General features: G+C 38.5%; 2 protein-coding genes across 6 annotated transcripts in view; both read left to right on the top strand.

Moving 5' to 3' along the window:
• The window catches only part of LOC121354297 (C2 calcium-dependent domain-containing protein 4C-like), a 25,746-nt gene extending 23,750 nt beyond the window's left edge, over positions 1-1,996 (top strand). For 3 of the 4 annotated variants that reach the window (XM_041468786.1, XM_041468785.1, XM_041468784.1), the window contains one exon: positions 574-1,996. In XM_041468786.1, the coding sequence (XP_041324720.1) occupies positions 629-1,927 (1,299 nt within the window). In that variant the 5' untranslated portion in view covers positions 574-628 and the 3' untranslated portion in view covers positions 1,928-1,996. Of the gene's footprint in view, positions 299-573 lie in introns of all 4 variants that reach the window. The other variant, XM_041468783.1, reaches the window with a different exon arrangement.
• A 27,161-nt stretch (positions 1,997-29,157) lies between these two features.
• On the top strand, positions 29,158-105,530 carry VPS13C (vacuolar protein sorting 13 homolog C). 2 transcript variants are annotated; one of them, XM_041468891.1, is made up of 83 exons: positions 29,159-29,478; positions 30,776-30,819; positions 31,753-31,795; positions 32,557-32,652; positions 33,376-33,477; positions 39,620-39,729; positions 40,550-40,609; positions 41,168-41,227; positions 41,970-42,050; positions 42,711-42,768; positions 43,069-43,196; positions 44,068-44,174; positions 44,823-44,994; positions 45,451-45,513; positions 46,196-46,331; positions 46,868-46,962; positions 47,559-47,701; positions 48,828-49,020; positions 49,174-49,288; positions 49,647-49,783; positions 50,588-50,714; positions 51,308-51,425; positions 51,850-51,979; positions 52,270-52,348; positions 53,064-53,203; positions 53,759-53,912; positions 54,317-54,393; positions 54,569-54,628; positions 55,926-56,079; positions 56,235-56,351; positions 57,313-57,416; positions 57,716-57,883; positions 58,628-58,932; positions 59,177-59,324; positions 60,019-60,127; positions 60,604-60,737; positions 61,025-61,181; positions 61,839-61,918; positions 62,726-62,785; positions 63,883-64,048; positions 65,054-65,170; positions 65,700-65,803; positions 66,226-66,393; positions 66,823-67,127; positions 67,505-67,649; positions 68,787-68,943; positions 69,786-69,916; positions 70,920-71,089; positions 71,640-71,878; positions 72,098-72,327; positions 73,508-73,600; positions 74,116-74,481; positions 75,625-75,714; positions 76,158-76,313; positions 77,245-77,509; positions 78,737-78,894; positions 79,330-79,451; positions 79,686-79,980; positions 81,327-81,716; positions 82,399-82,503; positions 83,043-83,207; positions 83,546-83,674; positions 84,255-84,388; positions 84,644-84,770; positions 85,692-85,927; positions 86,249-86,399; positions 87,456-87,596; positions 88,624-88,705; positions 88,795-88,864; positions 89,296-89,407; positions 89,723-89,836; positions 90,296-90,432; positions 90,705-90,786; positions 90,996-91,109; positions 91,361-91,436; positions 91,998-92,161; positions 93,345-93,390; positions 94,384-94,507; positions 95,152-95,266; positions 100,975-101,066; positions 102,037-102,160; positions 102,421-102,507; positions 103,866-105,530. In XM_041468891.1, exons 1-83 carry the CDS (start codon positions 29,379-29,381, stop codon positions 103,953-103,955), a joined length of 11,148 nt encoding a protein of 3,715 aa, XP_041324825.1. In that variant the 5' UTR covers positions 29,159-29,378; the 3' UTR covers positions 103,956-105,530. The 2 variants fall into 2 exon arrangements, 1 of the variants encoding a protein (XP_041324825.1); XR_005955267.1 differs by lacking the exons at positions 102,421-102,507; positions 103,866-105,530 and adding an exon at positions 100,595-100,810 and having other exon boundaries at positions 29,158-29,478; positions 102,037-102,083.
• The last annotated feature ends 38,649 nt before the right edge of the window (positions 105,531-144,179 follow it).

Here is a 144,179-nt window from a genome sequence, read left to right as displayed (position 1 = left end):
AAAAGCTCTTTCCCGTGAGAGGCCCCTTTTGCAAGTCCCTCCCCGTTGCTCCGGGCACGGCCCCGGTGCCCAGCAGAGTGCCTGCAGGGCAGCTGCGGCGCCGCTCTCAGCCTCTACCCTCCGCATGAGAATAGGAGGTGCGGGTGGCAGCCCCCGCCCCTTCCCGCGGCCGGCGGCGCGACTGGGAGGCGCCCGGCGCGGCTACTAAAGGGCCGGCTCGGCGCGGGCTGCGCCGTGCTGCTCAGAGCTGCTGACACCGAGCCCGGGCTGGCAAACAACAAGGCTTGCGCTTGTCAAGGTACGTCCTCTGCTAAGGGAAAAGCACGGTAGGGATTATGCGACAGGGACGTATAATCTCTGGTAGTGACTTGATGCTGTTTTCTCTCTTTAGTGGTTTAGTTCTGTTCTTGCCCCATTTGATTTCGCTAAAGGTAGAAATCATATGGTAAGCAGGGGCTCTTTTGAACGTGGGCTTGTGTTAGTCCTGCCTTGAATGGCACCCTTGTGCCTTGCTTGGCTGCAGTGTATCCAAAAAGGATGTTCATGTACGTTTTCCTCTCTGTGTGTCTGCAGGTGGATTTCTCCTTCAAACTTTTCCCCTTTGAAGACCTCCTGCCCAGCTACAGTGATGTGGTTGTTGGAAAAGATCAGACCATCACATGAAAATGGAAACCTCCCCAGCTCTTCCTTCCTGGGACTGCCACAAGGCCAAAATCTGCCAGAAAAGGCCCAGCTGAGGGCCACTGCTTTTCCACATGTGATCACTCCTGACAGAATCCCTGAATTCTGCATTCCCCCCAGGCTGACCAGCTCTGGCTCCATTAAGGGCAGTGGCTTCCACCAGGATCACGATTCAGTGGATGCAGCTCTTACTTCTGATTATAGCCCCAGCTCTTGCCGACATCTCATTCAGGTGGAAAGTGTTGAAGAGGAGATCTCAGCCCTGGAGGAAGAAAGCACCAATGCAGACCCACAGTCCCAAGCAGCGCTCTCCCTGCCCCACTTTCCTAGAGCCTCCACTTCCTATGGCTTCTGCACTTTGCTGGAGAGTCCCCACACCAGGAGGAAGGAGTCCATCTTCCATGGTGATTCACGTGGGGCTCTGCCCAGCCTGAAGCTGTCTCGATCCAGAGCTAACACATTCAGTGGCAAAGGGAGCATGTCTAATCCCATTGCTATCAGCTTTGCTTCTGTGAGACTGCCGCCTAAGCATCTCTCTCTGCATAGGCAAGGCGCCTGTGACAGCGACACTGCCTCTTCCAGTGATTCCTCTCCTTTCAGTTCTCCACTTCTCAGCAGGTCACCTCCCAGACCCTGCTCCCTGATCAAAGCACAAAGTCAGGAGGGATTGCTCTGCAGAGCACTGAAAGACAAAAGCAAACACAGTATGCCCAGGAACAATTCTCTCTCTACAGAGGAGAGCAGCTCCACTGATAACAGCCCCAGTGCCATCAGGAGGGCCTCTGAGGGGCTGCTTGGCATACGGGGCTTTAGCACCTCCTGTTCTCCCATGTTTCCAGTGGACCTGAGCTGCAGTCGGGAGAGACTGGTGGGAGAGAGTACTGTGGTAATGGACAAGGGAGGCATGTTGAGGCTGTCAGCTGAATACTGCTCAGAGAATGAGAGGCTGCGGATCCGCCTGATCAGTGCAGAGGGTTTATATGATGATTCTGTGGAGCCCAAAACCATAAACTGCTGTATCTCCTTCTCCCTGGTGCCAGGGAAAACACAGAAGCAGAGAAGCACAGTTATAAAGAGAAGCAGAAATCCCATCTTCAATGAGGACTTCTTTTTTGATGGCATTGCAGAAGAAGAGCTGTACAGGCTCTCTGTCAGGATGAAAGCAACAAATAAAGGGTGCAGTATGAAACGGGATTATACCTTAGGAGAACGGGAATTGTCTTTAATGAGTATGTTGGCAGTGTAGTGCTTCAAATATTCAAACAAATTGTCTTCTGAAAGTTTTCTACTAAATAAACTTTTAGGTTGACTTTTATGTTGTTGAGGTTGTTGGTTTTTTTTAATAATACTTAAAAGCACTACTTTGCTTGGTGTTACTGTCATGCTCTTGTGCCTTGTTTTGCTGTTTAACACTTCAAACTGAGATATTGACAGGAGGGGGGAGAAGGGCTAGTTTGCCTTTATGATAAAGGATTAGGCTGTTACCAAGTCAAGGCTGTTCTTGTTTATGGCTTTCAGGCCATAAACTTTAGGTAGAAGTGTTTTTCCCTCTGCCTGGTCCCTAAGTGGGTAACAGTCTGTGCACACAGTACACCCTGGACTCTATTGCAGCTCCTTGGTACAACATCAGTTCAATGGACCGTTTTGACAACACTCATATTTGCACAAACGAATGTTTTAATGAGCCCTGTGTTCAGAGGGAGAATGAGGTCTTTTACAACAGGTGGATTTGGATTCCCAAAGCCAGTGTAAGTTTGTGTTGAGGATAACAAGATCAGCTTCTGAGCAGCAGCTAAAAGCCACCGGAGGCAGGGCTGTCTTTACACACACCTGCAGTATCAACACTTGAACAGCCTGGGTGAGGTTGCAGCACGGTCAGCATCTTCTTTTACCTTCCCTTTCCATGGTCGGTTTCACAGCCCACAGAATCAAGTTGCCAGGTAATTGCGTTTTGATCAGGAATGTTCCTGAGAGCTACAGCCCTCAGCAACTCAGCTATTGAATCCTTTCTGAAGCAGATAAGATATCAGTGCAGCAAGGACAAAGGACAGTTTGGGACCCCGGCACTGAATTCCTGCTTCAGCTAATGACTTCACGCATACCTTGCTCAAGTCATTGTCATACAATTAGTGTAATCAATCTGTCCTGTCACCAAGTGGTGAGTGGTGGAAGCACTTGCTTCAGTGCAAGGGGAAACGGGAAACGCAAAAGTGCAGAACTCCAGCATACTTGAGACCATCTTCCCTTCTTTTTTTATTTTTTTTTTTTAAATGAGGCTTACTTGGGGCTGGGAAAAATGAATAAATTAGTGGAAGGAGGCAAAAGTGTCTTGAAAGTCCAGGTGTATTGCTGCCTCCCTTGAATAAGTTGCAGGCTTCATTACATAAAGGTAGATAAGCCTTGATGGAGGATCAATCCATGCAAGCAAGGGGAAGAGAAAACAAAGGTTTTCTTTTGTGTTCCCTTTGAGGCTGTAGAAATAGGGCCTTCCTAGTGTCCAAATACACATCTTAAATGCTATTTCACAGAGATTTTAGCAGGATCTCCCTCTGGCCTATTCTGGCAAGAGTCTAGTCTGCAAATCATGGGACTGCTCACAGGGAGACTGTGGTATTCCTTGGCCAATGAATAACTTGATTCTGTTTCAGACAGAAATACTTCAGGAAGGATAGCAGAAAATTCCTTCTGATAGCAGAAAAAGCCCAAAGGATCTTAACTGTGACCACAAGTGCTCAGAAATGCTACTGCTAATCCTTGATCCAGCTCACGTGAGATGCTTCTAAAAACAGAATCCTTGTGCAAAGGGCAACTCCCACAGGTGAATGGTTGGGTGTATTCCCAGAAGCAAACTGAAATAAAATGGAATAATAATCCCTTTGTGCTAAGGGAAGGAATTAAATGTACTGACACACTGCTCAGATGGAGGTGATGCACTTTCACTTTTATCCTTGAATCTGGGCAAATTTACCATAAGGGAAAACTTGAAGTGGCGAGAAGTGGAATTTAAAAATGTGACTTCTAGGAGGCATGAATAATGTTGAAAAAAAAAAAAAAGCCAATTTAATTAGTTATTGCATGTGGTCTCCTGAAGGAGGGCAGAAGCTCCCTCTCAGGCTTGTCACTCATCCACCATCATATTTAGTTCCTGGGGTTTAGGGTCTCTTCACAGGTATATTCACATGGAGAGATTGTCTGAGATAATACAGAACAGTTCCAGGCCTCAGAGGAGCATGTACAGTCACACTGTGCTGGGGATCTCTCTGCCCTGTGACCTGTGCCATGCCAGTGCTGCCCTGCAGGGACACAATGATGGGGAGGTTTGAGGTGGGGCAGGGGCCTTTGGGGATTGTATCACCTGATTCCTGCTGGAAGCACAGTCAGCTCCAGCAGGTTGCTCAGGACCATGTCCTATATTGGGCTTAAAGTGTCTCCAAGGATAGAGACTCCAAAATGTGCTTGGGAAATATACTTCAGTGTTTTACCATCTTACCAGCAGAAAAGGGGTTCTTTTTTCTGCATAAGTAAAATTCCCTGTATTTCAATCTGTCCTTGTGGCTTCTTGTCCTGTCACTGGATACTGCTGAGTAAAGCCTGGCTCCATCCTCTCCACTCCCTCCCAGCAGACATTGATACATATCACTGAGATCTTCCCTGAGCCTTCTCTTCTGCAGCCCAGTGGGCATACTGCAGTTACTGACATAATAGAAATGTGCTTCTGAAGTCTCATCTTTTATCAGGCAGGAAAGGAGTTAAGTCCTTAAAAAAGTTCTCCCTTCCTGTCACAGGAAGATCGGTTTCCAGCTGGGCTCATCTGTTCAAGTATTTAAACAGGTGAAGGCCACCTCTTTGGTTGGTTGAAAAGAAACTCAGCTGTTTTTTAACACTCTTTAAAAAATGATATATTTCTGAGAAAGCCTCCTCATGGAAGTTTGATGATAGGCCTGCAAGTTAGAGGGAGACAAAGCAAAGCAGTAGAAGACTTGCAGACCCAATTCAAAGGCAGAGTTATGCCTGGGAAGGATAGAGGGACTTTGCCTACATTTCTCTGGTAAATAATTTAGATTCAGGTTTTTCTTGATAATTTTCTTCTTTAATATAAGAACTTTGAATTAAGTACCTATTCAGGTACATTAGACTAGACCAGACATCAGTGTGACACTAGATGGAAAACAGTTTTGGTGGGCTCCCCCCATTTTAGTGTGTCTCTACATTTTAAAGTATTTGATTCATTTTGAGTTTTGGGGTGTTGCTTATCAGGTGTTATTAACAATGCAAAGCCATAATCTAACTTGAACACTTCAATTAGCCTGCCTAGAAAACACAGGACTTGTTTTCCTGTGCTCTTAGAGGCCAGCTAAGCTGTAAGTGGTGAACACCTACAACGCTGCCTGTGCTGCAGCTGCTTTCCGTGAGCGTCAGCCTTATTGGGGCAATTACGTAAAACACCTGCATAAGCAAACAAAAAGGCAACTGGATACTTCAGCCTGGAAAAACTCATGATGCCTCAATGCTTCTGTTAGAGTCAGCAGCAAGAAGAAAATCAACCTCCTGGCATTAGCAAACAGCTACTCAGTTAAGAAATATTATCTTCAGGTGTTTTCAGAACTTCTGAAATAACATGAAAATATGGGAGCATAAATGACTCTTTCAAACAAAAATCCTGCTTTGGGTAGTCTGATCAGCTGCGTTCAGTGGTGCTCACTGGTTGGAAGATCACATCTCAATTTAAATTAAAAAAAACCCAACAACCCAGACAATTATTTGAGGAAAAGAAGGTCATTGTGCCAAGATCCTGGACTCATGTTCTACTAAGCAAATATTATTTGTTTCAGCTGCACTGAAGTAATACTTTTGCTGGCCTTTTCAAATGCAGTTATTTCAAGCATGCCTCTTGAGTTCTGGAGAAATGTTACTGCAAAGCAAGCCTTATGTTTTTCTTTCCAGAAATCCACTCAGGTTATCTCAAACACAATTTGAGTTGAAATACACTGACATATGGTACGGTAAAATGCAATTCCTGTAACTGAGCTCCTTTTCAGGTAAAATTCAGAAATAATACCAAGGGACGCAAATACATGTGACCTAAAAAACCTAACAGGACAGATCTGTAGGCCAGGGATTAGGCAACATAGTGTTTGCAGTATCAAATTCTGCTTATTGCATCACTTTTTCTAAGCTGCTCCCATTTCTCAGGCTGCCTTTGGAGAGGCACTGCTGAACACAGCACCTATGCTGCTTCTAGGTGCTTCATCTTTTGCTGCTGGAGCTTGGTTTTCAGTCAGCCACAGTGACTGTGGTGAAAGACTGAGCATATGATGGGGTCTAATGGGCAAAAATTCTTCTATTTTTTAGTCTAGGTAGTAATTGTTGAGGGTAAACTCTTAGTTTTCTTAGAGAACCGATGAAAGAACAATTAGATAAATGTATAAATCTGTGAAAAGCCTATCCGTGGGTTGCCAAGCTGGGGAAGTTGTCCTGGAGAAATCAGTGTCAATGGGATTGCTCAGTGTGAGGACCTCTCTTGCAGGATTGCTAGGGAGGTCATGCCACAAGCTGTGTGCTCACAGGGCCATCCCATGCTCACCATGCCTTCCCCAGCTGCTGGCTGCTGGTTGTTGTCCTGTGACTAGGCTGGAGCTCCAGCTTGCACGGGTGCCTGAATTGTGGGCCATGATATTTGGCCAGGGTAGGAAAGGGATCGAGCCATATCTACTGCTAGCTTTTTGCAGCAGGATTAAAACAAACAGTAGCCTTATGCTCACAGAATGAATAGCATAGTTAGAGGCTGTTTGTTTTCGAGTTCTGTGTGCCCTGAATAAAAAATGTGTGTAAGATTTATCTGCATATTTAAATGAATGGCATTTCAGTACAGACTTAATGCTGGTGACTGTCACTGAGATGTACTCTAATATTATTAATAGTGCCTTGGAAGCAAAGGCAGATGCTGAACAATCTGTCCTTGTAGCAGAGGTAAAATGAAGTTTAATGTAGTGGAGGGTCTGTGAACTAACCTACTTTGCATTGAGGTGATTGATGTAAAACATATGAGTGATGCCCCAAAGCCCATCTCAGCCTGGACTGTGCACAGTGCTGCCTGCAGAGTGGGGAAAGGCTCTACACTCTTTGACTACTTTGTGCCTCTACTAGGATTGATATGCAAGTCACGTTTTGTGCTGCTGCATCTTTGCATTTAGGGTATCCTTTTGACAGGAAAAGAGCTTCCAGTTGTTCTTTGTTCCTGTCAGGAACAGAAATAGCTACAGTCCAGGTTCCTGGTAATAGGTGGCAATTGAGGAGAGCTACTGGGAACTGAGCACAGTCAGTTGGATGAGAGGAAGGTCCAACAAACAGGAGTGAATAGCCCTTTTTGCTTAGATAACCACCATAGGTGACCAGACATGTCTGGTCTTCTGGTTTTGTTATTCCTACTCTTGCTACTTTTCTCTTTCTGACTATAAATATTCTAATGCTGCAAAATTAGCTATCCTGTGTGGTACAGTGAGAACCTGACCTTGTCAAGCATTGCATGTTCTGGACAGGAAAGAACTGAATGAGATTTTCCACTTTGCCTCTGTTCTGTTAAATCTAAATGATTTTTTTACTTACCTTTCTCAGCCTCTTCAGTGCAGTCAGGAAACATCTGAAGGAGCACAAGGTGAAAGAAGATAATCTGAAAAACCTTAGAGTTGCTTCTTTTTAGTGGAAGGACCAGAGTTTTGAGTCTTCATTAAATTGCTGTGATGGAGAAGCACTTATAGGGAAGCAAGTCACAGCCTGCCTGTTTAAACTGTTGCTTAGAGGAGGTCACACAAGTTGTTTCCCAATGCTTGCATCCTCGTGTGCTGTGGATTTCCTATGGCTGTCTCGCCAAGTTCCTCGGCTGCCTGTAAGGAAGAACTCTCCCCTCTTCCCTCTCTTAAGAGGTGAGAAAGACATTGAGAAATGTCACTCAGGTAAGAGGCTTATACTAAAGGTGCTCATTTGCTCATGCGCAGAGGTGAAGGATGAGATAAAGTAGCTTAGAATGGCATTGTATGAATATTCAGGATCATTTCTATAAGCTCCTTATGAAAGTGCACAGTTCTAGAAGATGAAACCCTTTAACTCAAATATTTGTTGTGGCTTTGGGGGGGTGATTTTTTTTTTTTTTTGGTCAAATCTTCCTATGCTAACAACTGACTGTTTCCCATGAGCAATAAACCTAATAAACCTGAATTTATCATACCAGTAAATATAAAAGCAGGAACAGATATTGTCTTGAAATCCCAGAGCCAACTTCAGCTTGCTTCTGAGGTTTCTGTGATTTCACTAGATTATTTTATTTATGCAATTTTTTTCTAGAAGATACCCTAGCTGTAAGCATGTGTTGCTTGATCCTTTCTGACAGCCCTGTGCCCACAGCAGAGAATTGCTTTCTGTTGAAATCCCAGCTCTTACATTTTGCAGAAGGCATTGAGCATTGGGCACAGCTGGCTTTTGCAGTGCTCCATGCCAGAACCTCAGCTGAGCTGGGGGCCCCAGCTCTGCCCCTGCATGCACTTGAACAGCCTGACAAAGCTTTGGTGTTAGACAGGCTCAGCATGACCTGCTGCCCAGCCTGCAGAGACTGCTGTGCTGAAGCTGACAATAAAGATGGAGCTGAAGTGGAGGAGAAGAAGGATCACCCAGTAAAGCTTGTTAAAGGCAAATAGCTCATGCTGAGTGTTGGCAAAAGCAATGTCACAAATGGTGAAAAAGTGACTGTAGTGGTAAATGCTGACTTTCACACTCCTAATTAGCTGCTGTCAAAGCTGATTCAAGACAGTAATTCAGCTGTGCAGTGTTGAATCGGCTGGTCTGTGAGGATAGAAGGAGAGTCAAACCTCCACAGATGATTTCTAATGGATAGGACAAGTTGTGTAGAGCCCTAAGTGTTTGTCTGCCACGTGTGCTCCACCAGTGATGGAGGATGGCTGGGCTGGGAGTGAAGGCATTGTCAAGTGGGATTCTGTAAAGGAAAATATCCACCCTTCTCCTCAGATGCACCAGAGAAATAATTTTGCATTTTTAAGATAAAACTTCTGATTTCTGGAAAGTTCAGAAAAGTTACAAAACCTATCCCACAGCTTTGTTGCTTATTAACCCAGCTGGTTTTTTTAGCAGAATATTTTGCTGGGCTATTTCCTCTGGTATAATCCAGAGGAATCTGAAACAAGACCATTAGTATGAAAATGCTGGTGAAACTGAGAACTATTCTTAACCCACTGGGAAGACTGAACATTTTATAAGTCTGCATAAATCCTAAGCACAGATCTAATTCAATAGTGTGCTTCCTAAGACTTGTCGTATCTAGATCTATTGGAAACACATCTAGTAAATGTAGACAAAGAGGTATGGGAGCCAGCTGGAATATTTCTGTATAGTTCTAAAAAAGCATGTGACTTTTTTTTACCATCTGTTTTGAAGATATCTTGCTAGGAATTAATGAGTTAAGGTTGCTTCAGGAATTGGACTGGGTGGAAGTTATGGGACAACAGACATGTCCAGCTGACAACCCTTGGAAGTTACTACATGGGCACAGGACATGAGCAGAACACTTGAGAATTGCACAAATATGAACAAAAACAAAGGGAGATTTAATCCAGGGGACTTTTTAAAAGGTCAAAATGCAGCATGATCTCAGGGAAGTTACTGGAAAAAAAACCTGATAAAGTCAAAAGCCAAAATGCAGGGCAGGTCTGCCAGTATGGAACTAATCTGCTCCATTTATTTATATTTCCACTCAGAAAGAAATATTATTTGAGGACTGAGTACCACTCACATTTCACTTTTGTTTGATAAGAACTTTTTTTTCAAAAGAAAAATAGTCCTTGTTATGGCTTTGGCCCGTGACTTTTTGTTGGCTTCAGAATCCTGGCATAGTTGATGCCAGCAGGGAGCCAGAGATCCCTGGGTCCAGCCCCCTGCCTGCTGACATGAGGGCAGCTACAACAGTCTGCCCATACCACTTGGATTCACTTGGATTTTAAATATCTTCAGAGGATGGAGACTCCACCTCTCTGGGAAACCTGTCCTAGTGCTTCCCCACCCTCAGAGTAAAAAAGTGGCATTTTTCTCCTCTTTCTTCTCCTGTGTCATCTTTTGTGTAAATGGAATTTCCCGTTTCATCTGCACCCATTTCCTCTTGTTCATTCTGGTGTCACTGAGAAGAATCTGGCTCCATCTTTGCTTCCTCAAATCACACTACCATTGTTCCTTTTACTCAGTTTCACTTTCCAAACCCAGGAGATTACTTTCCTGTGCATTGTTTATATGTTTTGCTAATACCAGAAGTGTAATACTATGTCTCACCCATCTTGGCTTTATTTTAAAATACTACAAATATCTGTGGTCTGACCCTGCTCATATTACATGCAAAGGGAATCTCAGAATGTCATAAGTGCCAAGCTAAAAACTTTTAATACCTGTGTGAGATGCACTGTCATCAGTACAAAATGCAAGTGTTACAAAATTAAGCAAGACTTAAAACCTGAAAAATATATTGACAAAAATAATTTGGCAAGGCTGAAGTCTTGCTTCTTCAACAGATTACCAGTGCACAACACTGGGATTCAGTCATGATCCATTTCTCTGCTCATTGCACTTAAATTAACAAGATTTTTGACTGCACAGGCTGCAGGACCAAAGTGTGTCAAGTGAAAGGGTGAAAACATTTGCAGTATGTAATTCCAAACGCATCAACCAGACTAACAGCAGTTTAAAAGTGAAGACAGGAGTTGCTGAATGTTTTTCTGAAGAGTGATCCTGAACCCTCATTGCAAAATAATATGGTGAATAAACATGTATTATCATACATGAGACACAGCAATGTCTGAAGAGAAGTTTTTGCCAGAATACATCAGAAGAGTAAATTCTTTTTACCATAGTCTTGAATATACTAGGCCTATAGCTACCACCTATGCAACTTTAAAAAACAAGGAAAAAAAGAAGGCAGGACTGAGTTAATGGTAGCAGCAGTGGCAGTAAGAACTATATTTCTGTGTATGATGGGAGGGGAACTTTACCTCTTTCTGCTTTCCATTAGTCCCTCTGACATTGTGCAGCCTTCTCCATCTGCCTCACTGTGCCCTCCTGTTTATCCTTATTTTGTTGGGTGATGATTATGTGAGTGGGTGGACACCTCAGATGTGTCCATCTGGAGAAAACCAGAGTAGTCTCAAACTGACATCTGTGCATCTTGACATCAGAGGATAAATCCAGCTAAGTAACCTGAAAATTATGCTGTTTTCACCTATTATGTTGTACAGATTATGAGCAATAAGAAAAAGTGAAAGTAGCACTTATGTGCCATAGGTCTTGTAGGTATAATAACAGCAACAACAGAAACGTGGGTGTATTGAAGGGAGGCCTGGACCCTGAAACAAAGCATGAAATATCCCATGCAAAACACTGCTGACAATTTTATAAATCAGCTAGTCAGAAAAAGAGCACTTTCTAGTGGATACATCCTAAAAAAAACTGGGGATCACCCCCACTTTAATTCATATTCAATGACATGAGTATTTTGGGTACTGCAAAGCTACTGAATTGTCACCTACATGTCTCACACTGCCCTGGTGACTGATTTTGAAAATGTGGGTAACAGTTCTCTGATTTGGAAAGAGCTGGCAGCACACTGAAGCTTGGCTTGCTCGTGGTGCTCTTACACATTGAGTAGTGGTAGGTGAGAGGAGACCTGTTAGCCATACACACATGTTAAACTAACACAGGCTGTGCTGCCAGATTTCCTGGAAACTACAAAAGGAGACATAATTGGATGTAAGGGGAAAGGAGCAATCCAGTACACCACACAGAACTCTAGTTCTACAGGTTTCTTCACAGAACTCTAGTTCTACAGGTTTCTTCTACACCATGTCCACTTAAATGTCACTGAAATATAAACATTAACAAAATTCATTGGCAGAGCAGGACTTGCTCAGGTATATGAAGCAGAAAACATTTAATGAGGAAACTGGTGATATTAAAGTACATCATAAAACACAATTATTGACCCCCTAATTTAATGAAGCATTGCAACTCATTGGAATAAGCAATTGGTGCAATAGAATAGTTTAGGAAATAAGAGACCTATTTATATCTCCCAGTAGTTTAAAATGGTTCTAGAGGTGAAAACAAAACAAAAAAGCAAGGCCATGGTGATGTTAAGCTAACTGTCCAGGTGAGGAAAGATTTTTGATTTGCTAATTTATGATGTGCCTTGACCATATGGGGTTTTTCCTCCCTCCTACTCCCCCACCCCTTCCAGCTTCTGAGTTTCTGTACACAGGCACCAATATATGTGTCAATAATGTAACAGGATTCTACTCTGAGCACGTGAGAGGGAAGCACGCAGCCAGACTCTATGTTCCTGCTCAGTGTGTATGAAAGCAGATTCATAATTTATGCTGCTGCTGAATAAGTCCAGGTACCAGTGCATTGCAATGATTAATTTAACAAAGCTTACTTAGAAATGACACCACAAGTAATACCTAATGGCAGGTTGTTTCACTCTTGTAAGTGCACATTAGCTGTTACTTTTAAGAAAGAACAAAGGGCTGAAAGTCTGATCTTCCTAGTCAGTCTGACAGATAAAATGGGAGGTTGTATATTTCTGATTGCTCAGGTGATCCCACATAATTGCTCAGGTGTGTCAGCTGCTTGAAGCAGCTTTGGCCTGCAAAGGAGAGGATAAGTTTCCCCCCATGCACGATCAGGGCTCAGTATAATGTATAATCAAGGTGAATGCTTATCCCTTTCATGAGCCCATGGTGGGTGCAGATAACACTCAGCCAGTCTGCCAGTGCCACCAGGCTTACTTGGTTTGTTTTGGAATTAACAGTTGCTTCAGACCTGGGACACAGTACCCAGCCTCCAAGTGCACCTGGACAAATGTTTTGAAGAACACTTTGCAACTGTAACTATGTGCCTATCAGCCATGTGCTGCTGATATATGCCATGAGCTGCTGATGTTTCTTGGTGCAGCTTTGACTTACCAAACAGGTTCTTGAGGCAAGGCTGGCCAAACAGTTTGGTTCATCAGCTGTGCAGTGAACATACCTCCCAGACTGCCTCAGAACAGTCAGATCAGTGGACCTGCCATGAAAACAAATTAACTTGATATAAAAATACTTTTAACTTGTAATTGAATGTTTTTGTCAGGGAAATTGCCGAATCCTCATTTCACACGAACAGATATGTGAGTCATAACAGTTGAGCATGTTTATTGTACATGGCAGTTCTTTTCAAAGCACACGTTAAAACAGATGGCTTATGTTGACTATTAATGCAGTTCCTGCAATTAAGTTCAATCTGAACGAAGTCGACAGGGACTGACATTCTATTGACATCAAAGCTGCTGTACTGCATCTTCTCCCTACGAATGTTCAAATTTGGATCTGCTACTCCAGCCTTATGAAATGTCAACTGTGATAAGTCACGATGCAGCTGAAGAGGAGAGATAAGGTACCTGGCGTCTTCCTAAATTACTTTTTGATGGCGATTTATTATTTACATATTCATGCTGTCACATTTCAATGGTGAAAGTCCATGTTTGAGCAAATTGCTAGAAATAAACACAGCAGTAGGGAGAAACTTCTCTCTCTCTCTACAGATGTGGTGAGCTCAAACCACAGGCAAGTGAACTCCCCATGCAAGGAACTCAAGTCTACGGTGGTGTCGTGCTCTGCCCACCGCACTGCCCACAAATGCTGCTGTCAGGCTTATGCTCCTGCAGGCAAATGACAGAAGACAGGAATGGCCACATACCTGGTGGAACTCAAAGCTCTTGAAGTGCAGTGTTGTGTTGAGGCAGGATACTGCAATAGTGACTGGCAGAGGAGTGTGAGAGCAGCTCTGGTGACACAGCTCAGACTACAAATCTGGGGTTGCTTTGGGGCTTTCTGATATGCAGACCATTTTGATGTGTTTAAAAATGCCAGACAGGTTTCTCCTCTAAAATTTTTTTGCAGTGTCTTTGAATTTATGTAAACATTCATGCCTGCAGCAATGTGTTTCATACTTTAGCTGTGTACTATGTGAAAAAATGTCTCCCCGTCTTTTGAGTTAGCTACTATCTTCATTTGACAATCTGCAGGTCTTTCATTGGAAGAAACACTGAACAATTTTTCCCTACTCACTGTCTTTTGTCATTAATGCTTTAACAAGTCTATTCTATCATCTGGTGTGTTTTGCAGCCTGAGGGATTCTATGCTATTTTTATCCCTTTTTCCTGTATTAACTCATCAGTAATTTACTTACCTACCTCGGTCATTTCCAAACACCTGTCTGCAGCAGGTAATGTGCTGGCCCTGAAGCTGGGTTTGTATGGCTGCAATTCAGCAAAGAGGGTATCCAGCCCCTAGTGATCCATTTAGGAGCTGTTGACTGTGACTTCTGAAGCGACACAGAAGAATAGGTTTAGTGAATTAGAGTAACAGGAATGTCTATTAGATACTGCTGACCTTTCCCTCCTTCCTTGGTACTCTCCTAAAGCAAATCCATCTTTACTACTTCTACTATATTGTTCACTTCCATTTAGTAGTAGGAAAACATACATTTCATACATGTCTTTAGAAAGAGGTGTTTTCAAATGTCCTTTCATTATCCAGTAGCAACTTTGTAAACATGCATGGGAGCAGCTTTCGTACAGCACAAAGCTGTACAGTAGTTATGCTATTTTTCCTATCAGCTCTAGCAGGGCCTGTGACACACATTCTTGAAAGACCTCCAAGTGTCACTGCATGATGCTGGGCAAGGCTGAGGTTGAAGCAGAACAAGGTCCCTTCTATTTCCAAGTCTGGCACATGTTCAGTGTAGCAGGGCTGGCACTGTCCAGCAGTGAAACAGCCTCCATGCTGGAACTCCACCATCTGTTGGAGCAGAGAGCTCGTTTGCAGTCACACTCATGGAAATACCCAGGCAGCCATAGTCAACAATCTAATTAAGTCTGAACATCAATACATGCAACCTAAACTACAAATAATTACCATTCTTTGAGTGGAATTCACTGCTGGAATTAAAAATCCCACTGTATTTCTGGGAAAGACTCCCTGAGGAACAACATGAAAGCTCTCTGAAAAACAACATGCAGTGCTTAAATCTCTTCTGATTTGTTTTTTTATTAGCTTCAACAAAATCTACACGTCATGAAGAAGAGCAACAGCTATATATCTCATTGCATAAGTTCTGACCTTTCATTTCAGTAAATATATTATAATAGTAATGAACTGTAGAGAGCTATTATTTCAGCACTCTCGGATAATTAAAAAATCTAACTTCACCAAAAACCACTTCATCTTAAACTCCTGAAAACCTATATACACTCTCTCACAAAGGTGAAATATCCTGGCAAGAGTAATTTTCTCTCTAGAAAGTTATAGTTAGCATTTCAGCTGCCCACAGTTTTAGGAAGGAAGCCTTGACCCCAAAGGGAGAACAGCTTGGATGCTTCTCCAGTAAGATGTAACTACAGCAACCACGAGGCACAGCTATTTGCCTTTATAGAAAGAAGCAAAGTTGTGCTGGAGCTTGATTAAATATTTGTGAAGCTGACTTAACATCCTTTCGCCAGGTGAACCCATCATGCTCTAAATAGCTGTGTAAAAATAACCTATGAAAACACATTATTTTTACAACTTTTCTTGAAAAATGGCTGCAGAGAAGTACAGGTAATGAACAGGTACTAGAAACATTGGGAAGCTGATTACAATTGTAGCTCAAAAAGCTGGTTATTTTGGTTGTTTGATATTTCTTGTTATTGGAGCTGGATGACAGTCATTGCTAACTTTGTCAAATCGCAAGTTTTTGGTCTCATATTTTCTAGCCTAGATGTTAACCTCAGACTGTATTTTACTGAGGAAATGATTAATTTTTCTTGTTTCTGATCGAGCTGTGTGTACATGAACCCTAAAGAGTAATTAAGCTTGTTTTGCCCATGCATGCAAACAGAGTCAGACTTTGCCCATCAAAGCTGCTCTAGGCCCAGCACAGAGCTTGTAGTTTTTTGTGCTTAGATTGATCCTGTGCTAGAACCTAATGGATTTATGATAAGAAGGAGAAGTGAAGACCAAGAGGAGGGAGGGGTCACCTCAGCGAGCTGGCAGGACATGGCAGCCCTCTGCAGGAGTGGGTAATGACTCTGGGAACACAGTGGTGGCTGGGGGGGACCAGCCCAGCTGGCCAAGGACTCAGCAGGAAAACAGCTCAAAGAACTGGGGCTCTGAGAAGACAAAAGAGGGAAGAGAGTCAGCCTAGCAGAAGAGGTAAAGCAATGGAGATTTTGCAGGGACTGCAGCTGCACTGGTCAAGGTAAGAAAATCAATAATAGCAGCAGTTTCTCAAGCAGCAGAACCAGTTTTTTGGGTTTGAGGATAAAATATCCCAGGTTAATAGAATTATTTTTTTAATGTGTGTTTTCTGAAAAGTGTTTTAAAACAACCTATTTCAAAAGTATAACATTAACACGATTGCTACCATCACAGGAAGCAGCCAGACCTTTGCTGGAGCAGAAGCTTCCCAAGTTATTTCTGAAGGATATTGGGAATGGGAAATTGTTGGTCAAAGGGCAGGGGATGATGGGGAAGGCAGCGTGGGTAGTCACTTTGAGTCAGAGGAAATCTGATGAATGCTGTTGGTTACCAATGAATGCCTGCAGGTTACATGCATTCACTGAAGAATTTCTCAAATCCAAATTATGGAACAAATTGAAGGAAAAATGGCCACCTTATGGCCACCACATTTCTTGAATTTTCCTCCCTACTGTGTTAAACAAATATCATTTTGCTGGTGCATTATTTTCAGCTTCCTGTTTTTAAGCTTGTTGGCATTTCCTCCAGTCTCAGAAAAACTAATTTACTGAGAGATTATAGAGCAGTTAGTTCATGTTGGTTTAGGCAGACACTCGGATTCTGTCTGACATTGCAGACTAATCTCTACTTCCCTTCGGCTTGTGGATAAATGCAACAAACTTTCCACAGTCACATGGGTAAATAAGGATCTTTACAGGATCCTTTACTAAAGCAGGAAAATTAGTGTGGTCCTCTTTGAAAAGTTGTATCATACTTGAAAACAGCAGCTGTCATTGTAACCTTGTGTCTGCTGAGCACCAGTAGGGATCCTGGTTCGGGCTTCTTTGCTCTGTGCTGCCAGCTATGAGGAATGGAGGTCTTTTTGGCAGTGGCCCTGGTAAATTGGTAGGCCATAAAGCTTGTTTCTCAGATAGAAGTGTGAATGATGTATGTGAATGATGATCAGATGTTTATTTTGTGGTTTGGTTCCAATCCTCTCCCCCCCCCCCCCCGGCCCCGAATTTGCTGCAAGTGAACAGATTTTGCTTTTCCATCTAGCGGCAGTCAAAGCACCAACAGGTTTTTTCCTTGTTTGTATGCAGAGTATGAACCATCATTCAGGGAGACATCTTGTGAGGCATCCTGGCCATGCTGACAGCTGTGGCATAGTGGAGGTGTCTTCATTCTTCTCTGTCATTTGCCTTTGCCAACTGAGTGTGTAGAAAGAGATAGTGCAAGCAGGATACACACACTTTAAGCTACAAAGCAATTATTTGTTGCCTTATGCACATAGTTGAGACTGACAAGTTCCCAGGCTAAGGAGAGCTGGCAGGGACCTGACAGCAACAGGGGAAAACAGTGTTCTCTTGTTCCCTGGTACCAGCTCACCCTCAGAGTAGCTGAGTTGCCATCCTTAAATCCCTATTTTTGATTTAGGTCTTTATGCCTTTCCAGGAAGTGACATTCTCCATCTCAACAATCTTGCCTCTGTCTGTAAAGTTCTCTTGCTCATTTTGTCCAGCCCCAGCTGACACACAGCTCTTGCTCGCAATTTGGTGGTTTTCTCGCAAGTCTGAGTGGGGATTATGCTGCTGTACTTCAAAACAGAGCCTCAGGTTACAGAGGGCTGAGACGAAAGGAGGAGGGTAAGAGAGGAGGTGCTGCCATGAACTCTGCTATCTGAGCAGGCTGGTTGGTCTGGGAAATCTGGCACACACCCTCCCCCCCATTCTGCTGGCACGGAGCTAGGAGCCCATAGCTTGGATTAGGTAAAACTGTATGGAAACCATTTTGGAGCATCATTAGCGAAGAAAATAATTAGTTCTCTCAATTGTCTAATACTGACATAACCCTGTTTATCAGGATCTAAAAGAACCAGCCTGGCACCAGACAGTTCCTGCTTGCTTTAGAAAAAGAGTTACTCATAAGTATCTTCCAGGAAAGTGCTCATCCAGCATTCCTGATGGAGGAGAGAAGAGCAAATTTTCATGGCTAAGCACTGCAGTTTAGGGACAAATTTGAGCTCACAGCAAAGAAAAGGCAACCAGAGGATGTTACAAGCCTGTTAAGGATGGATGAGCATGTAAGAAGCCAAATATTTCAAACTCTATTCTTATGTTAAAAAAATTAATAACTCTTGTGGTTAGGTTTTTTTTTTTTTTTGTTTTTTGTTTTTTTGGTGTAATTTATTTTTTAAATTTTATTTTCTTTGCTCAGTATATGACAGCACTGAAATCTTATGAATTGAAATGCTACGCTTGAAGTGAGAACACTTGAAGTAAAATTATCTGTCATAAAACCCAAATGGTGACCATGAAATTATAACAGATGTGAGACTGAGAAACTCAAGCTGCCTGGACACATTGAGTAAATGCTGTGCTGGGACAGAAGGCAGGGTAATTGCTTGGTTCATCAAGTAGCCAGAGACCCACAGCATGAGAAATAAGTCCTGACATACTCCTAAACCAGGATGCAAGATACATAATAGTGAATAAATAGTTGTGATTTGCAGTAGAGACCACCATGTACTCAAATACCAACCCTGGAGGAAGAAAATAATGATTTACTACAGTAATACATAAAAGAAGACAAATGAAGAGGCTTCTGAAAGGAGATTTAATATAAGCTGTGCAGAGAGGATTTAAAGAACTCTTATCAAAGACTTGGATGTATGTACCCCTATCCAGTGAGTTTTCAAAAAGACTAAGCCAAAAAGAAAGCGGTGTGGCTGAAGAGGAATGGGAGCCTTGTTAAAGTAAAGAAACATACAAAAAAACCCAAAAAAAAAAACCAAACAGATCCAAATCATAAAAACTGAGAGGAGCATAAGCTCTGGTTATAGAATTAACTTCCCCCAAAAAAGGAAGCCATAAGAACTGAGCTGTATCCCTATCATTCTTCAGTTTGCTAGTCAAGCTCTTCTGTTATTCTCCTGTATGATATGTTCACCTGTCCTCTGACCATGCTAGTGGATACATTTGAATTCATCTTTCTTCACAAGGGGTAGCCAACTCTAATGAAAGCCTTTGTTTTTAGAAATCTGAACTTGTGCTTCATGAAAAATTTGCAAAAGGCTGTTAAATATGAAGACACAATCTAGTTCTGTGTGCTTTTTCATATTTTATTATTTTAAATGATAAGGGTATATATTAATATCACAGAAGCACATCACATAGGCTCAACTACTATAAACTGAAATGAGCAATATTATAATCCAACCAAAATGACAGTTCAGATTAGATCGTGTGTTCACAATCTTATGAAGTCATAAATCTAGTACAGTATGTAATCAAAGCATGTGCCTACCAAAGAGCAGAATGGCTATTTGTTAATTTTGCATCAGGTGTTTGAAACAGGAGTTGTTTCCCTTTGGTAAAGGCCTGTCTGTAACAGAGGACTTTGGCTACCTGGGATTGCAGGGCCAGGGTTTGCTGCATGAAGGATATTGATTGCAAGGGAGGATAAAGCCTCTTTAGCCAGGGTTAAGGAACTACAGAGATCTAAACAGGTCCCTTGCCATTTTCTGCTCCAACACCTTCTCCTGAATATCTCATTGCAGTTGCAGAGCTATTGTTCATCCTTTCATTATTTGTTGCCTTTACCTACAGGAGCACAAAACTTGCCAATGGTTTTGCATAAAGGCTCATCTCTGGACCAGCCTCAGGACTGACAATGGTACATCAATATGGCCAACTTTCAGATCACTGTTTTGAGCTCAATTTAATCAACAGGATTATGAACCGAGGTTTGCTTTTCAGCTAATTATGGACTGTCTCTACAAACCAGTACTGTCTGGTTTTCTGCACTGGCTGACAGTCAAGTTAACTGTGCACTTTGGACACAATCTATAGAACCCAGTCATCTCCAAGTGGGAAATCTTTAAATTTATGTCCTCTTCAGAGCTGTGCTCATTGCTCTATGCTACAAAAGAAAATCTCAGAAAGAATCCAACTATCTATTCTAGGTTAGGTAACTGGAAAACTTCTTTTTTTTTTAATTTTTACTTCATTTGAGAACATGTAATAATTTATGTGCCAATTGTGTTTTTCAAGATTATTCTTCTGTGTCTACTGAAGTTTTGGAGTTTCTGTGTGATCTGAACACATTTTATTTAATTAAAAAAAAAAAAAGTACAAATCTAAACTGCTGTAAATGTACCTAAGTTGCCATGTCTTGTCTTTACAGTATATAAATAGGTTGTATTGTGGAGCTTGAGCTATTCAAATTCCAGTTTAAATTCTATGGTTACACATTCTTAGTGCTTCTTACATATTCAGTAAAAGCTAGTGTTACACAAAGTATTTTTTAAAGTGAAAAAAAATTTATTTCTATACAGCTTATTAGCATTAACTGTGGAAAAATTGGAAAAAAACCTTTTTTTCCAATCACAGCCTGAAAAACTGTATGATTGAACTGACTGATGCCTTAATTAATTATGAGATGCTTTTATCCTTTCCTGTCTACACTGATTCCCAGAAACAGTGGTGCTTCTGCACACGGTTTAACTCCCTTGTAAACACACCCATCTGCTCAGTGTTTTCCTTCCTGCATAACTTTTACCTCAGTGGCAAAAGCAGCTGACTGAGGGCATTAGGCAAGAAATACATCTGTTCCTGCAGATCACCTTGTTAAAATGAAATGGGAAATCAGGCAATGGTGATTCTCTCAGATGATCCCTATGTTGACAAATGCCAGCTAGAGTTCAAAGGTATCGGTGACAGGACACTTCAGTGACTTTACCTTAAATGCTTATGTGTCAAAGAACATTTTTATTTACTTCTTGGAGACTCTTATAATTTAAAGTTGCTTTTCTCAAAATTGTGTACTCTCAAAGTCAATAAAATTTGATGTGATGATTGGCCAAACTGTTGTGTCACGGAAATCATTATTATTCCACTGACTCCAAATATTTTTCTTGGTCTCAAGAGAAGTAGTGTCATCTTCAGATTTGACCATTTTAATGACAGAAGTACACACTGATGTTCCTGTGGAGTTTAGAGCAGTGGAAGGATCATTTCAAACTCTGATAGAGACTGGGGGTGGGCCCCTTTCATGCTGGTGACAAGTTTCAGAAGTAGGATGCCAGCAAAATTCAGCTCACCAAAGACACTTATACTGACTAGCTCTGTACTTTGTACACAAAAATCTCATGCTCCCAGTTTTATTCCATGGAATTTTCCAAGTTTCACAGGTCCCAGAGCCTCTACAGGGAATAAATGTCACTGCAGATCAGACAATTTCAACAACACAGTCACAGTTCCCATGTTATACTTGTGCTGCTATACTAAAATGCTGAATACAAAATCTGGTCTGCTGGTTGCTGTAATGGCAAGTGTTTGTTGTGCTCCCTGTTCTCATGAAGTGAACACAGACAAACTACATGGATTGTGTGTTTTGTGGCAATTGTACCCTTAGGTGTGTTCAGCTGCATTGATCCTCATAGGAGAACACTGTCTCACCAGGGAGTTTGCCAGCTTTCAAGCTGAATTTTGCTTGGAGGCTGTGCATCTCCATGCTGACTTCAACTTCTTCAAGAGGATCAGGAGATATCTTCCATGTTTGGCAGCTCTTGGTTTTTAAGGGAGGACTGACTGGTCTATTCTTACTAATTTTAACTCTGTGTAGATCTTATCCTGTGCATTTTAGAGGAGAGAAAATAAAAATTGAAATGACATAGACTGTCTGCAGGAGAAATGCTTAATCTTGGGACAAAATACCGGGGTATCTACCCAGGACAGAATCTGGTATTACATAGGTGAATAAATTGAATAAGTGCAGCATGGACAGGCAGGCTACAAGGTGTGCTGGAGACTACTATGTAGAGGTGTCAGTTGGATCAAAAGTATTTAATAAATTCAAGTCCTTGTCCATGATTCATTATAATTTAAAGGATTTTTAAACTGAGATTGAAATGAAGAAAGGTTTGAACATGAGTGGTTTCAGATCTAGCAGTGGAATTCAGATAGAATTCAGATGTGTCCATGCAGTTAACCCCTTTATGTGACTAGGATTTGGTACAACGTTTAAGGTAACAGGCAACTCGATTTGTGTCTGTAGTTCAGGATAACTGCTTTGCATTCTTTAATGCATAGACCAAGAAATTTGTCATTCCAATAATCTGATTTGCATAGACTACTGCAGCACAGCACGTGAGTGCCTAATTCAGGTACATGTTTATTTAACAGAGTACTTCTTTGTTATAGTAACACCAGGAAAAAAGTACATATGGTTCCTGCTGTCAAAAATAAAGATGCAGAAACATAGTAAGCAGAGGCTCCTAATTTCTTTCTTTCTTTCTCATCTGCCAAGTACAACCTTTCACCTAAAAAACCCAATCACCTGTAAAGGTAGATGTTAAGCTATTATTTTATTGGGTGTTATTAAATAGCTTCCTCCTGATAAGTGACAGCTTACAATATGTACAATAACTTAAAATACCATTCGTATCCATAGGCTTCAGCCTTTTCAAGTCATGTAAGTTAAATGTGCAGAGGGTTAATGTTTCATGAGAAAGGCAAGATTTAGAAATCAGGTTAATTTGTAAATAGCTTCATTATTGAATGTTGGCATTTAGGGCTGTACAATATTTTGAAAATGAAGGGTTTGTGTTTTCCAGTATTTTCTACAAATAGAAACATATAACATATGTTACATATGTTAACTTATAGTCTAGGCCAGGTTGCCTTTATTGCTTCCTAAGCAGCATACAAGAGGCTGTGGGGACAATCCACTTTGTACCTAAAAGGTCACAAAGACTGCGATACGGTTAGAACTCTCAAAAAAATCATCCTGAGTAGGATGTTGCCAAAGAACTCGATTCTTCGGCATTCCTTCCTCTCTGTTTTTATGGAAAGCCTTTTATTCATAAAATAACAAGCAAAGGACAAGGAAAAGGAAGTGGCACTAATTTGTAGGAGAGCTGTACCAAACAAGGAGCCTTTCTGCTGAGGTGACCAGCGCCACTTTCTGATTTGGCACAGTTGTATTACAGCCTTGAAAAACATGGGTTCAACACAATCTGAGTGTCAAACTTGACATCTACAACCATCTTATGAACTATCACTACTAAAGTTTCTAATGGAAATGAAGTAAGGATTTCGCTAGAGCAGTATGAATACTTATACATATCTCCTGTTTGGGTGGTGGCAGTGTTGCACTGTCACATTGCCTGTGGGGAAAAAAGTTGCAACTCTTGGCTACAGCTTTAAGTATCTAAAAGTCTGAAAAAGCCAAAAAATACTGAAGTTCCAGAGAAGACTGGAAGGCCAAATATAAGAGTGACATTGGAGGCAGACTTTTGGTCTTAAAACCAGGCTTGAGCTGCTTAGTAGCTCTTATTTGATGAGAAGAACTAAATAATTTAAGGACAGATACTATGTATTTGAGTTAAAGTACAGGATTCAAATATGTTGCATGTTGTGACCTTCAAGTGCCTCACTTCTGGAATAACTGATAACTTGCTACTTACATTTAGCTACATACCTACTTCTTATGTGAGAATCCTGGTCTAATAAATACCCACATTATGCATATAAAACAATGAAGTTGGAATGGTAAATGTACTTATCCTCAATTGAAATACAATAAACCCTGAATTTAGATAAGCTTTAAAAATGCCATTTTAAGGTTAGCTCCTCACATGAAAGTTAGTTTCAACAATTAAGTGGCAATATAAAGACCGTGTTTTTCTGTAATGAGAAATGACAGTAACCCTCAGTCTTTGCAATCCTGCTGAGGTGTGTGGAAAGATGTATCCCCAAACCCAGCAACTTACTCTCTTGAGTGTGGCCTTGCAGGGTCTGGAGAGCATGTGTCCCACTGGGGAGTAGCCTTCACAAATTCAGCTTTGAATAGCAGACTTTGCACCCCTTGAGGCACCCAGCCACTGTCCAAGAGGGTAAAGAAGAAAAAGAACATATTTGCATTAAAAAGCTGCTCAGAAGACTATAATTCTCTCATTATGACTTAATGGGTTTTGCTGGAGGACTCTGCCAGTGTCCAAGTGAATGTGCAAAAACCTTAAATTTCTAGGAAGGGCAATGGCTTGGCTTTGGATTAATAGATGTTTATGTGTGCTTCCATAATGAATAAATCTAAGTCCTTTTCCATGAATGAATTTAGACTTATAATTTAAAATAAATATGTTTCATCCAGACCAGACTACTATTGTTTTGTTCCCCACTTAAAGGCAGCATATTCATTAAAATAAGCACATTTTTATTTCAATCAATTTTCTACCTAACTAGTGGCATTTTCATCTTCACAGCATATCTAAACAAAAAGCTATGACTCTCAAAAATTCTGTCAGACAAACCCTCATGAAAAATTAAGTTAGATTCTTATGACAGAACTTAGCTGTTTTTTGAAGATTCCCTGGCTCAGGATAAAATACAGTAATGTAATTTAGATTCCAAACTTCAGCTGATATGACATGCATGTGATCAATACTGATAAGATAAATCAAGCCTCTGGCCTAGAAATTTCATGCAGAAATGCAGATTCTATAATAAACCTTTCAGATGCTGATAAGGTGCAGTAGATAAAGGAAATGATTCTTCAAACTCTATTGAAAACCACCTGTCACAGTCAGATTGGCCATGGAGCTGTCATCATCTATGGATACAGCATTATTTCATACCATGTGGTGTTTACACTTTGCTGTCCTTGTTTTCTCTAATCACATGAAAGCCGTAAAGATCTTTGGGTCTATTCTTTTAACTAACGTCAGTGGGAATTCCAGTTTTTAAAATCTAGATTTCTCTGAAAACGTATTTATAGAAGCCAGTGAGGATAATTTTATGCAGGGTTTGTCTTGGAGGATAATGGGTGCACATTTATTTATTTATTTAGAAACAGATGTGGCATTTTTATAGGAGGAAAAATATAATCATTGTGTTAGGATTTAGACAACATGTCTGGTTTAAAATTATTCTGAGAAACAGAACTGGGGTTTCTGCAGATGAGTGAAGTTATTTTTATGAATAAGACCAGCTCCTATTTGCATATCATTTAGTTCTTACATATTTGTGCAAAGCAAGTATTTTGTATTTTATTTTTGGATCACAGAGAGAAAGGACACACAGTGAAACAGTATCACAGCTTTTTTGCAGATGTTACTTCTTCTCCACTGAGAACTGAAACTCTCCAGCTGTTACAAGGGAAAAGGGAAAGCAGATTGCTATGTGTTGGCATCTTCTTAGTGAATCAGACATCTTAATATATCTTAATCTCTTGGGTTTACTTACTGCTAATAAGATTAAGTGTAGCAAAAATTCCTAAGAAATGTCTTAATTGTTAGCAGTGTTCTAAGTAGTATCAGTTGTTTTAACTATTTTGCTACTCTAGTCTTTGTAATTTGGGTGTTTATTCTAGTATTTGACATAACTGTTTAAGCACCTTTTGTTTTCATTTACTATCTACAAGTGCATTCAGTGCTAATGAAATCTCCTGTGTATTACTTAGAAAAAAGATTAAAAACAGTGCAAAATGAAGTTATTATAAAAATTTAAAATCAAAAGATAAATAAGACTAACCCCAGTATTAAATACCACTACTTTAAATCTGTAGAAAATACAAATTGGCAAGAACACGAATATTGATCTCTTTCTTTTGTTAGGTCCAAAATGATGTGCTTTAAGTATATAGTTACTTCTGAGGCTGTAACAATCCAAAATTGTAACAAGAGAAATCCTCAGTAGCTGGAAGGAATGAAATATCCCTCATAATCAGAGTCCACAAGGGACTGGGTGCCCAGACTGGCAGTGGCATAATTGGTTTTTGGAGATTTTCTAAAGTTGTCCAAACACTTTTGGCTTTTGGCAACCTGATCTAACTCACCACAAAGTCCTCTTATCTCTGTAGGCTTTGTGATGAGAGTTGATGCAACATTACCTGGCTGATTTCCCAACTGCTAATAGGGATACATTCTGTTTAGTGAGGTACAGTGGATAAAATTTGCCATCTGTTCACTTGCCAACAGTCAGAGGGTAGGAGCTGAGACTTTGTAATATTAATGCAGTAAAACAGGAGAAGAAAGCTTGGCTATTGAGCTTTCAAGCCATGTACTCACCTCAGATTAGAACTGGTATGGCTATTACTTATTTATGTATGCAAGATTGTGTAACAGGCAACTCTCAACAAATACTTGTTGTTGCAGTTATTCATAAAACTGAAGCTCTAAATGATGCTTTCAATGCAGATTTCTTGTCTTTTTTTAGGCTTCATATTTTTGGTAAAGGTTTCCCTAAGCAGTTTGATCAAATCTATGCACATAAAATAGCATACCTACCAAGTTAAGTGTCACAATCTTGTATTTACGTATTTTTTTAGTAAATTAGTGTAGTGATGGAATAATCAGATCCTTTTATTTAACAGAGTGCTGCACTAATATAAAAGGATCCTTTATACAGCAACTAAAACATGTTTTTGATAACTTTTACCTGAGTAAAACTAATTACTCAATTCTATTTATCAAACCAATCATTATTGGAAAAGGCAAGTAGAGTGCCTGGGGTTTTCCCCAGGGAGAATTAACATTATCTGTGTATTTAATGAATGGTGGGCAAATACCAACACTTCTGTTTGTCCTGGATCTGTTCTCCTAGATACAGAATCCTGACGTCATGTAACTGTGGATGAGGGGGTTTTGGGGTTGTTTCCCTCCCCCCTTTTGAACTGTTCACCCTTCTCATTGAGAACACCAAGGAATGGCACCTACCTCCAGACAGAGCAGCACTAATGTCATTTTTGAGTGGTGTCCGATCTGCAAGAGAGGCTCAGGCAGATTAACAAAGGATCATTGGTAATAGAGGTGCAATAATGTATGTCTTTATTTCCAAGTAATATTGCAGTATTTAAACCACACATATGGTTGATAAAATATCTAATAAAACTGCTCACAGGTTTTCCATTCTCAATTCCAATTAACTCTCCTTTTATTTTTGAAATCTGTGTAGTATTTACTGAAATGGGATATCTGACACAAATGTGACTGGCTGGTGATCTTTTCCAGGTTAAATCACATTCCTTCAGGAGCAATTTTTGATCATTACATTTTATGCCTCTGTTTTCTAGGTAAGCACAGAATAATTTAGGTTGGAAAGGTAAGATCGAGTCAAACCTCTTGCCCTGCACTGGCCAGGCCACATCCTTAAGAGTCACATCCACAGGTGTTTTGAATACCCCCAGGGATGGATACTCTACCCCTTCCCTGAACAGCCTATTCCAATGCTTGGTAACCTGAAGAAATTTTTTCTAGTATCCAACTTAAGCCTCTCCTGGAGCTACTTGAGGCCATTTCCTCAAACAAGATAGTTTTATAAATCCATGGAGTTCTTTAAGTTCTTTAGAAAAACACTTTATCAATCAGGATATTATTTAACCACATAAAAACCACTTCTTGTGGTTTTCAACACTCTTTATAGTTGTGATTCAGTTTTCTTTGTTTATTTTTTTTTTTTTTCTTCTGTGCAGAAATGATGACTGCTATGAAAAATGAAGTAGAAAATGGATATATCGTCCTGGCTGTATTGTATAATTGTTACAGAAAAAACTTACTACCATTGATTTGCACAATTGTTCTTAAGTTGATGTACAAACTGCCCCCAATTAGTACTTTTGCTTAAGCTTTAGTTATTCAGCTGTGGTTTGTATACACAGAAATTAAAAACTTCATTTTTAAAAATCACACATGAAAATTCATTACCTAATAGAATGGCAGCAGGAGGTTTATTCACAATTTCCTGACATGTTTTCTTCCACTGTCTCTTCCCTAGGACGAGAAAAACCAAGACTGTACAATACAATTAAACATAAAGGTAGGCATATATAAGTATAAATATTAAAAAATTATATAAAAATATATAGTAATGAGGTATGCCCTTTGCCTCTTAACACTGTGTGAAAAGGTGATAAAACCTTTTGTGCTGCTTGCATGCACACTGCACTCTGTGGTTTACAACATATGGTTTGATAAACTGAAAATGCATTTGATACATACATTTTGATGAGGGTGAGTGGCCACAATTCAAATAAAGTCAAAAGTGTTCCTAGCAAAGCTCTCTGGATTTACCTCAACTGCAGCAAGAGGGAGCTTGCAAGCCTGAAACACAGGCTGTAACAGAACCAGAGTGGTAACAATTGCTGATGGACCTTTCCTTTGTAAAACTTGTATATTTTCCTTCAGCTTTGTGGTTTTGTAAATTCTGCTTGCACGAAGCTCCACAATATATTTGAATGCTGTTTAAAGCAATATTTGTCTCACTGTGATCATATTTATGTGGTGTTTATGTATTTTCACATACTTTTGAGGGTGAATCCTATTGCTAATATTCTTTTCTGCTCTCTGGAATACAATTTTAGACAGAATGTGCCATTTTGAGACACCAAGTGCTGTGCTTCTATGAATAATTAAGCTCCTATGAGTTCAGAATGACTTTACAGAACCAGTTGGAGATTAGCAACCCAGAGATTTAAAAATTTGTTCCAGGGTTGACATTGCTACTTTACCACATGGAGTAGCATGTTCCTACATACATTCTCTGCAGTGTTGTTACCTCTAAAGCATCTGGGCTTTGGGATTTTTTCCTCATTTGCATTTACTTCCTCTCTGAGCTTCCTGAACTGCTAGATTAACCGTTTAAACAGTTTAATTAGCAGTTTTTAAATCAGAAATCGTTTTCTACGGCACTGTAAGCACACCCAGGTTCCGTCAATCCCAGGTGAACTGACGTGAACAATTCGCCCTGGGATGGCAGCAGCACGGGCAGGGCCCCGAACGCGGCGCCGCGGCCCCACACAGGCGAACGGGCGGTGCCCGAGCGCCTTTCGGCGGGACCCGCCTGAGGGGGACCTGAGGGCCGCTGGGCCGGCCGCCTTCCCCGCACCCCCGCCAGCCTCCAGTCTAACCCGCACGGCTCTCCGGGGCTGCTGAGGAGCCGAGGCGCGATGCTGGTGACAGGACGGTGCCTAAGGGTGAGAAGCCGGGGCACGGGTGCCGGTGACAGGACGGCGCCCGCAGCCGCTCCTCCCTCACGCGGTCTCTTCGCCCCGCGGAGAGACAGAGCGGCGGCTGCAGCCATGGAGCCGCGCCGCACGGGGCGCCATGTGCAGCCGGGCGACCCCGCCCCGCTCCGCGCGCTCGTTCGGCCCCGCGGCTCCGAGCGCCGCCGGCGGGCTGGGGATCCGCCACTGCCACCCGGGCTCTGTCCGTGCCCGGCACTGCCGCCGCTCCGAGGCCCCCCACCTCCGCACCCCGGCAGGCGCTGGGCTGCGCCCCGCCCCGTCAGCTGACTGCCGGGGGCGCGCCCGCGCTGGGTCACGCCGCGCTCGCCGCCCCCTCCCCTGCGCTCCGCTCCCCTCCCAGCCGGCGGCCGCGGCTGAGGGGCCGCCTACGCCATGGTGCTGGAATCAGTGGTGGCGGATCTGCTAAACCGCTTCCTGGGCGACTATGTGGAGAACCTGAACAAGTCTCAGCTCAAGCTGGGCATATGGGGGGGTAAGGAGCCCCTTCCCTCTACCGCTCCCTGTCCGCCGGGCCGCCGGAGTCGCCGGGGATAGGGTCTCGCTGGCCGCGGTTACCCTGTGAGGGGTTCGCGGGCCTTGGGAGAACCGACCCCTCTGAGGGGCGGGCGGTGGGTTTGCGGCCCCCTGTCAGCAGAAGGCGAGTTCCGGGGCCGCGGCCCTCCGAGACGGACGGTCGGTGTGTGGCCGCACGCGTCCCCGCTCCCTTGGGGGACCGTCGCTCCTTGTGTGCCCGTCGTCCCTGGCGCCCCCTCCCTCGCGTCGGTCTGTGGGGCGGGGGCATGGGCGCACGGCGCTGGCCTCGGAGCGCTTCGAGGGAGGAAACCGCCGACACCGATAAACCCCCTGTTTTTTCTCCTGTTCCTTCTCTCGGCTGCTGTGTGGAAGCTCGATGGTGCTGTTGGTTCTGTGGGCGGGCTCATGGCGCAGTGCCGCTGGGTGCCGGTGCAGCTGATGGGGTGCTTGGAGAGCCGTGCATTTCAGTTATCGGTGTAAATAATGTGTGTCAAACAGCCGGGATAGTGCAGGTGCGTGGGGTAGCTGTTCTCGGTGAATGTATCAAAACATTTCCGTTCGCTACGCTCTAGTCATGCAGAAAACCAGCTGAAGTACTGCCTAGGGAAGCTGGCTGGTTTAGGTGCCTTCCGTAGGTAGGTCATCACCTTATTTTTGCTCGTCATGGTTGTACGTATTTTAGCGTTTATGCAATATTAATACCTATACTTCAAATGGAATATAGATCTAAGGAATCTGACGTTAAAGGACTAAGAGGTATATTATATGGGCTTTCCTCGGGTATAATTCTGTGCCAGTGTTTCATTTAGAAATCCTATTACGTTGTCTGAGTAATGTGTTTGTGAATACAGGCGTGTGTTTTTGTGGCTCTGTGATTCATGATTTTTCTTTGATGTGAAATAATGAAAAACAAAATATCATTTTCCAAGTCTACCCAGTGTTGATAGAACTGCAGTTGTCATTCACACTGAGTAATCAGAAAGACTTCCTATTCTTGTGGGTGTATTTAATAGAGTAGAAACATGTTGACATCTAAGTTGGTGATGTTTTTATAATCTCTTCCAACTGAAATTTTTTCTATAATGCATGATTAGTGGATCTTACAAATTAGATGTTTATTGTGCTATTCTGTAACTGGAATAAAGTTTTCAGGTTTTATTCGTAAGTACTTGGTAGGATTGTGGTTGTGTTCCTTTTTCTAACATAAGTAATACTTGAAGTAATTTTTTCTGTACTTCTCCCTTTGTTCTAAACAGGTAATGTGGCACTTGACAATTTACAGATAAAGGAGAATGCATTGGTAAGTAGCCTAATAACTTCAAATTGGTTTTATGGGTCTAAAGACTGAGACTTAGGATAAAATGTTGCTCACTGTAGTCTCACAAAAGGATACACTGAGTTCTTTTTTACTGGTTCTTGGAAGTAAGTTCTTGGTTAACTGCTTCTAATTTTGCCCATTTTGCTGGAACAGAGAAGGAAAAGCTGTGGTTGAAAAACAAGAAGTAACTTGCATTAAGTTCCTGTACTCTTGTCTGGAAAAACGAATGACCTGGCTAATTTTCATGTTCTTTAATTTGGCTAATGAACATCTGTACTACTGAGAGAATCTTGCTCCAAAATTTAATGTGTTTCAACTTCACTAAAGAGAACTGTTACTCTTCTGTGCATTGAAAACACATTGGATCTTTGTATGACCTGATCACTGGCTTCTTTTTGTTATTCTAAAGTTTCATATTTTGCTTGTCCATTTCATCCATTCCTGGTGGCTTTGTTGTACTTCAAATCTATTGCTACAAATATCTTCGTGTCTAGTAAATAAGAAAGGAAAGAAGTGTTGCTTTGTGCATGCATTTCCTTCTTATGGGGATTGATTCAGATTCCAGCAGTTCTGATGTAGAAAAATGCAACGTCATGACTGACAGAGCCGAGAGTGAGCTGAGACCAAATCAAGAACATAAAGTAAGGGATCAATATTGAACACCACTTTTAGAGAAGTAGCCTACACTTTCTTGGAAAAGAAGAGATCTAAAGAATATGATATGATCCAGTTCTTCTTTTTTCCTCTAGTTTGCCTGTCTGCTGCTGTCTTGTTTTCCTTCTAAGATTTTCCAGTAGAAAAGAAGTAGCTTTTAATTTCTGTATGTAAATACAATACTTTGAAAATGTAATTTAAATTTTTTAATTTGATTTTTACTACTTCTTCTGTTTAATACTTTATTTTTGTCATTTACAGAGTGAACTGGATGTACCTTTTAGAATAAAAGTTGGTCAGATAGGTAAGTTTTAGTTCCAACACAACTATTGCAATGGAGATGTTAATATAGGCTGTAAGGTCAGTCTTGTCCCTGAATTTCTTTTATCAACCTTTCTGAAGTGCAATTATACTCACTGTTGAAAATGGCATAGAAATTCAAACTGACTGCCATTGATGTTATCTGGCAAACCCTGTTTGTGTAACTTTATAGATTGATGTGAAAAACACATCTGAGAGGTTCTTCGTGGAGACATGAATGATCAAGGGAGCTGTTTACTGTAGACAAAGTATGTGTTGTTCTTTAAAGGGCTGGTTAGGACTAGGAAGAATTTAAGTTAAATTCCTGAAACTGACAAATATGCCAAAGGCTTAGAAACTCTTAGTTTGTTGTGGTTTTTTTGTAAATTTCTTTCCCTGGTAGTCAGCATTGCTTTTCCATGTGAAACATTTGTAGGAGATTTATGTAAGAGTAGTATTTTTTTCTTCTACTTCCTGGGAAAATCATATTCATCCCACTGAACTGAACTTCAGTCATGATCTCAGGTTTTGACTTGAAGTATTCTGACTCAAACTGTGACTTTTTGCTGGCTTAAGTTTCCTCTGCATGTATTTTATCACTTCAAGGGCTTTATAAAATGTTCATGCCCGTCTGGTTTCTCCTAACCTTCTAAGGTGTTTAGGACATCAAGATATAGGACTAGTGCTCTTCAATGCTGGAAGTATTCTTTGAACCAAGCACAGTGGAGATGTTTGTTTTGATGTACCTCTGTCTGCTCTGTTTAGATAAACTTACTCTGAAGATTCCTTGGAAGAACCTCTATGGGGAGGCAGTTGTTGCAACTCTAGAAGGCTTGTATCTTCTGATAGTTCCTGGAGCAAGTATGTCAACTTCTCAGCAACAGTTAAATAATGGAAGAGAAAAATATCCAAGGGTACCATGTAAATGAGTCTTTAATAGCAAGTAGGTCATGTGAGCCACCATTTTTACATTCTGCTCCCTCAAGGAAGTTTCTACACATATGCTGGCAAGTTAGTAGAAGGGTGGGAGAAAACAGCACCTGTTGCTTTTATGGAGATCCTTGGTTGTATCCATTCCAAGTTGAATTCAACAGCCAAGTTTCCTCTAAAACGTGCTTATTCTGAATCTAGGTTTGTGACTTAGTTTAGATCTTTGGATGTTTTTCTGCTTCTAAATGAAAACAGTCGAAGTAATAATTCCATTCGTGCTGTTTGGAGGGAGAGGGAAGAGGGTCAAAGAACTTTGTTAGTTTTCTCTGAAATCAGAAGCTCTGGTATGATGAGAAAACTTGCAAGTTCCTGGAGCATGAAATGTATGTATAGAATAACTTAAAAATCTGTCTTATATTGCACAGACCACTCTTAGGAGTCTGAATTTCCACAGAAAAATTCTCCTGTGAAATAATGCATAATTGTGTAAAAAGAACAGTTTTGGAGGCTACAGTGTTGAGCAATGGAAAAAGAATAGCCTTTGCCTCAAACAAGGTGTTTTGCAGCATGATGTTGTATATGGTGTGCATTGCTTGATAATGCATTTTTATAACTTGAGATTTAGGATTAATGCTCTCCCGACTTGGCTTACAGGTGTTAAATATGATGCAGAGAAGGAAGAAAAATACTTGCAGGATAATAAACAAAAGGAACTGGCAAGAATTGAGGAAGCCTTGCAGAAAGCAGCAGAAAAAGGTATTGAGTTAATAACGCAAATCTCCATTGGAATTTGGGAACTTAGGCTGTGCTGTGAAAGAAAGGTCCTGATTTCTAATTGACTTAACAAATTTTGTTTTTTCAAGCATCTAGCTAATCTTACTACAGTGCTTTGAAAAGTCTTTTTACTCTAAAGCTTGAAAGGAATGTTGTTTGTTTGTTTACCATTCATTTATCCAGTCAACTTCCTTGGGAAATGGGAATTTATTCATCTGGTATGTCTTTTATTTGTTTTTCCCTTGGTGCTTTAGGGGAACAGGACCATACAGAACAATAGAAAGTACATTGTGTGAGGATGATGTTATCTTGCTTTAGCACCATAATAATAGATGTTTAACTGTGTGTTTTGGAGGTGCATGTGGTAGGTTGTTCTTTGATGAAAGGAACCTTTAAGGGGAAAGGTAAGGCTTGTAAACTTGCAGTGATAATGCTTGTGTTTCAGTTTCTGCTGTGTTTTTATGATATACTGAGTTTGGACTGGTTTGGGAAATGAGGCTCTTGTGAGCAGGAAATAATTCATGACGCAACAGAACAGCTAAGCACGAGCATAGGAACCTTAAACTTTTGCTCTAGGTCATAAAAAGTGTTAAGCACTCAATTAAGTCCTGTTAACTTGTTTTGTGGTGGTGATTTTTTTTTTTTTTTTTTCTGTTTGCTTATATTGTCCTAACCCATACCTTTAACAGAATTATGGTATTGGTTGGGCTTGTTTGGACAGAAACCAAGCTCAGAACCAGTGACAGGTAACTACATGTGTTGGAGGAAAAAGTTATCACTGAAGTTTTTGTCTGAATTGAGACCTGTTTGTTGGCTTGTGTAGTGGTTCTTAAGATGCATTTCTCTGATACTTGTAATGCTGCAACTCATGGAAAAGTTACTGGGAAAGAGATGATGCTTTCAGCACTTGGAAAAAAGATAGTTTGGTTGTAATCCCTTTGCTCATTTAATTCTCCAGTTACAGGAGAGTCTGTGGCCTTTCTCCTGCTCTGCTAGTTTGAGAGGTACATGTGCAATTTCCTTCAAATGGCAATCTGACAATCTGGCTGCAATGAAAAAAGGAGCTTTGCTTTATTTCTTGTCTTTAATATGCCAGAAAGTGTATGAGGTCTAAAACAACTTCAGTGAATGAATTTTGCAGCCAATCAATTCACTTGATACTGGGGTGAAGGAACGTTGATAGAAGTTTAACTCAGCTATGTAGCATGTGGATCCTGCACAGCAGCAGTGTTTCAGCCAGTGCTTTTTGCACCAGTGGCAAAAGGATGAAAGGGTAGTGTAATAAGATGAACTTAACCTAATGGGCACTGCTTGAGGAATTCCAGTTCTGGAGCTTCATGTATTTAAGAATGAGTCTGTGCACCTCTGGCAGTTTTCTTTTTCAGGAAAAACTTAATACATCCAGTCTTTGTAATGCTTTTGAAAAATATCATCATAGAAAAAGGATACTTTAGTAGCTCGGCTGGTAATATAAATAATGGGAATTAGATTTAGTAATGCTTTGCAGTTTTAAACTTTAAGCCTTGAGAAGCAAAAACAAGAGGAACATTTAAATTGGACTATTTTTTAATACTCTAGAAGTTCTGTAGCCATTTGTGTTTGTGTGCTGTACTAGAATATTGTACCCAAGAGGACTTGTGTAAGTCCTGCATGAGCAGATCCTTTGCTTTTGCTAGATATAGAAATCTTGGAGCCCATGTTGACTTGAGATGTTCTGTTATCCTGTGATCATATTTCAGTGGTAGCGATTTGTGTTTGTGGTGCTGCACTAGAATATTGTACCCAAGAGGACGTGTAAGTCCAGCATGAGCAGATCCTTTGCTTTTGCTAGATATAGAAATCTTGGAGCCCATGTTGCCCTACTGAACCATAAAATTCTAAAAAATTCAGCTCTCTCTCTAGGCTTTTAAGAGCACACAATAGCTGCTGGAAAGCTAGGAAATGTCTTGAACAGAAAGTTGTCAGGGTTTATTAATTTTTTCTGATTAATACTTGATTTATATTAACATGTTTAGAATCTTGATTGAGTCCTTGGATTTAAGAGTATAAATAAACCTAGAGATAATTTCTTTCAATGTGCTATTCATATACTGAGCAAAATGGCCATGGCACTGTGTCGATAAGGTAGTGTGAGGAGGAAGTGGAAACTGCTGACACAAGCAGATGAAACTATTTTCTTTCTTCTAAGCTATTACAATCTGTCTCTATCAGACCTCGTACATTGAGACCAGAGGCTGCAGGTCTTTTGCTGGTTACAAGAAACAATGTAAATTGCATGATTTCCCTATGTAGATAATCAATGAAACTAGGTATTCTGAAGTGAATTGGGCTGTGAGATACTGTAATGGAAATACTGCTGTGTCATACAGATTTGGTGAACTTCATATTAAGTCATGAGTTGATTTCCTTCTTTTAAACCAAATGCATTTTTTTGGTTATTTGCTGCCGTGTGGACCAAGGCAAGCATTCACAAGATTCCTTGTATGGGTTGGAGAGTCTGGTTTACAAGGACACCAAGCCTGGTGGGTATGCATGGTTAGTTACATTTTATACATGCATGATGAGCAGGCAGTTCAGATTTTTGAAAGTCCACCTCTCCAAAGCAGCCAAATGTAGAAGTGAGAAAAAAATACTTGTTTGGTAAACATCCACATATTGGTGGTTCTAGAAAGAAGATTTTAATGAGTGTGGATTCAAGTGGAATCTTGAAATGACTTAGTCCCCTTTTACTTGAGTGGCTGTTTCAGAAGATTAGGAGACCACTTAGATTTCCATTAGTCATGTTGAGCTCAAGAATGTTATAAAATGCTGACAATATTCTACTATAATTTTGCAACACCATCTTTAGCTGTTTGGAGAGTAATTACCCTTATTTAATGTGTCTGGGCTTAAGATAATGGAAGTCCAGGCTGTCTTAAAGCCATGGACAGACAAAATGAACTATTGCAGATTGAAGGCATTAACATGCTTTCCCCTGCTTCTCTTTATTTGCATTGCTCTCAAGTTAGGCAAGGAAACAGCTTCCCTTGAAATTCAGGGGAACTATTGGTTTTGTATGTGCTTTATTTTTAACTTCTGAAACCTGATTTTCAGAAATTTACACTTGGCCAAAGTTTCTTCCTTGAGCTGTTATCTGAGTACAGGTTTAAAGTGAGCTTAAAAACATGCATTTAGTTTCTCCATAGTAGTGGATGTGGGTGAAGAAGAGGAATATCCTGTTTCCTTAGTTTTGTCATACATGGGAGTGAAAACCTGAGACCTACAAATTCAATAGTAAATGAAGGAACCTGTCCTTTTAAAGTAGCCTTGACAAAGGATTACTTGTAGTGTTAAAAGGAACTGTGCAAAATAAAATGTTTCTATTTGTCTAGTTTTTCCTTTTTATTATTTATATAGTGACCACCCTATCACCTTACCTGCAAGACAGGTTGAAATCTTGGCAGGCAATTTCCCTCCCTTGTTTGAACAGGCCTGCAAATGACATGAAGGTGTTCCCCGCGGTTAGGTTAGGTACACTATTATACTTGCTTCCTTCTTGCTTTGTGGGATACACCCTTCTCATGATCCAACCCCATAAAGATAAGCACAAGCAGCACTTTTGCTGAATTATTTTTGCTGGGATGGCTAGAGGAGGAAAAGAAACAGTGCAACTCACCAAACTGGTTTTCTTCAGAATTGTGGAAAAGTACGAGCATTGTTTAAATAATTAAATGGTTATAATTGTGTGGGTTGTAAAGTGTGTGTAAATAATGGAATTTGATTTCATGTACAGCTTTTAGAATCATCCTTCTTGTATGTCTTTTTTGTGGTTACTGGGTTTGTTCTTTCAGAGTGCTTTCATACTTTTCAGAGTGCATGTCGATGATCATGAGAATCCTATTGAAAAGCGGTCTTTAAGTTTCTGCATACACTCATACCATACTGTCGATGATCATGAGAATCCTATTGAAAAGCGGTCTTTAAGTTTCTGCATACATCTATATCTTAACTTGAAAACTATGTCCTTGTATGGTAGAAGCCTCTTCTAGATGTATATTTTATGCTATGAGAAGTAGCTTATTGTTTGCTTACCACATCTGCAATTCTTGAAAAGCTTTTAAGCTTTTTAACCTTCTAAGCCATTATGTTTTAAGACAGGCTAAACCTTCTTCCATATTTTCTTATGCTTTCTTACATTTCTGCTTTACTAACTTGAATTTTATCCTTTTCCCTAAATATTGCTTGCATTACAAAAGGACGTAAGCGTAAAAAGTACAAAAAGCATTTTAAGAGACCCTTTAGAGGTCGTGATCACTCAAAAGGTGGGTAACAGTTATGGCTTTTAACTTTATGGCTTTTTTTTGCTTTCTGTTTGGATTAGTTTTTGGTAGCCTTGGCTGTCCATACAATGAGACCTTTTTCCTCCTGTTTGAAAAAGAGGCTATAAATTGGAGAGAGCTCTTTTGGTGTTCATCTGTTCTCCAGATCCAGTGAAACTGAAGAGTCCTTGTTTTTCTTTACTTAGATAGTTGTGCTTGTTCCTTTAATTTGAGCTATCTGTAGTATTTACAGCAGAACTGTAAACTAATGGCACTTCACAGTGACTGTTGGAAAAACTGCATGTGCAAGTTTCATCTGTTTGTCTGATTTTTGTAATATTCCAGTAATAGGTAAAGAAAGCCTGAAACCAGTGCTATAGGAGTAAACAGTCTTTTTTATCACCTTTTAGCTCTGTTCTAATTAACTGATTTAGTGCTATGACATATTTAAACAGGAATGAAATTGATGTTGTTCCCCAAGAGGATAATCATTGTCTATAAACACCAAACTATGCAGGATTCAGCATTAGCATGTGTCTAAGAATTGCCATGTCCCATGTGCTTGTATTGTTATGTATTTGGTCTTGGAGGAAGCTGTAGCTGTAACCAGACTTGCAGTTGGAGAGAAAACCTTGTGGGGACCCAAGATAAGCTTTGCAAGGTGTCACACAAATTGCTGCTGGTAGCTGCATATGGCTGCAAAAATGTTAATGGGTTCCTTGCGCTTAGAGATCGTGAAGCTTTGATAAGGACTTCTGCCTTTTTTTTTTTTTTTTTTTTATTAAAATATTATGCTTTATATGTTTAGAGATCATGAAGCTTTGATAAGGATTTCTGCCTTTTTTTTTTAGTCAGTTAATTGGAGGAAATGTGTGTTGCATGTAAAAGTGATAAAATGTTTCTCTTTTTTTCTGAGTTCCTAATTTTTTTCAATTGAAATCAAATGCTCTCTTGACTGAAACTGTTATGTCCTGTTCAATAGTGAAGTCTTAATTTTTAAGCAGATTTCCTGAGCCTCTGAAAGCTTTTGAAGAAAATTTCTCATTCTTTTAGCAGAATGTACAAAGTTAGATACCTGCTTTGTTCACCATGCATTGCATATGTAAAAAGTTAGAAACAGTTCAAGTAAACTGAGTCAAAACCTGTAGTCCTTATTTTTCTCTATAGCCATGACTATTTCTTCAACTTGAGCCACCTGTAGCATTTCCAACAAAAATATATGAGCTTGGTAGGCTGATCAATGGTATTTGCTGGAATAGCCATGTTGTAGGGAGGGTACTGAACACAGCAGAGTAGCTGTAAAGGCAGCTAGAGGACAAGCAGCTCGCTGATCCAGCCGTACTGCAGGTAAAATGCTGAAACACAGCCTGAGATGGTAGAGCCATATCCCTATAGTGAAGTAATGATGGATTGTAAATATTACTCCTTGCATGTATTATTCAAGGGTATTTTGTGTTAGTTTACTCTGGCTTACTCATTTGCTTCTTGAAACCCCTCACTGAGGTACTTTTAAGAGAGAACCTTTTACTTTGGAAGGAGTAGAAGGAGTATATTAATCCAGAACTTGCTGTGTGCCAAACTGTTTTGACTGAAATTTAGACATGTATTTTCTTGTGGTTAAGTTGTGTATGGGCAGCTAATACCGCATCTTCGGAATATAGATGTGCAGAAAAGGAAAAAAATACAAATATGTAATCTAAATAAGTAAAAACTGTAATGTTATTTTAGAGGAAATATTAAATTTACATTGCTGTAGTTGTTGGTGTAATGAAGTTCAAGATGCAATTATTACACTAAATACTGACTTTTAAAAATTCTTGTTCTAGACAAACCAAAGGAGGAGAAGAAGGACACTTTCTTAGAAAAGCTTGCAACTCAAGTTATAAAAAATGTGCAAGTCAAAATCACAGGCATTCATGTTAAATATGAAGATGATGTAAGTAACTGGGACATATTGTCTTCATTTTAAATTGGACTTCAATGCAGTTCTGATTCTCTTGTCCATAGAGAAATGTATTTGTCCCCTTGAAAAAGTTGCTGTGGTTTCTTCCGCACCTCTTCAAATAACTTGCCCCAGATATGACTGAATGGCAGAAATATGGATATGTGAAACAGATGTTCTCTTTCCCCTTGTCCAGTGCTGCCTTGCTCACTAAATGTGGGCAGTATCTGTTCTCACATATTGCTGTGTGCAATGGATGCACAGAGTTTTTCAGTGTCCTGGGGAGAGTACAGAATGGCAGAAGCTGAAGGGTTTACAGATGGGTCTAAAGGCAAACTGTTGAAAACACTTAATTGATAAACAAGAATGTTTACATGAACCAGACTGGTATTACTAGTTTTACCTTCCTTTAGTAAAATGATTAAGCAGTTTGTTATGAGAGAATTGAGTTTAAAAGAAAAGCACTGGATAATAGGGTATTTCTCAAACCTTTCTTTGGGACTGTTTTCAGAGACACTAAAGTTAAAGAAGTCATAGAAGTGCATATAGCTGACTGAGAGGTGGTAGTCTAATTTAAATTTTTTTTAAATCATAATATTAGAATCCAAAAGAAAATTTTTAGTTTGAATTGAAGTCCTAAGTCTTTACACTACAGCCATGTTAGTTTTGGCCTTAGTGGGTTCCAGTAATGTTTCAGTTAGATTTACTAAGCAAATTAAGTTGCTTAGAACAGTTCAGGATTTCAGTCAACTTCAAAGGCTACATCTGTCTGCAGCAAGAGAAATAAATACCTGTTATTTTTCTGTTTTTATAGATCACAGACCCACAGTGCCCGATTTCCTTGGGAATGACGTTGGGCGAGCTTAGTTTACTGGTAATGTGTGTGTGAATGCATGTTCTTGTGTGTTCAGTTTGCTTGTCTTTGGAGTAGCAGAAAGGAAAAGGAACATAGTGAGAAGATACTGTGACAGTGTGCATACAGCTGGAACTGAAGACAATCTTTTATGAATGCAAATAGTTTGAGCAAGCAGAAGGGAAGAGGATTGAGGAACATAACACTTTCTGAGACTTGGTGATTTGTTCTAAAGATCTGAGTGACCTTTGAAACTGGGCAGGTTATGTCCAGGCATAGTAAATGAGCGTAAACATTGCATCCTGATGATCAAGTATTTGATATTTTGCCAGGCCTTTTGAGAAGTGGGAAGTCAAAATTTCAGCTAACCTCTCTTTGCCTTAGCTGTTAAGCATTTTATGGGTAGGATGAGGAGTTGAATATCAAAGTATGAAAGTAAACTGACAGATTTTTGTATGTTATCTTGGTATGTGTGTATGCAGAAAAACTGGATGCATTTGTTGCTTGGAAGCATAGGATAAACCCACAAATATGTTAGCTAAGATGCACAAAATTGCTTTTATCACTTTGAACTTTTAGACAACAAACGAGAACTGGACACCTTCCATTCTGAATGAAGCTGCAAAAATAATATACAAGGTAATGTGTTGTGAGTTTTTTTCCTACACAAGTGAAGAGAACAACTGCTCTTGGAGCCTAGTAAACCTGGGGCTCTAAATAAAGTTGGAAAAATAGTTTGCTTTTTGAATTCTCTCATTTTTCTTTATTTTTGATGTATGTTTAAGCACAAATACAGCACAAATAACTGTTTTTATATAAGGCATAAAGTTAAATAAACTCCATAGTTGATATAATTTATCTTAAACGTGAATGCTGATCCCCATGTTCAATGCGCTATGCAGCAAGCCTGTGTGGAAGCTGTGATTTCAAACAGGTTGTCAAATTACCATTTCCTAATCTAATTTGTACTCCTAATGTAATTGAGATTCTGGGAGCTAAGCAGTCTCTCTATTCTCCCTGCCCACCCCCCAAGCCTGTGCAGAAAGGAGTACACAGAGATCTAAGCAATTATAGGAAACAATTAGGAAGGGTTTAATAGTCTTGGCTTCTTTATCAGGCCAAGTACCAGTATTGTGCACCCTCGCCCCTGTAACCCAGGGTCATGTTTAACAGATGTGCATGAAAGTGTGCTTTAAGAACTTGCAATTCAATTATCATTTCAAAATAGTATTGTCAGATTAAACGCATCTCAATCCTAATGGTTCATTTGCTGTCTTATCTGCTTTCATATGTTTTCTATTTTCACAAATGGAAAGCTAAATTCATAGAATGGATTGAATACAGAGTATGCAATTTGTTGCATGTTTTCTTTCCTGTGCAGCTTTTGTGCCTGGACAGCCTCAGTGCTTATTGGAACATACACAGCAAAATGTATTATCATGGCTCCCGTGAACAAATACTGGTAATGTAGAAGAAGAAAATGCATTAATTACTATATTCTCTGGCTCTTGTTGTATTCAAAACTACACCACACTGATTTCTACCTCACTCCTCACACTTATGGTCACTGTATTCAGGGTCATATGTTAATCCATTGCACTGTTGTTAATATTTTGTGAACCTCATTTGTTATCAACCCCTATAGGGTTTAGACATTATGTATTTTTCACCTTTTATGTTTATAAAGGTGTTCTGTGTTTGTCCTTGTACAATATTACTTGTTACCCTTTTTTTGTGCTCATCTTTTATGGGTACATTTATTTTTGTTTATTTTGTTATTTTGCCCTTAACAAATGATGTACTTAACCCAGTGAGCTTGGTTCTAACATCAAAGATCAAATCAAAACTGTGAAGTACCTTAAAACCATCCAGTTGTCTAAGAGCAGCCAAGTTCATTTGGCACTGCCTGTCTGTGGATGTTTTCCTTTTTTTTTTCTCTGAATCTCAGTCTGAAGTGAAAACACAAATTGATGCACAGCTTGAATTGACTGCAGAAATCTGAAAAATGAACTTAAATATAACTTAAGTTATATTTGTGAACTTAAGTTGGTCTACTCAAAGTTTTGAGAACTCTAAACAAGTAATGTCGGCAATTGTCACACAGTGCTGTATCCCTTTACAGGATCAGCTGAAAAGAGGAATTCCCTGTCATGGTCACCAGCCTGAAGACTACCAGTACAGTAAGTGAGCTAGGAATGAGTGAATCTAAACTGTTCTGAGCATGTTAGTGTGCAGCAGCCTGATCTGATCCTGCAGGCATGGCCATACTGTCTTCCTTTTGGAAGAAACATAGGGTAATAGAACATATTAGGGCTTGTATGCTTTTTGAGTATTGCAGGACTGTCTTAATTGTCATTGGTAAGAATTGCATTCTGATTCTGTGGGGCTTGAGCATGCATGTTATCTATTGATGTGGTTGATCTGTTCCTTGTTATATTTAAGTAAAAAATCCATCTCTTTTTGTTTTTTTTATCTTCAAGTTTTCAGACCAGTGTCAGCCTCTGCAAGACTCTATATTAACCCATATGCAGAAGTAGAACTGAAAACTCCTAAGATTGATTGTAATGTAGAAGTACAGAGAATTGTCATTGAATTCACTAAGCCACAGGCAAGTTGATTTGGCATTTATCACCCATTTCAGTTTGTGATGAACTGTAGTGTTTTTTCACTGGAAAACATTCTTAGGGATTTGTGTGCTTATATACCTGTAGAATTTGTAAACTGTTTAGCAGTACCTATGGGAAAAGTGGAGGATCTTTTCCCCTCCGTGTAACAATCACTTCCTGGTGATTCTTGTACTGTGACACTCTTATCTGTGGACCTCTAGGAACCACGTGATCTGTATTCAGCCCTTCCAGCAGCATTCCTTTCACCTAGAGAATGCAGTCATGAGTAGCCCTTATCTTACTAAACTATAATCCAGTGTTACAACTGCAGAGATGCCAAAGTACGAGCAAGGGTGGGAATGAATGGAGTGTGCTGGCTTTGGCAACAAAGCCTGCTGAAGTGTCAAGGAATTAATTTAGATGACTCCCCAGAAATTGTGTATTCATTTATTGAGAGATAACTTGCAGTTAGTTGGCTAAAGAGCTTTTTAGCTCTTACTGATGTCTAAGTGTGTATATATTTATTTAGTGCACCTTACTGGTACAGTTCTGAACTCATGTAAATGCAGCTCTAAAATGAGGGCAACTGCATTGACAAACAAATAAGGTTGGTTTGAGAAAGCCTGGGAGGCTTTGCTGAGCAGGCTGGTAAAACTAGAAATTGTTGTTCTTGGAGGGAAGTAGGGGTTCAAAGTGGTGTCCTTTGAGAAGAATGGGTGCAGTCAGTCCACTTTCAGGTACTAATAAAAATGCATGGACTTAAATTTCTGTGTAGTTTGAGGAATACTGAAGGCCATGGTATGCATGCAGTTGGAACAGTGCCTGCAAACAAAACCTGAACCTCTGCTAAGAAACTTGTTTTCCTGTGTTTAGTACCTCAGCATGATAGACCTGCTGGAGTCCATAGATTACATGGTTCGCAATGCACCGTACAGAAGATTTAGGCCAAATGTATCTCTCCATAAAAATGCCAGGGAATGGTAAGCTGTGTACATTCATGCATTCTTTGAGAGATGCTGGAGTCTTCTTCAGTCTCTTCATTCTCCTTTGTGATTAAAAGTAGTTTTAAAACTAGTTCACATGCTGATATAACTTCCACTTCCAGAGCTTTGCTTAGCCCTTAGATTCAAGTGATAAAAGATCCAGCTGATGAAAATCTCACTTGCTAAGCTGAAGTCCCCAAAATTTGAACAAAATGCCAATGCTCTCACTAGAGGTTAAAATGTAATTTTAGAAAGGCTAAAGAAGAAGCTTGGCAAATGTTATACAAGGGAAACATCTATGTCAGCTGTAGATTTGAATGGATATGCTTTTTGTTGGCTTTTTTTCAAAGTACTAACTGATACTGATTATCAAAGTGCTTAAGTGCACTTAGTGCTGTAACAGCCCAGATTTGCAAATGTGCAGAAGTCAACAATGAAGGTTTGTAGCTCTTCACTCGTTAAATTTAAGTCCTCTGTCCATTTATCAAAAGTAATGTTGAGAACATTGAAATTTTTTTAAGCCAAGTTACTCAAATCACAAGTGGTGAACAAAGGTTTTGCATACTAATAAAGTACCTCTGCAACCTATAAGTTATAATGTGCAAATGAAATGGGAAGTTGTTCACAAATATGGAATTATTGTAGGTGGAAATATGCAGGTAACAGTGTTCTGGAAGTTCACATCAGAAGGTGTACTCGAATGTGGTCATGGAGTAACATAAAACAGCACAGGCAGCTTCTGAAGAGCTACAGAAATGTGTACAAGAACAAGCTCACACAGAGTAAACTGTCAGAAGAAACACAGAGGCAAATCCAGGTATGAGTCTTTTCTCTTTGGAGGAATTATATTTTGGTCCCTCTATGAAATAATTCTTTAGACATAATTGAGAGTAATCCGGGTTGATGGTTTTACAAGAACACAAGAAGTGTGTGAAAATACTTCTTAATCTGAAGTTCTGTGTAACCTATTGTGGAAAACAAAGTAAAATACTAGCCAAGTCCCATTAAAAACAATCTATCTTTGGTTGAGGATTTATGGATACTTTTAATGAAGTGCAAGAGTAATCTAGTTAAGAAAAAAAACTAGACTGCCTAACATCAATTTTATCTGCTAGTGAACTTTGCAGCTGGGGGTGGCATATACCTGTGATAGAAATGAGCACAGCTAGAAATCAATTGGAATGTAAATATGAAGGAGCTGGTAGAAAATTTATAGTGGAGAGCCTTTCCTAAATGTTTTAGCGGCAAATAATTTGATCATACGTTTTTGTAGGACCTAGAAAGAAAACTTGATGTCTTCAATATAATCTTAGCAAGACAGCAAGCACAAGTTGAGGTAAGGAGTAATTTCTGTTCACTAATATTGTAGCACCTCAAATAGGATGGATCTGTTATGATAGTATTTTTCTAAAAATTGTGCTGATGTGTATGATAGGATAGGTAGGTTGGAAGACAAGTTTCAGGATGGTTCTGTTATGATAGTATTTTTAAAAAGTTGTGCTGATGTGTATGATAGGATAGGTAGGTTGGAAGACAAGTTTCCTATCCTTCCAGGACAAGAGTAAAGTAATTTCCAAACTGGAAACCAGTTCATAAACAAGTTCAAAAGTTTTTAATGGCACAGGATTGGTCCTCAGGTTTGTTACTACTAGGTTAAGAAATCTACTAGATTTAGGAATGTAAATGCTTTTTGTACTCTCTTAAATACTGTCTTTCTGTATGGTTTCTACCTATTTGTAATCTAAGTGCTGGTGAAATGTGTAGAAAGAACTGTCCAAAGTAAAAATGTGCATGCTTGTGTCTGCATGCACAGATACACAGAGATGTGTCCCTCACCCTGGTTCTCTTTTTGCCTCTGTCTAGTGAGTCAAAGAGCTCTTAATTCCTTGTGGTCTGGTGTTGCTGTTCCTCAGTTAAATGCATGTTCAACATGCACACATACATGGATTATTTACAGAAAAGTAGTAATGCTATAAATGATGCATTTTGTCCAATTTGTTTTAATTTTTGGTTTGTAGACAATAAGATCAGGACAAAAACTACTGAAGAAGAAGAACACTGAGGCAGAAAAGAAAAGTGGAGGATGGTTTAGTGGTTTCTGGGGTAAAAAAGAATCTAGGATTAAAGAAGATGAAGAATCACTCGTACCTGAAAGTAAGTGTAGATTGTAATGCACTAGAGAGATTTTACATCTTCTTATACATTAAAAAGAATGCAGTATTTTTGCTTCCTACTATGCAAGAGAGCGTATGACATGAGCAGTGCATTTTATGGCACATCTTACTGTATATTGAGCTGGAAAATAATGCATTCTTCTAAATTGGCCTTAAGCTTTTCAGAGCCTTGGTGAGGACAAAAATATGGCACTTAGAGCTATAGTGATAATTGGCAACAATTGGAATACTCTGTTTCTGGTGATCTGCTGTCTTGATCTACTAAAATTCCTGAAATCTCTTTTAATCATGAGGGGTTATGGATACTTTTGTAATAAAAATTAAATTGATTTCTGGTACATCTGTACCACCATATATGAAGACACTTGTGTGAATTATTTTGCTATCTGGAATTTAGTGCAGTCTGAAGAATCAATGGAAAGCATCACCACAGCTGAAGTAGTAGGAAGCAAATGTGAAGAAAAGAAGTAATTGTTATTTACTAAGGTGCAAATTGTGTGGGTTTTTGGTTTTTAGCTATTGATGAACTAATGACACCAGAGGAGAAAGCTAAACTTTATACTGCTATTGGATATAGTGACAGCTCCCATCACCTTTCCTTACCAAAGCAGGTAAGCAACCTATGGGATGGTTTAAAACAACAAACCACACAACAAATTAAAGATGCCTTCAGCTCTCTCATTACCCTGAAGAAATGTGAAGGCTTCAAATTCAGGTAGGAAATATTATTTGATCCTTCTGAAGTTGCTGCTGATGCAGTCATAAAATGGTACATATGTTAGAAAGTCACAACCCTTTCTTGGGAAGGGCAAGACTTGACATTTGACAGTAAGAACAATAAAGGCATACAAGCTATGTCTTCTGAAATGTAGTTATTTAATGTGATTATAATGATTTAGGTTGATCTAGTGAGTCCTCTACTGAATGTAGTTTAGCTATGCTTGCTTCAGAGTTTAAAAAAATTTCCTTAATGCTGAGAAGAGTGAGACTATATTTGCTCTGCATTTGTTGAACACTATTTTGTGTTAAAGAAATGATTGGCAAACATTGAATAAAGTAAAGATTCTGTACTTTGCTTTCTGCATAGAGATGAGTTTCTAATCTTAGTTGACTGGAAAAACTTAGAAAGACACATTTTAGTTTGTTAAACTGAAAAATTATTCTTGTTGAGATGACTAATTTCAGTTTCCTCTGTTCTTCTCACTAGTATGTTGCCCATGTTGTGACACTGAAGCTGTTAAGCACTTCTCTTACAATTAAAGAAGACAAGAATGTGGCAGAAACTCTAAAAGTACAGATAATTGATCTGAGTACCAAAATATCACAGCGCCCAGGAGCACAAGCCATTAAGTAATTGGATTGGTGTTTTCTTTGTGTAGAAACATCTCTGCCCTTCCTCACCCCACTCCCCAGCTTCTTAACTTTTCTTGGGTAGTGCTTGTTGTATATTGCCTTGTACATTTGTTGGCATTCTGTAATTGCAGTCTGCTGTTGAAAATAATACAATTTGGTGAATAACATAGAATGGAAGGAAGCAGGGAATGCTGTCTGACAGTTTCCATGAACAATGGCAATCTTGTTCTTGAATATAAGTGTTGAAGGGCTGAATATGACTTTTGGGAAGCAGTAGCTGAGCCATATGAAATGGTGTGGCCAACACACTCCAGCCAAGCTAGTGAATGTGTTACTGCCTAAGAAATGAAAAATTATGTGCTGTAGGTGGAAAATCAGTCCGAGCATAAGATATTGAGACCTTCCTGTGTTTTAAGAAAGGGCACTCTAGAAATATTGAACAAAAGTTATTGGATTACACAGTCAATGAATAAGATTGCCAGTGTCTGGAAAATCAGTCTGTGCACATTTTGCTTTCATTTGCAGTTCCTTCAGCTCAGGCTTTCACTGGCACTTGAAATATTTTTGCTGAAAACCATTCTGGGGAATTTTCAACGTGCAGCTTGAATGCTGCACAGAAACAAAGACCTTTGGCTTTAAATTTTATGGCATGCATTTATGTAAAATAGTTTGCAAGATTGAAGCAGTAGAACAGATAGTCTTATAAATGTTATGTTTCTGAAAAAAATGTAGTTTAGTTATCTCAGCAGAGCCAGGCATATGACACTGATTATGGCCAAATATGTTGCCTCCCAAAGTCAGGGATTTTAATGGTGGAGCCACAGGACCTGAAAATCAGTTTCTTATGTAATAGGTACTTCTAAGGATGAGTGAAGCTGGTGTGGTTTGATGGTGTTCAATGGCTTTCTTCAAAGGTGTTTTCCTCCACTTAACACTGTTGTGAGGGCAGTTCTCAGTACAGAATTCCCATTTGCACCGAAAGAAGTCTGTATCTGCTTTTTACATCCATACACAGTAGTAAACATTCCTACACTTTTTATTTATGTAACATATAAATATTTTCTCTTGCAACAAATTCTAACCCTTGCCCAATTAAGTATTTTTAACTATTCATCTTCCTTAGGGTTGAAGCAAAGCTTGAAAACTGGTATGTTACAGGCCTAAGACAAGAAAACATTGTACCATCTCTTGTGGCTTCCATAGGGGATAGCAAATCTTCTCTGCTTAAGATTGAGTTTGATGTTAACCCAGAGGACAGTACAGCTGACCAGAGCCTTACTATTGAATCGCAGCCTGTGGAAGTAAAATATGATGCAGTGAGTAGTAAACAAACTCTCAGGTGTATCTGAGTCCTCTTTCTCTGTTCTTACTGTCTTGGCTCTGTCCAGATCTGATTTTGAGTTTTTGTTGAGTGACTTACACCTGTACTGCTATATAATGCTAATTCTTGTATTTTTTTCTTTTTTAAGAAAACAATAAATGCGATGGTAGAATTCTTTCAGACAAGTAAGGGAATGGATCTTGAAAGATTAACAACAGCCACATTAATGAAACTGGAGGAAATCAAGGAAAGAACTGCTACAGGTAAGGTAGTAACAAATCTCAGTGAGGGAGAACCCTCAAAATGTTGCCATGTGATTACCCAAACATTTGGCTTATGTTTTGATTGATGACCAAATAGTAGGATTGGGATTTTTCCTTGAGTTGGTGCCCACGTTTCAGCTGGGATAGAGTTAATTACTTCTCACTTCATTGCTTGGAGATTTAGTGAATGATTTGTGGGAAGGAGCATTGAGTTTAGTAAGAAATCAGTAGAATGCTGTCAAAGTCTTTATTCAAGAGGCTTTATCTTTCAGATAACATCTTTTTGTATGCTGACTGTCACAATTGTTTCACTTGTGAATAACGTTGACATTTCCATGGCCTTTCCTTTTTGTTTAAGGATTAGCTCATATTATTGAAATGAGGAAAGTCCTTGACTTGAAGATTAATCTGAAACCTTCCTACCTTGTGGTTCCACGGACTGGTTTCTACCATGAAAATTCAGATTTGCTGATTTTGGACTTTGGTACATTTCAGGTATATAAATGATGTCTCTTACAACCTCAGGGAAATCAAATATTCTCTTTTAACATAGCTGTCATCTGGAAGCATCTTGCTTTCAGAAGGCAGGCTGATCATCTGTGTCATCATATTTTTAACTTGGCATATTTCAAACTAAATAGATTTGGGTCAGCAGTTTGATCAGAGTTGTTAGGGTATCTTTGATGAGCTAGGTAATCCTCCCCAGGAGACGTGTTCATGTTATAGTCATGATTGTAATAAGCATATTTCAAACTAGATTTGGGTCAGCAGTTTGATCAGGGTTGTTAGGGTATCTTGATGAGCTAGGTAATCCTCCCCAGGAGACGTGTTCATGTTATAGTCATGATTGTAATACCTTATCACTTAGAATCTTTCATTTCTTCAGCAGAACACATGAACTTTTGTTTCCTTTTTTGTAAAATTATAGCCCTTTATTAATAAAAGAGAATATAATTTTTCTCTTGAAGTTTGAAAACTAATTGTTTCTCTAAAATGGAAAGATTGCAACATTTAACTTAATTTAATGACTGATTAAATATTTATTTTAGTTGTATTCTATATGTAAAATTGTAGACGAGTGAAAAAAATTTTTTGTGTAACTTGAATTAAGTGGATTGATAGAAGTAGCAACAAAAAAATCTACTTAGCAAGAGTAAGTGAAATGATTTAATATATTTCTCTGTAAGAGTCCAAATGTCAGTTATTAACCCCTATGAATCATCTTTTCATCTTCACTAGACTGAATAGCACATGTCTGTTTTAAAAACTTAACTTTTATTTTGTTTGTTATGTGTTTAGCTGAACAGCATAAATCAAGGCAGTAGTGAAGCCTCTAACTTTTCATCATTAGAGGAGATTATGGACAAAGCTTATGACAAATTTGATGTGAAAATTAAAAATGTGCAACTTCTTTTTGGAAGAACAGGTAACAAAAAAACATAGCTGCTGTTTATGCAAAAGATTGTCAAAGGCTACCTACCTGTAATAAATAAATGTTTTTTAAAGAAAAAAAGACAGACTAAAATCAGTAATTAATGAATTTATAGGTTATAATACATGTTGGGTGCCAAACTTTGAAAAAAATGGTTAGTTTCTGCTTATTTTTTGTTTGGATCTGTGCATCACTTCAGTGGTAGAAATGAACGTAAATAAAAAGAACTGCTATGTTCTCCATCATACACAGGAAAAGCACAGCTAAAATTTGCATTGGTTCTTCACTTAAGTTTGTGTAATCAACAGAATGCCTGGTGGCTCTTCTATCTTTTATCTGTCTATCCATTTCTTTTTCTAGGGGTCAATGTAGGTACATCTTTTAGTGTAGAATTGGGTTTAGTGCTGCTAAGGCAGTAGTGTTCACAAATGGGAATAAAAGCTCTTAAAATACTTGATCTTAGTTGTTTTAGTTTTATTTAGATGGTTTTTTTACTCTCCTAGTGATGCCATTTATTACTTTAATGATGCCTTAATTAAAGCAATTAGCAAGTGATGGTTTAATCTATATTTACTGGACATTTTCAGGTGAAGACTGGAAGAAGGCTCGTTTTCAACACCCATCAACTTTGCACATTTTGCAGCCCATGGATATTCACGTACAGTTGGCAAAATCAATGGTGGAAAGAGATTCCAGGATGGCAAAGTAATGTATTCATGTTGAAAAGTCTCATTTAGAATTACTTTGTGCTTAGAGAAAAGAAAGCTGTGTTTTCCCTAAAGGTTCAGTTGCACTTTGTAATTTGAAGGTATTAACTAAGAACCCAAAATAACTTACTACTGTTGGCAAAATCTTTTTTGGGTAGTGGTTCCCTGAAGCCTTTGCTGGTTACTGACTACTGCTTAAGTCCAAGCCCTGTTTTAATGCAGAATCCCTGGCTTTACTGTGATGTGGTCTTTATATAGGAGTATCCATATTGTTCAGATTTAAGTGAAGAGTTGGTACCTTTTGTATAGGTAATCAGCTGTTTTTTTAAAAAAGGTTTAAAGTGTCAGGAGGACTTCCTTTGGTGCAATGAAGAATTGGTACCTTTTGTATAGGAGTTTAATCAGCTGTTTTTTTAAAAAAGGTTTAAAGTGTCAGGAGGACTTCCTTTGGTGCATGTCAGACTCTCTGACCAGAAAATCAAGGCAATCTCTGATCTGCTTGATAGCATTCCACTGCCTCAGAAGTCATCTATGTCAGTTCCAAGCACAAAGGTAAGCTGACTACAACTAAGAAAACTTTAAAAAAACCCAAACAAGCAAAGAAAACATCACTAGTGTCTTCACTGAATTACCATCAGAGCTTTCTGGTCTTCCTCAAACAGTGGGGGAGCCTTTGTCATTGTCCTGCTGGTTTCAACAGAAGTCTTGGCAGAGCGGACCTTGCCAAGCAATGTGGGGAAGGCATTGTGGAACATTGATCATCAGAAAAAAAAATCAACATACCAAACTATATAAACTTTAAAATACTGTGTTGGTTATTTTGCTCTTTTCTTTCCCTCCAGGTATCAGCTATTCCCACAATTCCTGTTGTTGGTAAAGGGCTGCTTAGTACACCCCAGCTGTTAGCAGAAATAGTGTCAGGTAAGAAGCTACAGATGTGTCTTTGTAAAGATAGCAGGCCATAACTTAGGGAATAGTTAATATTTTCATCCTGTTGATGTTAAAACATGTAAGGACAACAGAGATGAGCGTGGTGGGTCATATCTACCCTCAAGTGCATGAGGAGATTTGATTAGGATGCTGATGTTACCTCAGATGAATAAACTTGCTTTTTCTAAAAAGCAAAACACCTTTTTAAGAATAATTAATATGATGCATAAGCAACCTCTTCAAATGAGTGAACTGTAAGTACTAACTGTATTAGGTTGTTCTGACTGTTTTGCATTAGCAAAGCTGTCCTTTTTCTGAAAAGGCTGAACTAGAATAACACATTACTGAGAAATTACTGTTTTGATTTGTTCTGGATTTGAGCATTTATTTTCATGGCTGTTTTAGAGAAAAATTTCCTACAGTGGAACCTGGACACTTGTTTCCTGGAGTTCTCTTATTGTTACTTTCTTATGTGTTCTTGAAAGTCTAATGATGCCTTTAGACTCTAGTGCTGTCTTTAATAGGGCTTTAATTTTGTTCACTTCTCATTCAGTGGGTAAGAGAGCAGTATAGATCTGAAGCATATTTTGTCAAGTTGATTTAAAGTGATCATGCTGTTAAAAATGCAGTTGGAATGGGAAAGAGAGGGTGGGATATTTAGCTGTGTTTCTGGAAAAAGTTTACTGACAAAGTTTTGCTTCTATAGACTCTGAAGAAGAATATTTTGATTTTGAGGAAAGCTCTGAACCAACTGACAGTTCAGTAATTCAAGGAGAAGAAATAAGAAAAGAGGAACTTGCTCAGGAGGAACTGACAGATCTCCACCTCAAGTTTGAAATTAAAGAAGTATGTCTCTAATTCTGTTTTCCCCTGCCTAAAGAATACTTCAAAAAGTATCCAATATTCTTTTACCAGTATTCTCCAGATTAGTGGATGCAGAAACATAGTCCCCAAACAAAATAAAACCTTAATGTATAGACATACGCATTTCTATGCATATGAGATATTTCTTGTCTGTATGGTATGCATATAAATAAAACATGATGCATACACACTGATGTATTAAAAAAAAAAGAAAAGAAGTCCCTTATTGGAGTATTTTTACTAGAAAGAATTAGTACCAACTCATAATTAGGGGGTAGGGAGTGGGAATTTTGCACTGGAGAAACAAAGTCCCAGACAGGTCTGTTGCAAAGAGAAAATCCCCAAATATTTTTTGTATTTATATTTTTCACCATTAATCACTTCTCATTTCTATTATATACTCTAAAATCTGTAATAAAAACAATGCTTCTGACAAAGCGGGGAGGGCATAAATCTTGCACTTTTTTTGTTGTTGGTTTAAATTCTGAGAATACTGCATGTGAGAGGATGGCATAACTGCATTTCTTGTTCATCCAGGTTTTAGTAGAACTCACCAGACAAAAGAAAATTGAGGAAACAGTACTTGTATTTGATGTAATGCATCTTGGGACAGAAGCTACTGTCAAAACCTATAATTTAGCAGCTGTATCTTATTTGAAGAAAATAAGCTTGGATTACTATGGAATTGGAGGTAATAAGCAGTGGCAGAGAAGTGGACTTGTGTGTGTGCAGCAATTAGTTGGAGCTCTCCTGTGCCTTGTGCTCTCTGCAATGCAAATGTTGTTCCAGTTTCCCAGTTCATGTGCAGCTGTCCATTGCAGTGCTTGTGCCACTGATGCATTTGATAAACTCTGGACTCTCACCATAATGCTTATGGGTTAAATAAATGGCTTAGAGCTCAGTCTTTGGGTGGAGAAGGGATTTGCCATTTTGGATTTAGCAAAGAGAAACCAGTGACTTATATTTGATGGTGCAATGTGTTTTAGCAAATGGTAATGAAAGTTAATCCCTGCCTTCAAGGCATAAATTGTTTGGGTCTCTGAAAGAACAGAAATATGATCCTAATTCTTGTTTATCTCATGTGGTGTTTTACAGGTAAAAAAGCACCCATTCATCTAATTAGTTCCTCAGACAAGCCTGGCTTAGACCTTCTGAAGGTGGAATATGTCAAGGTATATGCAAAGCTTTTTAAAATTATTTTTAAAGCATTTCTACATAGCCTTAATATATATACATATATAGTCCTAAATCTACTACTCAGAGCTAGTTGGATTATTGTGTATCTTCTGAAGAGAACAGTGTCTGGTTGGAATTAATATTAACCTTCATGCAAATTATTATTTTCAGGCTGACAGAAATGGGCCACAGTTTCAGACAATTTTTAACAACACTGAACAGATGATTCAAGTGAGTGTTTACAGATTTTATTGCTTATTTTCTTTTGGTTCGCTTGCTCAGAACAGGGGAACTAAAAAGACTTGTTTGCTTTCCTGTTTTCATGCCTTCCAGCAGGAGACTTGAAGAGTTAAAATGTCCTTGAAAATTTTTATACCACTTTAGAGCACAATGTTTGTTGAACTGCTGAAACGGTGTCTGTCTAGCTCATGTGGATGAAATTCAAACTACTGTAAGAATGCACCTTTTCATGCATCAGGCATCATGAAATTCAGAGGCCCAGTATGGGAAACTGTAGTGGAGTCAGTCTTTCCCTTTCATGTCAAATAATCTGTGTTGTGAGTGCCATGTATATTCAGCACTCTTTTGGCTGTCTTTTATAAGGAGTCTAAATCCATGTCTGACTGTGATTTTTTTATTTTACTAATGGTGTCTTTCTGAAACAGATTTTAGTCTAAGCAAAAAGAGTGACTTGAGGTATTCTTGAAATAAAGTACAAAGGATGGTTGTTTTTGTGATAGATCATTTCTCCTCTTCATACCTTTATGGCATTATTTTACCTGCCTTATTTTATTATGAAGACTGAAATATTTCACTTGTTATGTAATAGTTTTACAGTGTCTATAGATTTCATCTGAGAGCTTTAATTACTGAAATCCTTTGCCAAAAAGCAGTTTCTGAAGCTGCAGCAGGAGGTGAGAGTTCTAACACTCCAGTGCTGCTGAGTTACCTGTCTTCATGCTATGGGCTAATATCAAGAGAGCTCAGTTTTCTGTACATCATCTGGAGTTGCTCTTGCCTTGCAGCTCTTCAATGGGACTTCTGTGCCTGGAAGAATTGCATTTGGGCTCTGTTTCCAGGTTCAAGCCCATTCAAGTGGACAACTTTTATTAAACTACACAGCAGGCACTTACCTTCTGGATTCCTTAGTGGATTTTTTTGAGGAATACTCATATTCTAGATATCTGCCTGTCAGCCACCTGCTGTAGTACTGTTATTGCTTGAGCATTCAAGCCCAAGGCTGTTTGACAAAATTAGTTTTGCGTCACTTTTTTTTTTGTACTGTGGAGGTTATAGGTTAGCAGTTACAGCTGTAAGAGCTGGGTTGTTGCTAGGTTCCCTTATTTTCTAAGCTTATCCCCCTTCTGCTTTACAGAAAGCTTTTTCCTTTATATATGTTGCTGGCCACACATGCAGCTTTTCTGTTTCTAAGGAATGGTTCTGTTGCACTGGGTGGTTTTGCACCTCAGTCTGACTCTGACACCTTTAAGTAACTGTTTGATCATATGGACTCTCATGTTTTCAACAGGTAACTTTTTCATCATTGAACCTCCTGTTGCATACAGAGGCCCTTATGTCTGCTGTCAGCTTTCTAACAGCTGTTAGTCCATCAGGCAGTGAAAGAAGTGGAGAGACACCATCCAAAGAAAAAAAGCAAGAAGATGACTCTAGATTGAAGAAAGGTACAGTTGTGATTATCCAAATTATGGTTCTAGAAGGATGTTTTGCATACTGGCAAAGCAAATCCAGAGAAACATGATGAGCTTTGTAGAAATTAAGATGAAAGTGAAAATATGAGTCATAGGTGCCTTGAAAATCCCACCTTTCTTATTTCTAGTGTCTAAACCTTCCAAGGATAAGGATGTGTTTGACTTCAAGCTTTTTGCCAAACTGGATGCCTTCTGTTTAAATATTTGTGATGAAAAAAAGAACATTGCAGAGATCAAGATACAAGGTATTAAATTCTTTATTAGAAGTAACTGCTCTGGTAATTTTCAAAGCAATTGCTAATCATTGGACTAAAAAAAAAGATGTAAATATGCAGCATCTGTTTTTATTTATTTGTTTATTTATTGTTATCTATGCAAGAATGGCTTGTTGTCTTGCTTTCCAAGTCAGCCTTCAAGTCTGTCATAACATTTTGGCCTCCAGCTAGAAAGATGTGCTGTTATTACTCAAATTATTAGGCTCATCCTTTGAGGTAGTTTGATTATGGGTGGCTTTTCATGTTGTACTAAGTGTTTTTCATGTTGTACTAAGATGTTTTTATGGTATACTGTAAAGTTGTTCAGGATAAATAATTATGTAGGATAAGAAAAACCCTTCAAAATGTTTTCTTTAGTTTTTAACCCTAGGGTTCCTTGTTTTGGTTTTGTTTTCTTGATTGGTTTTACCCCTTGGAAGGGCTATCAGTAATTCTTTCGGGGAGTTTCACTTCTGACTGACTTTAACTGCCATCCTCATAGCTAGGACTTTCTTATGAATATTTAAGAATGTGTGATACACAAGATTAGTACTGCAGTTCATAAAGTCTTTTGCTTGTGCCCATCTCTAAATCATATAATGTATTCACACAAGATTATGAATGCAAAAATATTGGATTCAAATAGTTCAGTATAGTAACATTTTTCCTGATAGAAAATCTCAATGCATTCACTCAATAGCTTGCTTATTAAGGAGTGGATTATTGTTTGAGTATTTTTCTGTGAATAGTAGCTGAGTTATTTCCAGACATGATTGATATTGGACAGTATTTGTATTAGAAGTATTTCTATTTTGTTTTGGTTGAAGCTGTAGTACAGTCATTCTTAAAGTAACTTAATAACTTTTCTCACTTCCTCTGCTGGTGTCCCCACCCTGAAAATAACTGTTACTTCTGCTGTGCAAGACTCTGTTTCTTTTTTTGTACTTTGCAGGTCTTGACTCATCTCTTTGCCTTCAGCCAAGCCACACTGTATTCTTTGCCCGTCTTAAGGACATAGTTGTCACAGATGTTGATTCAAGGACCCTTCATAAAAAAGTACTCAACTACAAGATTTTAACTTTTACTTGAATCTTGGTCAGTTTGATGTGCATAAAAGTGAAATGTAATACACATTCCACTCTTCTAAAAGCATTTCATTTGTCGTGAATAAGTATTTTCAAATAAGATATATCATAAAGAAAAATTTTCATTTTACAAGAGTGGATGTCTGGAAGGATTAGAAAAACTAATAATCTAACTTGTAATCTGATAGGTTGATGGTATCTTTAGTTCTTTGTGTTACTACTTTTGTAGAAGCTGCTGATGGCTGGTGTGTGCTGTTTCTCTCTTTCTAGGCTGTGTCTATAGTGGGAGATGAAGTTTTCAGTTTCAATTTGACATTAAATCCTCATGCTACTGAGGGAGAAGCTTACACTGACATGTCAAAAGTGGATGGTACTGTATGTTTGAAAGTGGGCTGCATCCAGCTGGTGTACCTTCACAAATTTCTCATGTCTCTTCTGGTAAGTCTTATTTCCCTTTCTATTCTCAGATTAGTCTTCTGGGCTGTGTCTCAATACAAGTGTTAGGTTTCAGTTTCTGAAAGAGAAGGGATAGGTTTAATTTTTCCTGTGTACTATTAAAAACTTTGGTAAGTAACTGATTTAAATTTCAATAGGGTCACTTCCCACCCTCAGTTTTGAAAATAGAGAAAAATTTGGTGCTATTGAGGTAGTTTGGGGGTTTTATGTTTGCTGCCCTTTCAACCCTAGCAAAATTCGGAGTTCATTGCAAACATATCAGAGCTAACCCTAGAGGCAAATCTTCCTGCAAGGTAGGTGTCATGATGCCTGCAAATTAACCAGTGTAAATATCAGTGTGCTTGAGTACCCTAATGATAGCTTTTTCAATAAAGCACCAGTGGGCTTTCTCTCATTCAAAAGGTTGTTTAATAGGAATTCAGTAGTATTCCGGATGGGCAAGAGGGGCTTTCAAAATTATGTCCCTAAAAGCTAATGAGCTAAGGAGTCTTGTAGCAAAGGAAAGAAGTAAAAATGGAGATTAATTTAGAGTAATTGGATTGCACTGATTAGTACTTCTTTGACCCTCCATTAGAGGTCATGACAGAAGGTACTCAGTTGTCTTTTCCTGTGGAAAATTCAACAGAATAGCAGCACAATTGGTGGATGATGATGTAAAGTGAGAAAGTAACCTAGAGAAAAAACTATTTACAGACATTTCTCCATTCTCTTCACCTGTTTTTCTAGACCTTCTTGAACAACTTCCAGACAGCCAAGGAGACACTGAGTGCTGCTACAGTCCAAGCTGCAGAAAAGGCTGCTACCAGTGTGAAAGACCTGGCCCAAAGGAGTTTTCGGCTTGCAATGGACATTCACTTGAAAGCACCAGTTATAGTTATCCCCCAGTCCTCCATTTCTCCCAATGCAATAGTAATAGATCTTGGCTTGATTAAGGTTCAGAACCAGTTTGTCTTGGTGTCCTCAGAAGGCAGCTCACTCCCTCCAGTCATTGACAAAATGGATGTGCAGCTGACAAAGCTGAAGCTATCAAGGTACGGTGGCTAATACTCTGTAGAACATTAATGTTCTTGCCTAGAAACCGTGGTTGGTGCTAGAGTCACATATTTGGTATTAAAATGCCTTTTATCTTAGAGCAGTTAGATCAATAATAAAATCAGAAACTGTTCTGCTTAGGAAAGTGTTTGGTGCTGCATTTAAGATTAAGATTTTCCAAAATCTAACATGTGACTTCCAACTTTCCAACTGTTTTCTTTTTTTTCCTTTCTGTCTTTCAAGGATCACTTTAGAGACAGATTTGTCACATCCAGATATTCAGATACTTCACCCTATTAATTTAAGCCTGTCTGTGAAACGAAATCTCTCTGCAGCTTGGTTTCACAAGTTACCAGTGTTGGAGGTCACAGGATATCTGGATACAATGAATGTAAGTCTTGTGAGAAGGTGGTGATAATAGTTACTGTGAGAGCAACCCTTAATGTTATTTCTGGGCACAAAGGGACAACAAGCTGCAAATTTTTAGTGGGTGTGGAGTGGATTTCAGCAATGTAATAGGATTTAACCCTGCCTAGATGAACGTAGGGATTTGAAAGGATCACGTAAATAATTTTGTGACCCATTCTCTGAGCAAGAATTCTCTCAAGTGTTTTTGGTTTTTTTTCTTCAGAAACAGAATCTTCTTGAGAGGAGTTGAAATTAATGCAAACATTTGCTTTAGTAACTCTGGCTTCCTACCTTCCTATTACCCTTGAGTGGGATACTTGTTTTTTGTGGTATTTTATGTACTGTGAAAGAAAGTAGCAGGGACATCTCAGGTGAAACTGAAATGAAAATATCATGAAGGGGCATGTCATTGACAGGAATGTATTAAAAGGATAGGTGTATTAAGTGATACAATGTCTATTGATACAGCACTGGAGGTCAAAACCTTTAATCTCCTTGGACTTTTACAATAAGTAGTTGAAAGAATTTAATTTTCTTATTGAAGGGAAGATTCTGCTGGCAAAAAAGCTGTAAATAAGCACTCTACTTGCCAGGAAACATTGTTCTGCTTTGTTAGCAGGTGATAAGTTCAAGGAACAATGTGTTTTTCCTGAGAATTGTGATCTGCAACTTTTTAGGTTGTGTTAAGTCAAGAGGATTTGAATGTCTGTCTCAAAGTGTTGACAGAAAACCTGGGTGAAGCAGAAGAAACTCAAAAGGATGCAAAGTCAGAACTGCAAAAGGAAGGTCAGAGATGGAATTTGTTGTGAATACTAAGTGTGTTTGCTTTCAGGAGTAAGGAAAAGCATTTATTATCTGGAAAGTAAGTTTAGATCTGAGAGTATGGTAATAAGCTGAGTCTAATTGATAAACACTTTAATTTTGCAAGAACAGTGTTCATACTTTGATAATTCAAAAAACTGGAAACATTACAAGACAAATTTTGGTGATTGTGTTAGCTAAGTTGTCAAGGAACTAGCAAGGTATTGAGATGTCAGAGTCATCTTGTTTGCAGAGCCTGTTTCTATTTCCTTTTCATGCTCTGAAGTTAAAGGCTCTGCTTATGGAAATGTTACTAACTTTTCTTAGGTGAGTCTAAGCCATCTAAATTAAATAGAATTTAAATAGAATCCATCTAAATTAAATAAAAGAATTGCATGTGTTTCTTGAGCTAAACAAATGGTGGTAGTTTCAAAAGTTAAGCAATGTATTCAATGTTCCAGGTAAAATGAAAGAACTGGAGAGATCAGTTTTGATACAGGATAAGAGTGTTTCAGAAGGAATGCTGTCTGAGAAGAGAAAAATAACATTAAATGAAGATGTAATCAATATGCTACTTAATTTTGAAATCAAAGAGGTATGTATCCATCTTACAACTTAATCTGAGCCCAGTACTCATCTGTTTCTTAGAAGCAGTGGGCCATAAAGTCCATTTTAACAGTTTGACTTGGCAACTAAGAGAAAACAAACGAGGAACAGAGCAGGGGCCAGGGGAAATCTTTAGCAAATTGGTCCTATACGGTCTTTTTATAAAAATGCTAATGTCTAGATAATATTGTTTCACATTTAGCCTGTTTATAACTGCCAGGCATGTCTGAACAGCTTCACTGAAATACTGAACTTATTTCTCTTTCCATATTCAAGGTTGTAATAACCTTGATGAAGCAGGTTCAGAAGGAGAGATATCCATTACATATTCTAACTGTGCTACAGCTTGGGACCAAAACCAAAACTAGAAATCATGAATTGGCTGCAGCAGCATATCTGAAAAAAATTACAATGAGATGCACTGAAATACAAGGTAAGTCTTCTAGGGAAGTGATACAATCAGCAGAGTGTGTGCAACTGGATTTTATAGCCAGAGGATAACATATAGTAACCACTAATGAGGGGAGGGGAAAGGGTAATTTAGATAGAATGAATCTGCTTTACCTGATACCAAGTTTTACTGCCATTGCTGGAGTTAGAGTTAATGTATTTGAGCAAGAATGGTGTTCCTGAGAAGTATTCCAGCTGTTCAGTGGGTTTTGCTGAGCTTCTGTTTCTGTGCTTTATGACCAGTTCTGGCAGCACTGGAAATGCAAGTGCTTCCTTGGTTGGTCAAGTAACAATTCAAACTGACAGTGAAGTGATAACTGCAATAGCCATCTATCCAAAGTAGAAAAGTAAGGTTTTGAGTGTGAAAACATGAAGGTAGGAATGCAAAGAACTTTTGGTTTTAAGTCTTGTTTCAAGAGCAAGATAAGTAAATTTTTGCTAGTTTAAATGAAAGTGAATATAGCATTTCACAAGATAATGCTTGATGCACAGCTTCTCAGTGAAAACAGCTGTTTACTTTCACTATTTCAGCAAGAATAGTATCTAATTAGTATGTAATAGAGAATTAGCATGGAGACACTGCATAGGTGGAGTAAAGCTTGAGTGGAAACACTTTACATTTTTATTTCTTTGTTTGCAGACTCAAAAGGAGATCCTCTTTGCATTCTTAATTCCTCAAGTGAGACAGATGAACATCTTTTGAAAATGGAATATATTAAGGTTTCAATACATTTTCAGTAAAATTACATGGGGAGTAAAGTAAGGCTTCCATACTTAGCCTGTACATTTGTATCTAAAACTTACCCAGGCCTTCTCCCAAATACCTGTTTCTCAGTTTAACATGTCATTTAATTCTTCACTGCTTCCATATAGCTCTTGCTTCATAAGTCAATGCTATTACTGAAATCACTGGCAAGACAAATATTTGTTTGTGTTCTGTGTGTACAGCACAAATGAGTACCTGTGTGAAGCTTAACAGGTGTGATGCTCTTTGCTTGTGCAAGTGAAGGGTGACCCTACAGGTGATAAAACTGGCATTTGCAGAGTGATGTGTTGGTAGCTTAAAAAAGGCCTTCAAAAATTGCATGAATACTTGGGAATCTGATAGACTGTAGAACCAGTGGGTCCTCAATACTCTTATCTGGAATGGCATCATTTACATAGTGAAAAATGGATTAATTTGTACTGGCAAAGTATTAAGCGTAGATTGATCCAGTTTAAATAGATTCTAGATGAGACAAATTTTGTAACTAGCCAGTTGAATTTTCACAAAATATGTGCTATGAAATGTCTCTCAGCAGAGCAATGTGAATAACCCATTCTGGTTATCTTGCTTGTGCATTATTTGAAGAACTTGTTTGTTCAGGCTTCATCACTTTCCTTTGTTTTCTTTTGCAATTGGAGTAATCCTTGTGTGTGGCCTAAATTAAAATAATTCAGTTAATACAATTATTAATAATTAATATTAATTATTGCTAATTCAATAGAGACTGACTATGCCCCTTTTCTTTTTTTTTCCCCCTTTAGGCTGATCCTGATGGACCAGACTTTGTTACTACTTACCAAAGCACCAAACAAAACATCAATGTAAGTACCGGATGTACTTTATTTGTTTTTTAAGCTTTTGAAATCATAGCAACTGTGTTAGTTTCTCCCTTTCTTTCTTTCTTCTCACTGAAGAGAAAAAAAAAAAGGAACAAACCCAGCCCCAAAACCAAAGCCCTGACTCTCATCATTAAAACCTACTGCTTTATATTTAACTACTTCAAAGACAAATCCAGGTAGAAAAAAAGAGATTTTTTTTTTTTTTACTGAAGTATTTATTGTAATAATTTTTTTAAACAAAAAACTATTCCTTTTTTGCTAGTTAGAAAAATGTCCTTATGAATTTTAACTGAGGCCTTTAGCATGTGCTTTGTTTCTGGAGTGATCCACTTGGCAGAGAGATAAACGAGGGCCTTGTGTTTCTGAGCTTGTAACAGTGAAATTGAGATGTGAGCTGGAATATCCAGGTAGCATTCTCAGGGGTCTTGAGTGTAATTAGTCCTTTTACTCCTCCTGAAAGCAGCTATTCATGAGAAATTTTTCAAGTGACTTCTGGAGTAAGCATGTCATTGTGCTTTTAAAATATCTCCTTTAAAACAGTAGTGGTGGGTCAAACTGCTTCCTGAGGGCCTTGGGTGGAATAGCACTGATTACCCAGCTGATGCTGGGTTTCACTAAGTAATACTTGCTAAACTACAGGAGTAGTTGCTGCTCACATACTCTCTATTCTGATTGCAAATTTTGAATCTAGTGGGTTTTTTGGTTGTTGTTGTACCATATCTCCTAAAACATTTTCACATGTGGTTCTGAAGTTGTCAATCAAAGTGCTGAATGTAATGCAATGAAATGAAATGCAGCAGAACTAAAGAATGTCCTGAAAAGGCATAACCACATGAGGCATCATTTTTTAGATTGGCACAGTTCCTCTTTTGCTGCTGTAAGCTTCTTTTCCCCAGCTCCCTCATCTGTTCTGGAGCTTGTGTAGAGTGAAGTTGAAGGGGATGGGGATGGAAGAGTCAAATACTTGTGAAATTGAGGAAGAGGCTTTTTTCCTTGGTTCTATGACAGCAACTCTGAGCTGTTAGGGTATAAACTGCTACTAAATCACAATATGACTTTGTCTCTTGCCTTCCTTTTAGGTCATTTTTTCATGTTTGGATATAGTACTTCACACAGAGGCTTTGCTTTCCATCATGAGTTTCCTCACCTTCAGTGTTCCATCAGGTGGTCTTCCCAGTACTGATAAATCATCAGAGCACAAGCCTCAAATGAAAGAACAGGAAAAAGGAAGTACTCTCAGACCAGGTAGTGTCATATTAGACAGGCTGTACTTCTGTTGTGTAACAGCATCTCACCTTCAGTTTCAAAGGATATTATTTCCAATTACAGCATTGCAGTCTATTTGGTGGAAAACAAAGCATGCACAACTGTAAATGGGGAGAAAATAATCTTATTTAAAAAAACCCAGGAGACATTTTCCCTGTTGCTTAATTTTACAAATTCTCCTTGCTCAATATAGCTTTTCCCTGGGTGTTGGTCTGATTTTTATAATGGAAGTTGAATAAATAATGTTGCAGTGTGCAGCCTTTCTAAAGATTTAGTGTCACAACCATGTAGCTTTGCAATCTGAAGGCTCTGAAGAGTGCTTACATTGCTGAAAATAAGTGCTGCACTGGGGAAGCAAAGAGAAGGTCTGAACTGAAGGGGGTGGTGGGTTTATTTTAAGTATGGGTCTTGTATCCTTGAAATAGTAAGAGTTTTTGCCTGGAAGCTCCTGAATATTTTGTCAGGTCCTGTGTTGTTGTCTTGTTGTTTTGTCTTGTCTCTGTCTTGTGCTTGTAGTGTTGTTTGTGAAATTCAAGGTTTTCTAATCCTAAAACTATTGGGATTGAGTCCAGTGGCTGTTACATTTTCTGTTTGTGCATTATTGCTGCAGCTAATATGCCTAAATTGGCTTTGCTACTTGACACAGAGAGGAGCACTTCTCATGTGATGAGACAGTGCTTCAAATAACGTAGTGTATACTGCATTCAGCAACTAATGCACGAAAACTAGGTATTAATGAGGAGAAAAGACATCATCTTGATGGCTTTTTGCCTGTGTTGGTTGGTGACAGGTTGTGTGCCTGAAGAAAACTCTTAATAAATTACTTTTTTCACATTTTGACTAAGGATTATATCTTTTAGGGAATGACTGCAGGTGGCTTTTGAATAGTTCATATATTTACAAAACTACTAGTCTAATATTTGTTTTAAACAGTGGGCTTGTAATATTTGAACTCCTTGTATGTCTCTTGTGTTTCCTATCCAGTGTCTGGTGATGCAGCCCATGATGATGTCTCTGAATTAAAGCTCACTGCAAAGCTAAATGCATTCAGTATTACAGTGTGTGATCAGACCTGTAGAATTGCAGACATTAGAATACAAGGTAAGGTGGTTTTTATTTCAATATTAGATGAAGCTGGCTGTAGCCAGAAATAGGCTGTTTCCCTCCATTCACTTCTAAAAGGCCAGTGTGGGCACTCCAGGTGTCTCTAACACATGTTTAAATATATTTTGATTGTATGAAATGATCTGCAAGGAAAAAAATGTTTGACTCAGAAAACAAAGGTGGTTTCTAAGTGTAGTAAAATTAAAAGAAGTGAAGGCACTATGTTTTAGATAACACAGACTTCCATTTTTTAATAGCTAGATCCTAGATAGCGTTGGGGACTTGTATTCTACTCTTGGAATCAAGTTATGTTGGCAACTTTGCCACGTGCAGTAAGGCCCTGACTTCTTTCTCAGGCTTAGCATTCATTATTACATAGCAGAAAGCTGGATTCCAAGCTGTTATTATCCTTTATATTCAGTAGTAAATAATTCAGGGGGTCTGTTTGTTTGTTTTTTTGGCAGAAGTGTTTACTTAGAAATTTGTTGAACTGCATTTATTTCCTTCCTTCTTTTGTTTCATTCAGGAATGGATGCATCTGTGGCTATGAAGCCTAAAGAGATTAAAGTGTTTTCCAGACTTGAGGACATTGTAATTACAAATGTTGATCCAAAAACAATCCATAAAAAGGTAATGTGTTGAGCAGATTGTAAACAGCTGAAGAGACCCAGTTTTTCAAGTGATTTAGTGACAGCGCTGTAGTTTAATTTGCTGTGTAACAGAATGCAATGTACAATGTAATACTAAGCAAAATTTATTGGTTAATTTCCTTCCCCTCAGAGAAGCAAAACATTCTTCCATTTAATGTTTAGTTTCTTTTTAATTACGTTTGTACTGGTATGTTTAATTTTGAGTAGCAGAGGTTAAATATAAAATGAGGTATAGATAAGCAAGTGAGAAGAGGCATGCACTGTAAAATAGGTGATTCCGTTTTCTTTTGTGACTACCATGTGTCCAAGTACTGCTGATAAATTGCTGTGGATCTTTTTGGGGAAATATTTTTTGTTTCAGAAATACATTGTAATATTAACTGTGTGGACTTAATCTTCTAGGCTGTCTCCATAATGGGAGATGAAGTGTTTAGATTTCACATGTCACTTTATCCAGATGCCACTGCGGGGGAAGCCTATGCTGATATGTCAAGGGTGGATGGTAAAATGTCTCTGAAAGTGGGCTGCATCCAAATAATTTACCTACATAAGTTCTTTATGTCTCTCTTGGTAAGACATTAAAGTTCTTTTCTTGACATTAAAAGTTCTTTTTAATGAGATAAAATGCTATCAGCTCTTTCTGACCTGTACCTGGTGGTGAGCTGATGTGCAAGCACACAGAAGTATTTTGCTGAAGAGTTACCACTTAAGTTGCACTGCTTTACAGAAGATTGCCAAGGAGAATGATGACAGAAGTAATGAATGGAGCTGATAGCTTTAATAATATCTTAAAAATTACACAGTTAAACAATGTGTAAGCTTATTAATGATTTTAACGTTTTTCTCTTTTGAAACAAGTGTGGTTGAATTGGGAATTTCATATTTAAACCACAGGTGTTAATTTTTCTTAAATTTTCATTTTGTCTCGAGCTTGCCTGTTTTTTGAGAAGCATACTTGTTTTCATGGAGCTTTTACTTTTTTTCCCTACCTATGAATAGAACTTCCTAAACAATTTCCAAGCAGCACAAGAAGCCCTGACTGCAGTCACCGTGCAGGCAGCAGAAATGGCTGCTTCCAGCATGAAGGACTTTGCTAAAAAGAGCTTCCGCCTCCTAATGGATGTCAACTTGAAAGCTCCAGTCATAGTGGTCCCTGAATCTTCAGCTTCACGTAACGCTTTGGTAGCTGATCTTGGCTTAATCAGAGTTCAGAATGAATTCAAGCTGGTGTCTTCAGATGAATCTCCTCTTCCTCCGGTCATTGACAGCATGGATGTGCAGCTGACTCACTTGAAATTATCAAGGTAAATATGGAGCTTTTTCCTGAGGTGAAGTGTCTTTGTAAAGAAAAAGTGTCCATGTTTTGTATGCAGCATTTTTCTCTTATTTGAATATGGAAGGCAATGAGAACATACTAAAACTAAGTAAAAATCCTTGCCAAGCTAAGTTTAGGAGTGCTTTTAGGTGGAGTCACAGGTCTACAATTTCTAAACCTTTTTGGAAAGAAAGGAATGATAGCACGGTAACTTGAGTTCATCTGGAGTGCATACAAGGGTGTAAGTGCCTATGAGCTTATTCTTGAATTAATTATGCCTGTAATTTTGCTAGATTAATATGATATTATTTTGTCTTCTGCAACTAGACAACATTTTTCCTCTGTTACTTCCATTGTCTTTTATAGGTGCATTATATCCACAGATTCACAACCAGATTCTGAAATTCTGCGTCCTGTGAGTTTGACTTTACTGGTCCAGAGAAATTTAGCAGCAGCATGGTATCATAAATGCCCAACAATTGGTATCAAAGGAGACCTAAAACCAATGCAGGTAATATCATGAGTAATTAAAACTATATCAAAAGTTACACAGATTCTCAGAATAGTCCTCAGCTTAGTTAAAGAGCTTGTAAACTCATTTCAGTTTGTGTCCTTTACAGTATGTTGAAAGACTTCCAGCTGAATCATCCAGTTTATAGATTTGTTAAGAGTTTTGATACTGTATAATGAATAGTTTTGGTGTAGCTGCATGCAAATGGAATAATATATGGTTTTATTTTTCTGGAGGTCCATTGGAGCTATCCATGGACTCAACAGGCAGTAAAATCATTGAGGTAATTTGTTGAGTTACCATTTAAAAACAAAACTTGACAATTCAAATTGTTTCATCTGTAACATTCAGGTTATTTGAATGCTTAGTAGATGTATTAGGAATGAAAAGGTTATCTCTAGAACACAACAATTTAAAATAATCTTTGCAGAGGGAGGGCTCTCTTTTTCTTTTCTTGCGTTAACCATGTGGATTTTAATGGGTGAAACCAAACTGGGTCACCTTTTCCTTGTTCCTGAGCCCTTTTACTTGTTCATTCCTGTATCTGTGCTGTGGCCAAATGTCACACTGGTGAAGCAAAGAAAAAATAAGAGATTTAAAGGAGTACCAGCAAAATTAATCAAATGTAGGAAGAATATTCTTGCACTGTGTACCACGGGCTAAGTGACTGCGTCTTGTCACTTAGTACTGCTTGCTCTTTTGTGTTTCTCTAATGTTGTGATTGGATACTTATTAAATCTTTGAAGGCCTACTGAATGGCAGTTGCTTTAGTGTATGCAATGCAAATCTTGGCTTTAATGTTTTCTGGTCATGTTTTTTGATTACTGAATTATTGAGAAGAAGAAACAGTGCTTATGTTTATCAATTACCCATATTTTTAATAGGTAAAGATCCTTTACAAATCTGGAAAGCGTTTATTATATGGACTGTTATTTCTTGTTGTAACTCCTCCTTATAACTAGTTAAAAATTATATAGGAGAAATGGGCAAATCATTTAGATTATTTTGGACAGGACAATTTTGACTGTCCAGTTTGTTTCTGTTGGAATCAGCCCATTGTTTCTCCCCAGTGCTTGCATACTGTGTTGGAAGAAATGTTGTCACCAAAAATGAACTTGTGGCTTTGTCACTTTACAGATTGCACTCAGTGAAAGTGATCTAACCGTAATCATGAAGATTTTACTTGAAAATCTTGGAGGGGCTTCTTCCCAGCCAAATACAGTGCAAGAGAATATTGAGGATATGCAGATATCTAAAAAAGGGAAAGCTCCACATGAAACTGGTGGCTCTGAGGGTATGTTCAATTCAAAGGCTGAATATGTGTAGGCTGTTTGCAAATTCAAAAATCATATTTTTCTGAAGCACTATAAATTGTTTTAACTGTTACAAATATATTGTATACATGAAAAGTTATAAATGAGAATGTATGCACTTACGTGGAGCTCCTGATGGTCAGAAGCTTTTGTAAATCATTTCTCATATGATGGTATTCTTCAGTTTATGTCAATCACTTTTCTGACTGCATGTGGTTAAAAAAGAAAAAAGCTAAATCATCTACCCCAGAATGTTAATGCACAATTATAACAATCAAGGAAGGTATTAGCATTCAAATTGCTAATTAGTGTGTCAGTGTAAACAGTGCACGTCTCTGGATGAAACAGAGTTAACACTTTGTCAAAATCTATTTCTTCCCCAAACTTAACATTTTCAATGTCAAAAAATGGCTGTTTAACCAATAGTTGAATTGCTGTACTGTGCATGGATACTGGAAGGAAGAGTAGTGCAGACTCCTTGAGCAGACTTGGTACTTTGTTCACTTTAATGAAGAACAATACAAAGAACTTCAGTAAACTAATGACAGCTTCTTTTAAGGTTCTAAACCACTCTAGATAATTTTAGTGCTAGATAATTTTAGTATGCATTGGATAGAACAAAATTAAAAGTGTGAATTATTTTGAGTAGTCTTCTGGATTTAGAGCTTTCCCTTTTCTTGGGGTTTTCTGATCTTAATTTAGAAAACCCCAAACACCAAACCAACCAATCAACCAAAAAAAGAGGCAGCCAACAACAAAAACCCCAAAACCAGCAAGCTCAGTGTTCAAAAGAAATGTAAAAATATCTTCTTTTCATTGACAGGTACTCTTGTTGATTCTGGACAAAAAAGTGTTTCTGCAGTTCAGTCTTCTGTGGAATGTTGCACATTGCTTAAATTTGACTTCAATTTTGAGTCCCTCTCTGTAACTCTCTACAACAGTGACACGACTCAGGTTTGTGGCAAAGCTTTTACCATACAGGTAAAACAGAACTCAGGACAGAAAAATGAAGTTGTATCGGGGTGGGCAGCCAAGGCTTCTCACGTGGACAGAACTCAGGACAGAAAAATGAAGTTGTATCAGCTGCATTGGCTTTGTAATGCTTTCCTAATGGAGCTTTGAGCTTCCCTGGCAGACAATGTTCTTAAGAGGAAGAAGATGTGTGCATTTCTGAAAGTCACACTAAAAATATTACTAAACTACCAAAACCACCCGGCATTTGATTTGGTCATTCAAACTTTGATCCCAGTTACCCAAAATAAAAATGAATATTTCAAAAGCAGGAGTTGTTAGTTCAGACAGTGCTAGTTCTGTGTATGGTGCCTCTAGAGTTAGTAAGCTGATCCAGTTGTATATGGCCCATAATTTCCTCTTTCATATCCCTGAGTGTGAGCAGTCATGGGCATCCTCTCTCCTCTGAAAACAGAAGAGCAAGATGTGAAATGTTGTCTTGTTTTTATGACTTAATGAAGTCTGCTTTGTGTAGATGTGAAGGTGCTTGCTTTATATGTCTTTGTGCATAGTGAATGTTATTTGTGTATGATTTTTAAGATGTTCTTGTGCGATGAGCATCACAGGGAAGAAGAACACTGTAATGGGATTTTATTTTAATGTCACTGTCATATAATTCTCAATTATTGCTCAGGTGCTCTTGTAGATGAGGTAGTGTGATGAGAGTGGAGGGATCCTTTGGTAAGGGATCAGGAGTTCAAATAGATTATCCTTCATTGATGCATTCTGAGCAACTGCAGGCACTGTGGAGCAGAAACAACTTCACTGCAGCCCAGCAGGTCTCAGTGAGTTTCTTGAACTCATTTGTGTAAGTGGAGGACTGATGACAGCAACAGGCTAATCAGATCCTTCAGTTCATGGATGATGATGCACATGGCTAGCAGCAAGGGACATGTCTCACAGTTTTGCTCAGTGGTAGCTAACCCTGCACTCTGTCCTTCTGTAGGAATCTCTGCTTTCAGTGCACAGTGACAAACTGCGCCTCGGTGAGCTCCGGCTGCATCTCATGGCATCCTCAGGGGAGATGTTCTCAGATGGCTCCATGGATATCACTGTTAAACTCAAAGCATGTACCTTGGATGATCTCAGAGAAGGAATTCAGAATGTGACTGCAAGGTAGGTTTGAATGCATCAGAAATTAAAAACTCCTGCTTATGAGGAAGGCTTTTTCCTTCTTCTGTACTTTGCATCACATGGAATTGATAAAACTCAGTAGTGTTGTCAGTTGTGGCCTGTAATACTCTGTGCTTAAGCAATGAACAATATTAATAATGTTCAAGAAGTTTCTACTCTTTTATGTTGATTTCTCAAGTTATCCAAAACAAAAAGAAAACTTGGAGGCTGGCAAAGTGCAGTAAACTGTAGAACAGCTGAATGGAGGACACCCAGCCTCATCTAAAGACTTGTGTGCACTGAAACTTCAGTGTGATTGTTGTGTGCTGCATGCATACTTTTAAAAGTGTAGCACACTAGTCTTAAATTGAAATTACTCTTCTGCTAGAAAAGCCTCTACCCTCTTATTTCTGGAAAAAATCCTGCTTGCTTATGTGGTAATTCTTCTTTATCAAGGGCATGGTGAGAAAAAATGGCAGTACTTATGCATCTTTTTTTCCTAGATCTATGTGTTATGATGTTTGAGATGTTTTTTATTGAATTTGTTTTCCAGAATGATAGACAAGAAAGATGACACAAATGACATTTCTATGATTGATATAAGATATAAGCAGGATAAAAATGGAACTGAAGTTGTTGCTGTCCTTGACAAGCTGTACATCTGTGCTAGTATGGAATTTTTGTTGACAGTAGCACATTTTTTCATTAAGTCAATGCCAGTATCTTCAGCTGAAGGATCTGCACAATTCCAATTAAAGCAAGCTGCTTCTGGGAAATCCAAGGCAGATACAGGTCTGTAAAACCAGTTTCCACACATCTCCATTTCCTTCCTTTGCAGATTTCATTCTGAAAATTACTCATCCAAAAGTTTTCAAGATGCTTGGCATCAGACTTAGGAAATTAGTTTATTCTTCAGAATGTGTAGATTGGCCATTGACACAGTAGATAGCTTTCCTCTTTCTGTTTTTTTTTAATCAAGGTGTTTTTTTTTTTTTAAACTTATTTTCACAGAGATATCTGTACGGCCAAACATGACAGTAAAAGCTGTGATTATGGATCCAGAAATTGTATTTGTTGCTAATTTGACCAATGCTGATGCCCCTGCCTTAAAAGTTTCCTTCCAATGTGACTTTTCTCTGACATCAGACAAGCTTGCACAAAGGATGACTGCTCAAGTGAAAGCCTTCAGAGTGTTGGCCTGTGCTTTTCTCAAAGAAAAACAAGGCAAGAATGTTACTACGGTAAGGAAACCAGTGTTTCATGATGAAAAAACTATTAGAATGGGTGGCAGGCACATCCCTTAGCTGGCATATCTACAGCACTCACAACTCTGTTTTCATATCACTGATTATTCAGAATTGAGGAGGGGCCTGTGCCATTTCAAGGTGAATCTTTCATTAGTAGGTGTAGGACTTGAGCAATTAGAGCTCTGTCTAAAACCTGTGCTGTGCATTTGTAAATGACATGAAAAGTTTCTAAGTGAAGAAACTGTATGAGGGGTGATATAAGGGTGTCCTTAAGCCAGATCTTAAAAGCTCTTGCAGCTCTATATCACACCCTAGATAGCTCAGCCACCTCAGATGGCATAAAATCAGCAGGATGGCTTCTGTGGCAGTGTTGGAAACAGAAAAGGTTTAATAAAAGGCAAAATAACAAGCTCTTTACAGAATAAAATTGAGCCAGGGCAAGAGGTTCTTGCTCCTGGTGAAACCCTCACAAAAGCGATTATTTCCTTTGTTCTCTTCTTTTTCTAGTAAATTGCTCAGGTGGGACTTTTTGTCTTCTGTCCAGCTGGCTATCCTTAAGTTTGAGATGAAGTCCCCAAGGCCCTGTGAGGTGTCTTTTTACCTAATTGAGGAGAGAAACTTCTGGGCTTTTTTCCTTTTTTTAGGAGACAAAGGATAATTTTGTCACTCTGTCAACAGGGGGCACATTCCTACAGGGGGGTTTAGAAGCCCAAGACCTTTTGCAGTGTTTTTCACTGCCTGTTGGTTTCCTTATTGCAGTAGAGTCCTGAACTTCATTGGTACATTCCTGCCAAGGGAGCACTGAGCCACAAAGGAGGCCTGTGTGCTTCATCTCACATGTGCTTATCTTCCCTTATGCATTTAGGTTTTTTTAAGGATTCAGGATTTTTTAAACTATTTTATCACTGTGTGTTGGGCTTTTGTTTTGTTGGGTTTTTAAGCATTATGTCAGAAGCTTTTATTTCACTGCCTTTTAGCCTGCCAGTACAAATGGTGCTTGTGCAAATTGGGATGTGGGATTGTTGCACTATATATAGAATGTTTTTACTGTGAAACATGGTGTTGCTTCATGGGATCAGTGCCCCTTTGGCCTATGGAGTGAAAAAAATACAAGACCTTATGAAAAGGTTAGATTTAAGGAGTCACCTTAATAATCAAATTGTTTTTCACTCAGGTGTTACGGCCATGCTCTTTGGTCATGGAAAATATGATGCACACTTCAGGGTTACACACTGTGGCAGTAACAATAGAGGAACTAACTATTAAGGTAAGATTAATAAAATTGTCTTTGGAAGAAGAGCTATGTTTCTCAAACTGTAACTTGGTTTTTGTTGTTGTGTGGGGCTTTAATAAAATTATTTATAAATTGTTATTATTTTCTAAATTTTAATTTTTTTATTTCATTCATATTATTTACATTTTTTTATTTTCCCATTAGTTTAATTCCAGAAATATGCATTTTAGAACTGCTCTGTTTTGGAAAAAGTCATTGTATGTTTGTCATTTTGACAGTCCCTTGACTAAAAAGGAATAAGTTAAATACTTCAGATTCTGGGATTCCTCCTACCACTTCCCTCCAAAGTTACAAAATAACTCTTGTCCCTGCTGCTGCCACCACTATTTTTGGGATATTTTGTAGGAAAGGAAAAGAAGAGGAGGTCCGTGAATGGATTCTTTTATTTGGAAATTAAGTTGCATCTCTTAAAAGACTTTTCATGTTTGCTATTTCCATTTATCTTAGATTTTTGTATTTTAATTGAAGACTTTTTTTCTTTTTTCAAGATCTCACCAATTATTTTGAATACTGTTGTGACCATAATGGCTGCCCTAAAACCCAAAACAACAGAGGAGGATTCTAGAGGAGCAACTGAAGTTTCTGAGAATTTGTGGCAAGTGAAGCCTGTGGATGAGTGCAATGCTTGGTTTCTTGGTGTTGACATAGCCACAGAAGCAACAGAAACTTTTAAGGATCGTGAACAAATTCTGAAGCAAGAGAAATTTGATATTGTAGTGAAATCAGTTCAGATGACCTTGGAATGTGGCCTGGGCCATCGAACTGTCCCTTTATTGTTAGTGGAATCTACATTTTCAGGTGTTCTTAAAAACTGGTCCTCACTGATGGAGGTCACTGCTGATACTTCACTGGAGGTATGTGGGGCCAAACTCTTAGCAGTTTAAAACGCTTCTGCAGAGTGTCTGAGTTCAAATAACTTTTTAGTATGCTTTATATATGCTGAATTAATAATAGGTTTAATTTTAAATGCTCTCAGGGGTTCTTTAGTCAGGCAAGTAAGCATAACATACTTTATACAGAAAGTAATAGATTTTAATGGCAGTCATAATGTGAAATAATCTAGTCCTGTGTTTCTGTATTATTTTTGCATATTCAAGTTCTGCTGTGTGAACAATGACCTTGGCTTACTTGAATAGTCACATTTAACTCCTATAGCCCCCCATTTTGTTTGTTTCTCTAGCATTGTGTTTATTGGTAAGGTAGAAGTTACAGTCTTTTTGCAAAATGAGACACCATTCTGAGATGGTAGAAGTCTCCGATGGAGACAGCATGTTAAAACTTCATACAACCAGATGTGCAGCTGCTCTATGCAATGCATTTACTACTCCTTGTCATTTTACCAAATGACCTCATTTTTCATTCTGTTCTTGGATATACAAGTAGCCTTCTTCCATTGCCATGTGTGCATATCATGGTGGAGTTTGGATGCTTAATTGTGTCACCTCTGGGGGAAGTCACTGTGCTTCCATGAGGCATGAGCAAAACAGCTGAAAGGGAGAATCCAGAACTCTTGAGTCCACAGCTTCTATTCAGATTTGCAGTGATGGAAGCAAATTAAAACTTGGTGCTGGCTATGAGTTAGAAGAATCATTCCAGTGGACTAGATTCAGACTATAGTTGGCTCAAACTAATGGTTATTTCATAGTACTAAAAAGTACTTGTGGCATTGAAGTTCCTGGTCTCAAAGTCATTCTCTCAAACCATGTGGTGGAAGATAAGAGACTTGATTATGTTAATTGAAAGTGTTAAAAAGATATGGTGTTACCAGGATGCTTGGTTGCTCTCAAAGCAAGCCAGGGAATGAACTCTTGAAAAATGGTGTAATTTTTGAAAAATATATGATATATTACTCTTCTGTGTATTAGTTTTTAAAACCAGTAGAAGTTAATACTACACCTGCAGAACACAAAATGAAGATTTGTTGTTTTCTTATTCATGTTTTTCATAATAATTGCTTTGTATTTAAATACCTTATTTAATTTTGATTATTTCTGTAGGTTCACTATTACAATGAAACCTATGCGGTGTGGGAGCCACTTATTGAACGAGTTGAAGGAGGAAAGAAGCAATGGAATTTAAAGCTGGAGGTATGTAAAGATGCTTGACATTATGTGAAATGGTTTGTACAGGCAACTATTTTAATAGTTTAAATTTAGTTAAAACTTGAAATTTCTTAAAAGTTTTATGGGGCATTGACCTTTTGAATGCTGTTCCTTGAAGGAACTATGCAGTTTTACATGAGAAAAAAAAATAAATCTTTCTTTAGAGATCTTCATGTTTATCTATAATGTGAATTACCAGTGCATGGACACAATGAAGTGTGTAACCATGCAGAGAAGAGAAACTAACTTGCCTTCTGTGTTGGTGTAAAATTTCCATGTTTGTTTAAAGCATCTGAGATTTACAAGGCAAAGTAGATGTGACTTTGCTAGCACAATTGTCAAGTGTAAGTCAAGTAGTTTTTTCCTGTTTAAACGTAGCAGAAAGTAACCTATAGGTTTGTAATTGTCTAATGAGAGTTTTCTTTTAGATGAAGACTAACCCTGTCCAGGAGAGAAGTCTGCTGCCTGGGGATGATTTCATTGTTATTCCTGAGCCACAAACTGCAATTAACATCTCTTCGATGGACACAATGAATATAACAATATCCAAATGTTGTCTTACTGTTTTCAGTAACCTAGCCAAGGTAACCCCAACAGGCAGAAGGTGCTCAGTTATGTGCTTCCATAGGAAATTCTGATTATCTTTGTTTTATGAAGTATATTGGCTAATATAGTAGTAGCTTCTGTGTTAGAGCAACAAGTGTGCCTATGCAGGACTTACGGGAGTGTCATACGTGCAGGTTAAATGAACATGAAATGCTCTAATAAACACAGCTGTTTCCTACAATACTCCTTCTGAAATATCAAAACAGAAATTTACTTCCTTTCCATATTTTCTGCTTAATTGTATACTAAGAAAAGTGTGCATTTTAGGATTGGCCTTTAAACTGCAGGAGTAGAATGTCCCATGTGTTAAAAATACTTTTTACCTATTTTTCTTGTGTTAGTAGGTGTGCTTATGAATGGCTGAGGCTATTTTTCCCTCCTTTTTTTTTTTTTGGGGTGAGGAAATTTTGCTCACTAAATCAACCTGTTTTTACAGAATGTGACATGTCTATATATTTTTTAATTCCGAATGAGCAGCAGTTCTCTAAGTACTTGCTTACACTAAGTCTGTATTGGCAGTCAGTGACTGTGGCTTCTGTGTAACCAAACAAAAGTTAGTAAGTACAAGTTGTGATTGAATTTTGAGCTTGTATGTGTTCCATCTCCCTGTGACTTCTATGTCCCAGATCTTATGTTTCTCTTACAAGCTAAGATTTGGAAAAATTCCCCGTGAGGAGCATGAAGGCTTATTGTAGCATCAACATTTGCTGCAAATCACAGAATAAAATTAGGTTCCCTGGAAGTAACCTGTACTTGCCTGAAATACTACTATACAAAACATAGGTCTTGCTGTATATAATTCCTCCCCTCTTTAAAAAGGTAGCTGCTGGGAGCTGTCTTTTAAAGCCCTTACAGGTATGTTATTGTGGCTATTTATGTATGACATGTATTGTATGTTTTTATTTACAGGCATTTTCAGAAGCAACTGCATCCACCTTTGGCTATTCCTTTAAAGAGACCGCACCTATCATAGTGAAAAATGCTCTGGGTGTTTCTCTCAAAGTGCTTCCTAGCTCCAATTTTCGGATAGTGGGTTCAGTAGAAAAAGAAAACGTGAATGAAATAGAAGCTGGTCAGAGCATGGAACTGGAATACTCTGTTTTTGAAGCACCCCAGCGAGGAAGGTTGTCTGCGTTGCACCGACAGGAAAGCTCTGTCTTCTCTTTAAATTTAGGTATTATGCTAAGGAGTGCTGTTTGTTGTGACAGGCTGTGCATGGGAAGATGGGAGTTAAATTCAATGTGGTAGAAATTCAGGTTAAGTGTGTTGTGTTGGAATTACCTTTGAATATTGATGCCAATTAAAAAAAACACCACAAAACAGGTACTGGGCTTCTTAAAAAGATGGAAAATTCCTCTACTCCAGATTTTCAGAAAATGAAAAGAGTGATATTTTTTCCTACCCCTTGGGAGAACTGGAAGGCATTCTAGTGGACTCATTGATAGACCATCTTAGAGGCCCCTGTGACATAGGCCTGTGTGTTCCAGCTCCTATTAAACAGGATTTCTATTTCTGCTATCACTACTTTTATTTGGCTTTCTGTAGTTACCCAGCTACTTGAGACCAGTTATCATTCTGTGTTTTTAGCTTTGCCAGGAAATATTCCTAACAAAACAGGTTACAACAGCCACTAATATGTAATCATCTGAGTTTTTCCCTTTCCACCACATCCCATATGAAAGTACTTGGTGATACAAGGATTGTTCTGTGTTCATGAACTCAGCCAACAAATACCTTTGATAACTGCTTGCAGTATTTCCCATGCTATGTATAAATCATAATCTAAAGTTGTATGTCACATGCACATTTTCTGAAAAATCCCTTCACCCAGGATTGTTCTCCTGGGAAGCTGAGAAGCCTCAGAGAAAAAGGAAAACAAATATTATCTCATTTTCTTCTCCTGTGTTTTGCTCCTTTGGAATGTGGTTGGAGATTGTTTAATAACAGGTGATTGTTTCATTGGTTTCTGATATGAATTGTTTTGACTCATTGGCCAATCAGGGCCAAGCTGTGTCAGGACTCTGGAAAGAGTAACAAGTTTTCATTATTATCTTTTTAGCATTTAGTAAGTATCCTTTCTGTATTCTTTAGTATGGTATAGTTTAGTATTCTTTAATATAGTATAGTATAATAAAATAATAAATTAGCCTTCTGAGAACATGGAGTCAGATTCATCATTCCTTCCTGCCACAAAGGTCCCCACAAATACAATAGTTGAGGAGTATTTGGACCCCAAAACTCTCCTTCAGTGGTACTCAAGTACCATTTAAGGGCCTTTTGCCAGAGGATACTTTGGTCCTGGTTGTTGCTGAGCTTTGAGTAGCTTACGTACCGTTCAAATAGGAAATGGTAATGTGATCTATGTTGCTAATAAAGACTTTTGTCTGTTTTTATGGATCAGAACTTCAGGGATACAAGGAGGCACTGAGCATTCCTGTGGCCAAGCCAGGCCGCCGCCTGTACAGCGTCACAGACAGTGCCGACCGCCCGGACTCCATCGTGGTGCAGATCGATGCTGCGGAAGGAAATAAAGTCATTACTGTGCGCTCCCCTCTGCAGGTAAAAACCAGCCCCAGGCACCAGCCCTGACAGCACTGCTCTTCCATCAGTCACCTTCCTTTTCTTCCTTAAGGCATTTCTGCAAGACCATAGTTTTCCAAAATGTTACTTAAAGGCCAGTTACTAAGAATTCTGCTCTGTTTGTCACGTGAATTTTCCTTTGGTTTTCCCTTGCCTGTTTGGCTTTCTAATATCCTCAGCATTGGGAGTGCTTTTTATGCTACATGATGTTTTAAACATGTTTTTCAATTCTTGGGACTTAGAGTGTTCTCATATCCTTGTGTATTAAGACATCTCAAGTTTTCTAGAGTAATTTGGTTAAATCTACTAATGTTGGTTTTCCTTGTTGTTACTGATACTTTTTCCTTAAGAAATTTGAACCATAGAAATTTCTACCATAGAAATGTAATGAAAAATTACTCATTCTGATTCTAGATCAAGAACCATTTCTCAATTCCATTTGTGATCTATCAGCTGGCTAAAGGCTCCAAGTTGCTGAAGCCAATTGGCATATCCAAGCCAGAAGAAGAGTTTCATGTTCCTTTGCATTCGTACAGGTACATTTTCTCTGCTGTGTAGGGCCAGTCTCTGTCACACTGATGCACAAATACAGCATTAGTTTTGAAACCTTAATTTGCATTCCTGACTGGACTAAAACTCCAAAGTGCTGTCTTTGTTAGGTAATTAGTGTGCTGCAAAAGCACTTCAGAATATTAGCCGTGACTTTAAAGTGGATGAAGTTAGGTGTCAGTGCAAAGCCATTGTGTACCATTCCTGCTGTTTTCTTGCAGGTGCCATCTGTATGTCCAACCAACAGGAGTATTTGAGGGTCAGTTCAAGGAGTCTACAACTTACATTGCCTGGAGGGAAGAGCTACACAGGAGCAATGAAGTCAAGTGCTTGTTACAGTGCCCAGCCACTGAGAGCAATTTCTTGCCTCTAATAATCAGCTCAACAGCTGTACCTGACGAGCTAAATTATATTTCAAGTTCTGTAGAGGAGTTGGATCCTGCCTACATTATCCACCTTGGCCCTACACTGACTGTGAGGAATCTTCTACCATACTCCTTGAGATTTTTACTTGAGGTAAGTTACTTTATGGTTTTATTTGTAAATCCTTTACTTGGTTTTGAGTAAGAATGCATTTACTTAGAAGTGAATGTGAATGTAGTATGTTGGGTTTCGTATTTTCTATTGTAAATGAATGAGGCAGATACTTCATTCTGGATGTTTTGGGCATTGTTTTAAATTTGTGTTTACCTGACCAGCTCTGCCTTGCTCCTTTAACAGGACTCCAGTTCTGAATTAGTCTTTTCCTTTACATACTTTTGAGATTCTGTTTGTGTTTTGCAAGCTGTCTTTAGCTTCAGAAGAAGAGGTATAAGAGAAAGCACCTGTATTTTCTAAGCCTTTTTTTTAATGTAGAAAATGCAAATTCTCTCCATTCTGACACAATTCTTTACTGATGACTACTGTGATGTCTTGCTTGCACAAATTGGAAGAATCTTTGAAGGATGCTACACAGACAGTTTTCCTCCTGTCTGTTCAGTATTTTCAGTATCTAGTATTTCTTCATTAATCTGAGTGATTTTATTAAATATAATAGGTGTGAGTATTTAGAACCACCATCCTTGTTTGTTCTGTTTTGTCGTACTTGCATAACTGGCTGTGACATTCATTGAGATCTTTCTTTCACTTCTGTCCAACATCCCAATGGCACTATTCCCAGTTTTCCTCACCTCCATTGTACTTCAGTACTTGGAGTAACAGAATGTTGAACAGAGTGCTGTTGCTTTGACTGAGGAGCTAGAAATCAGTAATTCATATCTATTTCTGAAGTCACTGTACCTGTACAGGGGTTTGTGCTTATTGTCTTCACATCCCTGGGCTAATCAAGCCTAGCTACTGTTCCATACAGTTAAATACAGTGTTTATCAGCAAAAATTAGGAAAGCTGTTGTTGTTGGATGCTACTGCCTGAGCCAAGTTGTGCTACCAAATAATATGGCAGAACTGGCAGGTTTGTGCCTTGGGGGTTCTTTAGTGTGAAAAATCCTGGCTGTGTATCTGCAGCATAGTCCAGTGCAGCGTTACACCCAGTATTGTAAGAATATGAAAAAGAAATCATAATCATTGCCAAAATCCTTTGGAAATCATGGAGGAGAGTGGAAGGGAGTGGAAATGGGATATATTAGAACTAGTTTACCTTCCTGAGATCGAGAATTAAGCAGTCTGTACTGCTCTGCAAGTAAAGTGCTGTTGATCTCAAATTATTCACAGGATCAATCTCAAGTGAAAGTTTGATTGGAATTTAAGACATGGGTTATTGAGATATCTGAGATGTACATCCTACAAGAGAATAAAATGCTGGTTCTTGAACACCCAACTTTTATGTGTTGAAAACTTGATTTGCCTTGTCTGATTTTGCTACAGGGAACTGCAGAAGACTGTGAATTAACTGAAGGGAGTGCTGCAGATGTTTTTCATTCAAGAATCAGTGGAGAAATAATGGACCTTGTGTTGTTAAAGTATCAAGGCAAAGACTGGCATGGCCATCTTAAAATTTGTGATGGGATGTCTGAATTTTTTCCTGTGTGTTTCACATCTCACTGTGCCTCAGAGCTGACAGTGGATGTTTACATCCATTCGAGGCGGGTCGGGAGCCACATGGTCCTGTCTGTGTTCAGTCCCTACTGGATTATCAACAAGACTTCCAGAGTTCTCCAGTACCGAGCTGAAGACACTCATGTGAAGCATCCAGCAGACTACAGAGATATTGTTTTGTTTTCATTTAAAAAGAAAAATATTTTTAGTAAGAACAAGGTATGCTTACTTTAGATGGCAGTCTTTAAGTCATGCTCTGAGGGAGAAAACACACATTTTATATAAGGAATATTTTTATGTAGTTTTTAATTTGACTGCTGCTTTCTTTGGTACTTGGACATTTAAAATGTACACTGTAAATATTTTGTTTTGTGTTACACACATTCCTTTTGTTTTGATTTTGGTATGATGTGTACATGGTCAAGTGAAGAGTACTGCAATAGAAGGTTTTTTTTGAATACTTTTGGATTTTGGAAAAAAAGTGTTTTTGAATTTAGAATTTTTTAAATAACTTTTTTAACCTAACAATAGTTGAAGAAATGGTTGAAAAGCTGTTCATTTGATTATTTCCTTCCATCTCTTCAAGTTTGTGAAGCACCACAAAGTGGTGGACTTGTTTCCCCATCTGTGTGTGCTGTCATGAGCATGAGTCAATGAGGACTACTCTGCTTTGATACCTTTTAGTGTAGCATCTTTCCCAGAACTCGATCACAGATGAATAAATCAGAATATGAATAGTGATACTACATTATTACATTGTCCTAATTTATGGAAGGTGTTAAAAGCACTGAAGTGTTGTCTTTACGTTGCTATATGTGATACAACTGCAGTCCATAATGCATTAACTACAGAATGAAAATGAGTTTACTGAATTACTTTGCATGTTGTGTTTTGTGTGTAGATCCAGCTCTGTATTTCGACTAGCACTTGGTCCAACAGCTTTTCCCTTGATACGGTGGGAAGCTATGGATGTGTCAGGTGTCCAGCTAATAACATGGACTATCTGGTAAGATCTGTTGCAGTGATTTGTGAAGCTCTGTTTGTGTTCTTCTGGCTTGACGTTTTACAAACATGTAGTACTCTCGGTTTGAAAACACAGTGATGAACATGCATAGTGGAGATAATTGTTCATGATTGTTTGCAAGTGTTTAGATCTGCACTCCTTATTCAAGACTGCATTTTCACAACTGAGCAGAGTAAAGAGATGTGGAGAGTTGTGTTTTCATGTACTCTTTAACTGTGTTCTAATGATAATGGTCATTTTAAGTTAGGATTTACTCTAGAAGGATTTCTGGTGGATTTTCCCCACAAAAGCTACAGCTGCAAAATGCTACTGCTAAACCTGTCACTTAACTTTTGTGTTACTTCTGTTGCATAATCTGCTGATTTTACTGCATGGTTTATGCTTTTACTTCAGGTGAGAGGAACAGGTGTGTTGTGTGTTAGGCTTTGTAATAACACTGATGTTGGCTTTTCTATTTTCCATCCTAACATTTCTTTTTAGCTTGTTGTTGATTATTTGCTCAAATTCTCCTTGTTCAACAGGTTGGAGTCAGCATCAGAATGAGCAGTTTCAACCTTACCAGGATCGTTACCTTCACTCCATTCTACACAATAGCAAACAAATCTTCTCTGGAACTTGAAGTTGGAGAAATTGGTCCTAATGGTTCTCTTCCAACTAATAAATGGAATTATATCTCAGTTTCAGAGGTAATGTTTCATGCCTTTTGATATCACTGTAGAGAAACAGTTGGTGTTTAGGTGTCACTTAGGGGAAGAGCAATTCTCTTATGGAAGCTGTCTCTTCTGGTGGCATGATATGGACATTTCACATCCCAAGCGAACTTGAACAGTATAGGTTGGATGTGCTGGTGCATTAATCAAGTCATTCAATTTAGGTGAGTTAGTAGACATGGATCATGTTCATCAGGAAATACTTGGATAAGAACTAAGGCATGTGAAATAGTCACACAACCCTGTTTGTTTACTGCTGGGTTACATATTGAACATATATGAGATGTTCAAGTCATGTATTTCTTGTCTTACAGTGTCTTCCATTTTGGCCTGAAAACTCATCTGGTGAACTTTGTGTAAGAGTAGTTGGCTATGAAAGCTCATCCAAACCATTCCTGTTTAAAGCCCAGGACAATGGTACTCTGCTGAAACTGGAAGAATTGGTGAGATTGACTTTGTGTAGTCTGTTGTTAATTCTCCATTTTAGCCCTATGGTATCTTGACTGAATGAAATCAACAAGATCAAAACCTTGTGCCTTAAGTTATGGGTACACTGCTCTTCATTCAGTTCTGTTGCATAAAAGTAGTTATGAATCAAGTTTGCAGTGTTGTTAATGTTTTCACAGCTGTGTGGTCAAGTTGATTTACTTGTGACAAGCTTATAGGAAACTGAACAGCTGTATTGCTATTAAGTTACAATGGTATACTGCACCTCTGATATCTGGGCTTTCTGCAGAGGTATGTCTTGGGTGCCTTCAGTTTGTTTAAATATATGGAATAGTAACAAACAATACATGATATTTTAGGATTTCTTCATAAGCTATTACTTGTTGGAGACACACAGTTCATGGGTAAATTAATTTGATTCAAATGAAGAATATTATAATTTGAGAACTCACCCTAGCCTAGCACCAGGGAACGTGTTTATAATGGTACCATGTTCAGTAATATAATGCTTATCATAGTTCTAACTTGAATTAATCCTTAGAACAAATCCTGAGTTTTGTCTGACTTCCTCTGCAGAATGGGGGCTTGCTGGTGGATGTGAATGTCTCAGAGCATTCTACTGTGATAAGCTTCACAGATTACCACGAGGGAGCTGCCCCAGCTCTGATTGTGAACCACACTCCATGGGACTCCCTCAGATATAAACAGAGGTATGTGAAAGGAGCAATTCAGCACTGCTTGTTTAACCAGGGGATATCCTGGTTAAACATCCCCAAGATGTCACATGGATATCACCAAGAGCTGATGTCCCTGCAGCTGGACTTGTCTGGGATCAATAGCTTAGGCCCTTCACGCCTCACTGCTGGAGGGGTGGAGTAGTTAGTACTGGGGTTTGCTTGCACCACTTCCATCAGTGCTTTGAACCAGTGAATGCTGTTATTTTCTCCTTTTCTTTTAACCTGCAGTGGATTACAAGAGGAAATGGAGTTGAAACCAAGGCAAGTATGCCTCTTTGCCTGGACAGATCCAACCAAACCAAGAAAGTTGACTTGGGGCTACTCTCAATGTTTTGGTGAACATGACCTACTTAAGGTAAATTTTGTAAGAGGAGAAGTAAATGTTGAACCAATTTAGGACTATTCCAAAATTAAAACTATCTGTGAGAAAGCTTCCTCAGTAACTTTGTCTGTCTCATCCTGTAGGAGACTTATAGCTACTATCAAGAAGCAAGATTTTAGATGTTTTCATAGTCCACTGTGTCTGTCTTTAGTTAGCTGCCCACTTACACATTACACTACAATGAATTCATCAGAGGTGGCTTGGTTTTTCTGTTGAGTAGCACAGTTAGCAAAACCAAAAAATATTGCTAACTAAAGGAAGGGATAGGAAAGCAAGCTTGAGTTTCAGTTGTACTGGAAATGGGTTTAATTTCACACACCTGAACTCAGACAGAACCGGTTACAGTGTGCTTTACTGTATAAGCACTTCCTTGGGTCAATTTTTCACATTTAGAAATGGTTTTAGTTTAAAACCAATTTCCTAACCATAGAATTATGCATTAATGATTCTTTGGGGCTTTTCAGTAGAGGGCTTTAATTATCTCAGTTTTGCCTTACAAATTAAAAATAAGGAGTATCTGCTTTTGAAGAGCAGAGATCTTACTGGTTTTACTGTTTCATGGTATATGATTTATTGCCTTCTTCTGCCATGACTAAGATTCCAAGCATTTTGATTTGCTCTGAAGGCTTTTGTTCCCTAATGATTTCAAATATTACTCTAAACCACAGATATTGCTGCAATGTTTAGTTTACAAAAGAGGGAGAAAAATATCCTAACCTCCGTTTCTTTTCAGTGTTAAGGTACCAGGTGCAGCCAAGTCAGGACAATGCAGTAAACTGAACAAACAGGAAAAATACTGAGTTCTGGTTTAAATTTCTCTGTAAACTTGCTTAGAAACATAGAGCAACATCAGGGATTTACTCATGTAATATGCTTTCTTTCCCCCCGATACAGGATGACTGTGGCCAGTTCCCTTACAATGCAAATACTCAAATTCACTGGGTGTCTTTCCTGGACGGACGGCAGCGAGTGCTGCTTTTCACAGATGATGTGGCACTGGTTTCTAAAGCACGACAAGCAGAGGAGCTGGAGCAACCTGATCAAGAAATCAACTTGTCAATCCATAGTCTTGGACTTTCTCTAGTTAACAATGAAAATAAAAAAGAAATCTCTTACATAGGAATTACTAGGTACTGCCTATGGAAGTGTAAATATTCCTTGGAATAATCAACATTTGGCAGTGTATTATAATTTTAGCAATAGTTGAAGGGGGTATATTTCAAGTTAAGTTAAGTGAAGCATTTTTAATTAAAATTAAGTTTTGCATTTACTCCTATTGTGGAATTAAAACCAATAGGATTTAACTGCCTCATTTTTTTTTTTTTTAGCTTACAGTAAAAAAAGACGCAATAGTGTTTTTTGAGCCTGAGAAATTAGAAAAATATATTTTACATTGTTTGCATGCATAAGAAAGGTATAAATACTACAAAATTGTTAACTTTGTCTTGCAGTTCTGATGTTGTTTGGGAGCGGAAACCAAGGCAAAAGTGGAAACCATTTAATCAAAAGCAAATAAACCTACTGGAACAAGCATATCAAAAGTATCTCTCCAAGAGTGCTTTCCAAGGTCCTGGTTGGCATAAACTGGACAGCAATATTGAGGTATATATTGCATTTCAGTGTTTCACTTGCAGGACAAGTGCAACAGTTAAAAGAGACTTGTGGTTTGCTAAGTTAGGATGGATGCTGTGTGAAGAGAAACAGAAACAAGAGGCAAGATTTTTTATTTAAATAGGTGCGCATTTTACAAAGTAGAATGTTTTTGTCTTGTGATCATACTGCGGCAGTACTGAGGTATTAGCCAGGCTTGTATTATGAAGTAAGAATTTCAAAGGATTTTTCTTTTGTGTGGTAGAAAAGATTGCTCAGTGTCTGCATGTTAATTGTGAACCTATATTTGCAGTATATACCCTAAATTCTTTGCAGAAATTTTGATTCTAGCTTCTTAATAAGGTGCAGTTCCCATTACTTGATATGGTAAAGGAGTCTGCAGTGTTCAAGGACTCTGGAAATTAATCCACTTACTTGAGGTTGTTCAGACATTAATTATACATACCTGAATTCCATGCATAAAGAGTGTATTCAAATGGCTAAGTCCAATACAACCATTTTATAGTACCATGGGTCAGGCTTGTTTCCTATATCATCCTTTCATTTGAAAAACATGTATATACCCTCAGCTCTTTGAATACTTGAATTTTGACCATTGCAGTAGTGCATTTATAGTACATGGTATGAAATATTTTATCTGTAGGTCATTGCATTTTATTCTCAGTAAAGGAGAGCTTTATGCTTCTGCTTCTCTTAAGTTAAAAGTTTCACGACTGGGAGAAAATGTCAGTTGGGAAAGTAGTCAGCTGCATATAAATGTCTTTAATTATTCCAGTGTAATATATAACTCATGAAGAAACAGCTGCTTAGATGACACAGAGGTTCCTGCTTGGGACAGCTAAAGCTGCAATGTAATGTCCTTGTCAGACTAACTGATAGTTTTCACTATTTTCCATGCAGTTAATTAGGTGGATAAATTCAGTAGCCTTGTGATCTGATAATAAGGAAAACCACAGGGTTTATTTGCTAGTCTGCCAACTAGTAATGTACCATTTTATTTTTTCCCAAATTAAACTGTATCTTAGCTCTGCTTCCTTATATTTGCAGGTGAATTTTAGCAAGTCTCCAATGGAAATGCGTCTCCCAGTCAGATGCAGCATCCGCCGTAACTTCCTGTCAGGAATTCAGGTTGAATTCAAGCAGTCACCTCACCAGAGGAGCTTACGGGCTCAGCTGTACTGGCTGCAGGTACCAGCCTTCCTCTGGTTTTGAAACTAAACAGCACATTAAGGCTTTAATTTCATTCATTTATGTGAAGAACTATCTCCAGATCTTATGCATGTGGTGCTCGCTACATCAGAGTAGCAGGGGTGCTGTGATGGAAAAGTATTGCAGAACTGTCATCCCAGGATTTTGAAGTAGTGTGAAAAGAACTCCACAAAACTGTGTGCTAATGTAAAGCAGGGTGCTATGATGGAGAGTTTATTTCTGAAGAGCTGTGTTTTGGTGTTTTAAAACAGACCTCAACCTTTTTCAAAATTTGTTTACTGTAGTTTTTACACAGAAGTGTAACATTATTCTACAGAGTATATTTAGGAGTTTAGAGACCTTTAGTACAAAACTGCCTGTCTAGTGGTAAGTGGAGAATAGGCATTTAAATATTTTAAAATGGTATGCAGTAATGTATCTGCGTGTAATATTAACACTGAATTAATGTGCAACACTTGCAGCAGATCAGCATAGTCCTGTCAGTACTAATAGTGTTCCTAAATTTGCCAGTAGAGCACATTAGCAGGTACTGGCAAGAAGTGTTCAGTGCGAGAGGAAAATAATGTTGAGTCATCATCATTGCCGTCTTCATCTCCATTTGCTGCCCTCCACTGAGGAACCTTGTGCTTTTTCTGACCCGCTGGGGGGGAAGTTTGCTCCTTCCTTTTATATTTCATTTTGTTTTTACTTTTGCCTGAAGGTGGTTTTCACTATACAGTCAATATATGCCATGAGCTGCAGACCTTGTAAGTGAGTTTTTGTGGGTGTGAACCTCTCTAAGCATCCCTTGTGCAGCACTTGCAACCATGTGACCTTTTATAACTGAATGAGTAAATTCCACAGTGGTATCAGAGTAATCCTTTTGCTCTTTCCTCCTTCCACCCTAATAAGTAGGGCATTTCCCTTGAAAACAATTTATAAACAAGTTACTGAAGCCTTCTGAAATGAGAACTGTTTGATTATCATGTCACTAAAATATTCCTGTAATTATGCAATAATTTTTTAGGTTGATAATCAATTACCAGGATCGATGTTTCCTGTTGTATTTCACCCTGTAGCCCCTCCCAAGTCCATTGCTTTGGATTCAGGTAAGAGAAAGCCTATAGTAATATCAGATTTATTCAGCCTTGAAAGTAGGAGAATGGCAATTTATTTTTGAGTGTTTTTTTCTCTTTAGAACCAAAACCCTTCATTGACATCAGCATCATCACTAGATTCAATGAATACAGCCAAGTCCTGCAATTCAAGTGAGTGTAACAATGAATCGTAATTTAATTTTACAAATGTGCTATATTTTAGAAGGGAGCTTTGTTCTAAAGTTTGTTCTCCTATCCAAACCACTCTTGACTTTAGACTGAGTTTTTAAATGTCTCCAATAAAAAAAAAATTCAAAAAGGAACTTGATTTTAGAAAATAAGGACTGATCATGTGAAGGGACTGTTATGCAAATTCTTTAGTAATCAGAATTATTTCCTTCTTGTACTACAGTATCAGAGTTGTGTGTCTGTTTGCTGTGCACTGCTGGCCAGTGAGCACTTCTAATTATAAATTGAGAGTTGATATTGTGGATTGTAATTCTTAATATGTGACATTGCACAGCAAGACTTTACTTGTGTAGGCTAAGCATATAATATTTTAGTTAAATTTATACAGGTATACACTTTCTTTCCCATTTTAGGTATTTCATGGTTCTTATCCAGGAAATGGCACTGAAAATTGATCAAGGGTTTTTAGGAGCACTTAGTGAGCTTTTCACTCCATCTACAGACCCAGAAGCTGAAGGACAGAGGGTAATGTTTGAGAGAAACAGACTTTTGCTGGAATGGGACCATAAGTGATTGAGGAATTTAAGTGAATATCAGTATAATATTAAAAAATACCCCAAAATTTTGTTTGTCTTATGGGTTGTTTGGGGTTTTTTTGCTATCCCTGGATTCATTAGTACTCTCATATTTAAGTAGTTAGTTAACTGTATTTAACTGTGATTATTTTTTCTACTGTTTATTTATAGATATATGAAAACACATTTAGATATAATATGATTAATTGTATTACATATATGGATGAGATTAACTTCCTTTTTCTCTTTTAAATATTGAAACCAGTCTAAATTAATTCAGCAAGATGTGGATACACTTAACACTGAGCTGATGGAGTCTTCCCTAACAGATGTGTCAATGCTCAGCTTCTTTGAACATTTCCATATTTCTCCAATTAAGGTATGCAATAGAGAGATTATTGGTTAATAAATCATCCAGTTAATTCATTACAGTATATATGTCCCTAGTGGGGATTTTGCATTCTCTAGAATTTAATACTTTGTTGGAAAACTTCCTCTGTTGCCCATGAGTACAAAAGACTTTTAACCATAACTAAGTGGGGAGAATCAATGGGTATAATAATGGTGAAAGCCAGATAAAATACTGAATAAAGTAATGTATCATAAATTAAAATACACTTTATTATTAAAATACACTTTAATGGGATTATCTTCATGTCTCTCTTGAAGCAGTTAGATTTCTTTGGAGCAAGGGAAGAAAAATCATCAGTAGATGAAATGATAGCTTTCCTCAGCTTTCATCACTGATTTGTTACATGTGCATCACATGACCTGCCTGCTCTGGTTTGGCTTTTCTTTGGTCTTGATTTGTCTTGTTTTACTAATTCTGCCTTGACAGTTGCATTTGAGTTTGTCTCTGGCTTCTGGTGGAGAAGCATCAGATAAAGGGGAAGAAATGATAGCCATCCATTCTCTGAATTTGCTGTTGAAAAGTATTGGAGCCACTCTAACAGATGTGGATGATGTTATTTTCAAGTAAGCAAATTCAATTGGTTGGGGTTGTTAGTTCAGGTTTTTTTGTTTAATACTTTGACTGCTGTACACTTAATAATTGAATCCATGGTAAACCTTGCTGACTGACTCTAGTTTAAGTTTATACAGCCTTAGGGGAAAGGGAGGAATGGAGAGAAGATGGGGTTTGGGATCCTTCTTAAGGCAATAGTCTTCAGGATTTTCTGAAGGAAAGCAGAGAAGTATTTGAAGGAGGAAGGGTATCTTTAACTAATGTATGATTACTTGTCTTTCAGACTTGCTTTCTTTGAAATTAAATACCAGTTCTACAAGAGAGATCAACTGAGGATGAGAGTTATTAGGCATTACAGTGAACAAGTAAGCTTATTTAGTCAAGCCTTTGTGTACAATTTTGAGTATGTGTCTTAAAGATTTTGTTTTTCTTCACCAAATACTTAGTTGGGCACTCAATGCCTTACTTGGGTAGTAAATTAAACAATGAACCAGGCTGAGGTTCTGATGTGTGTGACAACAGCTCATAACACTGCTTTTGTTGTTTGTGTTTTTTCTTCCCTCTCATCATTTAGTTCCTGAAACAGATGTATGTTCTTGTACTTGGATTAGATGTTCTTGGAAATCCATTTGGTTTGATCAGAGGGCTGTCTGAGGGAGTTGAAGCTTTTTTCTATGAGCCATTCCAGGTATGAGTTCCTGATTCTTTAACTGTGTCTTTATAAAAGGCTGATTGAATGTACTGATAGGGTTATAGTTTGTTGTCACTGTACTCCACACCCTGAACAGGCAGGCAGCAGTCATTTTTTAATGTGAATTTCAAAGAAATAACCAATTCAGATGGCCTTACTTGCATCAATGTAAAGGAATTGCTAGTTTTTCTTGAAACAGATGGATCATTGTGTAGTTTAATGCTATTCCTAATAAATTTCATTTTTAGGGTGCTGTTCAAGGACCTGAAGAATTTGCTGAAGGCTTTGTAATTGGTGTTAGAAGTCTTCTTGGGCACACAGTGGGTATGTGTCATAGTATTCTTTTTTGGTGAATTCCCACAGTATTTTTCTAGTGAGTATTTGAGGTTGTCATACTGTTGCCAGTGTTTGTGGTACAGATCATTCACACATAATTTACCTGAGACCATCTAAATATCTGTTTGTAGACTAAGCAACCAATGTGAGAAACATTGCATATATAATTAAATTAGTAACATGCTCTGGATAAATAAGAAGCATAATTTTAATAGTCCTAAAATGTCTGGGGAAGCCTGAGAAGTGTTCTGTTACAATTACTTTAGATTTTTATTTAGCTGTGTCATGACAGTAATTAGAGAAAAGACTATTTAATCCATTATGCTATGTAACATGTAGTGGAATGCTGTAAGTGTTCCCTGTTGCTGTATGTATGGATATCAGACCAGATTCTGGATTCTTCTCATGGATAACATGGCTCTGTGTGAATTCATCATATCTAAACTGAATATGAAGGGAAATTGCTATGAACTTGTTGGCTTCTTGTGTGTTGTCTGCTGTTAAAGTGTGAAAGCACAGTAACTTCTGCTTTGTGCCCTGTTCCTTCAGGTGGGGCAGCAGGGATGGTGTCCAGGATCACTGGTACTGTTGGCAAAGGCTTGGCTGCCATTACTCTGGATGAAGAATTTCAGCAGAAAAGGAGAGAGGAGATGGGTCGGCAGCCAAAAGATTTCGGGGAGAGCCTGGCCAAAGGAGGAAAAGGCCTGTTACGGGTAGGGGTTTGGAGATGACTGTTTCATCTGCCAACTTGCTTGAAAATCACCTGCAGGAAGTTTGATGTTTTTTTTTGTTGGTTCATTAACTAAAAAGAAGAGAAAAACAGGCAGTGGGTTTATAGGAGACTCAGTGTAGTGCATCAGCTGTAGTGTTTGAGGTCATGTTTCTGGTAACCTGAGAAACTGAAATTAGGATCTTGAACAGGAAATAACACCAATTTCTCCTGTGTATTGTATAAATAAATTAATAGTTACTCATATTCAACAAATGTGTCAGGTAATTAAGGTAAATGGGCCCTTGTAGGTACACAGTTTGTGGTAATTGGGAATGAGCACAACTGTGAGCAGCAGGTGAGCAGCACTGCCAGCAATGAGCCATGGAGTGCCCAGGGGCACTGACAAAATCACCTGCAGGAAGTTTGATGTTTTTTTTTGTTGGTTCATTAACTAAAAAGAAGAGAAAAACAGGCAGTGGGTTTATAGGAGACTCAGTGTAGTGCATCAGCTGTAGTGTTTGAGGTCATGTTTCTGGTAACCTGAGAAACTGAAATTAGGATCTTGAACAGGAAATAACACCAATTTCTCCTGTGTATTGTATAAATAAATTAATAGTTACTCATATTCAACAAATGTGTCAGGTAATTAAGGTAAATGGGCCCTTGTAGGTACACAGTTTGTGGTAATTGGAATGGGCACAGCTGTGAGCAGCACTGCCAGCAATGAGCCATGGAGTGCCCAGGGGCACTGACCAACCCCCAAAAGGAGCAGAGGGCACACAGGGGCAATGCATGAACATAAGGGGGGTAAAAGGTATAAAGAACAAGAGGATCAGATGTTTTCAACCTTCTGAAGTGGTATGTTGTTACTCTGTTTGGGGTGAAGCTTTCTGAAATTGTTTGATGATACTCTGTGTATCGTGGCCGTCTCAGCTGTGATACGTACTGTGACAGGCCCTAACTTGATCTTGCAGTCAATTCTGTTATTCAAGTCTTTGCCTCAGTTATAGTTTTTTTAAAAATAAAAAGAGAAAAAACAAAGCCAAAACCCCCAGCCAAACAGTGTTTCTGATACTGAACTTTACATTATAAAGTATTAAAATAAGGATGTGTGACAACAGGCTGCCCAGTTGGACTGACAGCATTTGAGTTTCTCATTGGAAACTTAATTATCTTTGTTTTAGGGTGTTGTTGGAGGTGTGACAGGCATCATCACCAAACCAGTAGAAGGTAAGCACGAATGCTGCATTGCAGTGCTTAAGTGGTTTCTCAGTACTTGACTGTTTATTTTGTAATGTTAAGAAATAGCAAACCAAGTATGGTGATGATAAGGCATAGCAAGATTTTTATATTTCTTATTCAAATATGAATTTACACAATGATTTCCTCAAATATTTTTTTATCTGTTGTTGGCTTTACCACCTTTTAACCCTTTGTATGAGTTAATAATGGGTCATCTCTGTGATGTATTTTGTTAGGCCTGCTGTAGCACCCAATTCATTGTCTGAAGCCGGAATAAAGATAGTAAAAATAATGAAGTAAAAATCACCAGCTGAAAAAGTTTTTTGGGACTCCAGAGATCAGAGAAATCTTAGAAAGCAAATTTGGTTTTATGCCTGAAGTCAGTATTTGTTCCTGTTACTTCATGAAAATTATAGATGATGGAAAATATCCAGGCTAAAATGCCTCTTATTAATGTTCAAGTGGCAGTGATTTAAATGTTGGAAGTCAGTTGTAACTGTGTGGTATTTTATAGCTTTTGTGTATGTAGTTCTTGTCTCTTGGATGGGTGACCCCACCTGCTTTGGTTCTCCCATACTTTATATATCACCAGAACTATGTAATTTTGAGATAGAAATAGTTAACTTCTGTCATACTTGTTCATCTTAGTGTCTTCAGAATATTTTGCTATTACTGTCAACCTATAAAAAACTCATCTATTGGCTTATAGTCCAGACTGAAAGTGTGAGAAGGAGAATCTTGATAACATCTCAGTTCTGGGCCCTTCAGAGGCTGGTAGGGTATTAAGTGAACAGTGTCTAAGCAGACCAGGAAGCAGTGGGTGACTTTGCACAGAGAGCTCTTTGTACAATAGGACTCTCTGCAATCACTGGCTGTGAGCTGTTTCCAACACAAAACAGTTCCCCTGTAGCAATAATGCTTTAATTCTGTGGTTAAGTAGATCATGGAAACATTTATTTTTCTGTTTCTATTCTTTTCAAGGGGCTAAAAAAGAAGGTGCAGCTGGATTCTTTAAAGGAATTGGGAAAGGCCTTGTAGGAGTTGTAGCCCGCCCGACGGGAGGCATTGTAGATATGGCAAGCAGTACCTTCCAGGGAATTCAAAGGTACTGTGCAAGAGGAAGTCCTCAAGTACTCCCCCTATGCTGGATACCAGGTGGTAAAGTGCTCCAGTATTGCCCCACAACTATTTGTTAAATACAAAAAGCAGGATGATATGTGAGGTTGAGGAATGTCCAGTAGCCTGTAACAAATATATTTTATGATGATGAGGAAATTGCTGCTTCAGAGAAGATGCTGCAGTGTGGTTGTTCAGGTAGACAATAACTAATCCATTTTTTCATTTTGCTCCTTCCACTGAGGAGAAATGTCTGTTAAATTTACTGTGAAAAACAGACCACTGAAATTTTCAGAGTAAAAGTTCCTAGTCTGAAATTCGGTTAGCAGTGCCCATCAGGGCCTCCTTGTGTTTTAATGGGACCTTTGGATAGTGTGTTAATAAACATGAGAACCCTTAGTAACTTATCTGCATTTGGGAATAAACTTTTCCAGCTTTTTCTGTAGCTGTTCAATTGACTAGTGCTACTTTTGATTTCTTATTAGCAGTGTGTCTTTACTATTTACATCTGCAGAGTACACAGGATGTGTAAGTGGGATGTGTGGCAAGTGAAAGACTGATTTCTAAAGATGTATTGGTGAAACTCAGGATTGTATTAAGCTTACCAGAATCATGTTGCACTGTCTATGGCAGGGTGGCAGAATCAACTGAAGAAGTGTCAAATCTCCGTCCCCCACGCCTCATCCGTGAAGATGGCATCATCCGGCCCTACAACAGGGTGGAAGCTGAGGGCTATGATTTATTTGAGGTATGTTTTGCATTGTAAACACAGTTAAAATTCTCTTTACAGAGTTTCAGTGTTCCATAAAGGATTAAGCTTCAATCAGTCTGTAGCAGTCATTATCTGAAGTAAAAATTTGCCCCAGCCTGTTTCATAAAGCATGCCTGGATAGCAGGAAGGCCCAGTGCTTGGAGTAAGCTGAATGCAAAATGGAAACTGGAGCATTGCTGTTCAGTGGTCTTCTCCGTTTTATGTTCACTTCTCATACTCTGAAAGGGGGTAGTAGGGTTAAAAATTATAGGGATTAATATTTAAATATGTGACAAACCCCCCATTTTGGTAGTTCCAGATGTTTGTTTTTATAACAAAGCTAAGGTTAGTTTACAGGCTAAGCAACTAAGCAATAGACCTTGAATTGTTTGGTTGTATCAGCAATTTAAAAAACCTGCATGTATTTTCATAATACTGCTGTTTGGTTTTTCCTTCTGTTGTTCATAATAGCAATCTGTCATAGCTACAGGCACTGTGTGGACATTTAGCCTGCTTTCTCATGTGGATGTGCCTAACATATGGAAGATGAACAACATGAATTTTCAAGTTCTTGATAGTCAGAATCTGGTTAATTTGTATTTTAGACTTTGTGTTCTTAATACTTACTTCTAAATGCTTATTCTGTTGATAAAAAGTTGGAGTAAAGTAACTGTCTACATTAACATTTTAAGACGAAGACTTGGATATTTGCTATTTGCTTGTACGTGGTGTTTTAATCCTTACACCCTGTTCTATTTCTAACATTTCTTTTCTTTCTCCTTCTCTCCTGGCATGCAGCAAGAACTGGAATAATGGAGTAAACATTTTCCATATTTCTTGTCTGTTTCTCTCATGGTTTTTCATCTGCCTTAAGTATTTAGATAAAGGGCATGATTGCATTTACCATGTCCTCTCCCCTTCTCAATCTTTTCTGTGTAGCGGTTGAATAAAGTGGTGTTTCATCTTGTCCAGGCTCAGAAAACAAACATGAATAACCATCTTCAGTAAGATTAGATGAGTCAGATGGGAGAGATAGGGAGGGTTAGTTTCCTGTATATTTATTTTTCTGAGGATGCTTAGCTCCTTATGAATGGCAACAACAGAAGGCACTTGGAAAAAAGAATCACGGTAGGTTAGATCCAGAGTTCATTTATTTATTGGTGCTCTCCTAGAGGTAGGGCTGTGGACAGAGGGGCAGAGGAAATCTTAGGCAAAATTTAAAATAGTGATAGAGAATAGACTTCTGGGAAAGTGCTTGTAATTTCAAATTTTTATAGAAATGCTGAGAAAACCTGTTGTGGTTTCTGTACCGTGCCATAGCCCTGACAGCTACACATCTGCTGACCCACTATGCCTTCAAATTACTACTGCTGGTTCTTTATGAATTTGCTCAGTTAAACATACAGCTAGCTTAGTTGACTCTGGCTTTTATTCAGAGAATCTTCAGGGGCTTTACTCTTCAACATCAAAAATAAGTATAAACTTTCAGCTTATAACTGACACAGTTAACCTTCAGTTAGCAGGAATTTACACTCACGCACACATGTATAAATAAGTATATATGTATTTCTATACTAAGTAATGCCATAAATCTCATTACTAATACAGCATCTTAGAAATTAGCAAGCTAAGCTTAACAAGCTGTTGTCAGAGCAAATTTTTTTGCCTATTATATGGGGAAAAATGTTGAACAGAAGCATCTTTGCTGGTAATGCCTTTTAGAATGTAATGGTCAATTTAAAATTATTCAAAACAACATTTAGTGATTTTTTTTTGAGGATTAAATAAAATTGAGATATACTAAGTAGGCCAAATTTTTTTCTTCTTGAGTTTTTTGGATTTTTTTTTACTATGTTTTTACCTCTAGCAAGAAGGAAAAGGTGGCACAATCAACACAGAAAATTTGATATTATGCAGTTCCTCCACATCTGCTATTTGTATTTTTCTTAAGAGGTGTAGTTTGGAATGGGATACAAACCAGGAATAGATCCTCTGTACAGTTCACTAAATACAGTTGGTTTCTTTCAACAAGTCACTTAATGGAATACAGGAGAGGTTGAATTTCTTGATTTTCATGCTAGAGGTCAGTGTTCGGAAGGCTTTGTTTTCTAGTGTAAGTTAGCAAGCAATGTAAAGCAAGACAGGACAGTGTCTTTACATGAAATTCAATATTTAATGAAAAAAAATGAGTCAGAAAGTCAGTCCTACGTGCATTTACAAATTTAATCACAATAGGTACAAGTGCTGCTTATTTTAGGATCCAGTTTTGATCCTGTAGTACAAGTAGCTCAACCAGGACCCACACCTTCTCACCTACTTTAACTACATTTAATGCATATGTTCCTTTAAAATAAATATAGGCTCATGGAGTGGAAACCTTGTAAGGTTACCTTAAGGATCAGATGCCTCAATACCATCCAGTGATTGGATGGAAAAATGTTTTACTTAATTACTTTTGTGTGAAATGTAGGCATTAGAGCTTGACTTAGAGAAGTAAACATGTAGGTTTTAAAAGAAAAGGTGCTTATTCCACAGGAAAGTGGGGGTTTTGGTGCAAACTGAGGACCACAGCCAGGTGGAGTAGATCAGCTGAGTTGTGTAAACTTGTTTCTGCAGTTCCTTGTCCCAGAAGTGCAGGGTGTGGTCTCTGTGGGCTGTGTAGGGATGTGCTCAATCAGTCCCAAAGCTGGGGGTGGGATGTGCCATGGTGCAGGCTGGAGCTCAGCTCGTGGGCCAGGCTGGGCAGCACACGATGGCTTTTGTTACTCATAAACGTACAGCGTGCCTGCAGAACTCAAAGGGCAGCTCTAGGAGAATTGTTTTCCAAGAAATCAATTCTTAACAGTTTTAATTATGGTCTGAGGAGTGTTGGAGCTGAGCTTTGCTGGAGCAGGTGCTGGGAGCCTTTGGTGTGGTGGGGCTGTGCCTGTGCTGGCAGGGCTGTGCCCGGCGGGGGCTGCTGCTGGCCCAGCTCCTCAGGGCTGCCATGATGTCACTCATACATTATTCAATGCCTGTGGCATTACTTTGTTTCATTTCCCAGTTAAAGCATGGAGCTTTATAAAGAATGCAGAACACCTCATGAATAATTGAGGCAGGGTGGTGAGACAGTGTTGTGTGGCAGAGCATAGACTATGCTGGAAACTGCAGATTCTATTTCTGCTTGACTCACTGTTCTGCTGTGTAAATTTGCATTGGTTCTTTCATTTCCATGTAAAATAAGAATGAGTTAACTTCTTCAAAGTGCTGTAGTATGCTCATAAAAATAACAGCTTTTGATTAAGATGTCTAAATTTTAAGAGTGTGCAGATCATGGAGTAATTTACATCAAGTGCAACCTCCTTTTTACATAATGCCACCACCATTGTGCTGGCATCCATCAGGTGTATTGAGAATAGCTCACAAATACTGCATCTTTTAGGCACAGGCCTCAGTGGGAACTCTTGCTTTGGTAACATATTGCATGTAAAATCTAAAAATACTATTGGGATTGTTTCTGAAGTTATGAGAAACAGGCTTTCTCTCCAAAGCTTTGAGTTTGAATAGAGAAACATGCTTATGAATAAATCTGTTTAAATATGTGGCATGCCTAATTTCTTCATATTCAACAAAAGGATTCAGAATATGGATTGCAGCCTTTGAATTGCAGTCTTTACATGGTGGTGGGTTTTCTATTTCTTCAATTTTTTTACTTGTTTTTGAAACAGCTAAGATTCAGGTATAAAATGTGAGTTCATATTTTCATATTTTCATTTTAGTCATATGCTGCCTTGTTTCTTCTAATGTTTTGAAGAGGCTTTGAGATAAGCAGTCTTTCTGGCATCTTTTTTTCCTTTCATGTACATTGTACAGTTTCAGAAATTTTTGAGATGGTCAGAAAGGGATATTTTTTATAGAAGATGTTGGTTGACCCTATGGTTTTACTTACTGAAAAATGCTGGATTAAAATGTATTTCAAAACATAGCATCACTAGAGCAAGACCAGGAAAACATTATGCTGTTGATTTCAGCTCTTGAATATACATCCACTTTTGAGATTGAAGAATTTTTTGGGAGTCAGTTGTGATGTATGATGATGCTTTAAGATATTTGTTGAACTTTTGAATATATGAAAATAAAATGCAAATATAAAAAAGTCAAACCTTCTTTTAATTGATTCTTATGTAAGCTGATCTTTCAATTTTGCCTACTTAAACTACATAGAATTAAACCTGTTAATCACAGGCAGACAACTGTGGAGTCAAGTGCAGCCTCTGTTGTCATCTCATTGGTTTTTGGGTCCATCTGAGGAAATAAAAAAGAAATGGCTATTTACAAGAATTAACTAAAAACCTACTGAATTCTTAGTCCTTCCTCTTTAGGTTGTTGTTACTAGTTTGTCGGAAACTTGAAGAATTTACTGTTATAGAGGCTGAATTCCACAGTAACAGCTGGATTTCAGTAAAATGAACTGAAAGTCATCCTACTTTGCTCTGAAGAATATCAAACCAATTTGGGGGCACCCATTTGCTAAAGGTTGATCTGAAGGGTGTGCGTTCTGCATCCAGGCATTCTTCCTTATGTTTCCCCATGTTTCTACACAGGAGCTGCCCATTTTCCCTTAAAACAGAGTGTAACATAAAAAAAGTGCTTGGAGAATACTAAGCTAATATGCATTGACTTTAATTTTTGCTAATTAAACACTATTTGTGTCTTTTTTTAAAGACTTATTGCATATTAGGACAACCAGTAGTTGACACAGATTTATTCTCATACTCACTTTGAGGCTGGGTTCCCACTGGGAGCATGTTATTAATTTCATACTTTTATCTTTTTCTGCATGATGTTTTGATGTGAATTCCTTTCCCACAGACGTGTTCAGGTATCACTCTGTGAGTCTTGCTGTCTTTAATCCAGTGTTACTGGGAGCTTGATGTTGGGGTGACTGTGAGCCTGTCTTCTGTGCTGGTCTGTGTTGTTGATGGAATATTGTAATCCTGGTGACATGGTCTAGGAAACATTATACTTTAGTCAAAGAGTATGTACAGAATGGGAAATCTGAAAAAAAATCAAAGAATAATTACAAAAAATCCTAGGAGCACTTCAGTACTTTATTTCAAGACTTTTTCTGTATTTATAGGTTGTCACTTGAGTTGTGGTTGCCAAATCAAAATGTGATGAGCAATTTAATCTGCTCTTTCATACACCTTTGTATTTTGTGTATTGAATAGTCATATCTGCTCAGTTCAGAAGCCTGATTTTGAGGTGCATTGAGAATTTGTATCTTGATAGTTTCTTTCTGAGGGTCTGAGTCATGTGCCTTATAAAAATGCATGACCTTTGCAGGGTTTTCACTCTTGAATGAAGCCTGCAGCATGGGCTGTAGCAGAATGAACATTATTAAACAATTGATAGCACAAAAAGGAAAGCAAAGCTGAAGAAATAGTCTGGTACAGCAGTGTCAGTGTTCTACCTTTGAGTGGAATGGATCAGACTTCTCAGTGACTCAGCTTCAGGACTGAGAGCACTGTGAGAACCTCCCTTTAAAGACCTAACACTGAGGTAACTTTTCAGAAGGCTTTTGAATTCAAGACACCAATTTGATTTGTGGTTTTTGGTGTTTTGTGTTTTGGTTTTCTTTAATTTGATTTTTTTTTGTGTTGGTTTGGGTTTTTTGTTTGTTTATTTCTGTACAGCCCCAGAATTGTTTTCTGTTTCTGTTTCAGAAGTTGCACATCAGGAAGTTGGAAAAAGAGGTTTATCGATATCACTGTGCAATTCCAAGAGGCAGAAGAGCAAATCTTATTGTTACCAACAGGTATTGAATTTTGAATGCTTTCTAAGGGCTTGACATGATTTCAACTTGGGGATTAGACATCTGGTTAAGTCTAAACTGATGGCTATTCCCTGCCTGTCTATTTTCCTTCTCTCTTTACTTCTTTTGGGTTTTTTTTTTATAATATTTTATTTTGTTTCTTTAATGGAAAATGTGATTTAGTTGTGATGTTAGAGCTGGATACTAATTTGGGAAGATGGTTTACTCTGAGATCAGAGACCCTTTCATCATAGTGGAGGGAAATATCTTTTTCTTTTCTCTTCATTTTTGATTTTTCAGATTAGCTTGTTATAAGTGTTTGCAGTCAAGCTAACAGTTTGATAATACATGTTTATAATCTTGTTAATTAAAGAATATTCTAAATGAAGCCATAAGTCTACTAGCATGAAAATTATTATTTAACTCATCTGACAAGTTTTAGAATCCAAGATGTTGGCAGTCCTGAGTCGGAGGACTCAAAATTTTCTAAATATGTTTAGATAATGAAAAGGATTATGATCTCCACATCCCACAGGTCACCAGTTTGCACCTTGCCTGAATGTATGAGAGAAGCTCATCCATAATAAGACCATGGAGCTTTCCCAGTGTGATTTTTTAAATAATGACCAGCCCAGCTCAGAATTCAGGCTGCAGATGGACAAGATTTCAAGGCCATGAATGATAATTGGGCAATTTAGTTGTTTGCAGCCTTAGCTAAATGTGCATTTCTCTCCTTAGCCCAGTCCTTGGCCTGCTCATACTGTGTGATGTCTTAGATCATCTATGGCTTTTAAAGACCAAGTGATTGTCTCAGAATGCATTAAGGAAATGTGGGTCCACTGTGGCTGAGTGGATACTTGTAATCCACATAGAAAATGCCTTCTTAAACAAATGCTCTCATTTTGTTTAGTTTTTCTGAAGTAAGCTAGTCCCAGGGAGAAATTGAGTATGAACTTTTTTTTTCCTTGAACAGGAGAGTGATATATGTGAAAGAAGTGGAAATCATAGGCCATTTAACAACAGAGTGGGACTACTTATTTGAAGAATTCACACGTTATCCCTCCTATGAAGCAAATATTTTAAAAATTACTGTTTGGGTAAGAATAGCATGTAAATTTTCTTCTATTTAATTCTCACTAGAGGTCCATACGTGCTTTTCACTTATTTATCGTTCTTACTGCTAACTAAGGGACTATGTGACAGGATTTACTGAAAGTTTCTTGGAAGTATGACAGTGGGGTTGGACAGAGACCATGTTGAAATCTCACCTGAAGTTGGCATTCAAACCATTTATGTATGAGATTCTGCATTCTTGTTTTGTGAGTCATCTGAAGCACATTTTTGTTCCCCTCTGCAGCAGGATCAAAAGATGTTCCAAAGAAAGGACAGTACAGGTCATGAATGTGTAAAGACTGTTCAGCTTTGGGATGAAGCTACAGCAAGGGTATGTATTTTTTTTTAAATTTAATCTTCTTTTCTTATTATATTGTTAACAGTTGTTGAAACTCAGCATGTAAAAAGATGTTAATGTCCAGAGACTTGTTAGAGAATAGGCTGCTGTGCCTGAGGACCATTTACCATACTTTTGTGTTGAAAAATGTGTTTTACCAAGAGTATGATGAGACCAGACAGTCCAAAGCATTCAAGAGAGTTTATGCAATAATAATTTAATGTTGAATGAAGCTACATAGTCTTAGGGTTTGTATGTTAAAGCTCATTAAATGAAAAATAATTCCAATATCTAGAGTGCTAGGTTGTATTAAATTCCCTGTAGTCTGTAGGATTCCACGTACCTCCTCGTTATTTCAAGATCACCTAGGTCAGTACAAGTGGACCTTGTATGCACAGGCTTATTTAGATTCCTCCCTCCTCTGTCCCCACACATGTTTTTTCTACCATTTATCTCTGAATGTTTGTTCCTATTGCTGCTAGGGAGGCTGGAATATTTTGTGAGCCTTCGTTCTTTGTTGGACCTTGTGGGTAAATTACCTTAGGTAATCCATCAATTTGGGTGAATTCCAGGGTACTTCAAGAATAAAAAATTTACCTAGGAAACCATGTGTGTGACTGTAGTGTTGTATCACATGATGGGAGAGGAGGTGTTCTCCCTGATACCAAATGTGAAATCAATTAGGTCCACAGTGTCTTGGAAGCATGCTTGAAATTGTAGCTGTAGTAAATGGCAAGTCAGCAGATGGAATCAGAATCAGGGCCAAATTGCCGCTATTAAATTGATTGAACCTCCTAAAATAATGGGTTAGACTAGGGAGGAAAAAAATTGCTATAATTTTGAGGCACTTTATATACTGGAAGAGTCTATCTTAGTTCTTCACTCTGTCTTGTCTAAAAATGTTCCTTCAGCTTTCTCTTACAGCATGTTGTCCAAATCACACTTGGCATTAAAGTAATTGAAATCCTTTTAGTTTCTCTGTATCTTAGTGGCATGGCCAAAGCTGGAGCATTGCACAACACAGGTCACACTAGAAGGAGTCTTCCTGGTGTTTAATTACCTTTTTTGGTATTATTTCCTAACTGCACTTTGCTTTGCTAATGTTTATGCTGGTATCTATACATTAAAAATAGATTTTTCTGCTCCCAACTGCAACACTACCCATTTACCTTTCATGGATTTCTGTTAATCACTTGAATATTGTGCATATGAATCAGGAGCTGAGTACCTAAATTAAACCAGCCTGTGTGTGTGCTTTTACATGTTTGTTGAATGTTGTTTTAGTAGCATCTTATGGAAGAAAAGTGCTACCTGCTTTAATTGTTGTTTGCTTTCACTGTGTTGTTTTGCAGAGGGTTTGTTGTGCCATTCAGGAAGCCCTGGCAACACGAAAACAGGAGAAGCTGGTGAAGAGAGCGTCCTTGCAGTTGAGGAAACCTTAAATGCTGTCTAATGACAGGATTTGTCGGGTTTGACACTTGGTATGCAATTTTCTCCCTAAAATTGATTAGAAGCAACATGGAAACATTGGGCAAAAAGTGAAAATAAAATATCTGAGGTCTTCTTTCGAAATAAGCAGCCATTAACACTTTAGTTTTAGGAGTTACGCATCTTTTGGAGGCAATTGGTTTCTAAAGCGTGCATTTCAGTTTAAAAATTACATTTTTTGATAAAATGTTCTCTCACTCTGAAATTTTATCTTCTGCCCTTTTAATGTCAGAGATTCTAAAATGAAGTGGTTATCTTATTTGCACTCTAAGGTAATGGTTTACAGACCAGTGGTTGTGGTTCTGGTGTTTTTTCAAATGAAGCACCTCTGTTGGTGATTGAAACAAATTAAGAGCTCTATTTCAGACAACATTCTCTTAAATAACTACACAATTTAGCTAGTATAATTTCATCTTTGAATGTTTAGTATTAGAAAATACTGCATTGAAGCAATGTAATAATTCCTATATATGAAAGAAGTAGGCTATTGCTGTCTGGAAATGTTTACTTTGAAATGTTGTCACATTGTAAATGAAAATCTGCACTTTAAAAGTGGAAAATATTATTCACCTGTCATGTGCCTGTTTATGGTTTTGGTTGTGTCACTGTAGCCTAAAGAATTCTCCAGGAGGAACAGCACACTGAGTTTAGCATTGTATGTCAAAAACTTAAATCTAAGAAATTAGCTCTCCTATTTCAGTGTACAGTTGCTCCACTGGAAGAATGCCATCTCATTGAGTTCAAACTCACTTCTGATGCAACGTTTTTGTTGCAGTTTCTCTTCCTGAAGGCTGTTAGCATTCAATTTAACACAACATTTAAACACAATGTGTATGTCTGGTATGAATAACCCCATGAACTTCCTTGAGACAAGTTCCATTCTTAACAGGAGGCCCATCCAGAGTGCTTCCATATCTTAAAAGCATCCATAGGTAAGTCAGGGCTAGAGGAGCAAACAGATTTGAGTTCAGTGATCAGTAAACTGGGAGGTTTTGCTGTCAGTCTTTGGCTGTCAAATCAGAAAACCAGTGTCTTTGCAAAAACTCGTGAAAATTTGACGTTCCCAATTTCCTTTTCTTGGAAACAATATTTTCTATTTCTTACTTCTGTTTTGTGCTAGATAACAGCTGTAGATAGAAACTTGATGAACTAAAATGACAGTATTTTTCTACAGATCCATACAGTGCACCAGGCCTGGATTTTTAAACTCTACACTTAAGGGCTGGTGCATTGTATAAATGCACTCTTAACCTGTTCCTATGAGCTCATCAAAGCTTGAAAGCTGAAGACATTTGAAAGTATGCTGCCAAACACAGAACTTGCAGAGAGCATTGCACACGATTTTATTGTTGTTGTATGCACATGGCTATGAATCCGCTTTGCTACAAGGGAAAAAATGTGGTACAGCCTTTAATTCTTGCTATCACCTGTTTTCTAGAAAGCTCTGCTCAAACAATAAATAAATTAGCTGTCCAGCTTGTATGTATATCAAGTTCATGTTTTAAAAAAAAAGACAATAAATTTTTATATGCAAGCATTTGTGCTATGATGTAAAGTTTTGTTTCTTCTCAAGTGCATTGATTTGCCTCATGTCACTGACACTGTAAGAAAACCATCCGAGCACAAAGGTACTGGAAAAGATCTTTCTACAGCTCAGCAGTTTCTGCATCTTGTATTCTGACATTTAGGGACAGTTGTATGAGTGCTGCCTCTTAATTCATACTTAAAATAGATGTCATTTCAGTCTACTTTGTGCATATCATGCATATCACAGTATCATGTGCCTATTTTTAGGTGAATTGGAGCTTAAAACAGTTCTGAAGACACCTTTCAGACTCCAGTCTTTTGCATGATTCCCTTGTATACTTCATGTTTTTGATAAACTTTCTGGCTTGAATTGTAACAAGGAGATATTTCATTTTTTCACTTTATATGTGATTAGGTTCAATGAAGAAACTTCCTATTTAAAATAGTCTGAAGAAAAGCAGTAGGTTTTGTTTTGAAATTCTCATCTTTGCAGTTTGGCTTGCTAGCTGTATTTGAGCTGGAAGATGACCTCCAGCTGGAGTGATGAATGACCTTCTTTACCACTTGGATCAAGAGGACATGAGAGAGGAATTCCATTTCTTGCTTAAATGAAGATGGATGTTTGGGATGAATAGGTCTCCAGTGCTTGTCCTGGGCTTGCCTCTAGTGTTCCATTCCACTTTACCATGTCTCCTTCTGTCTCTGCTTTGTTTTTAAAGTGCCCTTTGGCACAGCTGCATCCTCTGCAGATGCTGTTGACTCTACCTGAGCTTTGCTCTCTGATTTTGGGAACTTTCTTTTCCTGTTCCCTGCCAGTTCTTTTCCTTAAGCTGGTGCATTTGCTTGAAGTGCTGGCTGAGGAAGTTAAGGGACAAGGAGAGTCTCTTTTCTAATCCCTGTCTGTGTGCCCAGCAGAAGAACAAGTGCAGAACTCAATTCTTTTTGTATGATCTGTTGGGATAAGAGGGTAACACTATGTTTGCAGACAGTCTTGAGTGATGAATTTCAACCAGGTGCTGCGATGCAAGTGAAAAGCTTTTTTTCAAAGATTTGGGTGGGGTTAGTTTGTTTGTTTGTTTTTTTGTTGTTAGTTTTGTGTTTTGGTTTTTTTTAATTATCTGGTAACAAAATGTTTTTCTGTGCCTTGAAGATTTTATGCGTCTGTGAAGCTGTAGAGATGTTCAGTATTACCGAGCACACCAGGTTGCCAAGCTGTTGACATCTTCCACCTTTTCCTTTCAGTGAGCACCCAGAAGCTTTTTAAAGTCTCAAAAGCCATTTTTTACTGAATATTAAGACAGTAAAATTAGTGTTAATTAGAACTCTAAGCATTTAGGTCAGGCCTGGGTCCTTGCTTTACTTCTGTTACTCCTTTGCTTTCTGGCTCATTATAGGTTTCTCCAGCTCTTCAAAAGTATTTTTTTCACAAGGTGTGGGTGAATGTTTAGTCCTGGTGACTGTTTCTCAGTCTGTTGCTCCAGCTGTAGCCTCCTGAAACCCTTCTGAAACTCGCTCAGTCCTTTGTGTCATGCCCTCTGTGCCCTGGCATGCTCAGTTTTCCCCTAGGTAAAGAGCAGTACAGCCTTCCTCAGTGTAGATCTGTGACCTAGTAACCATTTAAAAAAGACACTAGCAGAAAAATGGTAATACAGTCAAGCTGCTTCATTGGAAAACACATGAATATGCTTGTGCTTACATTTTTAGAGCCACTTTATTCTTTACAAAAAGAGAGAATGATGTGAGAACTTCAGGAGTAGATAATGGCTGTATGTGCTTCTTCCCTGGATGGTGCTATCAATTCCACTTAACCACGAGCTTTAAGGAGCATTTCACTTTGATAATTTTCCTTGAGTTTCTGCCCAATCTGGAGACAAATAAATATTTACATGCTGAAATGTTGTATTTTAAAAATGCAATCAGCTTCTTTGCTAATTTCTTTCATGAGCTGGGTCCATTTTGCTGTTAACTATTCAAGGTGATTTTAAGCTCTTTCAATGAGAATTTTTAGTGGATTTTATTTAGACTTTTTCCTCTCAAAGTGACCCTGTATTCATTACTACTGCCAGTTATTCTCTACAGGATTACAATAAGCCAACCACTTACGAGTACTTGTGTGGAATTTTAAAGAAACAAATAGCATCACACCATGCTCAAAACCCGACTACTGCCAGTTATACTCTACAGGATTACAATAAGCCAACCCCTTACGAGTACTTATGTGGAATTTTAAAGAAACAAATAGCATCACACCATGCTCAAAACCCCTCAGATTGTGGGATATCATTGCAGATGTTTGCAGCCTGACTCCACGTGGTCCTGGACAGCACTCTCTGCCTGACTGTGCCTGGACTGTGCAGTCTCAGGAGATGCCTTCAAAGCCCTGCTGATCTGGGGTTCTCTCACAATAGGAAATCTAAAATACCCCCTCTCGCCACAACACCAAAGAAAATTACCCAGGAGAATTTGGAAAATTACCCAAAATTACCCATTTGTGTTTCCAGTGATAAAGTATATGCATCAGAAGAACTTGTACCTCTCACCATCACATTTAACCATTTTCTCAAAATTTGCAGATCCTGGAAGATTGTCTGTTTCTTTATAGGCACAAGTTAGGGAGTAGTTTACTAGTAAGAGAATAAATAGTTTTGAAGGGTATAAAGTGTGAAGTTGAAGGAGGGGATAAGTAATTCAGCTTAACAATCAAGTACCAATGTTCTCATTTCATAGCTGGCAGTAAATAAGCTTTTGTTGTCGTGCAGTAACACAGAGATTACAGTAGGTGTAGCCTAATCTTGGGCTGTGCTTGGCAACAAAGATTATTTATATAAGGGTACCTTGGGTCACTCAGCAGATTTAAAAAGAAAAAAGATTTAGTTGTAAAAGAGTAAAGTGACTTGTGAAAGCTTTTGAAACTGGCTAACATCTATTTGAAAAAATAATTCTTTCAACAGTTTAAAAGTCTCATTTCGTCAAACCTGAGTGTGAAGACTTAATTTGGAATAGATGCCCCAGTGGACTGACCAGAGAAGTTTTATCATAAGAAGCAAGTGGAGGGATTTGAGAATCAACACATACAGCTTCAAGTTTCATTGGAAAAATCAAAGCTTTTTTATTGAGCTTTGTTTACAAGCTGTTAAGCTTGTTTATTAAGATTTCCCGGACAAAGGTATGCTTTGGAGGGAGAGGGCAGTTCCCAGTTGAACCTGTGATTCCACATAGCAGGAGAAGGACAGATCAAAGTGGGAGGGGAAAGTTGTTTTACAATTAGATGTCTAGTTAAAATTGGTTCCAGGTATATGAAAATATCATTAGTTTACTAATGATCCTAATGCAATTCCACCCCTTGGATTATGGATCTTATTTGCACAATCACCAAGTAACAGTGAGGCAAATACACAGATCTCCCGACCTTACTATTTATTATCTCTGTGCTGCAATTTGCTTCTCTTTTGGATTTTTCTAGATATTTCTCATTAACTAGGGTGGGAGCTTAATCTAGTTACCTCAGTTGTCTGAGGGAGAAAAGCTGAAACATAAAAGCAGAAGTAACTCTTAAAAGGAAAAAACTGATCTGTTGAAAGGAACACGTGGATTTAAAACTTGATTCAGTTCACTGTATCTTTGCCCTTCCTGTAAGTCAACAAGTAAACCTCTAGTTTGACAACATTTTATATTACTTTTTATGAAATGAGATTGTTAATTTTTTATCTTGAGATTGCATAGATTGTTAATTATTTATCTTTAGATTGCATAGAGGCCAGGGGAACAAGGGAGATGGGAGGAACCCCATAATATTGACATGGTAGGTTGGGAATGGAGAAAGGTGAAAGCAGGATAGTGATAAATCCATGAGATGGCTAGGCCTTCTGAGGTAAAACCAATTTATTAGAAAGCTGATTTGGTATCCTGCCACAAATTGCTTTTATATCAATAATTGGGAAAATAGCTAGTTGTGATTACCAACAGCAGTATTAAAAACAGTAACTTTGTTAGATTTCAACAAGGAAAAGAATTTTTTCCTTGGGTTTTATTCAGAGAGATAGAGCCATTCCCAGGTACTTCACTGGAGTCAGCAGATAGAACACTGAAAATGCACTTTATTGTTAAAATGACAGCACTCAAATTCCAGTGCTGGTCTTGTGTGTGTATTGTTTTTAGACTCTGCTGTTTATCAGAGGCAAGAACAATAAAGATGTACAGGTCTCCAAAACACTTGTCCAAAACAAAAGGCTTGGAATGTAGGGAAGCAGTTTGTGCACTAAGTAATGGAGTGAGTTTCCAGGGATTTGAAACATCTCCCCACCAGGTGTGACATACATTCCTCTCACATGTGATAAAAGCTTTATAGCTAAATCACTGAGCTGTACAGGTCTAGTCTCTGCACTGATAAATGTGGCCCTGAATCTGCCCTTGGTTTAGTTGATGTATGAGGACTGGGTTGTGCTTATAAAGCTTCCCCTTGTGTTTGTCATCTTCACCTCTGGCTGTGCTTTCCCTTTCCCTGCTGGACAGAAATTTGCTGTTGACTTTGCAAGATCTATGACATTACATTAAGGTGCTCATAAGGAATCCAAAAAGACTTCTGCAACTGAGCCCATAGAGTTGTTGCAGGTTAATTGTCAGTAAAAGCAACACAAAGGGATATAATCAAATAAGAAAATGAAGGTTTAGTACAGTGAGAAACTTGGAACAGTTGAACAGCTAACTCTTTAGGACCTTCTCCACACTTTAACAGAGTGCACCAACCTTGAGTAACTGATGCTGATAAATATCAAAAGAAGACATTCTCTAAGTTGCTGTGAAATTTAAAAAATAAAACAGCATATTACTTAAAACAGCTTGGAGTTAATCACAAAGATATTTTAAAGTTGGACACTCACTGTAACACAGTAGAAATCTGTGTGGAGTGACGCAGATGAGTGTGGCAGGGTTGCAAATGAAGGGATGCTGCTGTAAGTTGTTGTTCCAGTAGTTACCCACAAGGTGGGGGAATGAACCTTTGTATTTTACTGCTGTTGTCTTGCATCTTTCCTGCCCACCCTCCTCCTGCCTGGATTTTAAAATCACCTGCTTGATGTGGTCAATGCAGAGCATGGAGCAGTAAATCAGAGCCTGTCAGGAGCTTTTCAAGCTGTAGATCCAAATCTGGAGTTTTACAAGTGTTGAAAAAACATACTACAATGACCATTCACAAGTTACTTCTTATTTGTACACAGTGTAATAAAGAATCTGAGGTGGTGCAGATTTCTGTGGGTACAGATTTCTTTAGTGGGCAATGTTTTAGTGTAAAAACTTTTCTGTGTGGTTTTTACTTACGTGTTCATTCTGTTAATGGTATTATTGATCTGTAGGTGGCTGTGTAACAGACAATGTCCTATTTTCCCCTCTCTGTATCTGGTAAATTCAGAGAGATCTAAGACAGCCCAAGAAGCCATCAGAGAACTCTTTAGCTAAACAGCACAAAGTACACAACCCTGTTAAAGTTAAAAAGCAGCCCAAGAAGCCATCAGAGGACTCTAGCTAAACAGCACAAAGTACACAACCCTGTTAAAGTTAAAAAAATCTAATTTTTCTTAGTACTTTATGGTGGAATCTACACCTGTTTCAAATAGTATTTAAAAATCTAAGAGTAATGCAAACAAAACAAAAATAAAAAATCAGAAATATTCTTCTGTATTTTGGTCATGGCTTCTGCTTCTTTCTTTAGAAACTGCCACAACAAGCTTTTGATAAAGAAAATAAGTCCTCACTCAGCTTGTGTGGTTCAGTTGTAGGAGCCATTCTCACACCCCTGAGCTTCCAGGGCTCAGAGTGTCATGGATGTTCCTTTGCAGCATGCAAGAACTTCAGATGCATAAATTGATTTGCCCTTTTTGCGTCTGTATTGTTTGTTGCAAGTTTCTTTCTTTGTCTGGTTTTAGGATCCTTTCCAGTTCCTTCTTTCTAAAGATCCCTTCCCAATTCTTTGCAAAGTAAGGCTACCTAAATGTTTCATAATTTGGCTGGATTTTTTACAGGCAAAAAAATTTTCGTGAGAGAAAATATTCCTGGAAGGGCTTATGGGAAAAAAACACCGTCTTGATTAGGGGAATTACAGTAGGGGAAATACACATTTTAAACCAGATTATTTCTGGTATTATCAGGCAAAGAGTGCTCTCTGTGCTGGATTCTGAGGCTGCTCACATCCTCCTGCCGTCACTCACAATTTCCTAACCTTGTAGCATTTAGGGCTTGCAGGCCAGGGCTGGGAACTGAGGAGAAGGCAGGAAAGAGGGAGATGAGGCACTTGAAATGAGATTTCTGCCTTACTCCTTTGGTAGGCTCTGCCCAGCTGCTCTCATCCTAGCCAGGAGGAGAAAATACCTTGGGACTTTGTGGCCCAACCAACTTAGCCAGCAAGTAACAAAGATTGTATTTTAATTCCCAATTTGGCCTTTTGTATTCGTGGAATTCTGCTGGACATTGTGTCTGGGTTAATCTCTGCCCTTTTTTGGGGAAAGGTTAAGGCCTCCATTAAAAGACAAACTGAGCCAGCTGTGGTAGCACTGACACACTTGAGATAACCTGACTAACAAATTCTGGATGGCCTCTGAGCCATCTGAGAATGAGGCTCATTCGGGACTAATCTAGTGAAATTTGAAGGATTTGGGAGCTTAGAACAAAGGAAGAATGAAAGAGAAACCAAGAGAATGAAAAGTGAAGAAATCTGACTAGGCCAAGACAATTGAGAATCGTGTTCTGACTCCAGTACTTGCTCTCTGTGATCTGTACTCACAAAGTATAAAACCTAGATGTCACAAACATTTATATTTTACTTGTAAGATGTTCTTTAAAACTTTGCTTTTGATAGAGGTAACAGTTTTTTTTTTTGGTTATAGATAAAAGTCAATGGATGAATTTTTCAGGTGTGCTCTGTAGATGTATTACATGTTCTGACTCTAGCTCTTATGTTGCTGTTTCATTGTAAAAGTTAGAAATGCTAAAGAATTAGTACATGTCGCATGCTAAAATGAGGAGTTTCATTTGAATGAAGTTTTAATTGAAAAGTGATTCATTTTTACAGTGTTTCCATTTTTGTTGACACTGAAGAATTGAGTTTCAGAAAAGAAATTAAAAAATTTCATCTGGAAGCTGAAATAGTCTGGTTTTGAAGTGTTCCAGTGTTGTCTGATATGAGGTTCAGAGGCTTCATTGGTTCTGTTCTTTTCTGGGTGTTGAGGTCTGTGCCCAGCTTCTGGGGCAGATCAAAAATGCTCCCACTGGCAGAGTGGAGTCTGCCAAAAAATGCCCCAAAAGCAGAGGCAGGCAGCGAAGAAAGGAGTGTGACATTCTAGCAGGGAGGCTGTTGGCAGGCTGGCTATTGATCCATCCAGCAGCAGATACACAAGTGTGGCATTTCCAAAGGCCCCTGCCAGATGAGTGAAAGTAGGCAGTTAAAGCTCCAAGTCCTTGCAATGACATTAGTCAGACAGATGCCAGTGGGCAGTAAATAGGCCATGATTTAGGATCCAGTCACCAGTGTACCTAGTGAAGATAAATTGATACAAAAGCTTTGCAGGATGAAGTCTGTCCAAGGTGTGAGCATACCTATGCACTTGGGAGCAGGGCAGCTATCCAGTGGCTTTCTGAGGAGATTTGGGAACAAAGACATCTTCACATTTCATGTTTATAAATATACAAAGAAAATGGTGGGGGAGCACAGCATGTATCTGAACTGGGGGCACCTGAATTTCTAACAGTTCAGTTAAGAGACTTATTGTGCATTTTCATTGGAACCTGAAATAGATTCAGTTCATGAGATACAAAGCAATACAGGACAGAAGAGTGGCATTGTCCTTGCAGCACAGGTGAATGCTTTTATTATCAGCTTTTCTTGAGAAAATATACTTCTCTTTAAGCATCCAGGTGGAGATCATACCATAAGTGATTGCCTGCATAATATATTACTCACCTGTTCCAGGCCTACTCTGTTACAGGTGATAAGGGCTTGGGAAAAATCTCTTATAAATAAGACAATTATAAACCCCATTTTTAACATTCACTCTGGACTAAAATGGGGAGGGGAAAGCACAATATAGTCTTACATTTCTTTCATAAAGTTACAGTAAATGCTGAAAGAGTGGATCATAGGGAAAATGACTTCTGTATTGAAACTTGTAAATACTAAAAGATTTGTGTGAATGATGAAGGTGCCTTGTGCTAGTGAGTACTGATTCATATGGTCTGTATTAGGATATAGTAGTGATGTTAGAATATGAAATTAAGAGAGCTTTATGTCTTTTGCAATCCTGTCAGCTTATAGAAGCTAAGTGACATACAAGATGAGGTATCTGAGACCTCCAAAGAAGTTGTGACAAGAATAGTGTATTATGGAGCATAAAAACCATTTTGAGCTTGGAACATTGGAAAGCTGTGAGAGTAGCAGACTTCTGCAACAAGACATATGGAAGGTATCTTAGCCACTTGATAAGCAATGCTGTAGCCACTGATGACAATAATTTAAGGTTTTCTTTCCCAGGTGGTTGACTTAGGCTCTTGCTTTTCACTGGGAAAGGCAGAGCTGGGGATGACAGTGCTACTTTGGGGTTGGTGTGCAGTTGCTGACATTGACTTTGAGGGTGTCTTACAGCAGAGTTTTTATGTGCTTTTTAAAGCCTCACCCTTAAACACTCTGGCTTCCCATCTGGCAAGCAGGATTGCAATGCTTTTGTAGCTGACTGGTATTTGATGTTTAAAATTGTCAAGTAATCAAATGTAATTAATGTAGATACTGTTAACTCCAGTTAAATCTCTGTTCAAGTGATTCTTCGCATTGACAGAGCACATATGTCAGTAACAAGGGATGATAGATGTTTGTTGGTCCTTTGATGTTTTATAAACATCAGAAATACTAATCCCTTTACACATGCTCATTTTGGCTGATGCTTGTTAACTAAAACATGCCAAATATATCTCTCTGCATACACCTTGCCCCTCACTCTTGTAACAATTAGTTAGAGTTCCTGTGGGGCACTTTAAAATACAATAATAATTGCTGCTCAATATTTTAATAAAAACATTCCCTGAAATCAGCTGAATTATGTCAAACTGGATGTTTTTTTTAAGAAATAGGTTTAAAGACAAAGTGATTCTTTGCTATCTAGACCTCCTACTCACTGCTTGGTCAGATCTTGTTCTCTATTAGAGCAGCACACAAAAATTGGAATAGTTGTTTTTTGAAATGTTGTTTTTTTCAATCCTAGTAAAAAGCAAAAGTTGCAAACATAAGAATTTTTTGCAAAGCTGATTGGATCTCTTGAACAAAACCTCTCAGGGATGGCACGAAACTTAAACACAAGGACTTGTTAGCCTTCCAAATAATGTATGCAAAAACTTAGGAAAGAGTGTTCCTGTTCAATTTTCATAAATGAAATATTGTGTTATTATTTTGTTAATGGGAGGGAAAGGAGATTATTTAAAAGGGTAAGTATGTTGACACACTGATTTGAAGAAGAGTTGCTTGGGTTCAGTTAAGAAGTGAGATGAAAACAAGAGACTTCTGTCCCTTTTCCCTCAACGAAGAACAGTGACACGTCAATCAGAGCAGCAGCCTCCCTCATTCCAGGTAACCATATGCTGATGGAACTTTTCATTCTTTGATTGTATCATGAAACCTTCAAAACTTAGTGGTTTTGTCCTAATGGATGCTGAAGGAAAAAGTGAAAAAGGTATTACTGGAACAGGAGATTAGATTTTTTTCATAGCTGGGTTTTAGATTCAACCTGCTCCTCTTACATTTTCCTATTAAGCCTTAGGAAAAAAAATTGTCTGCTGAATATGTCAGTCTTTGCATGATACTGTGGAATGGAGAACATGAGGCAATGCTGAATTCTCCTCAAGACACCAGTATTCTAGAGAGGCTGGAGTTATATTTCTCCTGTGTGGGTGTTTGAGCATTTGAATTGGCCATCTGTAGGGACAGCAAACTGCTTAAACTTTGTTTTCTTTGTGAGATATTTCTGTAACAGTCTGAGAATTAAAACAGGGTTCTGATCTGTAGAGGAAATGGAGATGGTTAGCTCTGTCTTTTCTAAAAAGATATAATGCTTATCTAGAGAATTTTCCTAAAAGCTTTAGAAGCATAGTAAATAAAAGCATGGCATGTTTTAAGGTTATATATAACATCAGAAGTCTTTATTTTGTGCATTTGGAAGTCTACATTGAGTTAGTTAAAATCATAGCTCTGTGATAATAAGTAAATTCCTCCAAAGATTTTTCACACAGTTTTAAAAAAGCCTTAAACTTTTAAACCCCCAAAATTACTTGCATGTTTTACTTGTTTCTATCTTCACTGTTGTCAATACTAAACCAGTGAGCACTGTTTATTATACCTTCAATCTGACTAAACATGCTGAAATTCACTTTCTAAGCCATTTATTTCATATGTGCTATAAGAAAACTGGCTTCTGCTCTGATTATGTATAGTTTTCCCCGGACTTATTTCTGGTTCACAATGAAGCTCCCAGCATTTCTCCTGTGTAGTTTCTACAGATGTCCATTAGTGAGCCATCATGATGTGTAAAAGCTCCATGGCCTGCCCAGCTACTGCTTAAGTTGAATAGTTTTCATGAAAAACCCTCAATTACAGAGCTTTCTGCTTGTGACAGTTCCTTATCTGTCTCAATTGTCTTTCTTTCCAAAGAGACAATGATTTAAGATTTGCTCTAAACATAATGTAAATGATGGATGGTACCTGACAGTTGCCATTGTTTATCCAAACAGAATATTATGTGCAGGAAGGTCTGAACAGTCACTCTGGGGTTCAGTTCTGTTTTGGGCTCAATCTAGTTTTGTACACAGTGTGCGTTTTTCCTCTTGACCACCAAGAAAGGTGTTTTTCAGTGGTGTTCCTTCTCAGTAGGAAGTCAGCACTAGCAGTTCTAAGAAAGACGTTCTGATAACAAATTTTAACTATCTTGCAAGAACTTTGTTGCTCAAAACAAGCCTATGGAGGGGCTGATGGTGTTAATGAATACTGATTATAAAATTACTTTAGAAACAAATTTTCCATGGTTTGGTATTCAATTCCTTGTATTCTATCTGTGTTCTGTGTTAGACCACAATTCTTGGCAGTGGCTCATTTAAGGAAACCCAGAAACATTGAGAAAGAACCAAGTTATCTTTTCCTCTGGTCATATTTATTTGAAATTTAAGTACTGTAGAGAGACAACTGCTGAGCAGTTATTTTTGTGAAGGTCTACATTTCAGTTGCACATAAGCAGCAAGAGTGGAAGCTGTCTTAGGGAGACATTATTCCACATGGAACAATCTGTTTGTGGAAAATATCTTCCAGGCTGGATCCTGCACTAGCCTGAGGAGAGAAGCTAGCAATCAGGTGCCATTTAGAGGGATTAAGGAATTAAATTCTGGTTTGTTTGCTTTGTTTTTGTTGGATGTTCATGTTTATTTCATGAAGTTCTATTAGCAGACTGTAGCAATTCGATCTTGGTTAATTTTCTATCAAATCTGTGAAAACAAGAGCACATGACTGGGTTTGTAGGAATATGAGCTTTTGAAAACCTATCAAGAATTTCCTTATTTCAAGGGAATGTTTGTTACAGTGATGGCAGCTGAATTTTGTATAATGGGGACAGTGCACTGGTTTGGAGATTTCATTACTCAAAATGGAGGTGAACTTTAAAACCACTTTTGTCTGTGAATAATTGCTCTGTTTCTGATGATCAAGATACACTGACAGGTAAAAAAAAAAAAAAAAAAAGGGAAGTATCTTTTTATGAAGACAGCAAGTCCTACATGCACACCAAGCATATCAGAGCAGTGACACTGCTACCGTAACACCACTTAAATTTCACAAAAGATTTCAGCATTAGCTGATGCTTAATCTGTTACAGAAAGAGCCTTTGAATTTTCTGCTATATTTCATCTGAGAAAAGCATGGTCAGAGTTTTTATTGATTTTGAGTAACTCCAAACTGCTGTAGGGGAGACTCTAAAATGCCAGGTTCCACATTTGTGACATGTTGGGCTCCCACCCAGTATGTTTACAGCTGGATGTGAAAAATGTTCTTTGGTTTTGCTAGGAGTAAAAAGGAGTGCTACAGCTTCAATGCAGCTTTCAGAATGATCTCATTAATTATGAAGGGTTGTGTAGCCATATGCTCAAATGGCTGACTAGGCTTGAACATCTCCCTGTCCTGCTGGAGCCCTTGAAGGTTGTTGAACTAAATGTAAACTTCTTTTTTCCCTCTATACTGTCCCCCCAGCATTTGAGCTGCCATAAGCTGATCCAAATCTGAGATCTGATGCTGCACTTCCAGTGTTGTTTTCACAGTAGAGCAAGAACCCAAGTGAGGCATGATGTTTGAGTTGGAATCTGATTGCATCATTATAGTTGAGACCTTCCTGAGCCTGAATCTCAGAATTCACACCAGCTTTAGTGTTACTAATGGTTCAGTATGAGCTGGGTAAGCAGGTACTTTGTACCTTATTTGATTATAAAGAGTTATTTTTCATTGGTCCTTACAAGCTGGTTTTGCTGCACAATCCTGCTTTCTACTCATAGTTTTGCCTCTTCTCTCCTTCCAACTGTCCACTTTGGACATGGCTTCCTTCTCAGTGTTACAGGTATCTATTTTGGTAGCTATTTTGCCAGTTGTCAGGGCCCGTGACATACTAAAACACACCAATAGCATGGTATTGCGGTTGGAGTTGATAGCAGATACCTGGCAATTCCCCATGTACCAGTCCCTGCCATGTGAGTAAATACTGTGATTGCCTCAGCAGGTAATCATCCTGCTGCTGATGGAGCTCAATGTTTGCCCTGTGTGGCATCACCACTGATCATGCAGCCATGCTTGTGAACAAAGCAAGGAAGTGTTAAAGAAGAGCTTCTTCACCTGGTTCAGTTTTCTTGTCCAAGGCACAGTCTGGCCCTGCAGACGGTGGGACTGGCACAGCCACATGGGCAGCCTGGGGGCAGCAGGAGGCAGCCAGGTGGAATCCCTCCTGGGGATATTCATATTCTTATTCAACATGAATATGAAGGTGCTATCTGGAAGCATGTCCTAAGCAAGACAAGTTAAAATGGCTTGATCTGGAAGCATATCTTGTAAAATGGTTTGGTCTGTGAACAAAGGTTCTCTCTGGTATGTGATGGGGTGTTTTCCTAATCAGCCAGGATTAGGAATACAGGAATTGTATGTTCTCTTTATAAGTGATATCATATATCAGAGAAATACCAGAAATACCTCTTGTTTTCTCCTAGTGGAAACAGAGTACAAGAACCCCAAAATTAATTAAAGTAAGAAGCTGGAGAACAGAATTAAAAAATATATCTGGAAATTAAGGATCTAGGTAGTGAACTAAAAATCTTTTAGTCGATACAGACACACCAGGGTAGCCAAAACATAATGATTCTACCCACAAAAAATACTGCATTTTGCAGTGTGAAAATTTGCAATATGCTATACCTTTTGGGGCGAAGAAATACAAATTTTGCCCCTGTAAATTGATGCATTCCTGTACAAATTGAAATGAATATGCATTAATGTAAATAATAAAATAGGCATAGAACTTGCCATGAATTGTTTGTTTTTTTTTTCATAACCTTCAAATGTGCCATAAATATCATATTCAATAGTGTTGACAATTCCAATAAGTTCAGAGCCACTGTAAGGCAAAGCTGAAGAGCACCAAAGCTGAGTGTTTCCTAAGTGTTCTGTAAGGTAAGCTGAAAGATAATGTCACTGCTTCAGGGTAGGGGAACATGAGGTGACAGTAGGATGAAGATTAATCAGCTGTGGCCGTAGCACACCCAAGTGCCTGTCCAGCACACCTTTTGTTGTAGGAAACTTGCCAAAGATAATTTATAGGAGTGGTTTGCATGCTCTGATGTGGGAACTGGCAAGAGACAGATCTGATTTCTGATTAAAATAAAAGACATATTTGAGGTATAAATTAGGCTGGTGAGACAATCTGGTGAATAACTTGGAAATAGTATAATTTGTACCTGTGGTAATCGATGACATAGCTGATGTTCCAGCTGCTTGAGCAGCTATTTGCGAGTATGCAGAGTGGATGCAGGTAGTGAAGGTGTTGTGCAGTGTATGATCCCTTGCTGGCTTGTAGTGTGGTCATATCTGAGCCATAATTCATGTTTGGCTTTCTACTGAAAAAGCAACTCTGAAGCTTTTGTTCATGTTCAGCAGCAAATCCAACTCAGTTGGCTCCACAGTTGCTGCCATCAGTCCTCTGCTCTACTGTCCTCTCCTCTTTTTCTGCTTGCCAACATGCACACCAAAAAGGACTGCTGAAGATACAGTGCAGCCTTCTACTCTCTCTGTTTAAAAGCTATTTTATTGATAGCTATTTTATACTAATATGTCAGATGCTAAGTATCTGTTCAGCTGACAGGGGCTGTTTTCAGCTGTCCTGATGGTGCCTGTGGTGTAGATGCTGGTGGCAAAGCAGGCAAAGTGACACAAGCTGTTCTCCATGTCCAGAGGGAAGATTTTGGTAAGTGCTATTTTACTAAATGAATCTTGATTTTGTTAGTGTAGCTGCCACAGGAACCCGTGGCAGAGCTGCTCTTTCAGTCACCCCATCTTATCCCACCCACAGTGTCAGTCATTACCCCACAGGGAGAGGGAATGAGTTTGTCCTGCTGACTAGAGACAATTAGAAACAAGAGCAAGGAAGAACCATCCCTTCACAGAAGTTATTGAAGGGACTGACTAGTTTCACAGGCAATACCCTGTAAATTAGGTGATGCAAATCTTGCTGGAGATGATAGTGATGAGGATAACCTTGTACAGATTACAAGGTGTTGGTGCTGTTAAAAATGTGAGACCAAGTAGATTCCTGAGCACAGAGCTAGTAATCTCTTTATCCTCTAATTGTGAATAAATCAAGCAACACCAAGATGAAACCTTAGCTAGCCACACAGTGCTTCAGCAGCTTGTCTACATATGTGCATTCACTCTGTTACTGCTGATAGAAATTCAGGGAAAACATCAAGGAAGGCTGAGAAAAAGTTTTCCAGGTGTCTTAGTGCTCATTCCACAAGCTCATCTTTTGAACCTGGTTTGGAGCCTAAAGTCAAATCTGTTTCTCTGTATGTGCATGGAGGAAGCAGCCTTGGCTCTAGAGGTCAGGGGAGGGAACAGACATTCCTTGTATTTGTGCTCCTTGTAGCTTTAGAAAATGTTCCTTTTTCCAAAAAGAGACAGGGACATGGAGCACAAGGGAAAGCTGCTTTGTGCAGCTTTGAGGTGTCACGAGGCTTCTCCTTCCTCCTGTCCCCTGTCCCCAAACGGGAGAGAAAAATGCAAAATGCAGAGTCTCTCTTGGTGTTACTGATGTGCAAGACAAATTTGCCATGTTGTCTGGCATTTCTTTGATGATGTGTGTGATCTACTTCCTTGGGCAAAGGAATCCAGTTCAGTAAGGACTGCATGCTCTATCAACAGGTATAAAAAAATATAAACAAGCATTAATCAAGGAAGTGATATTTAGAAATCCTGAAGTATCACTGCTTTCAGGGAAGGTGCCTACTAGGATTTTTTTTTCCAATTTTATATATAAAAATATGTATAAAAATGCTTTTACTTACTTATTTTATGATGTTTTAAATAAAAATTCTTCCTTGATAATTTAAATAAAAATTCTGTAGGGTAACAGTGGTAGAAAGAGTTTCTACTGTAAAACTTCAACAGTTACTTAAAATGCATCTTTGCATTGTAGATCAAACATTTATGTGATGGGTCATGTGTATGTTGATCACATTCATTAACTTGCAAGGTCTCTCAAATACTATGATCCTTACAGGAATCTCTTCACAGGTAAACTAGCTGTAGGATATTTTATTATGAAAAGATCTCAGACTGAACATAGATCTAAAAATCACTGTAATACATGAATATTATTACCATCTAGCCATGTATTCCTTGGAGTTCTGGGGTCTTGGTTAAACTGACAATTCTCTGTATAAATCTGTATTTATATTTTAAAACTGAATGTAAATATGATCAGAGATCAAAACTGAGGAAGCTTGAATCCTTACTTGACCAATTTTTAAAATAATCCTAGCAATGCAGTTCTTAAAAGCATTGATTTGTCCTGGATTCAAACTGGATTAATATCGTAAATGTAATTTTTTAATGTGAGGGAGCAGTGATGTAAAAATGGAGGAAAATGGGAGAAAAAATTAATATGTTATGTGGCTTCAGTTTTTTAACTTGCAAATATCTTAATTTTCTAAGAAAGTGTTATCAATGGTTTGTCTCCAGAAAAGATTGTTAACAAGTGGAAATATACAGGATACATGAGGAGTTTAAAAGCCTTCATTTTCACATCTCACCAGTTGTTTCTTCATGTAGATTGTCCAGAGGCCTTTTCTCTACTGTGTGTATGTATATTAAATTGCATGGAAAAGAGAAAAAGCTTACCTAAACTTAATGCTTCATGATTGAGAATCTTGGGTAAAAATACTCTTGGTGATTTCAGTGAGTGTTTTCTGATTGTTGCTTTGCAGTTTTCTCCCATATACATTCCAAATTTTCAGCTGCAATAAATTAAACATCTAGACTCTGTTTTTAAGAACAGCTGAAAATCTGTATTAAATAATGCCCACAGCAAATGTGTTTGCCTTTGGCTTAGCCTCCAGCTTGAAGATTGTCCAAAATTTGATGTTGCTCAAGGAACATGATTTCCATGGTTTTGCCTTGTTAATGCTAAAACATTTATATACACTGTGGTTTGGGCTTAATAATAAAGTTGTGTGTGACTATCCCAAACAGGGAACTTTCCTGGTAATGCTGAAATGGATTTCCCAGTCAATGAGGCTGCACACTTACTCTAAGAGATGCAAGGCCTGACTGCTGTGTCATTTGCATAGTTGTTTCTAACTTGGGATATTTTATCTCTGTCTGTGCAGCTGAGTGGCAATAGCTGATCTGAGGGGGAGTTTCCTGTCTGGAAAGGTCAGTTGGGAGCTATTGTCCTGTGGTGTTGGCCAAAAGAAGCCAAAACAAAATCCAACTCCACAAAAAACCCAGAAGCAGCACTGATTGCCTGGCCTGGGCTGTTGTGTTGGATTTGGCTATTTTGAGTCATCTGACATCTGCCTTTTAATCACAGTGTCTGGGCTGTGCCTCACACTATTTTAGTGAGATATGGGATGACATTTCATCTTAGCTTTGGTGTATTACAATTAGATCATGAATCTCTCTGTCCCAGCTACTTTCATTTATCTAAGATGTGGCTTATTTTCACAAATGGGCATAATGGTAGCCATTAGTATTGGCAAGACTTGGCAGCTGCAGGTTTCCTTAGAGCAAAGTCCCTGGCCATTTTTCCAGTAGATTGTGATCTGCATTAATGCAAGGTCATTCCCACTTCCTTCTTTCATTTCTCCCCATCCCAGCAGATCAACTTGAATAAATAAACTAAATTAAATAAATGATCTTTCCTTTTCAGTTGCACTTGATATGCCATAATGCTACATAATTTTGAAAATGCCTTTTCTAAGAGATGCCTGCAAACAGCAGGGAACCCAAATGCAAGGTCATGTCTGTCCACATTTCTTTTAAAAGCTCTTACCCTGGAGTCTGTTCTCTTCCAGCCTAACACCTTAAGGCTCCTTTGCAGGGAGCAGGAGAAGGGGTGTGCCTGTTGCAACGTGCTCTTCATGCTTACAAATATGGTTTCCATTCAGCCAGTGCAAAGATATTTGGTGCCCAAACTACTCTGAGCACTTGTGGACCATGGTAAAATACCCTTCCAGACCTTTTTGAGGAATAGAGAACCAGGCTTATTCTAGTAATGACAGTAATGGCATGCAAACATAAGCCCAGTGGTGGCCAGGAAGGCCAATGGCACCTGGCCTGGACCAGCCATGGTGTGTCCAGCAGCACAAGGGCACTGACCATCCCCCTCTGCTGGGCACTGCTGAGGCCACACCTCAAATGCTGTGTCCAGTTCTGGAAGCTGAGGGGCTGCAGCAAGTCCAGAGAAAAGCAGCAGAGCTGAGAAGGGTCTGGAGCACAAGTCTGATAAGGAGGACCAGGTGAGGGAGCTGGAGGTGTTTAGCCTGGAGCAAAGGAGCCTGAGGGACCTTCTCCCTCTCTACAGCTACTGAAAGGAGGGTGTGGTGATGTGGGGGTCTCTTCTCCCAGGTAACAAGTGACAGAATGAGAGGAAATGGCCTCAAGTTGCACCAGAGGAGCTTTAGATTGGATATTATGAACACTTTATTCAGGAAAGGGGTTGTTGAACCTTAGAACAGGCTGCTCAGGGATGTGCTGGAGTCATCATCCCTGGAGTTATTTAAAAGCCACATAGATGTGGTGCTTTGGGACATGGTTTAGTAGTGGGTTTAGCAGTGCTGAGTTAAAGATTGGACTCTATGACCTTAGGGGGCTTTTCCATCTGAACAATACTGCTCTGCTATGATTCTAAATGACTCTGTGATGCTGCATGCTCTTCACCTCTCCTGCTGCTTGGAGTATGACAAAAGGTAATTCAGGGAGTACCAGGGATGTCAGCTGGTTTGCAGCTCCTGATGCTTCCACACACTCCTTAAGCAAGAGAGGGGCCTCAAACAGACTTGGGTCACCCCCAGCCGGGGACAGGCTTTATTGCAAAAGACCAGTTGGCCAGGTTGTAATCCATCCAAGGTCTCACTGCAGCTCTGAAGTCTCCCCTGTGTTTTTCCTGCAGTGCAGTGCAGGTTTAGCAGTCAAATGGTCATGAGCAATGATCTCAGATACAGCTTACAGAGCTTCTGGAGATGGAATGATACATTCCTTTTCTTCTTAAGACATTAGCAAACTGTATGATTTGGATGAAAGCAATAATTAATTCAGAAAATGTTTTTATCTCAAAACATAGCTTTTCTACTGCTTTCTAAAGTCTGAAACCAAGTGATAAGAGATCAAAGAAATGCCTGCACCAGGGATTCCAGCTATGTAAAGTTCTTTGTTAAAATCATTGAAAAAGTCCAGGTAAAAATGAAAAGTTAGCATCAGTATGAGAACATATCTTTCTTAGGAAGTGACAAAATACATTGCTGTTAATTCTCTCATCTAAGCAGGAAATGGTAGTGTCACTTCGTGTAGTGTATTTTTTCTGTGTTCACAGAGCATTTGGTTAAAATAGGAAACCTGGTTAAAAGGACACACTTTAGTTCTGACTTGAAGTTAAACTAATTTAGCAACTTCTGCAGGAAACTCAGATAACTTTAATGCCCTGTTCAGGCATTGTTTACTTGACAGGCTTGTAACAGCTACACTGCTTGAGCTCCTAGAAGACAAAATTTGTTTCATACCTTGAGGGTGCAAAGTCCCAGGGCAGCAGATGGCCCTATGATTATTATTTCCAACCTGTCTTACCTGACCATTCCTTCCCTGTATGAACAGCTGTTTCACTCACTTCAGTGCAGCCCAGCCTGAGTGGCTATTTTTCTTCTGCCCTTTTCTTTGCACACAACATAAATCTCTTCTTTCCTTTGACCTGGCCTGCAGTTTCATCCACCTGTGCATGCCTTCAGCAATGTCAAACTCTTGCCAGATCCACTTCCCTTTTTCTAGATAAATTCTTTTGAAACTAAACTTTTTTTTTTCAGCAGTGCTGAATAGATGGAGTCTTCACTTCTTAGATACTCACCCTGGGAGTGCTCAGTGGGTGTGAATTTAGTCCACTTACTCTGTTTTAGTGGACTCAGCCCAGTTATTGAGTGGCATCAGGTCGTGAGTGTTAACCACTGAAATGGACCCACATGCTGAAACCTGCAAGTTTTTAGCTGTGCAAAGCACTTCATATAAACCAGTGAAGTTAATTTTGTCTCTAATATTGTGAAGTTAAATGTTCAAATTAGAACATGTCAAAATTAAGATGTTCCCAGACAAGCTCAGGTTGGCCTCCTTATGAGAAAAGGCATTTATAAGGTGATTTTAAAATGTGTAATTACATACCTTTTATGCAGGACCTCATTTCATTTACTATGTAGGATTCTCAGAGCTCAACAAATGAGCAGTTTTTCAGTTTAATTTTATCCTTATTGCATAGGCTTATGTCCTATTTACTGTGCAGTACTCACACTGTACTGAATATGGAAATAATGATTTCCATGAGGAAATTCATCATTCACAGTTAAGAACTTATTTTTGGAATCCCACTTTTAGACAAGGTGGAGGCATTCCTTTCAGTTTTGGAATGGATAGCTGGGGCAGACAAAAGCCTGGTACACACTTCACTGGATGATGACATTTTCAGAACCTCCGTTACCCATTTTTGTTGTTTTTAACTGCAGGGACAACTCTTGTGATTAGCAGTGCTCAGATTCTGCAGATCACATTACTCAAGATGGACCCCATAAAATGAAAAATAAACAGAAAGCACAGAGTTTCTGCTTTGTATAATTTGCACAGCGTCACAGATTCCTGGGGACAGAGCCAGCAGCAAAAGCCAGAGTAGGAAACATGACAGGAAGTTTGCTCTTTTCTGTATGATCTTTATCTCCTCAAGCTTTCCAGATTCTCTCAGAAAGGAAGACAGGGCAAGGGGATGCTACAGGCACCAGCTGTCTTCCTTTTTCTCTCCAGTATATTTCCTGGACACTATAATTTTATTCCCTGAGTTATCATTTTGTTCCCTTCTCCTGTCACAAATTTAAGGACTTGCAGATAATGCACACAGGCAAAGAAAACTTGCTGAAGTTGCACAGTGGATCTCAGCCTCTTTCCATTTATTTTTTAAGGAAAAAACCTAAATTTCCCATGGAAATTTCGCTGTTTTCACCTCCTTCAGTAGATAAGAAGACTCATGCCATGGTGTAACAGAGTAACTTGTAGCACAGCAAATCTCTGTTGTTGTTGTGACTGTGTCTTTCTTTTATTATATGGATATTGCTTCCCCTCAATCAAATATCTTGATTCACAACCCAGTGTCTGCCTTTATCCACTTTGAAACGCTGATAGCAGTTTCTTTTAGGTAACTTGAAATGCAAATAAGGATATATTTGAAACAAACTAATCCCTAAAAAGACTTGATGAAGTACTTGTAAGCTTATTTTTCTGAAAGCTGAGTCAAGTCCCACTTAAACATCAAACTGTCTTCCTGCACACAAAATAATGAGTAAGTGATGCTCTGAAAAAGCATCACCAGACACACTGCTGATTATGTTCTGTGGGTTTTATTTTTACAGTAGAAACAGTGTTTTACTAGATCTAATTCTCTGTTGCAAGTAAAAATATGTGTTCCCAAAATAGGAATATTGCATGGCAATTTGAAGATCTAAAAGATAGTAGCTTAAAAAAAGAAGTTGCTCCTGAAGAAGTGTGCAGACCAGCTACCTTAAACTAAAATCTAGCTGGTTATAGGTATGTTCTACCTGTAGATCTGCTTCTCTTTGAATGCAGAAATATTTACCAGGAGTACTAAACAGCTGTAGAACTGAGAGGGATTATGCAAATTTGTACTATAAATGCAGTCTTATTCATTTCTCTGGAGGAAAACCCACACTTTTTGCAGAGAAAACTGGGGAAGAACAGATGAATTTGCCTTTAGGTTCTAAACAGAAGACCTGGAAATCATTCAGTGTCTGTTCTGCAGAATCTCTGGAAGACATATAGTGAAGAAGGTGATTAATTGCACATATATGTATGAAAGTTAGCAGGATCAAATTGCTTAGTGTTGATGAACATGGTAAATTGAAAAGTCAAAGATGATGCACAAAGGTGATAGACCCATTTTAGTAGTGGCTCTATCATTTCAGTAATACAGTTGGGTGGCATGCTGTATTCCTTTATCTTTCTAAAGATACAAATTTATATTGCTAGAAATAAAAGCTTGTTTCCTGTAACGACCTGGATTTAATTTCCTGTATAGTAATATACTTGTCTTCCATCTGCAAGCCCCTCTAAACCCTTGCAGGTTACTTAAATGTAAAAGGCATCTGGTTCAGGCCTGTGAACATGGGAGAACAACTTTCATGTTATTTGAGCTCTGCTGCTCTTTCTAGGAAGACAAAGTTAATTTTCTCTGTACTGTCATACTGTGAAATTGTAAATGAAAGAGCCATAAATGGTGAAGAGATATTAAAATTAAATCATTTTAAAAACTCATAACTTTTAAAAATAACTAAGGAAAACAGAACTGAACTTTAAATGTTTCACTGCATGTATACAAAGTTGTTTTTCACATTTAGCTGTTGAAATTCAAGTGCCTGTTGAAATTCAACAACTTCAACTGAGATCTTTAATAAGCATATGTGAAAAAAATGACAATTAGAAATATTTTTACAGATTTTTTTTTCCAAGAAGGAAAAAGAAAGCTGAAAAAGCCATGTTAGGTTTTAATACCCTGCCTGAACTTATTGCCTTGAGGTTATGACAGATAATACAGTTCTTACTTGTAGAAATTGCTATGGAAATGTTACAGAAACTATTAAAAGTGGGAATAAGAACTACATTTAGAATATTTCTCTTACTCAGCAAGCATTATCAATTAATTTTCACATTAAACTTCATCCAGATCATAATTAATTTTTTTTAGGACCACAGATCAAAAATTGCTTTTGCTTTTCTTAGGAAGTTACACTATCAGAACAGCAAATCCTGGGGGCCTGATATCCTTCCTAACATACTAATTCAACCTGCTTATCTTAGGTTTTGAGGTAACTGTCCTTAAGCACAAAACCTGAGAATTCCTTAGCATGAAGGATATTCCTGAACATTACTCCTTAATATTTCTGCAGTCAGACATTTCAGCAGATAATAGGGCTATTCATTTGGCAAAATTTGATATAACTTCTTAGGTATTTCTAGGAGTCAAATGTGTATTACCAGTGTGTTTCTTCTGAAAGCAGGTGGCAAAGTGCATGGACAGGGAGCTCCTAATGTATGGGCAATAAAAAAGTTGGGTAATAGATCCTGGCTCTGTGTGTTGTCAGAAGTAGAGTTCCTCCTCAGAACAGCATGTGCTGTGGAGCAACCCTTCCTGACTGGGATCCTCTGTTCCATAGGAAAGTTTATTGTGAAATCTCACTTGTAACCCTTTACTGATAGGGTAGATAAATCCATATGCTTTGTGAAGAGCATGTGATGAGTTTTTTGTGCATTCTTCATGCAGCAAAAGAATTAGAGTGGTTTCACAGTGTGAAAAAATTGATTATCCTAAATAAAATCAGAATTCATTCACATTCTTCCTAAGTTCAGGTTTAAGGGCAGAACTGACAAAGAGGGGTTTTCTGCTCACCTGCTGAGCTAAACTGCCTGTCAAGTACTGGTGACTCCCAGAGGAATAAACTCTGTCCTTTTTGTGGGCATAATCATGTACTACAGCTTAATTTCATAACCTGCATTGTTATGGGACAGCAGGTAGGGAAAAGAGAAATTCCTGATTAATGCTTACACGTGGAATGTCCTCTTGAGACGCTGCTGAACTGACTGAGGTCTGCTGAAACTGAGCTCATTGATGCCTCTTACCTTGACTTTCATCAAATTGTACTCCTAGTATTTTGCTAATTTGTGTTAAAAGAATCATGAGCTATGTAGACTTAACATATAATCATACCAATGTGGTTCACATGTCTGCCCTGACAAACACTGAGCCAGCTTTGTCTTTTCAAGGTGCAGAAAACAGAGGACTGAATTAATAGGAAAACTCCAAGCTGAAATTCAATTCAACAGAGGGCTTTAATAAGCACACATGAAAAAAAGTAAAATTAGAAATATTTTTTTATCTTATAACTTTATAAACTTTTTTAACTTATAGAAATATTTACTTTTTTTTTTTTTTTGTTTAAATCCAAATGAATTTGTCTTAGTGGTTTAAAAGTGTAAATTTAAACCTCTCTTGTATTGCATCTATATTGTATCAATATGTTAGCATAAGGTTGAGGTAAGAATTAAGAAGGAAAACTTTAACATTAAAAGTAATATGAAATGTAAAATGCAAATGAATATAAATGGGAATTAGGGAAAGAATAATAAAACCAGGACACAAAACTCTTAAAATTAGGGTTGTGAACTATTAAAAATAATTGATGTTAATGGAATAATGTGTGTTCTCAGTTTTTTGAGGGAGAAATTCTCCTTCTGAATTGAAGGTCAGAGTGCTTTGCCCTTTAAAATGCCAGCTCTGCTACTGTTGTACTATTTCATTCTTTCATTAAGTGGTGAAAATGTATTTTCAAGAAGAAAGACTTCCAGTTCCATAATTTAGAACTTTTAAGTTTCACAGGAGTGAAATTTAAAAGTTAAAGGGGAAAATACTAGCAAAGCTACTTGTGAAACTTAGACCTGGAGCCTGTGTTGCCTTGAACAAGTTGGTTTTTAGGGGTAATTAGTTATCCTGGAGGTACCTGTTACAATCATAGCATGGAGGTTGTAGAAAAGGGCAGGGGATGAAACACAAAAACTATTTAAATACTATCATCTTAGCAATGCCAAACCACTATTTGGACTTGTGTATGCTGTTGTACTCAGAGATAAACTTGTCTTCTGGAGAAACCTCTCTTTGAGAGACCATATGTAAACTGCCTATTCTTTTTTCCAAAGAATACCTCTAATAACAAGACATAGCTTAATCCTTCCCCCAGCTTCCTTCTTAAACTAGTTTTTCCCTTTAAAATATTATACCAAAATTTGCTGGACCTGAATTCAAGCAAGATGCAGCCTTTCCTTCTCCTACTTGCAGTAAAACATGTTTGTAGCTCTGTGTTGGCTGCATCTGTTAATGGAAGGAGTTAATGCTGCTCTGAGAAGCTGTGCTGCCTGGTGGGTAGCCCTGCCACCCTGTTATCCTGATGTACTTGAACTGATACTGTTGACAACAGAGAAATGTGTGTTACAAAACATTTCCTACCATACATTATTCTTCTAGATGCAGCTCTCTCCAATTAGCCTGTCTTCTTTCCTTGTCTGAAAATACAAAGGCACACAGAACATCAGAGGCTGATAAACTGTGATAACAGTTGCATAATGACTTTCATAAAATAACTTTTGCCATAAAAATAGCTGTTCATAATTGCTTTTGGGATATTTGAGTTTCTGATTCTACTTGGATCATTCTAATTACTTGAGGTACTTTTTGGAGAATTTTTTTTTAATTTCCTTCGGGCACAATGATAAACAGTTTGATACTCAAATGTGCAGATAAAACACAATTGATTACACAGTATTTTGTTATTCAGCTGGATGCATATCACTCATGGCTGCAGGACAAGCCAGCTTTGAATCTCTTGGGAGTTACTGAACAAAATTAGTGTTTTTATTCTAATATTAAAGAAAGTTACAGCCCCAAAGAAATCCATGTAGCTGTAATAGCCATGAGCTGTGAGAGTTTAAATGTCATCAATTCCAGCCCTTTAAGAGGGGTGTGTAGAGAGACATGCTGACTGCAGGGTGATTGGGATCAGGCCGGTTTAGCTGTGTCTGCCTTGACTGTGGGAAGGGCTTTGCAGAACCTTATCTCTTCCAGTAAACCCAGTGCCATCAAACAAAAAATATAGAATTATATCATGATTTTCTGTTATCAGTTGTTGACATGCTGATATAGATTAGAACTTGTGTAACCCAAACTGTTGAGGGTTTCAGATGTCTCTGTGTCTGTTCATAACAAGTCAGTTCTGGCAGTACATTCCTTTTGCTCTGTTTCTTCCCATGGGAAATGTACCATTTCCCTTTCTGAAGTTATGGTTTATAATCCTGGCTTGGCTTTTTGTGATTACTGCTTGAATATTGCACCTCCATGCAGAAGGGAGATGCTGAGTGCATTTGATTTATATGAGGTATATGAGGATATGAGGTTTTGGCTGGAGTCTACACTTTCTCTTTTTTTTTTTCTTTTTTTATTTTTTTCTTCAGCACAGTTTTCTTACTTTAAATATACAGAAAGACAGTTTATCTACTGGTAGCCATATAGCATCTTGTATTTGGGAGATTTTAACAGTTTCTGTGGGATGTACACCAAAGTATTGCCAGCTTCTGGAAGTCTTCAGCACTGAACAATGCTGTTCTTTTACAGATTTTCTTTTTGTTCTTTTCCTGCTTCCTTTAACAGACTAGTTTCTGGGTATCAGCTTGATGCTACAGAAACTTTCATGTTGCCAGACATCATGAAAATTACTGCACTGCCAAAATCACAGAAACACAGAATTGATGGGGTTGGAAAGGACTTCTGGAGATTGTCCAGTCCAACCCCAATATAAAATATCTAATTCCAGGCATAAAGTATGAATGCTTTTCTTTTGCTGGTCTCCTAAAGTACTGTGTCATATCTACAGCAAAAAGGGCTTTTTGGTTAATGAATTATTAAGCTTTCTAATTTTTTATGAGCAGCTACTGGGATTGTGCTAGTGGAGTAAGCAAATAAAGTGTGTTCACTTGTAGTTTGCACCGACAGCTGTTTTGGGAGCAATAGAACAAAGTATTTTGTGCTGAAAATAGGAAATAGGAACAGCAAAGACTGGCTGATACTACCAGGCTTCTTGGAAGTTTAAATAAAACTGGTAAGTGTATTTGGAAAGGTAATTTCCCTTCCTTGACAGGAAGACAGTATCCAGCATATTTACAAAACCCCCTTCTCTAACAAAACGTACCTACTTTTGAAATCTTACAATAAGTGCCAGTGCAATTGCCATCTGCTCTTATTCTGCCTGCCTTTTCCATCTGGATACAAACATACTGCTCTGGATAAACCTGACTCCTTGGGATGCCCCAGGTTTAGCTTTTATATTTTTCAGATTCTGTGCTGCTTTAGTGTGTGGGTCTGAGTTTCATATTATGGGATGGTGAGCTCTCTTCACAGAATAGGGAGTGAAAACAATTCCCTCTCTAGATGGGGACAAAGGACAAATGATCCAAATCTCAGGCCCAAGAGCACAAACAATGAGGACCAAAGAGAGAAAACAATCAGGATGGGACTTCATGCTGATTGTTTACTTACAGCTGTAATTGGGCAATTAACTCCAATATGCAAATGGACCAGAACTGATAAAAGTGTGAGACCCCATGACCTGTGGTCCATTTTGTGGCCATTTTAGGTTGTACTGGTGGATCAATTGAGGCCTCTTAATAAATCCCTACTTTACTCTTTAGCTCTGTCTAGTCTCTGTTCTAGATCAGCCTTCACAAGGCATCACTTGAAGCTCCAGCCCACCTCATCTGTGGCAGTGTTTGCATGGTTCTGTGAGCTGCCAAGAGTTTGATCAGGAGTGGGCTGTGGCCCTGCTCCATTACTGACTGCAGAAGAAGGAAGTGCTGAGCAGGCACTGGGTGCAGTCCAGTGGAGCTGTGTCCATTTAGAAAGGATGCAGTGGATGGTTTGGTGAAATGAGTTTCCATACCCAAAGCTGTTTGCAATGCCTGCATTGGCATATTGTCATAATCCTGAGCATCTGCTGTGGGGAGAATAAATGTACAGAGGAGCTTGTCTTTATGCCTTTATGTTTCTAATGCTGTCTAGTTATTAGATTGCTGAGAAATTATTAAATATGAACTGTATTTTGAGCTTTGCAAGTGTCTGTTGGCTTTTCCTCTTTCTTAAGGGAAATTAGTCTGAGCTCTTCAGTTTCATATATTGTTTTTAAGTATTAAATTGATTTACTTTATACTCTCTGCCACAGTAACTGGAAATAAGGGTTCATATCACAGTAACTGGAAATAAGCGTTCATTTTAGAATGCAAATTTCACCAGGGTTATGGGTTCCTCACTCATGGCAGAGGGTTCACAAACTGGTGCAAATATGTGGCTTGACAGTGAGCCAATAATTTATGTGACCTGGGAACCTGGCTGCTCAGTCCTTAATCCTTCCAGCATTCATGCTTCACCTCTAGATGGTCTTGCCACACTGTAGAACAATGGAACACCATTTGTTGGAGAGGTGTTGCTAGTTTTCTGAGGAGAAGGTTGGGGAGGGGTACAGCAGGTGTATGATGTACTCAGATCTGCTCTGACCCAGTGGTGTTTTCAGTAACAGATATCCTAATATATATATAACATATATCATAAAAAAATATATATATAACAGAAATCCTAATACTGTTTGTTCCTCTGGATGTGGGGCTGGAAAGTCTGACCATAGCCATGTCTCATTGGGATGGCAATTTCAGGATGGTACTTGGGCATCCATGGTGAACTAAAGCCTCAGCAGAGCACCTTGGGGACCTCTGAAATAGATTCTTCTCCTTTCTCCAGCTCACTGGGACTCCACTTCTCTGAAGGACTGAGCCTTTTTTGTATCAAACACACGAATAAAAACTATTGCAGGAGCCATGTAAAGGGCCATTGAATCATCTCTGTGTTACTCGATGAATACCTGGTTGAGTAAATCACTCTCTGGCCAAACAAATTTCACCTCTATCTTTTCCTTCTGATGTAACTTGTGGTGCAATTTTTAAAGCCTGGCACTGCCCAGTTTAATGTTAGAGTAAGGGAGTGGAATCTGATGGTTGAAATGAATCACACCAAGTTACTTTTATACATAAAATGCTATATAAATAATTTGTATGATGATCTACCCCTCCTCCAGCTCTACTCTTCCACTGATACCCTTAGTTTCCTTCTCTTTTACTTTAAGGTAATGGTCCCAGTCTCTTCCTCCAGTTCAATCTGGTCAGTTTTGTCCTGTGATTGAATAAGAGACAGGCTAGCCAAAAGACTGGGCTAGTGCATCCAGAATCATTAATTCAGTCAGTCAAACAAATGGGAGGCAAGAGAACAAGAAGCAGTGACCAATTGGTCACATGGCAGGGGATCTGCCCTGGAGCATGGAACACACTGAGTTCAGCCCCTGAGCTGCATGGTCACAAATGCCATAATGATTTCTTAGCATGGCCCTGGCTGTGGTAGCTCATGCCAGCCTGCTGAGCAAGCTTGGCCAGGCTTCTTGAGATTCACAGATAAGATTTATTCCTGAAGCCTGACCTACATGAGTGTGTATCTAAATGTGTGAAAGCTGTGATTTGATGGCAAGCAATGAAAGGTCATAGAAAAAGCAGGCAATGCATTTAAATCAAAATGATGAAGCTGGGTAATTTCATTAGCAACAGTTGTATTTACTGGAAGTCACAGATGGTGCAGTTTAGCTTATGGCCAATTTGTTAAGACAAAATAAGTATAAAGAAAGAAATATTCCAAGTGAGAGGTGGTTAAAAATTAAATAGGCACCAGATGGCTCAAGATTGTCCTTCATAGAAATTTGGTGAAAGAAGACATAAACAATCCAAAAGCATTTCTGAATGGGACACTTAGAGGCTGGCTGGTCCTTTATCAGAACTAGGTTGAAAAGCAGAGCAATTAAACTTCCCTCATGTGTTAATGTTTGACATAACCAGCAAAATGTTCTACGTGAACTTTCAGATTATTTTCTATCTGATATGTTCTTTAAACAAGATAAATGGAATAACCAATAACTGTTTCAGCCTTCAGCTACCTTTAAAATAACCTCGGCTTTTATTTAAGATGAGGAGAAATTTCACTGTGCAGTGTATGTTTATACATCTAGATGTATGATGCCAATACATGATCCTTTATGTTCAGAGAAATGGCAATATTTTAGTTCTTGCTTGCTCTGGAGAAATGTTAGCAATTGTTACAGTTCCCTGATGATAGGTTACAGCCTTAGTGTGTATTCCAGGGGATACAAGTTCCTTTTCTGGGTTGCAGTGCAATTATTTTCCTGGCCCTGGAAAAATTCACTTTCCACATTTATACACTTTATTTATTCACTAGCACGTACAGAGAGTTTTGGGAGTCAAAAGCTATTAATATTTTTTGCTTAGTGTCCAGAGCTGCTAAAGCTGGTTGTTAGCATTGATGCCTTTGAACTCCCTTGTAAAACAAATAACAGTACTGATTCTCCATGTTTCTGAGTGGATAACATGATTTTATTTTATAGAGTGCCTTGATTCTGTTTTCCACTCACAGGCATATTTTGTCCATAATAAAGTACATTCCTGTGCAATACCAGTAAATTCAGCAGCAAAAAAAAAAAAAAAAAAAAGTGAAAACATTACAAATGATTCCAAGGAAAAGGAGTCAGCATGTGCTCTCTGGTTTTATATGAAGAACTAGATATAGATGATATCAGAGACACAGCAGAAATCCCTTTAAAGCAAGCTGCATATATGGAACTGGTTTTCCCAGGAGTGGGAGTGGGGGTGGAAAAAAAGGAAAAGCAAAGAAAAACAGCCTTGAATGAGAGAGGCAGCTGGAGACTGTGTTGACTAATTAATGAGCAACATACACTTAAGAGCTTTTACTCATCCTGCACTAGCTTTGCACATTTTCTACTGCATGTTACAGTCTCTGGGTATGAAAGCTCAGCGAGTGCTGCCTGCTTGCAGGGAAAAGGCTACACTTGAAAAAGATGGCTGTACTCACTGAAGGGAAATGAAAGCATTTACAAATGTCCTGGAAAAGCCTGGAACAGTCCAGATGGGGAACATGATTTGAAGAATTTCACAATTAAATGAACTTAAAAGAAAAATCAGAAATGATCCAGGAATCATTTTCCCATGTGCCAAGGTAACAGTAATGGACATGCACCAACCACAGCCTTGCCAGGGAAATACTTTCTTCCATAAGAAAAATGTTGGTTTGGTTTGTTTGTTTTGGGTGGTTTTTTTGGTTTGTTTTTTTTTTTTTGGGGGGGGGCGTTTTTTTGTTTCAGCTGCCAGAGTTGCACCTATAAACAGGATGGTGATTTACAAGCATGGCTTTGTGTTGAGAAAGATCATCCATGTAAGGGTAATAACGATTTTTAAAAGTTATTCTTTAAAGACAAAAATACAAAGAAAGGATGTTGCTAACCTTGACTAGAAATAGCACAGGCTTTTTTATTTTATGTATCTGCAGGGCTTTCTGTGTGGAAGGAGAAAGGGGGAAGAGTGGAAAGGCAGGCTAGGAGGAAATCAGGATCTTTAAAGTGTGTGCTCTGAAAACTTTGTATTCAGCTGCTGCCTTTAAGTATTGCTGCTCTTTGCAAAATGGTTCAATCTCAGTGCCCAGGCAGTGAGTCTTCTGCTGTGTTTCTGAAAATCTGTCCCTTTCTGCCTGAGTTAAGCCTGCTCTGATTGTACTCAGCAGTGCTGAACCCAGCAGTCCCTGCTCTGGTAAATTCTGACCCTGCCAATTCTGCACCTACCACCTCATCCAGCACCTTCCATCACCCTTACTGTTCCAGCAGGTGATCCTGGTTCATGAACATGATTCTCTTTCATGCTTACAGACAAACCCTAGTGTTCCTGAACTCACAAGTGCCTTGGTTTTGAAGCTGGAGACCAACCCCAGCTACAGAAACTGGGCTGTTAGTTTGTTGTTACCTGTGTTTGAAGCTGATCATGTTCCATAGTCAGGCAGCCCCTTGTTGCCCCTTGTTGCCAATATCCTTTGCCAGCAAAGTGTAGGGACAGTGACACAGAGTGTGTAAAAAGGAAAAAAAAAAGACTTATGGCTGAACAACAAGAAGAGTTGGGCCTTTGTAGGTAGTTGAACAAATGCAGCTGCTCTGAAATTTCTGTCAGCTCCTTGTTAAATGTAGTAAAAACACTACAGCAGAGAAAGTATAAAGCTGGTAAATTACATTGCAAGAAATTTGTAAGTGGAATGAATTTACAACTCCACATCCAATTTCTTACCATAGCTGTTTCATGATTAAGCAGATTAGATGCTTGTAAGTTAAAAAAAAAATAAATAAAAAAGTTGGAGGTGAATTCAAACTAATTCAAACTCTGATACATTCTGTATATCAGTAGAGAGCAATTGAGGCTTAGTTGGAAACATCTGGTAAATGTTACTGTGTATGTAAGGGGTGTTAGAGGTGGTGTTCCTGTCCTGCTGTTCATTTGTGGTTACTTTCTGGTTTTGAAATCCTCTATTATTTAGACCAGGTGTGGGTTGTTAATCCTTGGTGTCCAGAATAGTGCAGGACAAGTCTTGATTCTCCTGTTTTTCTTACTGCATCTTTGCGTATTCAACGAACTTCTTTAGCTGACTAGTTTTATTGTGCTGTCTTGTTAGATGAATATGGATTTTTGGAGCAAGCCTAGGCCTTTAAATGCTTTTTGTTATGGAGGTTTTGTTTTCAAATGTCTGTCATCTGTTCCAGAATGGTAACATAAGGTAGAACTCTTCTTATGAAGACTAAAGGAAAAGATAATTTCAGAACTTTGTGTATTGCATTGACCAACTTCTTCACAGTTAGTGGATTTGCCTGCTAATGGTAGTGTTTAGCTTGTGCAGTCAAAACTGAAGGAAAAAAAAGCATCCTTGTGGTAGTTATTCAGACTGTCTTGTGGGTAGTATCATAACAAGTCCCATTCTGTGCCAGCAGAATAAAACTCTATTTAAATCTGTTAAATTTAAAGCACCTGAAAGGAATTATTGGTCCAATTCATCATTCCCAGAGGTGCTTACAAGCAGCATGCTGTGGCAGGAACACTCTGTTTATAGCCAGAAGAAGGTTCAGGAGCCTGACTGAGCAGCTCAATTTAGGTGAGTTATATGAAAGGTTTTTTCTGATTACTTTGCTAGTGTGTGGGATATGTGCATGTGGCTGAAAACAACAGGAGATTTCATATACATCTCATTTAGCTGGTGCTAGGTGGATTCTTGTGCAAGGAAAGCCTTTCCTGGCTGATGTTTAGTCCTGCAATAACTGTTCTGCTCAAAACTCACTTTTAAGGGTTCTTAACTTTGCATTACTGACTCTATTAATACCTATTAGAGCCAAGATTGTAAAGTTGTTTTTTTTTTTCCTCAGGGCACAGATTTACAAAAAGGATTTTTTTTTTCCTTTTTCTCAACAGGTTAGTTATGATTCTGCCCTTTGTGGTCTACAAGTATCATCTTTGATCAATAGGAAATTGTGTTTCTACAGTTTGTGTGTCTGGGGTCTGCTCAGTTTCACTGACCTGAAACCTGTAGCACATCAGCAGTGATCTGTAAAATGGAGCAGTTGTCCTGAATGTCCATTGTGTTTGGAGTTTTGCATTAACTGGCTAATAGTCACTAGCTTTGTGTTCAGCTTGTGCTGGTATATATAAAACCAGTACCAGGCTTAGGGTCAGACAAGCATACAGGACCTGGGAACCACAGCATGAAAAGCTTGCAGTTCAACCTTTGCTCTCTGAGCTTAGTTATATCCCCTCCATTCCTCAAAATTCATCCTAGGAACCAGTTCAGAACTGGCAACATTATCTAGGAATATAAATGCTTGAGATGGAAAACCTCAATAAAAGAAAATTCACAATATATTTCGCAAATAAAAGTATATAACAGCATAAGTTTCCCAAACTTATATCCATTCTATTCCATAGAATACAGTGTTTGAGAAATTTCAGCAACCCTTGGATGGAGTTAGATTGATCCAGGAAAATAAAATTTGTAGCAGCTGAAACCAGGTGGGAAATTATAGGCAGGCAGAATAAGAAGGCAGTTTGTGTTCTCAGATTGTACTGGCAATTCTCTCCCCTGCCCATATCTCGGGAAGGCTGAAGTGTTAAAGGACAAGAGTTCATGAAGAAGCATCTGGATCCAAACTCTGGAGAGATCTGGTTTGCTCCAGGGGTTTGTGAAGCCACACAACCTAAAGCTCAACATGGCCTGCCAGGTTTACTTTACCCCTCCTGCACAACAGAAGGGGACACTTCTTTTTCTTCTCTGCTGGTGTGTGCATTCCAATAGTGCACCATCATATGAATTGATTATTTTTCATTTCTTCAGTTATTACTTTTTCAAGGTGAGAAGATGAAATTCATGACAAACTATACAGGAGTTGTGTGAGATTTGTGAGCTGGTAGATACAACAGCAACGAAGAGCTGTCAGCCAGCCATAAAAACTGACATGTGATACTTAGTGCTTTAAGAGCAATTTACATCTTCTAAGGACCATACTATATAAACACTAATTAATCTCTAATTAACTTATCTATATGTATTAGCCAATTAATCTCTAATTAGTTTATTTGCAGATTCTTTCACATTGGGAACTAATTTAGGTGAGGCGTAAACCTCCTGGGACTAGTTCTGATCTCTCAAAGAGGTGTAAGTCAGGAGGATGTATAAATCCATTCTAATGCAGTCACAGGGATACAGCAGTGAAGAACTGCTCCAAGGAATGTATAAATAAGGCTCTTTGTGAGTTCAGAGAGAGATGCTGTGCAGTGGTGAGAAGCAACATCAAAATGCTCAGCATTAATTAGCCAATGTTGATGGGGTTTGATTACAGAGTTTGCTTATTTTTAAAATTTATTTCTTCACAGGGTGACAGATTACTAGAGGATTAAAAGAAGTATACAAAAGTGATTACCAAGCCTGAGCTGGCAAACTTAGTGCTAATGCACCTGTTATGTGTAGAACTCAGTGATGGGAGGAGAGTGGGGAAGGAGAAATCATCCTGGCTGAAAATACCCTTCAGAGTGATACTTCCAATGCCCCTTTGGCCTAATGATCCCAGGTGTTAAGCTCAGCTGTATTTTAGCATTATAGAAACAAAACCATGTCTGGTTTTCAGGGCTGGCAAAGGCACTGTGTGTTTTGCAGTTATCCTAGTTTGTCTCTAGACTGCTGTGTGGATAAATGTGAGAGATAAAGGGGAGCAGCTCATTTCTCCAGCACTTGAAGGTGTTGTAACTGATTTGGCTGGGTCCATGGTGTGCATTTGCAGTTTTCTTTGCTGTGCACGGGGTAGTGGAACTATTCACAGCTCACCACAGTGGTGGCACTGCAAGCACAGCCTGGCTTTGCCCTGGATGTGTCCCCTCTGGAGCAGGCAGGAGCCAGTGTGCAAACAGAAGGGAGGAAAGGTGCTGCAGCTCCAGCTCCTGAGGGTTCCCAGAAATATATTGATTTGTGTCTTTGGGTCACAAAATGTAAATATAAAGTCTGAGCTTGGGCAAAACTGCTATGTGCCATTTTATTTGCTGCACCATTAGGAAAGAAAAATCTGTTAGTTGTTAGAGAGTTCAAAAGGTTCTCAGTTTGAAAGCTCCTCACGCCACTCCTGTTGAATTAGTTAAATCAGCTGAAGCAGCTGGACTACCCCTTACCAAGGCTGCAGGAAGTAGACTGCCAAATGCTGACACTGGTCATGAAACTGCTATTTTATTTAGATGTCCTTGCAGCACTGAGCTATCTGACACCATGTTTATAGCCTGCATGCTAGAGAAATAGAAGAAATCCTATACATTTTTGGAGGTAGTGTTCAGATTCAGTTGTAATAATTCACTGTGTTGCTTCAGGGCTTCCATATTGCTTTGGGCATAAAGCTGTATTATAAATTACAGCACACAAAGCTGAGTTTGACCTACCAGTTGATGCATAATAAACTGACTTAATTCTGAATATTAACTACATATTGTGGCCTAGAGGTTTTTTTTGTCTCTAAGTGTAGTACTGAATTATACAAGGATCTTTTTCTCGTGGGTGAAACCTAAATATAAATACATTCCTAGTATTAATACCACACAGAAAGGTGCCAATGGCAGAATATTTTCATCCTAAATATTTCTTATGGCAGCAGAAAATAGTTTCTGACTATTGCCAAGTACAGGACATAATGATTGAGACTTTTCAATAAGCAAGCATCAGGAAAATCTGAAGGATGTTTTTAGTTGTCAGTGGGCACAGAGAAATACTCTGGCTGTAGTGGCATATTGTTCCTTGGAGTGTCCAAACCTGCCTTTCCAACATGTATTTTAATGGATCCTAGCTCAGGTCTAGAATTTTGCCTTAGGCTGAAGCTTATGATAAACAATTTTGGCCCTGGTGAAGATGTCTAAAATAAAAAAGATATAAAAAATCATCAGAGAATTTAAATTCCAGTCACAGAATTTTTCCAATGGATCAATAATACATGATACTGTAATCTGTGATATACTTGCCCACCAATACAGCTAGAGATGTGTCTTAAGAGACTGAATGGAAATGTGCTCATTCTATGTGAAAACATTGCTGCAGAAAGCTACAGACTAGTTCTTCTGATTACTTCATAAGTATTTAACAAAACACAAATGATTGTGGAAAATCCTGGGCTTCTATATTTTTTTATTTAAAAAAAAATCCTCACATTACACTAGAGATAAATGTGTGTAGATAATATATAGGATTTTCTGTAAAGTTCTTAGGCATTGGGGGGATTTTTCCAAAAAAAGTACAATAACAATATGAGGTGCAAGTATTTTATATTCTTTATGAATTTTATCTCATACATAGCCAGTTATTGCTACTTTTTTTTTTTTTTTTTTTTTATTCATCAATGTAATCAGACTTCTAAGAACTGTGGCTACAACAGTATAATTTCAGGTTTGGGTTTTGTTTTTATCATTTCTGGGGTGGTGTTCGTTGCTGTGCCTCTCTGCCAGCAGAAGTGAAGTGCATGGAGAGTCAGGGTTTATCTCATTTTACAGGATGCTCCCTAGGGAAGCTGTGACCTCTGCACATACCCAGATCTACCAGGTGCTGGATCCTCCCTGGGGATCTCCAAATCTGCCAACTATTCTAAATAAACCCCACATTGGGGCAGTATAAAAGTCTCCAAAATGCTGGATGGAAGATAAAAGAATTTGAGTGGATGTTCTTCATTATGGCAGCTCAAAAGAAGACAATTTTTACCTCTGCTACGCTCCTGCCTTGGAGGAAATAAAGAAAGATAATGAGGAGTTGGTTTGTGTGGCATCTTCCTCTCTCCTATCCTCCTTGCTGAGGAAGGAGGACCCAAAATACCAGATTGCCAAGCTCTGCTCTCTAGCAAGGTCCAAATCTGTGGTCCAAATCAGTCTGGGGAGGCAATAACAGCTGTAGCAATTTGATCTGAGGCAACGTGGCCATCCTCTTTCTTTAGGTACCTTAGTGGTCACTAATACCACCCAGCTTTTTGGTTTTCCTTCCTTTAAACAATTCAGGTGGAACACAGGTGAAGCAAATTCCTGTTGAATGCTCAAAAGCATTTGAAAAGTTGTGATTCAAGAGTACATCAAATAGCAAATAATAGAAAATTGGTTTTATGAAAAAAAGCTAATTTCAAAATATTCTGAAAAATAGTCTTGAATTAGCTTTTAGCTACTTAGATTTCACACACATACAGTGCTTCTGTCTGTGCAATTTCTTACAGTATTTTATCCTGGAATTAAACCAGTGATATTATCCATTTGAGTCTTGGTGAGAAGCATACAACAAACAGCAGTACCTCCAAACATTTCCAGATACACCCTTCATCCATCATAACTATTTAAAATTCAATCATCAATCAAAACAACTGCACACTTCCTTTGAGTGATCAGCCACTTAGCTGAAGAACTATGGGTTTTTAAAAAAACACAAAATCAACAACTCAACAAGTGGTTTTTACAGACTTCCCTGTGATCAAGCCCTTCCATCTGTTTTGCAGAAGGGAGAATCACAGGATAGCTCCATCTTCTAACAGCCCTCAAGGCAGCAGCTAAGTTAGCTTGACATCTGGGACTTCTTTCTAGGGGTTGTTTCCAGTTGTAGCTATGTTTTGGAGGCAGGATCTGGGTTTTCAGCTAGGTACTTGACTGTAAGAAATTATAGGAATGATTGTATGGTTTTTCTTGTCAAGGAATATAAATATTCTCACACACAGGAAAAATATTTTGCTACGTATATATAACCATGAGAGCAGAAGAGCTGAAAAACTGATGTAGATAAAGTTAAAAAAAAAGAAAACCAAAACAAACTTCTTTCATTTTTAGACTGAAAATGGAAAATCTGCTTAAAAATACCCCAAACTCAAAGTCCCATTTGAGTACTTAAACTCAGTGCAGTTACTTTGCAGAATGAAAGGTTCTTGGCTTTGCTTTTAATTCTAGCTCACAGTCACTGTTACTTTAAACCTGAAGCTTATGCCTGGCAAATTTGGAGTGAAGCTCATCAGTGGCAGCAGGATAAATTTGTAGTGATGAGTTCTTGTCTTGGCTCCCTCCTGCCTGGCAGGGTAGAGTGTTGGTTTGTTCTTTTATTTATTACATGTTGGCAATTGCATTTATAAGAAAATAACAGCTGATATTTATGTGGTATCTGAATATATGTAGCTTGTTACAGTCAGATTTCATCTGTTTGTGCATTTATTTAAAATTGTGTGTGTGAAGCATCTGATGGTGTGGCTGTATCTCCTCTTGAGTGCATTCCAGGAGGGTTGGGATTTCTTCATAGCCTGGATGGTGGAGAGACAGAGAGACTCTCCTAGAGTATATGAGGCCTTATCTTTTAGCCATAAGTCCTTATTTTTGCACAGTTCCAATCCAAAGCTCACACTGAGTCCCCAGACTCTGTGGTTTCCAGGCATATGATGGAGTCAGTGAGGCACAAAGTGAGCTCATGTCCTCTTCTTCTGCCTCCTCTCTTGCCAGAGAAGAATTCAGCAAGTTACTGACACTGAGCAAGTCTGCACAAATAAAGAGAACTTGCTGTTTGCAGAGCAGTAAAGGCTCTTTGCTTGCAGTTGTCTTTTCCCCATGCCTTGGGCGCTTTGGTGCCCCTGGCAGGTCTGTGTCTGCCTGTCTGTGCTCCTCACAGGCACAGGGCTCTACAAGAGTTACTGGATGCTGGGTCCTCAGCAGAATGGTCCTGGGGGTACTCTTTGGGAGATGGTCCTGTTTGGAGCCATTCATGAGTACTGGCACTTGCAGA

This window comes from Pyrgilauda ruficollis, unplaced genomic scaffold, assembly GCF_017590135.1.
Source record: "Pyrgilauda ruficollis isolate IOZ18807 unplaced genomic scaffold, ASM1759013v1 scaffold23, whole genome shotgun sequence".
In the NCBI taxonomy this organism is placed as follows: domain Eukaryota; kingdom Metazoa; phylum Chordata; class Aves; order Passeriformes; family Passeridae; genus Pyrgilauda; species Pyrgilauda ruficollis.
This window is presented reverse-complemented; position numbering and strand designations above follow the sequence as displayed.

Coding starts and splice junctions, on each gene's coding strand:
- VPS13C (XM_041468891.1), top strand. CDS start 29,379: ATGGTGCTGGAATCAGTGGTGGCGGATCTGCTAAACCGCTTCCTGGGC. Junction 59,325..60,018: donor GATATCTGGATACAATGAAT/GTAAGTCTTGTG, acceptor GCAACTTTTTAG/GTTGTGTTAAGTCAAGAGGA. Junction 90,787..90,995: donor TTAGGCATTACAGTGAACAA/GTAAGCTTATTT, acceptor CTCATCATTTAG/TTCCTGAAACAGATGTATGT.